The sequence below is a fragment of the Notamacropus eugenii genome, chromosome 2 (genome assembly GCF_028372415.1).
Source record: "Notamacropus eugenii isolate mMacEug1 chromosome 2, mMacEug1.pri_v2, whole genome shotgun sequence".
Lineage (NCBI taxonomy): Eukaryota > Metazoa > Chordata > Mammalia > Diprotodontia > Macropodidae > Notamacropus > Notamacropus eugenii.
Window position 1 is genome coordinate 39,296,156 of NC_092873.1, and position 142,661 is coordinate 39,438,816.

Below are 142,661 nucleotides of genomic sequence, written 5' to 3' on the forward strand. Positions count from 1 at the left end.
CTCTGATTCTCAGTCCAAGTCCCCCAGACCCTTCCAGCAGCCACCAAGTGAGGGAGTTTGCGGAGTGTGTGTTGGGGGGCAGTACGTCTCCGCTGGGCGAACGCCAGCGTTTGAGTGTGTGCCTGCGATGGTGCGTGCAGGTCAGCCGGGGGGCCTGTCCCTGGGTACCTGGCTCTTATCGCCTGGGCTGTGAGTGTGTGAGTGCCAGTGTGCATCCTCTGCAGCCCTCATTCCTTCGCTTCCTCCATCCTGCTTGGTTGCTACCCAGTGACGCCGGCAGGGCCCACCCCCTGCCTGTCAGTCCTTGGCGGCCTCGCACTTCTCCACGGGCTGAGCCCAGTGCGGCGCGCTCACTGCCCGCTCCTCGCAGGCTCTGGACCGTCTGGGGGCGGCGGCGGCGGGAAGGGGCGCGGCGGTGGCACAGGCAGTGGCCGCAGCAGGCGCGATGCGCACCGGGGCCACGGAGGCCGAGGCAGCGGCGGCGGCGGCGGCGGGAGCAGCAGCAGCAGGGGCTTTGGAGGAGGGCACCGGCGCAGCGCCCGGCTCTCGGTGAAGCGCGCCCAGCTTCCCCGGCTTACTGCCCCCCACGGCCCCTGCCTTTCGGGAGCTTCGTGCCCTGGCCCGGCTCGTACTCCGAGGGGCTCGGGGGGGCCAGAGCTGCCTGCATGACACTCCGGCGGGGAGAGAAGACCACCATCAGCATTCAGGAGCATATGGCCATTGACGTGTGCCCGGGTCCCATCAAGCCCATCAAACAAATCTCCGACTACTTCCCCCGCTTCCCCCGGGGGCTCCCGACGGCAGTCAGCCGTACCGGCTCCCTGCAGGCCGGGGCTAGCCAAGCCTCGGTCAGCCCCTCCGACCCCCCCAGGGACGACGAAGAGGATGTGGACCAGCTGTTTGGTGCCTACGGCCCAAGCCCTGCCCGCCAGCGGCAGCCCCCGCCCCAGCCCCAGCCCCAGCCGGGTGGCAGCGGTGGCAGCGGCGGCAGCGGCGGCGGCAAGCCCGAGGAAGATCTAGACGGGGAGGGCTACGAGTCGGACGACTGCAGTAAGTTCCCAAGTATTTGACTTTTCTTCTCCGCTTTCTCCCATCCCCCGCCCCCGCCAACACACACACACACACACACACACGCACGCACCCCACTCTCCCCCGTCCTCCCACCCCTACATAAAACAAACCCACTTCCCTACCAGACGACACACACCACGCTCTTCGCTCGCTCCCAAGACACCTCCAGTGCTCTCCTCTTTCCCTCCAACTCACACAACACACTCTCCTCTGCTCCCCCACCCTCCCACCCCCAGTGAACGCTCTGCTCTTGCTATCCACAACACACACAACAGACACTCCCCCTCTTGGACCCTTACAACATACACACAACATTCAACGCGCAACAAAGGGAGAGCCCTTTGCCCGGCCCCTCCCCACATACAACACACTCTCCCTTTCTCTTCACACAAACACACAAATATCCCCCTTTGCTCACACACGCACACACACAACCAGACACTCTTCCTTTATCCCCCCACATACACACTCCCCCTTTGCTCCTCACCACACACAACCAGATAGTCTCCCTTTGCCTCCCCAACACACATATCTCCCAAATCCCCCTTCCCTTTGTTCCCCTCCCTCCCCCCTCCCAGTAACTGGGGGTGATCCAACAGGCCCCCTTCCCTATTTCTTCCCCTTCTTGTCCCTTGGGCGCAGGGACTCGGGGGCTGGAACTTCAGGAGGTATCCCCAAGGGATGGTTTCAGCTTCTCGATTATCCAGGACCCTTCTCCAAGCCGCCAGCCCCGACCGCGGAGCCTCTCTCTGCACCTGGGCCCCAGGCTCCAGTCCCAGGATGTCGGGCACTGACCAGACTGGCGATTTCTCCCCCTGGCAGGGCGGTGCTGCTACCAAGGAGACACCAGTTGCTGAACACACCCGGCCCGGATGCCCTGGGCAAGCTGAACATTGTCCCTCCCAGACCTAGGGACTCAGTGGAGGGGGAGGGGGAGAGAAAAGCAGAGGAAGCTGCGGGGGGGAAGGGAAGGGAACAGGGGGAGGGGAAAAGAGGACCCCCGGCTATTTAGATCATTTATCACTCGTGAATCTAGCGGAACGATCAGCTCGCCACGGCAGGCAGCAGGAAACCTGGGCATATTTGCCCTTTCAAAAACCCTTGGATGTCCCCTCTCCCCCTTCTCTGGGGCCTCCCTTTCCCTGGAAAATGTCTGTGGGTTTGTCAGCCTCCGGTCCCTGCTGGCCCCTCCCCCTTCCTCTTCACCCCACCCCCGTTCACCTGTTACGCCTTTGCTTCCAAAGGATAGAGAGCTGCTCTCCTTTCCCCCTTTTCCACGACCCCCCGCACCCCTTGTTGGAAAAGGGAGAGACGGAGGCAGGGCTGGGCTGGAGGACTCAGTGACCAGTACACAGGGTTGTGGATTAAGTCTTCTCGCAGCCCCTGAGGTTAGCAGAGGGGAGAGGGGCAGGAGGGAAGGGACCTCTTCCACCCCCACCCCAAGGGCCGATGGGGATAATGGAGGCTGCGAGAGGACCCGGACAAACTTGGTACAGATCCCAAGAAGCCCCTTCTGGCTTTACTCAGTTTGGGGAGCACTGGGGAAGCTGCCCCCACCCTGGAAAAAGTCTGTTTTTGTTATATGTGGCAGTCAGTGAGCCCTGACACCTGACCCTCAGTCCTGGAAGGAAGGGGATGGAGGAAAGAGGAAATAAATCCCTTTTTCTCAGAATTTTACAAGAATAGGACAGCCCAGGCCTGGAGGCTGAGGCCTGCTCTGGTATGGGGTAGTCCCTGGGGCCCCAACTTCTTGGAGGGTGGCTGCTGGTCTGAATGGAAGTAGTGCTTTCTGGCTGGGGGGTGGAAGTCCTAGATTTGGAGTTCAAGGCCTCAGGTTCACATCCTAGATCTTGATTGTGACTTTGGCAAACCACTTAACCCTTCTGAACCTTCATACTGATTGTATGACTTTGCATAGGTTCTCTAAGCCTTGGCAAAATCTCTGTAAAAGGAGGCCACTGGACAGGATGGTTTCTTGGGCCCCTTCCAGACCTCCACCCTTCCCATCCAGTGCTGTTACTAAAGAGGATAAAGTGAATCTAGATCCTGAAGGAAGTCTGGGCCAGAATAGACTGAGCAGCTGTGATCTCATAGGAAGGATACCCCAGCATCAGCCAGGATCTTCCATTTAAGGGGTGAGAAGGAGGCAGGAAGGAGGAAGGAAAGGGGAGCATAACACTGAAAGCTAAAAGGGACTGTAGGGCTACAGGGTTGTGTGGCCCAATCTCATCATTTGATAGATTTCCCTTAGAAGACAGTAAATTTGCCTCAGGAATTTGAGCGGAATTCTATCTGCATTTCCTGGGCTCTCTCTGGGCCAAAGGAGGTCCTGGAATGATGAAGTTTCTCTGGGTAGTCTGGGGCAAAGAGCTGGGGGCTGGAACAAAGTGTAAGAGTCCTCTTCTCCTAATTCTGCAGAATCAGAATTTAGGATTTGAATGCACGTGAGAGGCTAGCTATTCAAGTCTGAGGCACATCACACAGACAGCAAGTATCAGAACTGGTATGCAGACCCCATTCCTTGGACTCCTCCAGGATGCCTTTGTCAGAGACCTGGTTAGCAGTTTTAGAGTCAGAAAGGACATGCAACCTTTGGGCAGGACTAGTACAGAATTGACTTCCTTACCCTGGCTTCCATTTTAGCCTGTTTGGTCAATTCACTCAAGGGAGCCAGGCTGGAGCCACACTCACCATATCCCCTTTCTCCAGACAGAATTTGCAGTGGAATGGTCACCTCAACCCCTGGGAGTCAATGGCACTGGTTCCTAAGAAGAGCCAGGTTCAGAGCAATTGCCACCTCCTACATGAAGCCTCTTCTGGTGCCACTCCACCCACCAAGTTGCTAGTGCTCTGCCCCCATCCAACCCTGGAAGTTGTGTTTACTTTGGATATATTTTTCACACACTGACCTAGATTCATGGAGTTTCCTTCCAAGAGAAAGTAAGCTTCTTGAGGGCAAGGATTATTTCTTTCTTCTTTCTCTTCCCAGCACTTTCGACAGTGCCTGCCACTTAACAGACACTTCCTCAATACTTTTTGATTGATTGATTAATCCTGGGAAAACTAAGAGCTCTTATCGATGCCTAAAGGGGATGAGGGAGGATTATGTTTCCCATTTCTAACTCCATTCCTGCTTTGTGAGTCGAGGAATGACCGGGGTGGGAATCAGCTTAGACCAGGACCTCCTTCCCAGGACCAGACGCTAACTTTCTGAACACCGAGTCAAATGGCTAGAGGAACAGCTCTTTCCTAGAGAATTCAGGAAGCCTCAGGTTCATTAACTTCTAAAGTCAGTATTATTTCCCCCAAATCCTATTCTCGTCTCCATTATATTCATTCATTCCTTCAACACTTTCTTAAGAGTCTCACTATCATAGGCACTAAGGGAGATGGTGTCAGGGAGGAAAAGCATGACTTCTAGCCTTGGTTCTGCTGCTATAAACTGTGTATCCCAACATCAGTTTCCTGACAGTTCATAGCTAGTCCAGGGGCAATGGGACTTTCTCCCAGGGCATCATGTGCCATAACTCCCCCTTCCCCCAGGGTCTATTGTCCCAGACTCCACTGCCCAAGCCTTCCTTTCCACCACCCCTAAACTCAGAAGTCTCTCCTCTCCCTGCAAGACCAGCTGCTGACCCACGTCAAGTTGACTTCTCTGGTCCTGGAGAGCTCCTCTTTGCTATTTTTGTCCTAGGTGAAATAATTTCTACTTACAACTCAGTTTCCTTATATGTAAAAGGAGAGAATTAGGGCAGATGATCTCTAAAGCCTGTTCCACCTATAATGTTCTAAGACACCATCTCTGTCAAGGACTATGGAGGTGGCGGGGGCTTCTGGAGGCCCTTGTCTGCTCCATTTTGCAAAAGAGGAAGCTGTGACCCTGAGTGGTTGGGTGATTTGCCCAAAGTCACCCAAATGGTAAGCACAATGCGCAGCGCACAGTGAGAGCTTAATAAATGCCTGTTGATCAAGCAGCAGCACCTGAATTTGGATGCTAGCCTTTTGCTTCCAGAGAGTTCACTATACCACAGACACAAGAAGCTTTCCTCAACTGTACAATGGGAAGGGGATTTGGGGCCAGTGGCTTCTATACAGCAAAAGCACCAAAGATATCCCAAGGCAGAATGTGCTGAAGCATAAGGCCTGCACACAGTCAGTGCTCAATCAATGTTTGTTGATTTGATTGAGAGATCAAATAAGTGACAATTAGAAATTTACCAAACCCAAATGATGGCGTAATCATGAACCTCATGTCCCCCATCTGCCCCCAGGCCAAATACATAACAAGGGAAGGAACTTGTAACAGAGACAACTGAAATTCCACAATCCAGCAAACATTTATTGAGCACCTACGGTATGCCAGGCACTGTGCCAGGTGATAAGGATACAAAGACTGGGGAAAAAAAACAACTATTTCCTCAAGAAAAGGCAACACTGTGCTGGCCAAACCTAAAGTCAAAAAGACCTACATCTGAATCCCAGCCTAGAGACTTGCTAACTATGTGATTCTGCGCAGGTCATGGAACCCCATTATACATCAATTCCCTCACCTATAAAACAGGGATGATTATAATACCTTGAAATTATGGGGCTTAACTATGAAGGAGCAGGAGGACCTAGATTTAAATCCCATCTCTTGTCATTTCCTATTTGTATGACCTTGGACCAGTCCCTTAATTTCTTTGGGCCTCAGTTTCCTCAGTTATAAAATAGGAAAGGAATTTGGACTCAGTTGCCTGTAAGGTCCCTTTCAGCTCTATCATCCAAAGTCATTTACTCTTCCTGAGCCTCAGTTTCCTCAGCTGTAAAAAGAGAAGGTTGGTCTAGCTGTTCTCTATGGTTTCTACCAGCTCTGAATCTTTTATCCTCTGGGTGAAAAATGTTTTGTAATACTTATATAAAATGTCAGTAGGAGCTTAGCTTCTGATTGGGTACAGAAGTATTATGATGTGTAAACAGGTTTGGAAATACAAGACCATTTGAGGGGATAAAGAGATTACCCTAGCAACTGGAATCAGGAAAGGCTTCCTGTAGGAGGTGATGCCTTGAGCTGAATCTTAAAGGAAAAAAAAATGTGCATGATGGTAGGACAGAGATGGGTCTGACGATGCCTCCTAAGCCATCTCACAGTACCACTTTCCCATTGGGTCTAGTTATACCCCAGGTGACCAGGGAAATGGCAAATTCTCCACCTTGGTCTCCAGGAAACCCCAGCTCCCACCCTGGTGATCCAGGCTAAGTGAAATGCCCATTCCCATTGAATGTCCCATGCCCAGGCCTGGCCTCACCTCATCTCTCCAACCACCAGTTTCTGGAGTCTAAGCTGGGATGATTCAGACCAGATGGCTCATGGCAGCTTTAGCCAGATTTATGCTATTTGCTGCCCTAATTATTGGATTATCTTTGTTCTGATAAAAGAAAATTAGGGCGTCTGCTCTCTCTGAGAGACAGGGTGAAGAAGTGAGGTCTATTTACATTCTTTTGTTTCTTATTTGATTTTTCTCTTCTAATTCCTGTTCTTGGAACGGTCATCTCAAGTCATAAGTACAAGGCACAAGAACTTATTGGAAATCAAAGAAAGCCAGAGAGACAGATAAGAGAAAAAAACTACTGTTAAAATCAACCTCCAACAATTACCCCCAACGATCTTCCTTAGACGCCCTTCAGCCTCTGAATTACGAGGCATCTGTAGTCCTCTCTGGTTGGAATTCTGAGTAGTCTGAGCATCGTTTCCCTGATGACCTCATCATTTCATCCAAATCTCTCACTTATTTAGATCTCTTATTTCAATGAGATTTGCTCTCTGGTCACAGAAACAGGGAAGCTAAAAAACTTGGCAGTTTCTTCCTTGACTCAATTCACACCCTGGTCTTAATCCCAGGGATAATAAAGGTTTCTGTAAAGACCAGACATTATCCAGTTCTGGTTCTGGAGCAAAGGTTGGGTAATATTGACATCAGCCAGTGTCATCATTGAACCATACCGTTGGGTATACGGAATTAATTTAGAATTTTAGTGAAAAACAGCTTCATGAGTCTCTGGAAACCAAAGAATTAACACAAACACAATCTCCCTGACCGACAACCCTCCCCACACCCCAAAAAAGAGGATGTGATGTCAGGCACCTCCTAGTACAAGGGAAGGAGTTTTGGACTGAGATCCAGATTTTTAATTTCAGCTCTGAAACTGACTTGCAGTTTAACCTTGAGCAAGTGACTTCCCCTCTTATAGATAAGTTTGCTCCTCTCCAAGATGAATAGGTGGGACTAGCTGGGCTCCAAGTGGCTTCCCCAGCCTCTGAGTTTCAATTATTTGTGAAGCTAAAATTTTTCATGAAAATTCCAAACTAATTCCAAATGCAGGATGCTAGCTAAAATCCAAATCCTGGCCAACATCAACATTATCCATTGTTTTTTTCTCTCTTCACCAGTCCAGGAGAACAATGAGTCTTGCCACTGGTACTTTTGTCCTCATTGAATGAACACAAGCCTTCCATAATGGTCCTAGGCTCCATTTTTCACCAAACCCCTTTCACTCATTTTTTGAAATACTGAAACATTAGTCAGACCTTGGTGTTGAGCAGGACCATATGGGTTGAGTTATTTTGAGTCTAGGGGCACCATTTCTATTGCTAAGACCAGGGTAATGCCATTCCCTTTCTAAATTCAATTCTACAATTGTTATTAGGGTGAGGGAGAATTCTGACCACTCTGCCTCCACACAAGAGAGCAAATGATTAATGATCATTTATTTCACCATCTTCAACTTGGACCAAAGGTAAACCCACAAACCAGCAAATAAACCAACTTAATAAAGAGTGTTTGTTAAATACCTACTATGTGCTGGAAACTGAAATACAAAAAGAAATAAAGAAACATTCCCTGCCTCGAGAAGGTTATATTCTACTAAGGAAATATATTATGCAGATAAATAAATAAAATATGATTTGAAGAGGAAGAAAGCATTAACAAGTAGAATTTTCCATAGAGAGTAATCCCTTAGTTGAACCTTGAAAAATGCTAAGGATTCTAAAAGATAGAAATGATGAGAGGGTACATTCCATGGATGGAGTTGGGAGATGAGATGTTATGCTGAATTTGAGGGATAGAAACAAGGCTAATATGAAGGGGAATGGTGTGATATGTCTGGGAAAGTAGGCAGGATGCAGATTGTAAAGGGCTTTAAATGCTAAGCTGAGGAGTTTGCATTTTGTCCTAGAGACACTGCTAGTGATCCGCTGACAATTCTTGAGCAGGCTGGTGATGTGGACAGACTTATGCCTGAGGAAGATTATTTTGGTAGCTGTGTGGAAGATAGATTGGGAGAGCCTTTGACTTCTTTATCTGTAAAATGAGGGATTTGGACTAGATGATCTCTGAGTTTCCTTCCATCTCCAAATCCCATGAAATAGATCCTTTATCTGGGAAGGGGCCTCTGAGCATCCAAAATAAACGTTGTAAAGGTCAGGTACTAAAGCTCATGCACTTTATGATATAACCAGCTGTTGCTCTTTCTACTGCAGCTTTACTCATGGGAGAATTCCTCAGGTCCTATTAACTCTTAGTTTAGACATATTTTTAATAATTATGGAAATCTGGTCTTTCCCAGTCTCTAGCAGATCAGAAGCAGCAAATTGGAAGGGGGAAGAGTTGCTGCAGGTGCTGTTACACTAAGAATAGCAAAATTCACTGCAGACACCAAGGAAGGGAAAGCACAGTAACCTGGGGCCATTTTGTGTAGAGTCAGTAAGCCCTGTGTTCCTCAATCAACACTGAGCATCACTCCATTCCAAACTAGGACAATAACTTCCAAGATGCTGGCCCTTTGTGTCCAATAGTCCTAATTTAAGAAAGAAGGGGCATCTGTCATGCCTTTTAGAAAGATTTCGTCTGAAAATGTTAAGATTGGAAGGATGAACCTCATCTGTCCCCAACAATAAAGGGAACATCTCTTATCAGGAAGTACCATTTGGTCTTTTTGCTTTCGTGTCTGTAGCTGTAGTTGCCGTTGACTCTTCATGACCCCATCTGGGGTTTTCTTGGCAAAGATACTGAGGTGGTTCACCATTTCCTTTTCCAGCTCATTTTACAGATGAGGAATAAAAGTAAACAGAATTAAATGACTTGCCCAGAGTCATGCTATCAGTAAGTGCCTGAAGTCATATTTGAACTCAGAGAAGATGAGTTTTCCTGACTTCAGATCTGGTGCTCTACTTGACCACTTAGCTGCCTCTAAGGCATCAGTTAGAGAGGAATAAAAGGACTGTCTTGCTGCAGTGGGGAACCAGGTTGAAACTCATGATTGGTAGGATTTAAACCTACCCAGAGAAACCCCAATGGATTTCTAGTCCATCACTTCAACCACTTAGCCACAATGAAGGATAACGAACAGTAACAGGTTGAAACTGAATAACATGAATTTATAACATGCCCAGTTAGCACAACTGTAAGGACTTTCTTCAGCTATGGGCAGTAGCTTTTGAACAGAAGGAGAGTAGTCTAACAGTGGGAATTATTCAGGGCTGAAATCTGGTAAGAGATGAGTGGAAATGAAACAAGGGGGCAAAGGATCCAAGACAGTGTAGGTTCAAATGGCTGGGTTGAGGCTGGAGAGACAGGAAATGGATGTGAGGACAGAGGAAAGGATCCTAACTAAGAGGTGATAGACTAAAGATGGAGAACGGAAGTCATGTTTGGACATGGCTCATGTGGTCATTTGTTTTGGTTTACTGTGCATGTTTCTTATAAGGGTCGTTTTTCTTTTCTCCCCCAGTGGTGGGAAGAGAAAAATGCTTGTTTATTGAAAAAAATAATAATTTTTTTAAAAGTATCTAGGGATGTAGGAATTGAAGAGCTCAGCGAGGATATCACCCCCTCTTTACTCTCATCTTTAATGTGGAGTAGCTCGGTACCTAAGTGCAGAGTCAATGGCATTTTTAAATGATTGGTTTTTTCCCTCTTAAAGTCCTGTTTTTACAGAGGCCTTTTAGGTCCATTTTGGCTCAAATAGTGGGTGTACAAGTGTGTGTTTATAGACCTGCAACAGGGATCCCCCATAATACAATGAAGAACACAATGAGAAGATTCTGGAACTTTTAGATTCTCGGAACTTTTAGAAGACAGAGCCAGTAGGAACCTCAAAAAACCCTGCCCTACACCCCTCTTTTCTGCACAAGCAGAAACTCAAGTGGCCATTCACAAGTTTTAAACATGTCATTCCTACATGTGAAAAGGGATTCCCTGACCACAGGGCTCTGAGTTCTTCTTCAGAAGGGGGGATGGTCCATGGTCCATGACAAGCCATCCACACTCTGCTAGCTGTCCCCTGGCAACCAATAGTCCAGAGATGCACAATGGCTGTTAAGGAGAAAGGATGAAGTCTGTGGTCACAGAAATAGACTCAGGTTAGTAGGGACCTCATGATTCTCTGAATATGCTATTATTACATTCCCATTCCTGAATCAGGTTAGCCTGTGGAACACATTCATTCATTCAAGAAGCAAGGGAACATTTATCAGGGGCTTACTCTGGCCCTACTTAGGACAGCTAGGTGGTACAGTGGTTAGAGTGCTGGGCTTTGAATCAGGAAGACTCATCTTCCTGAGTTCCAATCTGGCCTTAGACATTTACTAGTTGTGTGACCCTGGGCAAGTCACTTAGCCCTGCTTGCCCTCACTTTCCTCATTTATCAAATGAGCTGGAGAAGGAATTGGCAAACCTCTCCAGGATCTCTGCCAAGAAAACCCCAAATGGGGTCACGGAGAGTTGGACATGATGGAAGACAACTGAATGACAGCTCTCTGGGCCATGCATAGTTCTATGTGATGGGGCTACAAAGACAAAAGGTAAACAGGTCTTGTCCTTGAGGAGTTTACATTATATTAAAATGGATAAATGAAATAATGATAAAAAGAGAATGAAAGAAAAAGCATTCTTAAGTGCCTTTTATGTATAAGAAGCTGTTAAAAGGAAACATCATGGACACGGATAAATACATAGAAATGTGCCTATACATTATATATTTATATATAATCATATCTATTTATCAACATGGATAAGCAAATAAAATATATATGATCATATATATTCACTTGTGTCTATTATGTTTCGTGTGTGTGTGTGTGTGTGTGTGTGTGTGTGTGTGTGTGTATACACGCAGCTAGCTCGTGCAGTAGATAGAACACTGGGAGTTTGGGATCAAGAAGACTCCTTTTCATGAGTTCAGTTCCAGCCTCAGTCATTTACCACCTGTGTGACCCTGGGCAAGTCACTTAACCCTGTTTGCCTCAGTTTCCTCATTTGTAAAATGAACTGGGGAAGGAAATAGCAAACCACTCCAGGATCTCTACCAAGAAAAGCCCCAAATGAAGTCATGGAGAGTTGGACGTGACTGAAAAGAGACTTCACAACAACATTAGCACACACACAGATATACACATATAAATACACATATATATACATATGTATGTATACAAATGTATGCATATATGTATGTGTATATATATATACATGCATATTGAGATATACGTCATTAGATATATATTGTCTCAAAATAGATATATAATGCACAATACTAGTTCTTTCCCTCTGTTAATTATTCCTATTTATCCTGTCCATAGCTTGCTTTGAATATATGTTGTCTCTCTTACTCCACTGCAAACTCCTTAAGGATGAGGACTGTCCTTTGCCACTTTTTGTATCCCTTATACTTAGCACAATGCCTGGCATGTAGGAGGCACTTAATGAATGTTGATTGACTATTGATTGATAATGATTTGCAGAGTGGGGAGGACACTAGCAGCAGGAAGGAACCGAAGAGTCCCCATATATGAGGTGGGACTTAGATGGAGCTTTGAAAGAAGCTCAAATTTCTAAGAAAAGGAGCCACTAGCATTCACCAGGGCCTTTCAAGTTATAAAGCACTTCATACGTGTTACTTTGTTTGATCCCCAAAACAACCCTGAGAAGTAGGTGCTACTCTTACCCCTATTTTACAGAAGAGAAAACCGAGACTGAGAGAATTAAATGACTTGTCCAGAATCCCACAACTAGCCTCTGAGGGAAGGTTGAATTCAGGTCTTCCTAACTCCAAGTCCAGCCCCCTATCCAAGCCAAAGTAAAGAGGGAGAGCATTCCAGGCATTCCAGGCAACCTCCATAAAGACACAGTGACAGAAAGTGGAAAGTGGGGTACAGTAGGCGGCAAGTAGACCAATCTAACTAGAATGTAGACTGTATCGAGGGGAGTGATGTACAACAATAAGCCTAGAAAAGTAGATTGGAACCAGACTGTGGACGACAAACAGGAATTTATATTTTATCCTAGATACCACTGAGAGCATCTGAAACTTTTTAAATGAGAGTGACACAGCCGTTCCTATGCTTTAGGAATATTCATCGAGCAGATGTTTAACCCTGAGCAAGTCACTTCCCCACTGCCTGCCTCAGTTTCCTCATCCATAAAATGTGGATACTAATAGCACCTATCTCCCAGGGTTGTCATGCGGACAAAAATGAGATAATATTTGGAAAGTGCCTTGCAAACCCTACAATGCTGTTTAAATGCTGGGTATTATTAGGGAAAAGACTGTGGGGAGAGAGTTCAATAGTCTAGGGCAAGAGGCAATGAGGGCTTGAACTAGGTATTGGCTCATTGAGTGAAGAGAAGGGGATGGATCCAAGACACATGAGGGTAGAATCAATAAGATCTGGTAGCTGATTGGATAGGAGACTGACAGGGAGAGAAGAGCTGAGGACTACACATTTTTGAACCTGACTAGAAGGTGCTGGTGCCCTGAAAAGCATGAGAAAAATTGGAGTAAGAAGAACTGGAGCATAGTGAATCCTGTTCTGGATATGTTGAGTTTTGGGTGCCTAGGGAACATCCAGTTGGGAAAATCCTCTAGACAACTGCTGATCCATGACTAGTGTTCAAGAAAAATACTACAGCTGGGAAAATCGATCTGGGAGTCATCAGTATAGAACCAACAGTAGATTCATGGGGGCTGATGAGTGATCTCATCAGAAAAACAAGAGATCCAAGAACACAGCCCTGGACCCTGGGCCAAACCCACCCATAGCAGATAGGGCATGGATGATGATATAGCAAGAGAAGCCAAGGAGGAGATACCTGACAGGGAGTAACAGATCCAGGAGAACAGGGTCACAAAAACCCAGAGAAAAGATAATGTCCAAGAAAAGAAAGTAGCCACCAGTACCAAATACCGCAGAGAAGTCAAGAAGGACGAGGTCTCAGCAAAGGCCACAATATTTAGCAACATGAGGTGAAGTAACTCTAGGTGGGCACAATGCCCAAAACAGAACACTCACCCAGGGCAATTTTATCAACATATGTTACAATATATTTCTTTGAATGGGCTTTGGATTCAATAAATGTCCATCGGATTCAAATGAATAGATGCCATCTTAGGTGCTAACTCTTTGTGTATATATCTAATTTCCATCAAGACATGCCTGGGATTCCCTGTTCAAGAAACTTCAGTGGCTCCCTGTTACCTCTAGGCTCAAATACAGATTTCCCTGTTTGGCATTTAAAGCACTTCACGATCTTAGTCCACCTTATATTTCCAGGCTGGTCACATATTATTCTCCCTCATATACATTTCATTTCAGCCAAACTGACCTATTGCTGTTCTCTGCACACAATATTCCATCTCTTACCTTAACTCTTTTACATAGACTGTCCTCCCTCAACCCCAATGCCTAGAATTCCTCCCTTCTCACTTGGTACCCTTAACTGCCATCAAGGTTCAAGTCAACTGCCTCCTCCTTAAAGACACAGTAACCTAGTCCTGATTCCCAGAGTTGCTGGTGTCTCCCCAAATGAATATGTATTCATTTCGTATATATTTGTATCTATAGGCATGTTATACCACCCACAATAAAATATATTCTCCTTGAAGGCAGGGACTGTTTCCTTGTTGTATCTATCTCTCACACTTAGCATATAGTAGGTGCTCAATACATGTTTGCTCAATCGAATCTTTAATAAATTTTCTTCTCTTTCCTACTCAAAACCTTCTCAATCTTCACCCAACCTTTCTCCAGGGCTCCAATTTCCAGAGGATGGGTTGGCCCTTTTCCTCATGAAGTCCAAGCCCTATACTTGTACTATCAATTCCAATTTCTTTAGAAATTAGTCCTAATAATTAGTCCCACTGTTTCATCTTCAGTCTCTTTCTACTGACTGCTTTCCTACTGTCTACAAATGTGTCCAGGTGTACCCCACCTCCTTCCCAATTTTTTGAAAACATAAAATCATTTGACCCTGTTATCCCTCTAGCTATCTTCCTGTTGCTCTCTTTCCTTTCTAAGTTAAACACCAAGAAAAAACTGTCTACACTTAATGCCTTCACTTCCCTTGCTTCCCACTCATTTCTCAACTAGTCCTCAATCTGACTTCCAAGCCAACAGAATTGCCTTCTTAAAGGTCACCAATGAGGTATCAATTGCTAAATGAGTTGCCCTTTCCTCAAGGCTCATTTTCTCATCCTCTGCCTTACAACATCAATGACAAGTCTCTTTATAGGCAGTAGTCCTTCTTCCCACATTTTCCATGACACTACTCCCCATGGTGTTCCTCCCTCTGAAACTGCTCCTCATTGTCCTCCTCTCCTCAAAGTCTCCAAGTTCATCCTGTGCACTCTTCTCTTTCTCTCTCTTTCCTTTCCCTCGGTGATCTCATCTGCTTCTGGAAGCTCAAATGTCATGTGTCACCTGATGTCTCAAAGGCTTCCAGATTCAGCCTGAGTCTCTCCCTGAGCTCCAGCCTCACATCTACACCTGGACGTCCCCTGGCACTGCAAAATCACATGTTCATAAACTGAACTCATTCTTTTTTTCCCTCTTCCAAATTTCCCCATTTCTCTTCAGGACTTTGCCATCCTTCCAGTTACCCAGACTTGAAGAAAGAACATTGGATTTGAAGTCAGGAGATCTGGGTTCTAATGCTGTGCTGCCATGACTGCCCATGTGACCTCCAGCCAGTCACTCTGCTCCCTGGGAATCAGTTCCTTCCTCAGTAAAACAAAAGATGACCAATCAAGTCCCTTTCTCCTCTAAAGTTATTCAACTCTTCTTCCCTTTCCTGTCCTTCCTATGTCCAATCCCTTGCCAAGTTCTGTCCATTCTGGATCTATAATCTCTTGGTACTGTTCCATCCCTTTCACTCACCTTGCTGCTACCTGAATTCAAGCTTTTAGCACAGATTTAGAGTTGAAAGAGATTTTAGATGTCATTAAGTTTAACCTTTTTCATTTTACAGATAGGGAAACTGAGACTGAGAGAGATTAAGTGACTTGCTCAGGATCACATAATTCACAAGTATCTGAGGCAGGATTTGAATCCAAGGCTTCTTGACTGACTAGGTTTAACACTCTATTTGCTATACTTTGCTGCTTCTCACTTTTTGTCTGTATTGAGATAATGTCCTAAATCAGGGGTGAGGAACCTGTGGCCTCCAGGGTACATGTGGCCCTCTAAGTCCACAAGTGCTGCCCTTTGACTGAATCCAAACTTCAAAAATTGTTCATAGAACAAATTCAGTGAAAGGGCCACACTTGAGGACCTAAAGAGCCACAGGTTCCCCACCCCTATTAAATGAACTACTTGAATCCAGTTTCTCCCCGCTCTAATCCATGAAATTATCTGCTTGAGATACAACTCATCCCCTGCTCAAAAACCTTCTATGGCTCCCTAGCATTCATAGGATAAAATACAAAATCCTCAGCCTCACCTTTACAGGCCATCACTGTCTAGCACCAATTTGCCTTTCCAGCCTTATGTCATGCTCCTCTTCTTCCTTCACTAGAGAATCTGCCAAATTGGAATAGAATGGGTATCATCCTGAATTCCCAGGTCTCCATGTGTTCATGCACATCAGCTCCCCGTGCCTGCAATTACTCAGTCACAATCATGTTCCACCCTCTACATGTGGGCTGAACTCAGTGTTCTATCCTGGGCCCTCTTCACTTCTCTCTCCACACGCTCTGCTGGTTGTCTTAGCAGCATGCAGTGACTCATCTCATCTCTGTTCAGATGACTCCCAGATTCCTATATCCTGCCCTGACCTTTCTCCTGAGCCGCAGTCCCAAATACCTATTGGACATTTTGAACTGGTTAATCCCATAGGCATCTCATACTCACCAAGTCCAAAATGTACCTCATTCTCTTTCCCAACACATACCATCTTCCCCTCTTCTGAGTCTTTCTGTCTCTGTCCAAGGGACCCACAATCCTCCCCAAATCTCCACAGCCACACCTTTCCTTCCAGGAAAATTCAGCCTAATCACTGCCTTCTCTGTTGCTTTTCCTATCCTTTGGCTCTGTATCTTTTACATAATAGGTGCTTCATAAATCCTTGTTGATGTGAATGGAATTGAAGAAACCATTCCCACCCAACCAGCTCCAAGTATCCTCTTCCTCCTCAACCTTAGTTCTATGTATTATATTTTCTCCCCACCCCTAGTAGAATAGAAGGTCCTCAAGGGGGAAAAAAATTACTTCATCTTAAAAATTTTTGTATCCCTAGTGCCCACCACAGTGTCCAGCACACAATAAGTGCTTAATAGATGTTCATTTATTGAATTGAACCTCCTCAATTAGGCCATAGTAAAGCACAAATATCAACCCAGCTCTAGAAAAGAGGAGACAGTGGATCAGAAAATTTAGAGCTGGGAATAGGGGGATTTAGAAGTCATCGAATCCAACCTCATTTTACAGATAAGGAAACTGAAGCACAGAGAGGTTAAATAACTTGTCCAAGATCATCCATCCCTGAGTTAGGATTTGGAACCAAAGGGCTCTGACTCTAACAGCTTTCTATCCACTAGACTACATTTCCTCGGTTCAAATCTCAGCTTTGCTCCTTACTGTGTGACCTTGAACATACTGCTTAACTACCCTGGACCTATAAAATAGGAAGATGGTCTGTTACCTCTAGGGTCCCTTCCAGCCCTAAGGCTGTGATCATAAGTCATTTAACCTCTCAGGTCTCAGTTTCCTTATCTACAAAGTAAAGGATTAAATTATAGGCAGCTAGATGTTGCAGTGGTCAGGGAGACCTGAATTCAAATCTAGCCTCAGACTAGCTCTGTGACCCTGAGCAAGTCACTTAACCTTGCTATATCTGCCTCAGTTTCCTCAACTGTAAATGAAGATGACAGTAGAATCTATATCCCAGGACTGGTGGGAGATTAAAATGAAATAATAATTGTAAAGTATATTTTGTAAATCTTAGTGCCTAATAAATGCTTGTTTCCTTCCTTTCTACCTTTTATTTTATGATCTGAAAGGCAGTGTGGTACAAGGGATAGAGTGATGGACTTGGAGAGAGGAAGACCGGGGTTCCGATCCTGCCTTCAACACTCTCCAGCTGTGTGACTAAGCAAGTCGCTTCTCTTAGCCTAAGTTTATTCATCTACAAAATGCGTTCCCACGTCATAGGGCTCTTGTAGAAATCAAATGGTATAAAAGATGTCATGTAATCAGAGAAGCCAGGTCCACATCCTACTTCTGACACTACCTTTATTTTCTTGGATGAATAATTTCACTTCCCTGGCCCTCAGTTTCCCTATCTGTAAAATAAGGGGATTAAATTAGATAACCTTTGAAGTCCTTCCAGTTCTGCAAACTTTACAAAGCACCATATAGACATTCCCTAGTATTGTCTGTGAGTCTATGATCCAGATCCCTTTAGAAAGCAAAGCCCCATGGAGCAGGGAGTAAAGATCAGAATATATTCCATTATCTCTCTGAAGTTTACCTAGGCCCTCTACCTTCTTCCTTCCCTCCACTTCCACATTGGCCAACATGTAGGGACACCCTGGCTCTGGGGGCCTGGGTTCCAGGTGACAGAGGAAACCCAGATCCATTTAGTCCACCTCTGCCCCAGACCAGCAGCAGGGACCCAATGGAAAGCCCAGTCTCAAGCCTTCCCTTCCTCCAGAGACTCAAACAGACCCTTTTGTGGATCAGCTGCCTTCTTGTGAGAGAGAAAGAAGTCTGCTATAGCAAGTTCCCCGAGGCTGAGTCAAGAGCCTTGAGTCAAGAGCCGTGAAGAGCCTCGGAAGCCAGTCACCAAATGGGGCAATTTTCTCCCACTAATTAGGAGAGAAGACAGAAGCAGCCAGTGTTTTCTCCTGGTGGTGTGGGCGGGCAGGTGGGTAAATGGGCCAGGCCTGAAGCTTAATAACCATCCCTCACCATTTGCAAGTAGTTTTTCTTTCATCCCCTCTTCGAGCCTTCTCTTTCTTCATATTCCAATCTCATAACGACCATACAGGCAGAGAAAAGGGTAGGGTTTGTTGTCTGTGTTTGGATGGAGACATCGTGGAAAAGCATCTTACAAAAGGCTGTACCCTTATGTGGTGACACAATCTGGACTCAAAGCCTTCCATCTTACCCTTCTTCCCAGGCTATAAGCAATATGCCCTCCCTAATGCTTTCTGGGCCTGGAGTGGAGGAATCTCTAGAGTACCACAGAACCCCAAGGGGCCTCCTCACCACCTTAAGGCAGAGCTGTCTCTAGTTTATGATAAATCAGAGCAACCTTGGGCCCCATGCATTAAAACAGAGGTACAAACTCCCTCCGTTCTTTGCGTAGAGAAAGAGACCTATGGATGTGAAGAGATATAATTGATGCATTGACTTCACCATACTTTTTTTTCTTTCTAAAATTCTTTGTTATTAGACATGGATTTCTGGTTGGGGAGAGGGGAAGGATATATTAAGAAATAAAGATGATGTAAAAGCAAAAGATATGATACAATTTAAAAAAAAAACAAGAGAGGTGTAACTAAAACAAGGTGAATAAACCTTTGCTCCAAGGTGCTGATATCTTGGGAAATGAGATACATGCATGCTTCCTCCCTCCCATCATAGTTCTTCCCTGCCTACTGTCTTCATACTTTGAGGTATAACCACCTCCACTCTTCCAAACCTGAAGCACTAGCCTTGGCAACCCCCAAAGTCCCATTACTATGGTGCCTCTAATCTACATCTTTCCTAACCCTCATTTTTGCACTGAGGAAAAATTCATCAGAAGGGGAGTTGTGGGGTTGTATACAGAAGAGTCTGCCTTTATAGGATAGATGATAGATAGATAGGTAGATAGATATCAGACAGATAAAAGGATGGATCTTAATTGTGTGGTAAGTTGGCACATACACTTCACTGGCTGGAGGTGTTTTATGTAGCTGAATTAGGAGTGCCTTTTTTGCCTGTTTTCCATTGTTGGAATGGGTAATCAAAATCCGGCTGTTTGGATTCATGTCATGACTCCCTCTGCTGGAGAACAGGCTCAGCTGGCATTTGGTTTATTAATCGTCCTGCAACTGAATTTGCCCTGGGTACAAGAAATTCCTAGTTAAGACCCTGATTTAGAATTAAAGAAAATCAGAGCTGGAAAGAACCTGCCTTCTCCTCACCATACATGTGATAAGCATCTAATGAACGTTTGCTAGTGAAAGAATTGATTTTACAGGTGAAGGGACAGGGTGTCAGAGAGGGACAGTAACTTGTGAAGGTGTGCCCAGCTCAGTAGTGACAGGATTGAGACTAGGATCAAAGTCTCTCAGTCCAGTGAGCCATCCAATGCACCAGGTAGCGCCTTCTTTTGCGGGAAAGTCACTCCTGTGTCTGCTGATACAATAAGGTGGGCAGTGACTTTGGGAGCCAACAGGATTGGAGGAAGTGCCCCCCACTCAGGATGCCAAACACACACACACACACACACACACACACACACACACACACACACACACACACACACACACACACACACACCCCTAAGGCTTCTGTGGATAAAATAAGCTAGGAAACTTCTCAACTGGCACCAAGTCAAATAATAATGGTGGCGATAATAACGATAACTGGCATTAATATAGCACTTTACAGCTTGCATGTTATTTTGTTTGAACCTCATAGTAATCTTATGAAGTTGAAGTAGGTGCTATTATAATTCCCATTTTACAGTTGAGGAAACTGAGGCAAACAGAGGTTAAGTGACTTGCCCAGGGTCACACAGTTAATGTGTCTGAGGTTGAATTCAAACCCAAATTTTCCTGACTCCGAATCCATTACTCTATTAACTGTGCTACCTAGAAGGAGACAGAAGAAGGGGGATTTAGGAGGGGAAATATAATTAATCTGTTTTGAACATGTTGAGTTAGAGATGCCAATGAGACATCTAACCACATGTCACTTACCAGCTGTGTGGGCTTAGGCAAACCACGTGATTTCTTTGAGACTCAATTTTCTTATATGTAAAATGAGAGGATCAGACTGGGTGATCTCTAAGGGCTCTTTCCTCTCTAAATCTATGATCCCATAAGACCCTTAATTTCTCTTTGCCTCAGTTTCCTCATCTGTAAAATGAGGAGGTTAGACTGGATGGCCTCTAAGGGCCCTTTCCTCTCTAAACCTATAATCCTAAGTATCCAGACAGTAGCTGCTGAGGAGATGGAACTCAGGAGAGACATATCAAGTTGTGACCATCTGAGTAGACAAAAAAGCCTTGGGAGCAGCTGAGATCCCCAACAGATTGTAAAGAGAGGAGAAAGCTGGGAGATGGGACAGCAACCTAGCCAAGGAGATGGAGGACAAGTTAAACAGGCAGAAAAACAAGAAGAGAGCCAAGGGAAGCCAGAGCAGAAGGGAGTTTCCAGGAGGAGGAAGTGGCATTCACTGCAGTCAAAGTCTACAGGCTGTGAGATTTATGAGCTAAGGCATGGAGCCCTGGTAAACTTGGAGAGGGCAGTTTCAGGCATGCAATAGGAGCCAGGAGCCAGAGCACAAAGGAGAGAAGGAGGGAGAGAAGGCTGCAAATGCAGTAACTTTTCCGGAGAATTTGGCCATGAAAGAAAGAAGAGATACAGGATAATAAGGCAATGGACTAGCAGACCAAATGAAGGCATCTAAGGATTGTTGTAAGGATCCAATAAGATGCCATGTATAAAAAGCTTTGCAACCTTCAAAGTGATGTACAAATGTGTGCTATTAGTATTAACCTGTCCAAGCCTCAGTTCCTGCATCTGTGAAATGGGAATAAAAATAACTATGCTATCTGTGACATTTTTATGAAGAAAAATATAGAGGTAAGATAGAAGGGCTGGTGGTTAGAGAAAGGAATTTCAGAATTCAGAATCATAGAGGTGATGGTGATAATGGTGAGAAAGTGGGCTGACCATCTCTGTGTGTCTCAGAAGTAGAGTGAAGATGAAGAAGGGAAAGGAGTAATCATTTGTGAAGTGCCTACTATGTGCCAGGTACTGTGTTAATATCTCACTACAAATTATAAATAACCTACATACTACAAATATCTCATTTGTGGTTCACAACAACCCTATAAGGGTTTTATCATCCCAGTTAAGGGAACTATGTGTGCATTTGTCCTTCGTTGCCAAAGAAGACCATGCCATCAGAGAAATGATGACATGACTTGCACTTGACTTTGTTTTGAGTGAGGGAGGGCTGTGTAGGTCACCAGCCTCACTTCTTGGGCAGAGTCATCTGAATCCAGTGACCAGATATTCATCAGGATGACTGGAGATGACCCAGGATGAGGCAGTTGGGGTTAAGTGACTTGCCCAAGGTCACACAGCTGAGGTGAGATTTGAACTCAGGTCCTCCTGACTCCTGCACTGATGCTCCATCCACAGTACCACCTAGCTGCCCCAAAGGGAACTATAGAAGAGGTTAAATGACTTGCCCAGGGTCATACAGCTAGTAAGTGTCTGAAGCTGGATTTAAACCTAGGTCTTCCTGACTCTAAAGCTGGCTCTCTCTCTTTCTCTCTCTCTCTCTCTCTGCTATGCCATGCTGTCAAATAATTAGATAATAAAAGTTAGTATTTCCATATTGGTTTAAGATGCCTGAAACATAGTAGGTGCTTAGTAAATGCTTGTTGATTGATTAATAAGATTTGTCTAGTGCTTATGTATACTCTTTCCTCAAAACAACCCTGTGAGGTAGGTGCTGTTATTACTCTCATTTTACAGATGAGGAAATTGAGGTTCATAGAAATTAAGTGACTTGCTCAGAGTCATACAACTATTCAGTGCCTGAGGTAGGATTCGAACGCAGGTCTTCTTGACTCTGGGTCCATTACTCTGTCCATACTGCCTCACCCAAGGGTTTTGAGTAGAGGTTTGTGACATGTCCAAATCTGTGCCCCAGGAGGATTTACCAGCCTAGCTGGACAGAGGAGAGGGTAAGAAGGAAGATGGGAAGGTAGGAAGACAGGTTAGGACACTGTGGTCATTGTCCTGGCAGCCCATGATGAAGGCCAGAATTCATTATCCTTACTTCACCGCTTCACATAATGACTGTTATTTACAATGAGGAACCTGAATCGTCAAGGAAAAGTGAAACTCTGCTTCCGCTTTCTCTATTTAAGGAAGCTATAAAGCTCATCCTATATTTTATATTAGTAAGATTTCCACCTCAAAAGAAAATAAAAACTGTGCATACCATTTGACCCAGCAATATCGCTACTAGGACTGTATCCCCAAGAGATCATAAAAATGGGAAAGGGTCCCACATGTACAAAAATATTTATAGCAGCACTCTTTGTAGTTGCCAAAAACTGGAAGTCAAGGGGATGCCCATCAATTGGGGAATGGCTGAATAAATTATGGTATATGAATGTAATGGAGTACTATTGTTCCATAAGAAATGATGAACAAGAAGACTTCAGGGAGGCCTGGAAGGACTTATATGACCTGATGCTGAGTGAAAGGAGCAGAACCAGGAGAACTTCGTGCACAGCAATGGCCACAGTCTGCGAGAGTTTTTTCTGGTAGACTTGGAATTTCATAATAACACAAGAACTTATTAATTAAAAAAAATCCCAATGGTGGTTTTCTAAGGCAAAATGCCTTCCACACTCAGAGAAAGAAATATGGAAGTCATTCGCAGAATGTAGAAGATCGTGTTTGTGTGTGTGTGTGTTTTTGTGTATCATGTTTTGATTTGTTATATGATATCTTCCATTTATTTTAGTTCGACTACATAGCATGACTTGTGAAAACATACTCAATAGGAAAGTATATGTAGAACCTATACAGAATTGTATGCTGTCATGGGGAGGGAGGGGGGTAGTGGGGGGTAGGTGTCAGAGGGAAAAAATCTTAATTTTATGGCAGTGATTGTAAAACATTAAAAAAATAATAGTAAAATTAAATTTAAAAAAAGAAAAGAAAAAGCAAAAAAAAAGAAAAAGAAAAGAAAAGAAAAACCCTTGCAGCACTCAAGAGAGCTAAGAAGTGCTTAGTTACCCAAAATGATACCCAAGGATTCTGTCTAGTTAGACTTGGAATCAAGGATGACCTGAGTTCAAATCTGCCTTGGCCACTTTCTAGCTGCATGGATAGAGGAAGTCATTGAAATTCTCTGAGCTTCAGTTTCCTCATTTATAACATAAGGGGCTTGAACCTCTGAGGTACCCTCTATCTCTAGAGCAAGGGTCTGGGCACCTAAGATTATACCAGAGATTCATGGAGAGAAGTGGCTGATGAGTTATGGTTGATCCAGTTGGTGATGAAGAGGCATGGGAGAGAAGTGATGGGACTGAAATGGCCAATGGAGGCAACTTTAAGGATGGAGTGAAGCAGGGGGTCAAAGGACAGAGTCATAGGGGAAAGAAGGCCCAATGAGCAGATTATGGCAGTCGTTCAAGTGGGAGGCAATGAGGGAGGGCCTGGTTAGGATGGTTGCCATGGGAATGCTGGAGGATTACCTCTGAGAGTGATTCTACTATTAACACCCGAGGGGGTAGAGGGAGGGCTATGCCAGGTTTTAGGAGAGATACTACATTGCTGAAGGATTGCAAGATCCCCATTGCAAAACGAAGCAGATCAATGACACTTAAAGCAATAGGGCTTTCTTCAGCTGATTGTGACTCCCTAAAGGAAGGTGCTTCACTTGGAGATACCTATTAGGAGGGGGCCAAAGAAAGAGCACGGAGCAAAGGACCCCAGCTCCCAAATGATCCCTTGCTTTCTCTACCCCAGTGACCATTTAATCACTCGTTCAGTCTGAGGCAGGCACCAGATTGGTCCACTTTACCTACAGAAAAGGACCAGGTATTTAACAGGGAAGGATAAAATCTCTCTCAGATGTGCCAGATCGGTTTCCAGCCTCCAATATCATAGGTACATAGGCATGTCTAATGAGCTAGGAAGTAGAAAGTTTGTTCCATTATGACATGAATATGCCATGTTGGTGTATTCTGCTAGAAAAAAAAATATGGTGAATGGACCTACTGCGAAGGGGCAAACCAAGAGAAGGGGGCACACCTAGATAGCCAATACCTTCCACTCTAGGCTGAAGAGTGTACCTAGTTATTTACTTATCTTTTCCCCTATTACAATGGGAGCTTCTTGAGGGCAGGACTGGTTTTTGCCTTTTTTTGTATCCCTAGCACTTGGCACAGTGCCTGGAATATGTGAAGGGCCTAATAAATGCCCATTAATTTGGTTAATTGCAAGGATTGCTCCACCATTCTTGGGTTTTCAATATTATGCCAGATGTGGTCCCTGCCTTCAGCCTAGTAGGGAGATAAGATATGAACACAGATGCCAGAATACAGTCTTGTGGGATGAGGTTCTAGATCTTTCATGGCACTCTCTGGATATTAGAAAAACCACCTTTCCTCACCTGAGTCCAGGAACCATATTACTTGGAATTATGACAGCCTTGTAATAGAATAGAAGCGCCCTGAAGTTAGGTGCTGTTTGCATTCCCAGTGCTTGGCACATTTTTTTGATAGACCCATGACTTCACTGGTGAGAGATGTCTATCAACTCCTGCTCTAAAATTTGTAATCTTAGGGACTTTGTTAAGGTGCTCAGAGATTTCATGATTTGCCCAGGGTCACACAACCAGTATGTGTTGAATGAGGGACTTGAACACAGATCTTCCTGACCCTGAGACTGGCTCTCAAAACACTCTACTGAGCTAGTTCTCACCTTGAGTATGAGGACTTAATAGGTACTTGATGAGTGACCTGGAAGAGAATACAGTTATTCCTTCCACAATGAGATTTTCCCATCTCTGTTTCAATATATCTTGGGTCGGCATAAGAAATGAAATGGGAATTTGGGGGGAGTTTTGAGGAAGCTGCGGACAACAGGCAAAGGCCAGCAGACAGACACCACAGCAAAAGTTCAGGAACTCAGAAATGTATAAAATATATGTATAGCATTATATAATATCAACCCAAATTTTACATTAAGGTACTGTAAACACCCCAGAAAAGAAAAAAAAAAATCGGACTTCTTCTCTGGTATGAAGAGCCAAAAAGATCTAGGCAGATTTTCCAGATCCAAATCAGATATATTTGTCAGGGTGTCACGCCCTAGCCCTCCTCCCTTGTTTGAAACTCTGAGCCTCTTGGCAATCCTGTCTACATGGCAGTTGTTGTGTTAGCGGTTCTGTCTCGAGCTACGAGCTCCCCTAGAATGGCGCCCTTCTGTGTCTGGGTGTCCCAGTACAGGGCCCATCCCAGATGAATTAAGAAGTCTTGGGGCTGCAATGCTGATGCTTATTCCTCCGCAGAAGAGCAGCGTGGTCCCCTGTGTGCCCTGCCCAGAGTTAATAATGCTCTTGTCTATTTGCAGCTGCCTTGGGGACCTTAGACTTCAGTTTGCTCTACGACCAGGAAAACAATGCCCTTCACTGCACCATCAGTAAAGCCAAGGTATGTGTGGGTATGTATGTGTGTGCCTGCCCTCCTGGGACACCAGCTGCTTCCTGCTTGATGATCTCAGGTGGTGGGGGTAGAAAAAAAGGGGGGCCCCTAAGGAGCAGAACCCCACAACACCTAAATCAGCTGTGGTACTGCCAGGGGCATGTCTTATTCAGTTCTGAACAAAATAGCCAGGCTTCTGCGGGGAGTAGGAGGCTGGTCAAACTTTTCCTTTAGTCCAGGGGCAATGGAGGAGCTCAGGGAGAATTCCCAGTATCCCTTACTCTCCCTACCTTTTCACTATTTCCAGCAGCTCAATGGATAGAGTGACAGACATGGAGTCAAGGAGACCTGGGTTCAAATCCCACCTCACACATTCACTAGCTGTGTGATTCTGGGCAAGTTACTTTCACCTCTTTCTCATCAGTAAAATGAGGATAATAATAGCAGTTACCTCCCAGAGTTGTGGTGAGGATCAAATGAAATAAAATGCTTAAAGTACTTTACAAACATTAAGGCACTAAAAACAAACAAACGTTAAGCCACAGTACATGGCCATTGCTATTACTTTTACAGGAAAAGAGAGTCGGGGACTTAAGCTGGAGTTGCCATCCTGATGCTTTTTAGGGCCCCAAGGGATAGAGTCGTAAGCTCATAGATCTAGAATTGAAAGGGACCTTAGAACCAATCAATGAATAAGTAAACATTTATTAAGCATCTATAATGTGCCAGGCACCCCGCTAAGCACCAGAGATAGAAAAAGAGGCAAAAGACAGCAGTCCCTACTCTCGGGACTTGCAATCTGATGGCCCAGACAACATACAAATAGATATGCAGAAAGCAAGCCATAGAGAGGATAAAACAGGAAATAATTACCTGAGGGAAGGTACTGAGACTAAGTGAGGCTTCCTATAGAAGGTGGGGCTTTAGTTGGGACTTAAAGGAAGCCAGAGAGATCAATAGTCAAAGCAGAGGAGAGAAAGCATTCCAGACATGGGTGACAGCCAGAGAAAATACCCAGAGTCAAGAGACGGCATATGTTGTTCATGGAACAGTCAGGAGGCCGATGTCATTAGATCAAAAAGTACCAATTGGAGAGTAAGGCGTAAGAAGACTGGAAAGGTAGGAGGGGACTAGGTCATGAAGGGCTTTAAATGCCAAATCGAGCGTGCTGTATTTGCTCCTGGAGGCAATAGGGAACCACTGGCATCTGTAAAGTAGGGGAGTGGGGTGGCGTGATCAGATCCATGCTTTAGGAACTGACCAACCCACCATCTGGCTGTTGCAATAGTCTAGGTGTGAAACAGTGATCATGGTAGAGGAGAGGAGATGTTCAGCAGATGTTGCAAAGGTGAAATCAACAAGTTTTGGCAATAACTGATAAGGGAGTAGGGGGGGAGTGAGAGCTAGTGTGGAATCCAGGATGACTCCTAGACTTTAAGCCTGAGGGACTGGGAGGAAGGTTGTTGCTGTCTACAGTAATCAGGGAGGGGAGAGGGGAAAGATAAAGAGCTCTATTGGGATATATTGAGTTCTAAGATGTCTACTGGACATCCAGCTGGAGATGTCTGAAAGGCAATTGGAGGTGCAAGATCGGAGGTCAACAGAGAAAGTGAGGCAGGAAAACTAAATGTGAGCATTCTCACTATAGCTTACTTTGCATGTATGTGTCTATGTTTCCTCTGCCATTAGATTAGAAACTCTTGGAGGGCAGGGACTATCTTTTGCCCTTTTTTGTCTCCTCAGTACTTAGCACAGTACCTAGTACACTGTAGGTGCTTAATAAATGTTTGCTGCATTGAGATGGTCATTGAATCCATGGGAGCTGACCTTAGTCTACCCCCACATTTAACAGAAGAAGGAACTGAGGTCCAGGGAAATTAAGTGACTTGCCCAAAGTCACACATGAAGTAAATGGCAGAGGTGGAATTCTAACCCAGGTCCTGGGATTCCAAATCCAACACTCTTTGCATTGGACCATTGACCTTAGGAAGGAGGGTAGGGATCAGGGTCCCAGGCAATACCTTGGGCCAGGTTGTAGATGGAGAGAAAGTGAAGGCAGCTAACTCCTGCCAAAGTAATCCCAAATCCTTGACCTCCCCGCCTCCCTCCACAGAATCAGACCTGAAATGGACAGAGAGGACAGAGTCAGTTCAGGCTAACTTGGTGAAAATGTGACAGCATTTACCATCCACCTGTGATTCTCCCTGGTGTCTCCCAAGACACTTCCCAAAGGTGAAGGGCAGGGCATGGAAAAGTCACATATGGGACACAAAGCTGGTCCCCTGTTTTTTTTTTGACCCTGCTACCCCTAGGGACAGGGCTGGAGCAGGCAGCATAGCAGACATTCTCCATTGTGGTGGTCAGTATCCACTCTGAAACAGACTTGGGCAAAGTTGAGCCCTGAGCCATAACTAGGCAGAACAATCTGGGCTTAGTCTCAGGGTGCTGAATTTTGTTGGTGTAGAAACAACAAATCAGAGCACTTAATTAGCAAAAACAATTACTTAAAATAGGAAGACACCAGGTGGTATGATATGGAGGGATAGTTCTGTATGATCCCACCTGATGTCCACAGAGCAACATTCTGTTCGTCCCCTCTCCCCACCTCAAATGAAAGCACATTTTATACTGCCAACCCTGGGCACTCTCTCTGGTAGCTGTCCTGGATGCAAAAATACCTCATTATGGCTAGGCTGTGCCTGAGGAAATATTTTGTTCCTTTAATTTTTCTTCTTTTAATCTCCTGGCCTAGCTCTGTGTCTCAACTCATCCCATCCCCCAAATATAACCTCCAAAGACTTGGAACTGACCTTCCATATCCCAGCATTCACTCTCCATCCCCCAGGGTTTGGAGCATTTTAAAAGCTTTTAGTGGAGTCTAATTTGCACAATGACTTTCCCATCAGGCATGACAACAACCCAGGTCTGGGATCGGCCCACCCCCTGCTGCCCCCTGGGTCCCTATGGCAGAGCAGAGTGAGGGATGGTCATTTACCAGTCATTGTTTTTCAATCTGTTCTCATTTCCTCTTGCTCTCTTGTCCCAACCCTCTGTCACCCACTCATTCCCATCTTCCTCCTCTGGCACTCACTTTTGGAAAGGAAGATGCCTAAGTTTGTCTATAGAAAGGTAAGTGCTTTGAGTAGACCCCATGGAGTAGAGTACATCCCATGGAGTAGATCCCGTGGTAGCATAGCCAGACTTCTGCTGGGCTTCTCTCCATAGTTTCTCCCAAATAAGGGCCATGTTTGGATGGCTGAAATAAGACAGAAAAGCTAGTGAATTTTCCTGAAGTTCCACATTCCTGTGCTTGTTCTTTAGTGAACATGGAACACCTGAGGTTCCATGACTGAAGGCGGGCCAAGCAAGGGTCCTCCCCTTGCAAAGTGATGATTCAGAACTGCACCCATCAGCAAGGGAGCCCTTGGAAATATTTCCCCAGTAGTGGGTTTGGGGTCTATGGAGTCATCCACACTGTCTCTGCACCACTGGAATTCTCTGGCAACAAATGCCTGGGAATGGGGTGAACTAGGGGTCTCCAAGTGGGAGTTTCTATGTGCAGAAGCTCAATGCTCAGTCTTAGGCTTCCAACAGGTCCAGGTTCCAGAGCATCCCAAATAGACAGTGTCAATCAGACCAAACCTGTGGATGGCCAGAGCAGAGCAGGCCAGAGACAGGACGGTCAGGAATCAAACAGAAGCCTAATTTTAAAGTTAGGGAAATGGCTTGCAAGAAAGGAGGGATCCAGACACAAGTGCCAGGGGCTTGTACCTAGTGGGGAGAACTGCCTTACTGTAGGCAGATCTCAATACTTATTCCAATGGTTGTGCAGTGAGCTATAGCCCTGACAGTGAGGGGTAACAATGGGACAAATTTGATTCATAGTCAGGTTCATGACGAACATGGGTACTTGTTCGAGAGCTTGTCTGGGGCTTGTGTGAGCTCAGAGAGCACCTGGTGCTAGTCAAAGCAGTACAATTATGTGATTTTGCCATAGGGTGAGATCATCCAGAGGGTGAGTGCAAAAAGATCATTGTTGTGCCAAGCTCAGGTCACAGCCTGCTTGCTGGGTCTTAACTCTGGAAAAGAGTGTCTCCTAACATCTTAACAACAGATACATCTGCACAGCTGCCTGGGGCTACCTAATAACCAACACTCTAGCCAATAAAAGAGACTCCTGGGTACAAACGGGAGAGACAGCCAAGCCAACCAGAGTGCTGGATTTAACTCCCCAACACATCTGCAGGGGCCTCCCAAGGCACCAAGGGGCAGTGTGGCACAGTGGAAAGACCCCTGAATTTGGAGTCAGAGGTCCCAAGGGCAAATCCTGCCTCTGGTGTTTACTACCTTTACAACCTCTGGCAAGTCCCTAAAGCTCCTCTGTAAACTGGGGTGAGAGCTGGACTGTCTCTGACCGTTTTAGGGGACCAGGGAATGCCCCGTCTGCAGGACAAAGAATCAAGCTGAACTTGGCCTTGGTTATGACCCTTTCAGGGGTTCATAGGTCTAGCACCAGAAAGGAGCTATTAGAGTTCCTATCTTCAAGTGGCTTACAATCTGGGGGAGAGGGATGGGTTCAAGGCCCAGAAAGTTGGAATGACTTGCCCAACGTCACATAGAGAGTAAGCATCAGAGGAAAGATTTGAACTCTAATTCCAAATTATTCTTTCCACTTAGTCTTCTCATGCCTTCACACATCCCATGCTGCCTTTGATAGGTCAGAAATCCCTGCAGAGCCCAAGAGGTTCTTTGTGGCCAGGTTGGGTTGGGCTGGGAGATAAAATGAAATGGCCGTTGGTCTTTGCTTAGACTCAGCACCTCTCCTTCGTTAGCATAGTTAATGGAGAGTTGGTGAAATGATCCAACATACTTATGCCACTATAGATGGGAAGTTACCATAAGTAGGTACATGGGTGCAGGAGGAAGTTTTGGATGACTCAGAGCCTGCCTCCAGTACACTCTTAGCCTGACCTTCCCCTTAGCCATTAGATCTCTAGCTTCTGGTTCCTTCTTCTACTCACTGCCTGTCCCTCTCAGCTTTGGTAGATGTTTTTTTTGTTTTTGTAGGAAATGTGGGTGGGAGGGAAAGAATTGCAGAGAAGAGGAGGGGGTGGGGAATATTGTTGTCCAGAAGTTTCTGCCATGGATTCTTTGTGACCCCATTTGGAGTTTTCTTGGTAAAGATACTGGAGTGGTTTGCCATTTTCTTGTCTAGCTCATTTAACAGAGGAGGAAACTGAGGCAAATAGGGTTAAGTAACTAGCCTAGGGTCATACAGCTAGTATCTGAGGTCAGATTTGAACTGAGGTCTTTGAGACTCCAGGACCCATGCTCTATCCACCAGGCTACCACTAACTCTAGGGGCCCCCAGCAAGTGGGGAAGTACAAGGAATGCGGGAACTTGCTTCCTTAAAGGAAGAGCTAAGAGACTGACTGGCTGTGCTCAGCCCTCTTCTTCCCACTATTCCCTCATCCCTTTGCTGATATCTCAGGTCTTACAGTGCCCTAGAGACCTAAGGGCTAGAACTAAGGACCAAATGGTTTCATCCTCTCTTGACCAGAGGGTGAGCCTCTCTCTTCTTTCCTCTCTTGGGCTCCTTCTCCCTTTCTTAGACCCTAAGAAAAGACAGACTCCCCAGTGGGAGCTGCATTTGTGGGTCTGGAGTGGGGGAGGGGAGACATCCCCCTTTGGACCTTTTTGGTGAAAGGAGAGACAGCAGTGGCCTGAGCCCTATGGGATACCCACCATAGGCACCTTGGGGTGCAGTGGAGAGAGTGCTGAATTTGAAATTGAGAAGACCTGAGTTGAATCAATCCTCGGACACTTAATAGCTATGTGATCCTGGGTACATCATTTAAACTCATTCAACCTCAATTTGCTTATCTGTAAAATGGGGCTAGCAGCACCCAAGGCAACAGGGTTGTTAAGAGGGTCAAATGAAGCAATGTTATGTAAAGGACCTTGCAGCCCATAGGTCTATAGACGAGTTAGCTATTATTACTCTGGCCTCTGGCCTCATTTCCCTGGGACCACAATTTCATATGGGCCTCATACTCCAAACTACACATCGGATGATTGGGACGGAGAGATACCTGAAAAAATGAAGGACTGGAGCCTTCTTCAGCACTTGCACTTTGTCCTGGAAGCTGTTCTGTGGGAAGGATTGTGACTTCAGGGCAGGTGCTAGGGCTGGGAGACACAGGATTGGGGTGAGGGAGAGCCTGAGCCCCAGCAAGGACCAAACCAGAAAGGTCAGGGAAGTATTAGGGCTGGGGAGGCGGGAGGGGCGGGAAGAGAATGACAGTAGATGTGAGAGGTGGAGGAAAGGAGGAAGTAGGACTATTCATGGGGGCCATGGAAGTAGTCCTCTAGTTCTTTCTGTCTGTCTCTGTCACTGTCTCTCTGTCTGTCTGTCTGTCTGTCTCTCTTTGTGTCTGTCTCTCTGTCTCTGTCACTGTCTCTCTGTCTCGGTTTCTTTCTCTGTGTCTCTGTATCTCTCTCTGTCTGTCTGTCTCTCTTTCTTCCCTCCGCCCCACCCCTTAGGGCTAGGTGGGTTTTGGTGGCAGTGGGAACATATGAAGGCTCAGCAAAAGCCCAGGGAGCCTTGAATAACTGTGGTGGGAAGGCAGCAGATAGAAAATCACTCAACAGACATTTACTCAGGACCAGCTCTATACCAGGCCCAGTTCTCAATGCTGGGGATACCACTATCAAGGTAAAACAGCCCTGCCTTCAGGGAGTTTTCCATCTGGCTGGGGATGAGGTGAGGTCAGTTTCCTCCCGACAAGTGGGGATAGTAATTCTTACCCAGTATCCTTTGCAGGGTGGTTTCGAGGAGAGAATGGTGCAGATCTCTAAGGGTGCTCCAAGAGATGGGAGCCATTAAGGTCATGGAATGATCAAGCCTCATAAGTGTTTGGTTCTTAAACTACAGGATAATTGAAATAGAGGCCTTGGTTCAGGTCCATGGGATGAAAAGAAAGAAGTAGGCATAAGAAAGAAAGCTGTTTCATTACCAGTGTTCTCAGGTTCTCAGTGGGCAGGAGATCAGGGTCATCTGTTCGTCCTCTCTCCCTCCTAAAGGTGAAAACACACACACACACACACACACACACACAAACATACACAAACATACAGCCAATCTGGACAAAGGCAGACAAAACCCAGTCTGCCAAGTGATGGCCCCTTCCCTGCCCCTGGGTCACTGCCTTGCCTCTGCCTTTGAATTCACTAGAGCCCTCCTCCTTCTCCTCCTCTTCCTCCTCTTCCCCCTCCTCTTCCTCCCAAGGCACCCAGCAGCTCTTGAGAGGGCAGTGAGAGACCTATGAAAAAGGAAGGGGAAAGGGCCAGCCTAGTTATCAAGCCCTCTTTGTGTAAGAGAGCAAAGCAGAACAATTCAGTCCTGGCCCTTCTGTCCCTCCCCTGCCCTCTGGTGCCCAAAGCTGTCCAAACCAGGTTGGCTTCATAAGACTCAGAAGACAATTGCCTTCCATTCCATGTGCAAGACAGCTTTGAGTCTGGGCCTTAACAGGTAAGGGAGCTATCCAAATGAGGGGTAACCACCAGACGCTGATTGGGTTGGTTTATTTGTTTTTGCAGGAGGGGTAGGGAAAGGGTAGTGCCAAAATCAGGCTGATATATAGGACTACATCTTCAGGACCTTAGGACTCTGAACCAGGACTGACTTAAGAAATGACTGCAAGCATTTCTCAAGTGCCTATTCTGTGCCCTTTATGGGCACTAGAGATACAAGTGCCAAGGGGAGGTAGATGGCCCCTCACTTCACAGAGCTTCAAATGGGGGGGAACAACACATGTAGGTGAGGGGTGGCCCAGGAAAGGAACTGGGTCTGGGGAATGGTGAGTGGAACCATAGGACAACTGGCTGTCATGTCCTTTCCAGAAGCAACAGGAGAATTTATTTGTCCCTGGGGTGATAGACAGGATGTATTATCGTAGGGTTTGAGCACACAGTAGCAGGGCAGGTGGCAAGATATTCAGAAATGAAGCATGCTCGGAAGACTGTGGGCAAGGTAAGTTTATCCTCTCTCTTTCTTCAGCTGGAACTGTTTAGCCCGAAAAGTTCCAAAATTGAATGCATTAACTTAGGGAACTGGACAGAGAGGAGCAACTCCAAGCGATGAGGGAAGGCTTGGCTTCAGAGGTCCAATCTAGAGGGAACTTCCCCTATGGGGAAGAAGGGATGAGTCCACATGTGTGCATTACAACATGTATGTTCAACTCAAACTAAACATTAATTAGGCACCTACTAGGTACCAGAATGATATTAGGTACAGAGGATACAATTACAAAACATGAAAGAATCCTTGCCTTCAAAGAGCTTCCTGGAGGGTTGGAGAGAGATATAACGTACATAGTTAAGTATTATGCAATGGTAGCCAAAGTGGTCTCAAAAAACAGAGAATGCAAGGGAGGGGGGCGGATCAAGAAGGGCCTTAATTAGATAATGACGTTGGAGCTGGGTGCTGAAGGAGACAAATGAATAAGGTTTCCTGGATCTGTCTGCAGACAGTCAAGAGGACCATACCTGCACATGCCAAAAGATATGATCGAGGATCAAATGAGACAGCATGTGTAGCATGCTTTGCAAACCTTTAAAACTATATGGGTATTAGTTGTTATTTTTATTTGTGTCCTAATTAAGATTGGGAATCCAGAGACTTGGGTTCAGGGACCAGTTCTGCCATTCACTGTGTGACCTTGAGCAGGCACCTTAACCTCTCTGTGCCTCAGTTTCTTCCTCTGTAAAATGAAGAGAGTGGATAAGATGAGTTCTAAGGTTCCTTCTATTGATGACATTCAACAGGATTCTAATTTACCTGATTATCCACCAATGAGAATCTCTAGAAACCTTGCTCCATCTCTTTGGAGGCTACATAACAGCACTGCCTGAGATCTTGCCCCACGATGGGGCAAGAGGGTTCACACTTCAGGCTGTACTGGGGGCATTCTGCATCCTCTGGAAGAGACCTGTATCCTGGCCTCACTTTTTCATTGCTTAATGCCCTTTACCAAGACAGGAGCCAAGCTGGAACCCTGGGCTAGGGGTGTAAAGATTGGTGACTTCAGGCTCCCTCTGGCTCTCGATTTTCTTCCCTATAAAATGAAAGGACTGAGTTACATAACTTCTTGCTCAGCCAATCAGCCAATGTTTATTAAGTACCTACTGTGCACCTATTACTAGGCTGGGTGCTGGTGATACAAAGACAAAGAAGGAAAGAGCTCCTGCTCTCAAGTTTCCATTCTGTCAATGAAAGCAAAATGACCCATAGCAGATACAAAACATATGCAATGTAACAACTGGCCTGGGTGAGTCTCTGGGGTGGCCCTCATCTTCTACTACTCAGGGTTCCCTTCAGTTTGTGGTTCAGGCTTGAGGATCAGATTCAGTCCCAGTCTCTATAGAGGGCTCAGGTTCTTCACACCTCTATGCCAGAGCCCTGGGGTGACTCTTGTCTAGGATCTCCAAAAAGGGTATTAAGTATAGGACAGCTATTTATTCCTACACACACACACACACACACACACACACACACACACACACACACACACAAACAAAACCCCACAAGACTCACAAATACACACTGATAGAAACAGAGTAACTTATAACTAGGACCCCTACCATACACACACACACACACACACACACACACACACACACACACACACACACACACACGCACACTTAATGTGACCCAGGAAAGCTCCTATAGAAGGTAACAGCTGAGCTGGGCTTTGATGGAAACAAGAAATTCCAAAAGGCAGAGGAGAGGAGGGAGGGCATTCCAGGCATGGGGGCAGCCTGGGCAAAGTGGTAGAAGATGAGACGTCATGTACAGGAAACAGCAATTAGGGTGGTTTGGCGGGACTGTGGTGTTCATGACTGAGTAATATCTAATAAGATTAGAAAGGTAGGCTGGGGCCAGACTGGGAAGGGCTTTAAGCGCTTTGTAAACTGTAGAGCAATGTATACATGTACATTTCAATATTCATCTTACAATCTTACTGACAGAAAGGAATATTTACCAGGTTTTTGAAGTACCAACAGCATCCAGCAGGAATCATCACTAAATACCCACAATGATCCAGATCCCCCAAAGATACCCAGCTCACCATGCAAGAGCATAGATTTGCTTTTGTATCCCCTGGCACATAGTGATAGCTTAATAAATACTCTCCATCCATTTATCGATTATCTGTCAACTCAGATAAGTCACTTTCTTCTCTCTCTGGGCCTCAATTTACCCTTCTGTAAAAGGTCGGCACAGGACTAAATGAAGGATCTAAGTTTGAAGGAGTTTTTTATTTTTTTCCTCCCACAATACTAGGCTACATAATCAGAAATCCATATGAGTGTGGGCCATGGGGATTTTAAAAATTGATTTACAATGGTGAGCAATCTTGAATATGCCTGTGAGCTCTTCTGAAATATGGATTTGTAAGCAGTAATACAAAAGTCATAAAAAAAAGACCTAACAGCTTAATCAACTTACCTCATATAAAAAATGTAGAATTTCAGGCCTAGTGCTAGTCTTTGATCAGTTGCAACACAGTCAGTGAGAAAATCCTGTTCCTTGGCAGATGAGACCCTCCTCAAGCACACAAGGCTGGATTCCTTTTCAATTCTAAAGCCAATTTTCATTCTGACCCTGACTCCACTTCCCTTTTTGCAATTTGATGAAAGAGAAGATCCTTCCTCAGAGTCAGGGGGACCCAAATGTGGGGATCCTAGGAGCCTGAGTCTAGAACTGGTAGGAATCTCAAAGGCCGTCTAGTTTAATCCCCTCACTTGACAGATGAGGAAACTGAGGCACATGGAGGTTATGTGACTTATCCAAGGTTACACAAGCAACAAATGTCACTGGTGGGATTTCAAGCCAACTCCTCGGACTCTAGAATCAGTGAAGCAGGATTTGAACCCTCAGATCCCATAGTCAGTGCTCTTTCCACTGTACCATGATGCCTCTGATGACCTTTTCCAGAACTAGCAGCCTTAGTATCATAGGATCTGTCAGTCAGTTAACAAGCATTATTTATTAAGTTCTTACTGTGTTCCAGGCATAGATTTAGAACTTGAAAGGGCCTCCAAGGTCAAGTTCACCTTCTTCATTTTACAGATGAGGAAACTGAGGCCCAGAGAAGGGAAATAAATGACTTGACCAGCCTCAGTATCCACTCAGAGAAGTGAGTCCACATGCCTTACAATCGCTGGAAGATTGGCAGAACACTTAAATAATTAAATTATTATGCTCCCAAATATTTCCAGTGGAAAATGTTACAGGGTAGGCGCTGTGTTTGATTTTATTTGCATACAAGGAAGGCCTCTGCTTCCTATTGGACTCAGGCCTTGGTGAATCCTCAGGCAAGATGTGAAACTCACAATAGTCAGGGACAAAATCAGAATCTGAATCCAGGTTCCTGGACTCAAAGTTCATTGTAAGGTAGGCAGATATAGAAAGAGAAGGACGGAAGGAAAGGAAGGAAGGAAAGAAGGAAGGAAGGAAGGAAGGAAGGAAGGAAGGAAGGAAGGAAGGAAGGAAGGAAGGAAGGAAGGAAGGAAGGAAGGAAGGAAGGAAGGAAGGAAAGAAGGAAGGAAGGAAGGAAGGAAGGAAGGAAGGAAGGAAGGAAGGAAGGAAGGAAGGAAGGAAGGAAGGAAGGAATGAGAGAGGGAGGGAAAAGAAGAAAGGAAGAAAAGGGAAAGAAGGGAGGGATAAAGGAAAGAAAGGAGGTAGAGAGGAAGGGATTTATTTAAGACTTAATATGTACCAAATATTTTGCTAAGCTCTGATATGAATACAAAAGCAAAGATGGCTCCTGCCCTCAAAAGATGATGAGTGGGACAGGTTGACACAGCCCTTCCAGGACCAATGAATAGCAAAGTTGATTTGACCACGGTTCCATAACTGGAGGAAAGAGAAGGAAGAGGCAGTTTTCATCCAAAAGAATGGGCCACTGAGCACAGGCTTGTTCTCTGTGTGATGGGAGAGCTGGTTTTGAAGGAGGCTGTAGACATGGTGGCCAGAAGGGGTTAAAATTGAGGTGAGGAAGTAATACATCCTGGGCTGGAGGAATGCCGGCTCAAATTAATGGTAGCAGGGAAAGGCAAATAAGATGAGGAAAGGCAATAGTTAGGTTTGACTGTAGTGCAGAGAAGGGGAATAATGCTTGCTGATTAATCAAGGTAACACACACCCAGGCTGGAGACAGATTCTGGAGGGTCTTAAATGTCAAGCTGTCCATCTGTACTTTCTCCCATAGGCAAGAGGGAGCTACTGGAGAGTTGTGGACAAAGCAAAATGATATGGTCAGACTGTTCCTCAAGAAGAGGACAGAGCCAGATGGAGGGTAGATTGTCCTGTGCTCTCTCCAGTGTATCCTGTCTCTATCATGTTTGTACATAATTGTTTGTGTGTCCATCTCCCCAGTTAGACCATGAGCTTCTTGAGAGCAGGAAGTGTTTTCTGCCTTCCCCATCCCCCCAGTCCTTTCTATCTGAGATTATCTTCAAAGAATACTATACATCATGTATGTATACAGTTATTTGCTCCCACCTCCCCCCACCACCCTCAAGGATAAAAGCAGGGTTCTTGTTTTTGTCTTCCTTTTTATCTCCTGCACTTAGCATAGTGCCTGGCATACAGTAAGAACTTAATAAATGCCTGTTTCACTCACTCACTGACTGGATTGGAAAGAAGAGAGGCTGGAGGGAAGGAGATCAATTGGAAAACTATTTGAATAGTCCAAGTGAAAGTTGAAGCAAGCAATCAATAATTATTTATTAAATACCTACTGTGTATGAGGTACTGTGCTAAGTGGTGGTAATACAAAGGAAGGCACTTTTGACCCAGTGGTGACAGGACCACCATGGCCATGTGGAAATAAGGGTGTGAACGCAGAGCAAGACCAAGTGGTCCTGTTGGGGCCTCCTGACCATCTGGACAGCCTCTTTCCCCAGTGCCTCAGGGAACCAGCCACAGAACACTATCCAGAGCTCCTGAATCCAAGTGATTTGCAGAGCCTTTATGGAAACCAGAAGGGTGGGGGCAGAAACGTACGTCCTGAGTGTGGAAATGGATTTCAGTGGGAGTCAGTTTTCATGATGTCTGCTTAGCCAGATGCCCAGGTGACCATGGACTGTTCTTTGTCATAATCAGCTCAATGACCTTTGTTTTTCTCTCTATTAAGGGACTGAAGCCAATGGACCATAATGGGCTGGCAGATCCATACGTCAAACTGCATTTACTCCCTGGAGCAAGTAAGGTAAGAGCCTGCTCTTCTCTCTCCTACTGCAGGCAGGCCAATCGCTGAGCAGCCTCCAGTCCCAGAGGGTCCCCTGATATCAGAACCCCAGACCTAGGAGTGGCAAAGTAGACATGATCAGCCTGGTGGGTTAGATAGAGCTTAGAAGCCAGGAAGACCTGAGTTCAAATTTCACACAAGATACCCGCTACATCACTCTGAGCATCATGATGTTTCTTCATCCATTGAGAGGGCATGATAGTCAAAATACTACTATAATAACTTCACAGGGTTCTGAAGATCAACTGAGATAATAAATGTAAAACTTTACTGAAGTGTGAACCTTTAGAACTGAGTATAGGGAACTCCTGGTGAGGAAAGCCCCTCTTCCAACACAGATCGACACCTCCTCTGTAACGTCCAGACTCAGAGAGTTTCCTGAGGTATTGGGAGGATAAGTGACTCAGTCAGGGCCAAGCCACCAAGATATGTCCAGGCAGGACTTGATGATAAGGCCTGCTCTCTACCCATAACCATAAACCACCTGCCTCTCAGAGGGGAGTTTTTGCTATTCTCATTCTGCTGCTCTTGGTACATTCCTGAGGACACGAACTACCCAACATGACCCCAGGATCCTCCCTCCAAAGATGGAAGAGTCCTCAGAGCCCCCTCATTAACAGGGGAAGAAACTGGGACTTAGGACAGTTAAAGACTTGCACACTGGCACACAATGGGTAAATGTCACAAGTGGGAGTCTAACCCAGGTCTTGGGTGTCTAGAGTCATGCTTTGTCTACTAAACCAGACCTCTAGGGTTCCAGAGGAAGCCACAACATGCCTAGTAATGAGACAGAAGGGGAGAGAATGGAAAGAGCTTGGAGATCACTTAGTCAAACCCCTTCAGTTTAAGAGGAGAAGACAGAAGCCCAGAGACAGGGAGTAACTTGGCCAGTTTCACCCAGTGGGGTATCATAGTAAGTTAGAACAAAGTCTTAGACTTTTGGGCCACCCTAGAGAAAAAATCCTACTTCAGATAAGATGCAGAAAACTTAAGGAACTCATTCCTTTGGTAGATGATAGGGGCAAGAAAAAAATTAGCTGCATAAAAGTTTTGTCCAGATTTATGAAGGGCAAAGCTCCCAGAGGTCCTTGAGAATAGCCCTTACCCTTTTTTCTCTCTTCTCTGCTGGCTGCTTGCCTGGTTCTGGAGTTCAAACCCTACCACTCAGGAACTCAGGTTCAAATCTCCTTTGGATCACTTACTACCTTTTAATCTTGGGTTTGGGACTCAGTTTCCCTATCTGTCAAATGAGGGGAAGGGTGAATTCAATAACTTTTATGGTCTCTTTCAGCACTAAATCTAGGATTTTTGAGTCCACTCATTCTCTTTCTTAAATGCTAATAATCCCTAAGGCTCTGACTTCATCTGTCTTCTCTCCCTTTGCGGGAGAAAGAGTTCTGGATTTAGAACTCAGGACCTGGGTTCAAATCCCACCACTGATGGTCACTATTTCTGTAACCCTGGGCAAATTACTTCCCCTCCCTGAGCTTCAGTTTCCTCTTTGATCCCCCCTACCCCACCTCCACAATCTCATCCTCTTTCAGTCAACTCTGCTCTTTATACTAACTTCAGTCCTTGAGGGATCATGACTTTGGTAAGTGAATCAGTTGTCATTCCTTTTCCATCTTAGTTGGTGTTTTTGATGTATTTCCTCATCTAGAGGAGGTCCTCCACTGTCATCAAGGCTGATCCTCACAAAAAAGACATTCATCCCCACAACCCTTCCCACTTTACTTTTCAAGTGAATCATTGATGGTCCCCATCTCTAGCCCCAACTCACATTCCCAGCAGCTTCCTGGCTACATAAGACATGTCCACAAAGAAGTGGGAATCATAGGAGAGCTGGGAGAGGCTGTAGACATCATCTTGCCCAATCTCCTTGTAAGCAATTGCTCAAGATCACATAATTCATAAATGCTAGAGATAGGTTAGAAGATAAGAGGAAGGAAAGGTCATTTGTAGATGGGGTAGGAGGACTAGGAGGGCACCAGCATCCCTCACTCAACACATTCAGAACTGGGTCATTCTATTCCCCCTAAAACTGCTTCTTCTTCTTGCCTTCCCTCTCTGTCAATGATACTCACATCCCCCAGCTCACCTACACTCCTAACTGCAGAAGCTCTGGCTTCACCCTTTTCTTCTCCCTTCCCCACCCCACCCCATCTAATCTGTTGCACAAAAAAGCTCCTATTAAGTCTACCTCGGAAGTCTCTCTCCAGGTTGTCTCATCCTTTCAATTCCCACAACAATTGTAGATCAAGACCTCATCATCTATTGCCAAGAATATTGCAAAGTCCTCTTAACCACATCTCCCATCTCCAACCAAAAAAGATACAACTTCATTTTCCTGTTTCACAGATCTGAGGTCTTTGCTCTTCTGCTTAGAAACATTCAGTGGTTCTCACTGCCGACAGAATCAGAGAATCTTTGCTCCAGAGCTGAAGGGTTTCTCAGAGGTGATGAAGTCCAAGCCTCTCATGGTACAGAGGTGGAAACTGAGGCCCAGGGACAGGAACTGACTTATAGGATCATAGATCTAGAGGTGGATGAGAACTCAGAGCACAGGGGGTCCAAGTGCCTCATTGTACAGAGGTGGAGACTGAGGCCCAGGGATGGGAGGTGTGTTACCCAAGGTTACACAGGTAGTAAACATTTGGACCTGGGTCCTCAGATGCCAGAGTCAGTGCTCTTTAAATCAATCAATGAGCTTTTATTAAGCACTTCCTGTGTTCCATGAATTGTATAGTGCTGAGAACCCAAAGAAAGGCAGAAACAGTCCCTGACTTCAAGGAGTTTACCAGTGCATCCTGGGCCATCTCCAGTCATCCTGATGAATATCTGGTCATTGGATTCAGATGGCTCTGCCCGAGAAGTGAGGCTGGTGACCTGTACAGCCCTCCCTCACTCAAAACAAAGTCAAGTGCAAGTCATGTCATCATTTATCTGATGGCATGGTCTTCTTTGGCAATGAAGGATGAACACGATTCTAGCAGGAGAGACAAAATGTAAGTAATGAGCATATAACAAGATATGTGCAGAGTGGGTGGAACAAAGTCTCAGAAGGGACTACTCTAGGAGCTGGGAGGCTGGGAAAGGCCTCCTTCCAAAGGTAGCATTTGAGCTGAGTCCCGAAGGAAGCTGAGGATCCCAAGAAGTTCAGGTGAGGGGACAGAGCATTCTAGGCATAGGAGACAATCAGGGCAAAGGCCTGGAGGTGGGATATGGAAGATCATATGGGAGGAACAGCAGTAGAGCTAAGCCCATTAAATGTCAGTACTAGGATGGGAAGCCCCTGAGAGTGGGACTCAGGTTCCCTTAAGGAGGAATGAACTGACTAAGGTTGGAAACTTGATCAGAGTCAGACTGGGCTCCCAAGTGAATCCAGCCCAGAAAGATGGAGAGAGACCCAGTCTCAAAAACAAACTTTGTAAATATTGAAACCCTATATAAACATTAACTGTAATTATGTACAGATGGGGGAACTGAGGTCCAGACAGAGAAAGTGACTTTGCACCTGGGGTAATTTAGATTACTTTTGAGCCCTCGATAGTACAAGTGGAAGCTTTTGAAAATACCCCCAACCTCCCGCCTCCCCCAGGACCAAAATTCAGTCAAGGAGGGTGAGGGGGGGTGGAGCTCTGCTGGATAAAGACTGAGCAACAGAGAGGCTGGTGAGACCCTGGGGGTAAACAGACCAAGCTGACTGATGCTGTCCAGACTCTGTGCTAGGTCATAATGTCCCAGTCCTGTTCTGCAGACCAGCCCTGAAAATGGAGCGCATGAGTGTCCTGGTTTCTCTCTCCTCCTCCTAATTGAGTTACCTTTCCCAGCCTCCCTCAAACTCCTTAAGTAATCAGGCCCAGGGCATCTTGACAAGGTGCTGGGAAGGTCTGCCCCCAGCTCTCCTTAGGTCCCAGCAAGGGGTGGGGATGGACAGAGTTGGAATGTATGGAAAGGAGAGAAAGCAAGAAGGGAAAGGGGAGGATCACAAGACCATAGATTTAGAATTGAAAGGGACCCCCAAGGCTATCTATTCTAACCCCTTTATTTTACAGATGAGAAAACTAAGGCCCAGAAAACCATCTGTTCCAACTCCCTTATTTTACATATGAAGAGACTAAAATGAAATATAGGATCATCACCCTAGAGCTCATTTTACAAATGAGGAAACTGAGGCCCAAGGAGTAGGTGTAGGGGATAGATTGTGGAACCTGGGCCAAGAAGATATGAGTCTGAACTTTCCTCAGATACTTACTACCTCCTATATGGGCAGGTCTCTTCAATTCTCTCACTTTCCTTACTGTAAAACAGGGAGCCCCTGTTTTACTCCAATGAAGTCATAACTCTAAAACACTCATGCAAGTGAAAGATCCAATTATCACAGGGTCCAGTCTGTGACAGTGACAGTGTGACCTTGGACAGGTTGCTTAGATTCTGTTTGACAAAATAATCTGAACATGTCTCATCTCGCTCCAGGTCTCAGTTTCCTCACCTGCTCCACCTACCTCACAACGTTGGGTTGTGGAGCGAACAGGTAATCACTGTGTGAGCACGAAGAAAGCACTGACCTTCATTGAGACCAGCCTGAATGGCTCTAGCTTGACACCTGGTTTCCCAGACTCCTTTGCCCACAGGCCTTTGGTTTTCTCCTGGTTCACAAAGGAGGATGTGATCTTATAGGCTCCTTGGGGGTTCCAAGTCCTGCTCCAAAGCCCTCACAGGCCCATGCCTGATGGGTGTTCTGTGTTTGACATCAGCTCTGACAGCAGGAAGCAGAGATTCAAAGGGACAAGAGTCCAGGTTGCCAGCGGCCCCCAGCTCTGGAGACCTGGCGAGTAGTCAAAGGGCAGCTAAAAGCACCCCTGCTCATAGAGAGCCCAAAGGTCATGAGTTTTCTCTTTTGAAGCCTTTGAAAATAGCTCAGACTCAGTCTTTTCGGAAATTTAGTACCAACGTTTTAGATCCAAGGGAAGCAGCTCCCTCCCCCACAACATTCCTTCGTTTGTCTGCCCGTCTGTCTCTTTATCAAGGACTGCATTGTCCCACCCTCTCTAGAATGGCCCCATTTAACACCTGTGGCTTCCTCTGCCCCACACTATGTGTACCTGGACACTTATACCTCTCTTCTAAACAAAGGCGGTCAGACCACAAAACCCCTAGGGGTCCTTCCAAGTTCTGAGAGATAACTGAATATACACTTGGTGTTGAGCTGAGGATCTGGCCAGGGTGGTGACCTGGGCAGGGGCTCATTGAAGAATGCCTCCTTCTCCTGTTTCCCAAGGTCTGAAATTTGTCAGGATGGTACGAGTCAGATTTCTGGATTTCAAGGGTAAAGACCTCACACTAAGTTTTCTAACTCTGGAGTTCACTAATTATATAGAAGCTGGTTTAGTAAACATACCTACTCATATAAAAAGCTTATGTTCTCCATCCCACCACCATCCCTAGGTCCCCATTTTAGCCTAGGGCAAGGCAATAGAGATCCTGTCCCAAGAAGGCTTTATTAAGTGCCTACTGTGTGCCAGGCACTGTGATAAAGGCTAGAGATACAAAAACAAAAACAGAACATCAGTACCTACCTTCAAGGAGACTCCTTTCTATTGGGAGAGGCAAAATATACACACCTAAGTATAAACACAATGAATTCAAGGAAAGGCTCTGATCACTGGAGGAACTGAACTTCAAGTTAAGCTCTGCTCAAGGAAATGAGGAAATCCAAAAGAAGATAAGAGTGACTGAATATCAGGAATATGGCTCCATCGAGGTTCTAGGTGACCCGCAGATGTTAGGGTCTGTGTGGTTTTCTATTGGATCAGACAAAGGGAATTGGGAAGCAGGAGCGTCATTGAAAAGGTTCAGTAGAATTCCACTGTCACTCTTGCTGTCTCTATCCGCATGACCCTCCTCCTTCTCTGGGTGAAGGGGGCCTGGTCTAATACCCTGAATCAAGAACTAAACTTTTCATTCAGCAAATAAATCAGGATTAGAAGATTTGATTTCCCTGGGGAGAAGAAACCACTAGGTGACTGAAATTTGCCCTGATGGTAAATGACTCTCTTTCTCCTGAGAGCAGATGAGAGCCAAGCCCAGTTCTAGCATCCCCCAAGCTATGAGGGTGGGGAGCTGGGGTGCTTTGCTGATTCCACAGTTCTGCCTCCCTGGGGCCCCGCTGTGAAGAGCAGGGCACAGAGAGGACCAACTTGTCCCCCCCCCCCCCCCCAGGCTCCAGGGCATAGAAGCAGCTGACACTTTTGGCTGTGTTATCTCAGAGGCTCCCCTTGGGGCATCCTCTGGCTTGTCTCCAGGCCATAGCTATCTCTCCTACCTTTTTTCTTTTTTTCCTTCTTCTAGGCAAATAAACTCAGAACAAAAACGCTTCGAAATACCCTAAACCCCACCTGGAACGAGACCCTCACCTACTATGGAATCACAGATGAAGATATGATTCGGAAAACCCTAAGGTGAGGACCCCACTGGGCTGGCTGCTGGCTCCACACCCAACCCCGTTCCCCCAGGCAGGACTGAGCTAGAAAGAGCCGATGCAGTCTTCTCTTCAAGAGCCATTTTCTTCCCAATGAGTTGTCTCTATTTTCTGTGTCTATGGAAAATTATCAAATGCAGCCAGGCAGGAGCACCAGGCATCAGCTTGTTCAGTCCAAACACAGTGGGGGCTGCTGAGAGAAATGGCTCTCCTGGCAGGAAGGGAGACCTGACCCAAAAGAGCCTGGCAGCCAATATGGACTGGAGGAGTCAGCCTGTGCCCAGGCAAGTTTATCTGAGAATTAAAGCACCAGATAAGACCCGGTGTAACACTGGGCCCACCGGCACCCTCGGGCAAAGACATTATCAATGCTGGCACTGATAACAACTAGGACAGTGAGTGGTATAAAGCACTTTATGTTCAATTTGGACCACACTCAGGAAACCTCAGTGGCCCCTCTTATGTCACACTTTGCGGAAAGGCACCGGCTTTGGAGTCTGTAGACCTAAACTCAGACTCTTCTGGGCCTCATTTTCCTCATCTGTAAGGGGGCTGGTCTCTGAAAGACCTTCCAGCTCTTGGGATAGGATCCTCTACCTTTGGATGAAACACAGGCAGACTCTGTTTGGTGTTTAAAGCCTTCATTGCCTGACTCTGGTACCCCTTTCCAGGCTTAATACAGGTTTCCCTTCTTCCCAAGCAGTGCCTTCTGGGCTGTACATAATCTCCATCTCCATCTCTCTGCCTTTGCCTCCCACATCATCCCCTCTCTCCTCCCTACCATCAAATCTCCAGCTTCCTCTGGATCTCAGCCAAAGCACCACCTCCTTCAGGAAGTCCAATCCAATGCCTGCAGTTGGTGATGTCTCCCCCCCCCCCAAATCACTCCTTTGTGTTTAGTTTCTGTTTATAATGCCCCATCCCCCACCCCCCACCCCAGCATGTAAACTCCTGGAGGGCAACGATGACTTTGTTTTTGTATCCCCGGATTCTAGCACATAGTAGGTCCTTAATCAATGTTTGCTCAGTAAGCTCATTTGAATGAATAAACATTTATTAAGCCCCTGCTCTATGCCAGGCACTGTGTGGGGCCTCAGGGATGCACAGACACAGAATGGTTTAGTTTAGTTTATATCCTTCTGGATGAATGAATATCCTTGATACTAGTTACTACCATTTCAGTGTGAACACCTGGGAGAATCAAGTGTGGCTTCATGGAGGAGGTGGTAAATAAGTCAAGCTTTGAAAGAAGCTGGGGGGATTCCAGGAGAAGATGTGGAGGGAAATGGAGGCAGCCTGTGCAGTGATGGAGGGTGAATGGGGGGAGAGGATAAGGGGCAAACAGCAATTCCTAAAGAAAGTGCTATACCCATTTCACAGATAAGGAAACCAATACATTGAATTCCAACCCCAGGGAGACATCACTGCCATACAGAAGCAGCCAAAGGGATTTAGGATAAGGGGGCAGAGTCAGGGTGGGAGTTAATGCAGGAAGGCACATTGTAGAAGATGAGCTTTAAGAGAAAGGGACTGGATTTCACAGGCATAGGGGAATCTCAGAGGAAGAAACTCCCTCCGCCAAGTCAGGAGGCAACTTCTCTGTACTTTTATGGTCTTAAGGGAGTTGCCCAAAAGTTAAGTAACTTGCTCAGTCACACCATGCTGGATTTGAATTCAAGTCTTCATAGCTCTGAGGTCCAATTTCTATCCACTTACCTCAGTGACTCACAGACTAATACTAAGGTAAGATGGTGTTAACACAGCTCCCTTGACTTGGGTTCCCTGCCTGCCTCCTCCCTCAACTCTACTTAGAGAATTTTGGCAGGCTCCACTCTCTGGGACAGTTTCCTCCTGCCCCCAATTTGGTCCTCATCCTGTGTTAATTAATCCTGGATACACCTGACCCTGCTCTAATCTGTCTTCCTTTCCAGGATTTCTGTCTGTGATGAGGACAAATTTCGCCACAATGAGTTCATTGGGGAGACTCGGATCCCCCTAAAAAAACTGAAACCCAATCAAACCAAGACATTTAGCATCTGTTTGGAGAAACAGCTGCCGGTGAGTGAAGACCTCAGGGAGTCCTGATACCACCAGAATAAACCAACCTAACAGGAGGCAATGTTGTAAGGAGGTGTTCTAAAATGAGAGGTTGTTGTTCGGTCATTTTCAGTCATATCTGACTCTTTGGGATCCCATTTGGAGTTTCCTGGCAAAGATACTGGAGTGGTTTGCCATTTCCTTCTCCAGCTCATTTGACTGATGAAGAAACCGAGGCAAACAGGGTAAAGTGACTTGCCCAGGGTCACAGCTAGGAAGTATCTGAGACTAGCTTTGAATTTAGGAAAATGAGTCTTCCTGACTCCAGGTCCAGAGCTGTAACCACTGTGCCTCCTAGCTGCCCTCAAATTGAGAGGACCTGGATTCCAATTCCACCTCTGTGTTCCCTTCTATGACTTTGGGCAGGTCCCTAGGCCTCTGTTTCCTCCTCTGTAAAATGAGGGGTTCACCCAGACAGCTTCTGAGATTCCTTCCAGCTGCAGATCTGTGATCCTAAAGCTCTGACCAATGCACTTATATGCTCCTAGTAGCTAATTATACGTGTTCATGGAGTGGAATATGGCTAGCTTACTGCCCTCTCAGTCAGTGGATTTATTGTGAGTGACCCCATCACATCCCCAGAGCAGAGCACAAGCATAGGAAGGTCCTGTGAGGCCAAGAGGACTATTCGGCATGGTCTCTGCCCTTAAGGAAGCTTACAATCTAACTAGAGAGATAAGACTTTCTACAGCACCTCAAATGGTGGAAATTCCCCCTACCAATCAGTGGATCAATAAGTATTTACTAAGTGCCTAGGGGTAGCTAGGTGGTGCAGCTGGTAGAGTGCCCAACCTGGAGTCAAGTCTTCTGATTATTATTGTATCCATTACACCACCTAGCTGCCTGTAATTAAAATGTGTTGGTCATACTGAGGAAATCCTAACCTGCAGATCAAGACAGAAAGTCATCTTTGTCAAAATGAGAATCAGCTCAATCAGGACGTTTGCAGGAGGAATTTCAGCCACATCTCAGTCTAACACCCATTATAACCAGGCAGAGGAACACACAGAGAGGTGAGAGGAACAGGGATGAGACTCAAGGGAAAGAGAAGACAGAAGTGAGTCCAAAATGACAGAAGCCTGCAGGAATGGCTGTGGCTTCCAGGAATGCCAAAGACAGGGAACAGCGAAAAGAGGACTTTTCCCAAGCTCCTACTGGACCATTCTTGCTGGGATGCCTTGGAGCTCCCAGTCTGACCAAGGTAGAGAAATTCTGAGCCTCTCACCCCTCAGAAAGTGACAGAGAAAGACAGAGACAGAGACAAGGAGACAGGAAGAGATAGAGACAGAGAGAGACAGACAGACAGAAAGGACAGAGAGACACAGAGGAGACAGAGACAGGAAGAGACAGATGGGCAGAGAGAGACAGAGGAAGAGATAGAAAGAGAAACAGAGGAAGACACAGAGACAGAGGAGGAAACAGAGAGAGAGACAGGAAGAAACAGAGAGGGACAGAGAGAGGGATGGAGAGACAAAGAGAAAGAGACTGAGAGAGAAAGGGGGAGGGAGAGAAAAGCTTAGTTTCGAAGTTGGTCATTCATACTGACGTCTTCATACTAACCAAGGGGTACTCACAGTAACAGAGTCATGTCTGTGGTCAGGCAGGTAGTCAGGCACCTTAGTGAGACTCCCCCCACCCCACCTGGTTCTTCTACTCCTTACATACCTCACTACTCCTTATATATCCATCCCATACAGGTGGCACAGTGAAGAGTTCTGGACTGGAGTCTGGAAGACCTGAGTTCAAATCTAGATTCAGACACTTAGTTAAGTGACCTTGAGGGAGTCACTTCATTTCTATCTACCTCAGTTTCCTCATCTGTAAAATGGGGAAAATAATAGCACCTACTTCCCAGGATTGTTAAGAAGATCAAATGAGATAGTATTTGTGTAGCAACAGAGTAATGGAGTGGGTCCCACATGTGCAGGGAGGCTCCAAGTGTGGTGAGGACACTGTTATTGTGTGTGACTCTAAGGGAGGTAGAGGAGACATCCCTAGACTGGTCTCCTACCCTTCTCCAAACAGGAGCCTCTCATCCCTGCCAGGGCTCTCATTCCCTGCTAGGAGAAAGGGGGTATTAGGCTAGAGGCACATTTATCTACTGGTGTTGATCATTTTAGGGGACGTAATTGGGTTCTATCCAGCTTCTGATCACTTTGGGAGGAGGAGGACCCTAAATTTGACCCTTTTCCTACCTAATACCAGTTCTATAATGAATGCACACAGAGACAAACAAAGAAGTCCATTTATCCAATCACAGTAAAACAGAAATCAGAGAAGGTGAGCAGAGGAGAATGTATGCCATTATGTTTTCATATATAAAGGACAGTGATCTTAATATTCAGATTCTCCAGTGACTCTGTGGTGTCCTTGATTCAGAAACTCCCTCCAAGATGCCTCATCTTGTGCATTCTCCCGCCCTGTTTGCCACAGAGGGGGCCCTGACCTCATGAGGATACCAGAGCCATCCACCTGTTATCCTTCCCCCCATGACAAGCCCACCCTCTCCTTGTATCCTTAATAGGAAGAATTCAGGTGCAGAATAATTCTATTGAGGACACACAGAAAATATTGGCATGAATATGATTATATATTTGTGGCTTTAATCATATCCTGGTTCAGGCCACTCACACTTGGGAACAGACAGCTCCTGATCCTAGGCTTCCCTCCCTGAACCATCTTCTGAACTATCACCACCATGGGATACATCTCAGTTTCCTAGCGCCCAGGGCTCCATCCTCATTTACCCAGGAAGACTCTGACTCTGCTGGGAATGTGTTTGGTGACCATATCTTGAGTCACAGAGCTGAAAGGAGGCCTTTGAGGACTCCATTGACTCCAACACCTTCATTTTAATGAAGGGAAAATGAAAGGAGGTTGAGGCGAAGTGGCTTGCCCAAGGTCACACAGTTAGTAAGTGTCTGAGGCAGGATTTGAAGCTGGGTCTTCCTGACTCCCAGTCCAGTGCTCCGTCCCCTGCACCTCCACTAGTTCCAGTGGGGTTGAATGAAGCAGTCTCCTTAGTCTGAGCAGTCTTTTCTTGTCGGCCACTAGAGGCTGATCTATGGTGCGATGGGGACTGTGGGGTTAGAGGCCTTCTTTGCTACCACCCTTGCTGTGCTCCCCCACAGGTGGATAAGACAGAAGACAAGTCCTTGGAAGAGCGAGGGAGGATCCTGATATCCCTCAAGTACAGCTCCCAGAAGCAGGGCCTGCTGGTAGGCATCGTGAGGTGTGCGCATCTGGCCGCCATGGATGCCAACGGATACTCCGACCCCTATGTGAAAATGTAAGTGGGAGAGGGAGAGGAATCCAGGGGGTATCCCACCCTCCTCCACCCTTAGAGGGTCCCAGATATAGAAGGGACCCCAAGGGCCAGGTGATTAATGCCCACCTTTGATAGATGCAGAAACTGGGGTCTAGGGATATCACCCAGGTAATAGGGGAGTAAGTTCATCTTCCTGAATTCAAATCCAGCCTCAGACATACTAGCTGTGTGACCCTGGGCAAGTCACTTCACCCTGTTTGCCTCAGTTTCCTCATCTGTCAAATGAGCTGGAGAAGGAAATGGCAAACCACTCCAGCATCTCTGCCAAGAAAACCTCAAATGCGGACACAGAGAGTCAGGCATGACTAAAATGATCAAACAAAAACAGCACAGGCGACAAGTGCCTGAACCCAAATCCCCTTATAGAGTCCATGTTCTTTCCAACACACTATCCTTGGAGGCAGATGGTGGTGAAGCAGACAGAGCCCTGGACCCGGGGTGGAGGAGGGTCGAGTTCAAATCCAGCCTCAGACTTTTATTACCTCTGTGGCCTTGGGAAAATCCCTTACATTCTCTAGACCTCAGTCTCCTCATCTGTAAGATGTGCATAATAATAGCACCTCCCTCACAGGGTTGTGAGAATTGAGTGAGATTAACAGTTGTAAATTGTGCTTAGCACAGAGCCTTGCAGAGTTGTTCAGTCCTGTCTTACTGTTCATGACCTCATTTGAGGTCATGAACAGTAGTGGGTGCCCAGTAGTGGGTGCCAAATAAATGCTTATCCCCTTCTCCTTTGCCCCTTTGAAGCCACAGGAGGCAGCAGGTTGGGGGTGGGAGGGAGGGGGTGCGGACAGCTCCATGGGCCCAGGAGAGCCAGGTCCATGGGAGCCATCCCTTCAGAAGTGGCACAGCTCAAGAGAATCTTGGGAGGAAATTCGACAAGAGTTCACTGAGCCCAGCTTTGTGCCCAGCCCTGTGCTCAGTACCTCAGAGGAGTGGGCACAAGAGAAGTCTGGGAACATCAATTTAGAGGTAGAAGGGTCATCCGGTCCAACATTCTCATTTTGAAGGGAAGGAAACTGAGGTTGGGAGAGGGTAACTGATTTTCCCAAGGTGACTCTCTATGACCAACACAAGTAGGATCCGACTCCCTGTCTTCTGGCACCTGCCCTCTGGTTGCTTCCAATCTCCCCCAGAAGAAAACATGATAATAGGGTGACACACTTTAGGTTCCCAGTCTCCAAGAGGGAGGCCTGCCATCTGAGAGTGGGGTGAGCCCAGTGGTATATGACCAGCCGGCCTTCGCCAACACAGCCATACCTACCTCTCATCATTACCCTCCTAACCCTCTGCCCAGACCTCAGCTGCGATACCAAGCTATGAGCCTGGGCCACAGGCTCCTCAGGGCGGCAGGTACTCAAGTATTGTTGGAAAGTTGCAACACCCTCCCCATAACCCCTCTCCCCTTACCTGCCCTCCCGTAATTTCATGCCTTCAACAGCTGCAGATGCCTCTCGAGAAAGGGTTGCATATTCAGCATGTCACTGGTAAGACACTCTCCCTTTCTTCAAGAATATAATTATGAATATACATATTGGGGGAAAGGGTACATGCTCAAAACTTTTACCAGCACAGGACCAAAAACATTTTTGGAGACTGGTTACAGTGGGTAAGCTCAGGCAGCTGGATGGAGCAGTGGTTAGGGTGCTGGGTCTCAGGAAGACCTGAGTTTATATCTGGCCTCAGTAGCTGTGTGACCCTGGGCAAGTCACTTCACCCTGTTTGCCTCAGTTTCCTCATCTGTCAAATGAGCTGGAGAAGGAAATGGCAAACCCCTCCAGTACCTTTACCAAGAAAACCCCAAATGGGGTCACAGAGAGTCAGACATGACTGAAATGATTGAATAACATATAGTGGATAAAGGACTGAAGTTGGAGTCAGGGTGACCTGGGTTTGGACTCCGCCCAGGCTGCTGGACAAATTATGTCTCATTCCATGTCTCAGTCACTTCATCTGTCAAATGGGGCTTTGATCATGTCTGCTGGGAGGCCTCTGGCTGTAAAAATCCCCCTTTGCAAATTGCAGAACACAAGAGACAATCAGCCTGCGTTATTCTATTCAACTGCTCAAGGCTTAGGGGGTCCTGGGGCTCTGGAATACAGTTAAAAAGTGACTTCAAGGTCAGAGGCCTGAAGACAGTCCTCTAGTGGAGTCTCAGCACCCTCTTGTGTTCATAAAGCACACTGCAGCTTCCAGCACCACTGTAAATGAGCACTAGGTTGGGAATTCCAGGATTCTGAGTTCAAATCCCAGCTGCGACACTTACCAGGTGGCTAAGGCTAGGCAAGTCACTGCTCCTCTGGGAAATAGGCTTCCAACTGGAAATCTTCCTGATTCCCCATAATCCTACTGCCTTCCTTCTGCTGGTTATTTCCAGTTTTTCCTGAATAGATCTACCCACGCAGAGTAGTGGGCATGATAACTAGAAGCCCCTCAGGGCGAGGGTCTGGTTGTATTCTGCCTTTCTCTGTATCCCCAGGGTTTAGCACAGTGGCTGGCACATAGTAGGATATTAATAAATGAGAACATGGGAGGAATCAGTCATGGATTCTTAGATCTATAGCTGGAAAGGACTTCAAAGCCCCCTAATCCATTCTCCTGATTTTATAGATGGAAAAACCAAAATGCTTTATCCAGGGTCACATAGGTAGAGTCAATGAAGAAGGTGGGATCTGAACCCAGAACCCAGATCAGCTGACTCTAGCGTCAGTGTTCTTAACGCTGAACTCTCCCGCCTCTCTAGGAAATCTTCATTGTTAGAGGACTAACGTCCACTGCACAAAAGACCATTTAGCAAATTGATGAACTGGGTTTCTGTTTCTGTAGCTATCTATTCTCAAAATACCTCTGCTTGTTGTCAGTCTGCATCAGTGGGGTTAACATATTTGCTGAGCCCAATTCCCAGGAAAGAAGAAAAATTTGTGAAATTGAAATGTATCTGGAAATGCAAACACACTTTCATTTTTCCAGCGTAAAAAGCTTTCACACGATTTGTTGTTGTACAGTCATTCCAATCATGTCTTACTCTTCGTGATCCCATTTTAGAGTTTTCTTGGCGAAGATACTGGAGTGCTTTGCCATTTCCTTCTCCAGCTCATTTGACAGATGAGGAAACTGAGGCAAACAGGGTGAAGTGACTTGCCCAGGGTCACACAGCTAGCAAGTGTCTGAGGCTAGAACAAGTCTTCCTGACTCCAGGCTTGGCCACTCTATCCACTGAGCCATCCAGCTGCCCCTTGTGCTTTTTACTGGGACTTATTAATAAATAGCCTTGGGACAGGAATTCTAAATGAAAGTACACCATGAATTTATCAGTGGCTTCTCTCTGAAGACAATGTGGACCTTCTATCACAACATGGCTGAAGTTGAATACATGGGATTTCAGTGGCAAGGGAAATCCCTGAAAATATTTCCTCTGATGTAGAAAGTTCCCATCCGGGAAAGTCCAGACCAATCTCCTGACACTTCCCAATCCTGATCTGTTTCTTGGTTATTATTACAGATACCTGAAACCTGATGTGGACAAGAAATCCAAACACAAGACCGCTGTGAAGAAGAAAACCCTGAATCCAGAATTCAACGAGGTACGGAAGAGAGGGGGGACAGAATGCCCATCTTTGGGTGGACAGAATGGTGTTAGCCTGAAAGACTGATTTACCAAGTAAACAAGCAAATTCCCAGAATTTCCACGGTGCTGGACCAAGCCCTGGGCAGTTTCTAGGGATGCCTGGCTTCTCACTGTGAAAGAGCAGGTCCAACTCATCCATCCATCCAGGGTATGCATCTATTCCATCCCCACCACATAGTGGGCCTTATGTTGGACACAAAACCAAAATGAGACAACCCCTGCTCTCGAGGGGTTTCCATTCTGTGAGGGAGGGGATGGACAGGTGAATGCACATAGAATATTAAAATACAAAACATCTAAAATATATTTGCGAAATAATTTGAGGGCAGTATAGTAGCAAAAAAGCAAGGTGAGTGCTCCATGTCCATGCGTGGGAGGAAGCCTGTGCAAAGGTACAGAGAGAAAGGTGTGGCAATGACGTATGGAGGAATCGGAAGGCAGGCTGAACTGACCAGAATGTGGGGGGCATAAAGCCGGGGAGGGAAGGAAGAAGCATTTATTAAGGACCTACTGAGTGCCGGTATTATCTCATTTGATAAAGGAGAGGCCAGAAAGGCAAGCTTAAGTCCAACAAAGAATGACATTAAAACCCAAACAGAGAAGTTTGTCTTTCATCCCAAACAGTAAGGAGCTGTTGGAGGTCCCTAAGTAGGAGGGAGGGTGATGTGGTTAGAGCCATGATTTAGGAAAATCATTTTGGTGGTGATTTTGTGGAGGATGGATTGGAGGCCAGGGAAGAGTTGGTAAGAGCCTGGATGGAGGAGGGATGATTGGCCAAACAGAGAGAAGGCAGCAGATGCAAAATTTATTGTGAAATGGCAAATATTTCTTGAATATTGGCATCACTCTGGGCCTTGATACCATGGTGGGAGGTGAGGGGAAGGGTAAAGGACATCAGATTTGGAGACCCTGGTCTGTGCTGGAGTGGAGAACCTGAGGCCCCAAGACCACATAGCCACACATGGCCTCAAGGCTGCAGGTGCCCCACCCTTGGCTCTATGCCCTCAAGGAGCAGATCTCAGACCTTAAGGGGCCAGATCAGACGTGAATAACCAAGACAATATATCTGGCAGGGAATGTACCCACTGAAAACCAAAGGGCGAAGAGAAGGAGAAGAACAGGGAATGGGGCTAATTCAATTCTCCCTAGCAGAAAGTAGAGCTTGAATAAATAATAATGATAATACCTAATAATTATAGGGTGCTTTAAAGTTTACATTTGATCCTCCCAAAAGCTCTGTGAGGAAGATGCTATGATTATCTTTACTCTATGAGGAAACTGAGACTGAAAGTGGTTCAGAGACTTGATGTGGGTCACACAGCCGGTTAAAAGTTGGAGGCCAGCGTTTTAAATCCAGCAGCTATGTGGTCACTGCTTCCTACTTTAATTATTCTTGATAACTGGGTGTTAAGTTCTCTTGTTTCTCTGTTGCTAAGGGTCTGTGAACGCAGCCTCACCATCCCTGAGCCAAAGCCCCAGGTAGCCTTACCTAGTTTTCTGCTCTCTTTCCACCCCAGGGTAACTGAGGTTCTAGTAAGAACCTAGACTTTAAGGTATCTTCTGATTAACACTGTTTATTTCCTCATGTCTGCCTGCCTCACGCACCCTCACCCTGCCAATCTTAGCCTGACCCCTCCCCTGCCTGAGGTCCCTGCTGCATAGAGGCAGGAACCAAAGCTCCCTGGGGTAATCTGCTCCTGTGTGTAAGAAAGGAAAGGTCTGGAGACAGCACAGACATATCAACTACTTCCATCAATGCCTTCTACTCCCTCATTCTGGGTCTCCAAGATTTGAGGGGTGATCACATGAAGAGGGATTTGTAATGCCTGGTCCCAGAAGACAGGCCAGGGAGCATTGGGTGGAGGTCGCAGGTTTGATGCCAGGAACAATGAAATGGACAGCCTTGATAGGTAGTAGGCCCCCCTCACTTTAAGCAGACTTTCGTTACAGTCTAGAATCAAAGGATTTGGATTCCAATCTTACCCCAATAATTCCTTCTTAGACCCTTAATGACGGGCCATTTAACCTCCCTGGACATCAGCTTTCTTAACCTAAAAGGAGAAATGAGAAGGGGAAATTGGACCACATGATCTCTAAGTTCTCTTCCAACTCGAAATCAATGATCCTATGACCTCCTCATTTTACAGATGAGGAAACCGAGGCCCATCAAACTTAAATCATTTCCCCAATTCCCTTAGATAGTAGCCCAGCCAGAATCCATCCCCTGCCCCTCAGCCTTAAAATTCTAGCTTGTCCCAATGACACCCACCCCTAGCAAGGAGACAGGCCTGTCTAGCTCACACAGCCTGTGCTGACTGCTTTGATTTTTTGCATAGGAGTTCTGCTATGAAATAAAGCATGGAGACCTGGCTAAGAAGACGCTAGAGGTCACTGTCTGGGATTACGATATCGGCAAATCCAATGATTTCATTGGTAAGGAAAGAGAGTAGCCTAAGGGGAGGGGGGTCCTTCTTTTCATGCCCAGGCACCCAAGGGAGGAGGCCACTAGAAAAGGGGGTTTCCTAGGATTTGGAAGGCTGCTGAGAAGTGGAGGAAGGGGATGGGACCCCAACTAGTGGTCAGCATAGATTCCTCTATAAGTAACAGTCATTTCATCCCAAGCCTTGGACAGAGAATCCCACAGAGTCAGAGCTGTGGAGGGACGCTGGAGTTATTTCAGCCAGCATTGCCCGAATGCTGTCCCATGGGACCCTAGTACTGCCCCTGATATGAACAGGATTTCTATGAGAAAATACCCATTCTACCCCCAAACCAACAGGGGGCTAGTCTGACCTAAGGGGGAATCTGGGCTAAGCATCAGGCAACAGGCATTTATTACCAATCTACTATGTGCCAAGCACTGAGATAAACATACAAGGAATGAAATAATCCCTCCTCTCAAAGAACTTACATGCTAATAAGTAGACAGCAAGGAATGCACATATATACAGAAAAAATAGAGACTAAGTTCAAGCGAGTGAGGGGGAAAGGGCACCAGTAGGGGTGGGAGAGAAATCAGGAAAGGTTTCATGTAGCACATGATGTCTGAGCTGTCTTGAGAGATTCTATTTCAGGGTTGGGGAACCTGCAGCCTCAAGGCCCCACGTGGCCCTTTAGGTCCTCGGGTGAGGCCTTTTGACTGAGTCCAAGTTTTACAGAACAAAACCTTTTATTAAGGGGATTTGTTCTGTGAAGTTTGGATTCAGTCAAAAAGCTGAACTTAGAGGGCCACATGTAGCCTCGAGACCACAGTTTCCCTGCTCCTGTATTAGGTGAAAGTGAGGATTAAGGACAATCAGGTGTGAGGTAGCCAGTGCAAAGACATGGTGATGGGAGATGAGAGTATATAACAGGAATAAAGGGGATGTGGCTGGCTAGCACACTGAAGGAGAACAAGTAACAAACAATGATATGGGAAAGATAGGTCAGGGGCACATTCTAAAAGTCTCTAAAAGGTGCTAGATCCTCCTTTCTGCAGGGTTGGCTCTAATCCACTCCCACCCCCAACTAGGTCTGAAGAGACTCCACTCCTGCTAGTAACCCAGTGGGAGCCCCAGCCCCCGTCTCTCCTGGAACAAAGTCCTGGCCCCTTCCCCAACAAAAGACATACAACCGAAGTTGGACAAGAGAAACTTTACAGAAGCCCTGACCCCGTCTGGGCCTGGCTACCAGTTGGAGATGCCTATATAGGAAAGGTCTTCTAGGCATGGATCCCACCTTCCCAAAAAGCTTGGGTTGAGAACACCACTGCATTGGGATCTGCAGAAAAGGGCAAAAAGATGAGATAGGGATTATGCAGAAAGAGGAGGCATGCCCAAGGTTCAAAAGAGAAGCAATCTGTGGTGAGCCAATGTTATGGGTCTCCAATAGACTCATGGACTCAGGCATTTTATACTCTTACACTAGGCCTTAAAGGACAGGATAGTTTGTACAAGGAAAAAGGAAAGGAGACCACAGGCACAGAAATTCTTACAACAACCCTACCCTGCTCACCCACCCCACCCCCAACCCAAGGGAGATGGGGCTGTCTCTAGGCTGGCCAGAGCACCAGGCCTTAGGTGTGCCTGGGCCCCAAGAACAAAGCAGATTCTCACCTGCGTACATACCCCATACGTATGTAACCTCTTCCCTAGGTTCATGGGACTGGAAGGTCTAGAGCAAGGGGAGACCAATATCATGCCCTCAATGTACAGACGAGGCACAGAAGGGTCGCTTGACTTGCTCACCATCACGCAATACGTGTTTAGTGTCTCAGTGGGTGAAGACACCTCATTTTTTTGTTTTTCAGGAGGAGTTGTTTTGGGCATCAACGCCAAGGGTGAACGCCTGAAGCATTGGTTTGACTGCCTAAAAAACAAAGACAAGAAAATCGAGCGCTGGCACACACTGACCAATGAGCTGCCCGGAGCTGTCCTCAGTGACTGATCTCCGCCCCCTGCCCCCCACAGCATCAACAATTCAGGGTCTGAGACTCATGTTTACTCAGTAGCATCAAAAGGCTCCTGAACCACCGCGTACGCAAAAACACCTCATCTGTCCACTCGGGGACACTGGCAATGGTGCCAGGCTGGGCTGCAGAGGGATAAAGACACGGGCCCAGGGGATCCAGGCACCAAGAGCCAGATGTCCTCCACTGTTGGAAGCCTAACGTGAGGCCAGGCCCATCTGCCTCTGGTCCCTGTGTCCCCTTCTCTCTCTGTCTCCAAAGGGGCCACAGGGGCTGGATGGGGGGTGGAGAAGAGGAGGATGCCTGGTTCTTGCCCTGACTCCAGTTGGCTCCATATCAGGGAGGCAGGAAGGACAGGCCCAGGACCAAGACAAGCATAAAGCTGGAGTATGTTGACCATTAAGCCAGGGGAAAGCACCAAGCCTAAGGGGATGGAGTCAGGTGCCCAGGCCTAAAACGGAGCAGTAAATGAAGCTAGGTGGGAGGCTATGGAACGGGACAGGGCACAATGACACAGTGATGCTGGGACTTTCCTCCCTGATACTCCTAGGAGGGGAGTGAAAACTAGCCTGAGTCTGAGATTCTAGGAGGCTGCTGGGCCCCCTGTCCAGCGAAGAGCTCTACCTTAGCCAACTCTGCAGGACCGGCCAGGCAAAGGTCTTTAATGAGGAATGAGTGGGCAGTGACCCCTGGTGGCCACAGGCTCACAGGGCAACCAGACCGATGGGAGACCCTGAAGGCAAACCAAACCACCCAAACACACCTAGTCTTCCAGCTGATCCTGTAAGAGGCTGAATCTTCCCTAGTCACATCTCGGCTCCTGGTGGCTTCTGGGCTGTAAAGTCTAAGCTGCTAACAAGGCCAGGTGGGCGTGAAGGGGGTTTCACCCCTCAAAGCAATGCTGTCGCTGTATCATGGTCCCTCATCGTACAGATGAAGAAACTGAGGCTCTCAGGGTTTGCCCAAGGTATAAGGTGGGATTTGGTCCCAGATTTCCTGGCTCCAAGTCCCAGGCTTTAATCATCGGGCCACATGTCTCTCCTCCATGTGAGACACAGCACTGAGTGCAAGGGGATGTAGAGGTGTGTGTCTCTTCCACAGTCAGCCACTGGGCCCTGGGCCCATTTGGACCTGGCAGAATTCCAGGGAGATTCTCCTCACTCCTCCCGAAATAGTCTACTGTCTAAATACCAAGGAATACCAGGGCCCTACATGTTGATAAATGACAGGATTTAGAGGCAGAACAGACTATGCCATGGAGGAAATGAAGGCCCAGAGACATGAAGGGACTTGCCAGGTCACCCAGGACCACTGCTGCCACTGAACCACACGCCTTTTAACCGACAGACAGATGGAAAAGGACACACGACCATGAGTCTAGATGGTACTATGAGGTGATGGTTATGACTCCACTCAGGATTTTCTTGACAAAGACACTGGAGCAGTTTGCCATGTCCTTCTGTAGCTCATTTTGCAGATGAGGAAACTGAGGCAGCCAGGGTGAAGTGACTTGCTCAAGGTCACACAACTTGAACTCGAAGATGAGTCTTCTTGACTGGGGCTCTGTGCTCTATGGCACCACTTAACTGCCCCATGATGTGGACATCCTCTAGAAGTCACAGTGAAGTCTGTATTAGGGGTGGGGAGTCAGCAAAAGCATTTCACTGGAGTGTGGGCTGAGGCAAGGGATGCTCTGGGTCCAGAGGTGCAGGAAAGGAAAGGGTGAGAGTTACCCGATCTCTTCTAATCGATCTGGGAAGGCTTAGGATCACAGAACCAGAGGATGTCAGATCTAGAAGGGGCCTTAGTGTTGACTTTAAGCCCTTTTACAGAAGGGGAAGTTGAGGCAGATGAAGCAGATCTACCTCTCAGTAAGTCTGAGCTGGTTTTTATGGTGAGGCTGGGATGACTGGGCCTGTTTGAGGTCTCAGTGAGTTGGATGAGAGGCGAGGGGGTTTTGAGTGTACAGCAAGCCACCCATCTGTGTGTCCAGATCTACCCTCTGTCTTCCTTCCCCTTTGTCCCCCCTTCCTCAATGTTGCTCTGAACAATTTTTCCTATTTCCCTCCCATCCAGGCCCATGACAGTAGAAACAAATAGACCAAGAGGGAAGCATCTGAGACAGCAAGGGAAGGGGAAAGGTTTCCAGCTGGTTACCCCTCCTACCAAGTGTAAAGTCACTTGGAAGTGAGCTGCTCAGAGTAGACCCAGGACAGCAGGTGGTATTTCCAGGGCAGTGAGGAGAGGCTTGGAATCAGAAGCTACCTGTGTGGGTGACCTTGGCCTAATTAATCACTTCCTCAGCTTCCCCATCTGTAAAATGAGGGGACTGGATCGAATGATCTTTGAGATCTAGGCTCTGAGAGTCCCCAGAAATCCCACAAACCCTGGTCTGTGTCCTTCCGCCCACCTCCTCCCCCCTCCTTCTTCCTCCTCCTCTGATGGCTTCCCTTCCCACCAGGACCTGGCTGGAGCAGGCCCCCAACCCTGAGGAGCCAACGTAAGGTGCTACTTCCTGCAAAACCCCATTGCCTTGGGGAGAGATTTCCTTTGCCTTCTCCTCTGGTCAGGCACTTGCAGATGTCATGTTTGTGGTTGACATACTGATCCTGGCATTATCCCTCTACATGTCCATCCCAGCCTATAAAGTGACCTTGGGGGAAGCTCCTGAGAAGGTCAAGGTCAGTGTCATACTCTGCCCAATGGGGAAGAGATACACTCACCCAACAACCACGACTCCAGAGCAATCCCAAGAGACATATCTACATGGTCTTTTGGAAAGTCAGAGAAAAAGTAGGATTAAGGGGCAGGGAGAAGCCAGCTCACCCAGTAAGGGGGTGCTATCTGAACCAAACTGACCCGACCACTGAATGACTCACTTGGGCCATTCTGCCATCAGACACAAGCATAGATGCAAGTCAACATCTCAGAGGACATGTAGGGAGAGGAAGCAACCTGTCCAAAATCATAGAGAATGGACAGCAGGAAGGGAAGCAGCCCTGACTCCCCACTCACTATGTCTCCCTCCTTCCAGGCTGTAGGGCTATGGGGGCCCCCCCAATGGTGACAAGGGAGGCGTCTCCTAAAGTACTCATCCAGCAAGGCTGGACCTTGGTGAAGATGGAGTCATCAACCATCAAGGTGTGACTTGAGAGGTACCCTGCCATTGAAGGCCTGGCTCTTGCAGGCCTGCAGTCCCCACCATGACAACATCAAGAATGAGTTAAGAGGCAGAGAGGCGGTGACATCTCCAGAATGCCACCCTAAATACACATTCCCCCCAGACCCCCTTCCAGCTCTCTCCCATTAATGTACATGGCCACCTTAGACTATGAGCTCCACTGACCTTGAGGACAGCTAGTCCTGGGTGGGGGCCATAAGAACATGCTGAGGACCAAAAGCCAGTGTCCCCACTTTGCCCAGAGCCAGCCCTTTTTATGGGAAAACTTACTCATAGAAACAGTATCGTCTAGACAAGAGAAAACACAGATGCTCTTCTGCAAAGGACATCCGGCAGACTCTGAGTTTGCCTCCTCCATTCTTAGTCATGGAGAATACAAGGGGCAAGCCCCAAGGCAAAGGTCAGGGGACCTAGATTCAAATTCTGACTGCCCATACCTTGGAGCATGACCAAGGGCAGAACCAGTCGTGAGATCCTTCATGGTGAGCTGGAGAGGACCAGCATCGAGGCCAACCCCCTCATTTTACAGAGGGCCCTTCTCTGGTCCTCAGTTTCCTCTCCTGTAAAATGAGAGGGTTGAAATGAATGATCTCAGATGTGCCTTCGAGCCCTAACATTCCCCCTGGCCCTCAAAGTCTCTACAGCAAATCTGCAATTACTTAAACAAAACCAAATGCATATGAGAACACACACAGGCACATCACAAAGAGAAAGAACTTCTGGAATGGCTCATCTTGGTCTCCTCCCTCTCTTTTTCCTAATTATTGGAGCCAGTTTAAGAGGGGACCGGTCCTCTGCTCAGTATCCTGGGGCTCCTCCATCTACTTGACCTTACCCCATGGCCCTCCTGGTAGCCTGGCTCTCATCCTTCTTTGTCAAATGGTGGAACTGATGGAGCTGTTTGGGATCCTCACTGCAGGCCTCCATGGTCCTGACCATTCCCCCGGCTCCCTCCTTCAAACAAGCCCCAGCCTCCCAACCCACTGAGCAGAGACAGGCAGGGCCTATGTCTGTGCAGGACTGGGATGTTTCCCAACTGTTCCCTCCACACTTGGGAGGTCAGAGGTCTTATCTTCCTTCCAAGACCTCACCAGATGATGTCCTAGTAGTGATTGGGGCGGAGCATCCTGGACTTTCTGGTCCTTTTTTCCACATACTCATTGGGACGCATTTCCAATTGTCTGACTTTGAAGGCTCTAAATCATAGAATGTTGGCACTAGAATACAGATCAGAGATCGGCTAGTCCAAACTCCTTCACTGAGGAGGAGACTGAAGCGTAGAGAGGGAAAGCCCTTTGCTCAGGGTCACAGAGCTAGTTAGCAGCAGGATGGCCTTGGGCAACCCCAGTCATCCCCAAAGCCAAATCAGCCAAGTCTAGGCCCGTGTCCAGTCACACATACATACAGATGGCAGGGACATATTGGAGCACAGGAACTTTAGACTATCTATATGACCCTGGGAAAGTCACTCTACTTTATGGGCCTCAGTTTTCTCATCTGTAAAATATTGGACTAGATGACATAAGGCTTTCCTTATACCTTTAAGTTCTATGATCATAGTCCAGCTCCCTCCATTTAACAGATAAGGAAACTGAGGCTAAGACTTGTTCATTACACAGGCAGTAGCAAAGGTGGGATTCAAACTCACGTTATGTGGCTCCAAATCCAGTACTACTACCGCTATATTACACTGACAAAATGAGAGTCAAGAAAAAGCCTGCTCTACAGAAAGCTCCAGGATAGTGACAGGAGGCCCAAAAGCCACCTGAAAGAGGGGCAGCCCTGGTGTAGAGAAGTGGAGTCAGTGTGTGGTGTCCCAGGGCAGACATAGAGGGAGGACAGAAAGAAGAATTTTGGAAAAGGAGATGAATAGGAGAGGAGAGGTACTGAGTAGTCCCCCAACTCACATCCCTCTGGACCAGGCCTACCTCATCTCTATCCCAGGAGTTAAGGAGAGACTCAGAAAAGCAGCATTGATGCCTCTGCATCCCTATAGCATCACAAGCCACCTCCTAAACCTTCTAGGATGTCGTTTCCCTGGCAGATCACCCAGATTCTAAATCCCAAATTGCCCTCCCTACAAGCAGGTCTGAGCAGAGCACCCAGATGTGACCATCAGCCCAAACAGAACTGCACACACCACTTCTCCCAAAACATCCTATGCCACATTCCAGAGTCAAATACGATGATTTCTGGATTGCCCCACATTTTGGTTTATCCAGTCCAGGAACAATGCCACCTAAGTGACACTGGACAAGCTACTTCATCTCTCTGGTCTATTTCCTTATCTGTAAAATGAGGGGGTTGACTTCTAAGGTTCCTTCCAGGTATAAGTAGGTTATCCGAAGATGCTTGTAGCTACCACCTTCTCCTAGTCACTGACCAAGTTTCTCCCAGTCTTCCACAATTGAAACAGTCCCCTACTGACCTCAACGTACAGCTCTGAGGCTCCTAGCAGAGAGGAGAGGAGCCTGGGAGGACAGGCCAAGGGGAGAACACAGGGGCCCCTGGAGTGAATGGGCCTGGACAGGAGGAAAGGTGCATGTCATTTCCATCCTTTGTAACTTTTCTAACCGAGCATATAAACAAATGCATGGACTCTCACTGTTGTCAATTCAAGCCCTCCATGTTTGATACGGTTTTGCTACAATGTGAGGGTTGCAGAAATTATCCTTAAACCCACAAAATTGATTTTGTACTTCGGTATGATTGGCCCCAACAGTGTCCTTTTCAGGTATGATTTGTTAATATTTATAATGACACATAATCCAAAGTAAAATGAAAAGGCCAATGAGATTTTGCCCTGACTGCTTCTATTTTTAAAAGATTTGGAGGGGTGGTGGAAGGGGAGAAGGATGAAAGAGGGAAGGGAAATTACTCACCCTGCTATAGGTTTTAAGGTTTACAAAATGCTCTCCTGACAAAAACCTGGGAAAGAGATAATATAGGTATAATTATTCCCATTATACAGATAGGGAAGTGAACTGATTGACTGCAATCACACAATTACTGATAATTGTTAAAAAGAGCATTTGAACCCAAGACTCCTGACTTCCATCCAAGATTTGCTGGTCCTTCCTTAGCCTGTGTCTTTTAAGAATCTGATGTCTGCTTCCCTCTGAGTCATTTACTGATCATTCCAGGACCAAGCAGATGCTGTGGCACTCACCTGGTGACCTCTCCAAACTAACATTGAGTCATTAATCTGCTCTTTGGGCCTATCAAGATCTTTTTGGATATCGATAAAGTCATCCAGCAGGTACACTATGCTTTTCTGTTAAACAAAGAGCCAAGTTCAGATCCTTGAGCCCCCCATGAGAGAGACATCTTTCTACACCAATGTGAAACCATTAGTTTCCAGTCATTTAACCAGATCAACCTCTTTGGTAAAACACCAGAGGCTCTATAGAACGCTGTAACAAAACGTAGGTGAATGAATGGGTGCCCACCCACTAACTGGGGATCAGCTGAATGAATTATGGAAGAGAATGAGAGGGAGTATGGTCTAGGTGGAAGGGGATTCCAGAGAAAAACACAGGAAGACTTCTATGAACTGATGCAGAGTCAAGAAAATTAGCAGAATATACATGACTACTACCACCTGGACCTCACCACCCCTCCCAAGTGTTCCTTTATCCTTTCAGTCTTCTATCAGATTCCACCCTTTTGCTTTATACTTGGAACCCATTTTTCATATTCACTATGGCCCTTAATCCCTCACCTCTAGGTATTATCACCACCCACTTGAGTTATTCTCCTCCCTTCCCAACCTTGACCTTTTAGTGAACCTCTTCAACAATACTATGGAGTCCCTCACGCCCTCTATCATCACTCACACCCCACCAGACCCCAGCACTGAGCAGTTCCCAGAGCTCACTGCCGCTTGCATACACTACAGCTTCATGATCTTTAACCTCAATTGGACCCACACTTCAGCAAGGCAACCCTTTTACTCCTCTCCCCTCATCCCAAGGGATGTTCTAAACCTTCCCTTCTCAGGACATCCCTCCCTTCCCCTAATGCTCTCAGCTGAGGACCTTGCCTCATGTCCGGCTCCCACCTTTCTGTCTCCTGCTCCATGGCATAGATAGGGCAGACTCAGAGATGCTGAGGGAGTCCAATATGGCTCCTTGACTCAAGATTCCCAGTTTTCTGGGTAGAGGGTCTCTGCTACCCTTCCCCCTACCCTGTAGCTTATCTCTGTGCTTGGTAGACAGACAGAAGCTGTTTTCTCCCTCCTTTATTCAAATTCATCTCTTTGGATTCCATTCGCAAGACTCCAGGCTAATACATCCTTACCCTCCTGAGGTTCAACTCATCTCTGGATCAAAGTAAACTACCTTATGTAAAGCTCTCTCTGCAAACCCTAAAACCCCATCTAAATGTTAGCTATTATTTCTGAGACCATTGCTCCTCTATTCCAAGCCAGAATCTCAAAATTCCAACCCTATTCTCAGACCCAATCTCCACGTCCAGTTGTTCAGTTCCCAAAGAGGTCTTTCACTCTGAAGTCCTTGCCTCTGAGCAGCAGCTGACCAGTAGGAGAAGCACCACTCCTGCCCTAAAAGCCAAAGATTCTATCATCCTGAGTCATTCCCCAATTTGTAAATGGTCAAAGGATACAAACTGGCAGTTTTCAGAAGAAGATATCAAAGCTCCTGTTGTTGAGTTGTTTTAGTCACGTCTGATTCTTCATGACCCACTTTGGGTTTTTCTTGGCAAAGGTACTAGAGTGGTTTGCCATTTCCTTCTCCAGCTCATTTTACAGGTCAGGAACTGAGGCAAACAGTTAAGTGACTTGTCCAGGGTCATACAGCTAATAAGGCCAGATTTGAACTCAGGAAGAGGAGTCTTTCAGATTCCCATCCCAGTGCTCTGTCCATTGCACCCCTCAGCTGCCCCAAGCTATCTGTAGTTATATGAAAAAATGTTCTAAATCACTATTGATTAGAGAACTGTAAGTTAAAACTCTGAAGTACCACCTCACACCTATCAGATTGGCTAATATGACAGAAAAGGAAAATGATAAATGTTGGAGGGGATATGGAAAAATTGGGACACTGATGTATTGTTGGTAGAGTTGTGATATGAGCCAACCATTCTGGAGAGCAATTTGGAACTATGCCCAAAGGGCTATAAAACTGTGCATACCCTTTCACCCAGAAATACCACTACTAGGTCAAAGAAAAAGGAAAAGGACCTTTACATATACAAAAATATTGATAGCAGCTCTTTCTGGGGTGCCAAAAAATTGGAAATTGAGGAGATGCCCATCCATTGGGGAATGGCTGAACAAGTAGTGGCATATGATTATGATGGTATACTACTGTGCCATAAGAAAAGACAAGCAGGATGATTTCAGGAAAACCCCAAAAGACTTACATGAACTGATGCAAAGTGAAGTGAGCAGGATGGAACACTGAACACAGTAACAGCGGTACTGCATAATGACCCACTGTGAACTTAGCTCTTCTCAGCCATACGATGATCTAAGACAATTCCAAAGTTCTTATGATGAGGAATGCCAGGCACCTCCATGGAAAGAACTGATGGAGTCTGAATGCAGACTGAAGCACACTTTTTAAATTTTATTTATTACATTTATATATACTGTATTAATATTTAATTTATTATATTTATTTTAATTTATTTATTTTTCCTAGGTCTTTTTTTTTTATGTCTGTTTTCTTTGGCAACATGGCTAATATGAAAATATGTTTTGCATGACTGTTATTACTCATTCAGTCAGTCACATTCAATTCTTCACGATCCAATGGACCACAGCATTCCAATAGTCTCTTGGCAAAGATACTGGTTTGCCATTTCCCTCTCCAGTGGATTAAGGCAAACAAGGGGTTAAGTGACTTGCCCAGGGTTACACAGCTAGTAAGTGTTTAAGATCAGATTTGAACTCAGGTCTTCTTCACTTCAGGCTCAGAGCTCTATACACTGAGCCAGCTAACTGCCTCCTTATAGAAGTATAATATCAAATTGCTTACCTTCTCAAAGAGGGGGAAGGAGAAAGAGGGAGAGAATTTGGAACTTAGTTTTTTAAAAAAAGTGAATTATAGAAAATGTTTTTGCATGTAATTGGAAAAAATATATAAAAATTAAAAAAGAAAAAGTCTATCACCTTTAACAATGTGATAAAATTTGTACTCACAATGAATCCCCAGAAAAGTGGCTAGCAAGCCATCTCATTTAATAAGGCTTTAGGAATTCACTGTCATATCTTGGATAATAAATCACTGTCATCATCCATCATCATCACTGGCATTTATACTGTACTTGAAAGTTTGTAAAGCACTTTATATATCTTGCTTTATTTTTATATATGCCATAGGAATATGGAATTTTGATTTTGAATTTCCCTAAGATGATGGCAGGGGGTGTATAGAGAGGAAGATTATGAACCATGGATGAAACTAATGGAAAAAGCTGGGGAGAGGATTTGGAAACCAAGATATAAGAGTGGATGGTACAAGAGATTATTGAGGAATGGGCGTAGAAGAATGTTTTGAAGGAACAAGACAAGTTGCCCTGCCTCACTCCTGACCCTGGAAGGGGAGTGGGGAAGAGAGGAGAAAAGGAGAAGAAAGGCCACCACTAGAAAAGAATACAAGAATACCCTCTGGAATGAGTCAGATTTCAATGAATTCAAGTCATGCTGGTTGAAAAGTTGAAAAGATTAAGCAGTTGAAAATAAGCCAGAAATTCACAAGCCAGTCTAGGGCAAAGCAGAGGGAAGCAACATGACTGGTATCTATCGTCAGCCTTAGGGATGACCCTGGGATCAGAGGAAAGGGGGATTCTTGGAATTTCTATGGGAAAAAGAACAGTAAACAGAAGAGGAAAGAAAGGCAGAGAGCATGCTGGAAGGGATACAGTTGAGAGGCATAACAGATTTAGGATCAAAATAACCTGGGTTCAGATTTCACCTCTGACCCATACTAGCTGTAGAACCATGGGAAAGATGCTCAACCCGTTGTGGGAGGTGGGAAGATTGTTGACCTCGAAGTGTACCATAGAAGATAATGTGAATCAGAATGGGCCTGAACCAATATGGAATGAAGTTAGAAAAAACAGGAGAATGAATGACTTATACAATGACCATAACCACGTAGAGGAAAACCACCAAGAGCTTAGATGAACACAGCCATCCATCATAATTCCAGAAGACCGAAGATGAAGCAAGCATCCTACCCTCAAGAGAGGTGATGGGTGAGAAGTTTAAAATGAAACAGACATTTTCAGATGTGGCCGATAAGTGGATGTTTTGGAAAAAGAATATTAGTGAATTATTTTTAGAAAAACATACGAAGATAATTTGTAAAAAAAAAAAAGGAGAGAGAGAGAAATCCTTAGAAGAGAACAGAAAGAAGCGGTTCATAGAGCAACACAAAGAAGGAGGATAGTTTGAGAATTGATGTGCTGAATTAACACGTGCTTAAAAATTAATTGATTCTGTGCGTGTGGCAATGTCCAAAATGTTTAAAAAAAAAAATTCAAGTTCCTTAAAAGCAGGGACTGTCTCCACTTTTGTTTTTGTAAACTCAATGCCTAACACATAATAGGCACTTAATATATACATTCATTTACTTATTGTTCACATCATCCCATTTCAGGACAACACACAAGGCCTGCCCCATTTCAACATAAAAGGAGGTGAGCTATCAACGAATGGATTATATAAAAGAGGGAAGAAGGGTTTTGTGTGAGGGGGGAATTATTCTGAAGTTATCCAAAGAGGCTATGTTGGCAGCCAGGCTGGAGGGCAAGCTGACCTTCAATCTAGAAGCATTCCTATACCAAAAATGGGCTGCCATCACACAAGACCTAGAGGGTGACTCCTTTCCTTCCAACCCAGGTCACTTACTTCAACATTTCCAGGATATGTGTTTTTATACTCCCTCCACTGACGCAGACCACAACCCTTCCATGATGATTTACTGAGTTTCTGCAACCAAAATAACATAATTTAGTAACCAAGCTGGGTCACAAGTCCCTCTGAATGCAACCAATGATACCAGGCTTCTGATGGTGGTCTGTCGCCAGGCCCATACTAATCTTTCCATCGTGGTGGGACCTGTCAGAGCTTGCACTCTGCTGGCTTGGGGTGAGTGTTCAGCATCACTTTTTACCCTGGCATTGTCTTCTGCCAGGTTCTTCAGGTGGGTTACCATTGGCCAGTCACACCAACATCCAAGAAGAGTTTTCAAACACTTCTATAAGAGAAGAGTGACAGAGACAGGGTTGACAAAACAGGACAGGAAGGGATACCCAGGAACAGGAAAATCGAGGGTCATCTCTACTCTTCACAACCAGTTTCCCTTTAATCTGTCAGTGATGCCTGAATACCCAGAGTCCAGGGAATTAGTTAATGTCATCTAGACTCCAGAGTTCTCATTCACAACTCATAACCCTCAGGCTTCAGGAATTTTCCAGGCTCCTATTTCTGCCAAAGAGAGAAGGGGCTTCCTTTCTTTCTCCCATGTATATAAAAGTCCTTCAGTTTAGCCCTGGCCTACCTCTCCAGCTTTGTTTCACATCACTCACCCCTATATACTCTATATTCTAGTCAAAACTCACTGCCCTCTGCAATCTGCACTGTCTCATATCTCTGAGCCTCTGCCCAAAGCTGGGACATCCTTCTTCCCTATTTCTGCCTCTTAGAACCACTAGATTCCCAAGGAAAACTTCCTGATGGCTAAGGAGTCCTGAGTGCTCACTCTTTCCCTTCTTGAATTCCATCTAAATGTTGTATCTCTCTCCCTCCACTCCTATAGAACATAAGTAGCTTGAGGGCACAGATGGTTTTGTCTTTGAATCCCCTCTCTCCAATGCACGCGCGCACGTACGAACACACGCACACACACACAGAGTAGGCTCTTTGTTGAATGGGATTCCACATTGTTGAATGGAAGAGCATGGAAGCGACCTGAGATGAATCACAAAGTGATTGTTGCCCTTTTCCCTGCCCTCTCCCCAGTATGCTGTGGTCTGATGCAACAGAAAATCTCAACATAGAAATTGTCACCCCAAAGGACCTTGACCATGACTCACATATTAGCTTACTTCTGGCCAGGGAGATGAGAAGCAAGAGAAGGGCCTTGGAAAGATTCTGAAGGGGATAGGGAATGGAGAATACTTGGGGCTGAAGTGTGCCACTGCCACGAAGCAGGGCATTAGAGAAGACCACCTTGAAGGCGCTCCTGGCTAAGGGAGCACGAACCCTTCAGCGGCAGGTGCCTTTAGGCAGTGCTGACCACTGCTGAGGCCCCTGCTTGCACACAAGCTTAGGAGGGCTGACAAGGGCTTGGTCACCTGCCCCAGAGATCCTGGAGCAGATGGAGATGACTCTTCCCACTGGGCTTCCCTGTGCTCTCACTGAAAAAAGAAACAAAAGATCACAGAGGGGGTAAATGGCAGGAAAGGGATCGACCCTGGGGTTTGGGGTAGCTTCTGCCTCTGATCTCAGGAAAGGGGGATTCCTGGAATTCCTGTGGTTACAGTATGGAGCCAGAGACAAGAAGAGCAAACAGAAGAGGAAGGAAAGGCAGAGAGGATGCTGGAAGAGATACAGTTGAGAGACATTTAGAGAGATTTAGGATCAGAATGGCCTGGGTTCAAATCTCACCTCTGACCCATACTAGCTGTAGAACCATGGGAAAGATGCTTAACCTGGGTTGCTTCATCTGCAAAGGGGATTTTCACTAGACCTACTTCACAAGGTTGTTTTGAGGCTGACTGTAGGCAAAGCCCTCTGCTAACAGCTGCCAGTTTATCAATGGTTACTATTACTAAGGCTGGAAATGCAGATGTTTCACACTAACCAAAGCCAAGCCTGAGTGGAAGGTCAGTTCTTGGTTGGGGTCTTTCCGACCATGATGCTGACCCCAAGATCAGACTTCCTCTGTGCCTTCATTATGCACTCCCACAATGTGTTGTTTCAAGATTGGTGGAGTACAGAACCTTTTCCCGGGGTTTTTGTAGCCAAAGAACAGGCATCTGTCATCAACAGAAATGGGGCTACCCAACAAACACTTAAAGCATTCCAAAGAGATGACACATCTGTGACTCTTTTCTTATTACCATGATATCACCTTTATTTTAAAGAAGAAGACATGAAGGCAGAGAGGGGGAAAGGGACTTGCCTAGGATTATACAGCCCTACTGGAGCCAGAACCTGAATGCTCTAGTATAGAGCTCCAGATACTCCAGGCTCCCTGGCTGTGAACCTACCATTCTTTCCACTAACCCATACCTACTTACTTACTCATTTACCCTCTCTTCACTTTCCTCAATAAAGACTTAAAGAAGATGCCAAAGAAAACAGAGCAAATGACTCTGGTTATTTTAGGAATAAAAAAAAATTGATAACAAAGCAGAAAAAAATAAAAATATGAAACATGGAAACACAAGGCCCAAGTATAAAAACAAATTCAAAAGAAAATCCACATTATTAAAAACATTAGGGAAAGGGAGTACAATAGCCTTTTTGTGGCAACTCAATAGACAAGACCCTAGAAAACATTCAGAATATCAAATGAAAAAAATAGGAATAAAGCAATTAGATGTCATGGAAAGAACTGAAGTCTTGGAAATCAAAACTGGGTTCAATTTCATCGTGGCTAAGTGGCCACGTACTTGCCCTGCTACTTTGGGTGTCTAAAACTGAACTCAGTGTTTCCCTCCAGACTCTCCTCTCTTCCAAATTTCTCTATTTCTGTTGAAGGTCCCACAATCCCCTTCTTCCTTTCCAGGGTCTCAGCATTGCCCTCCTTCCTCCTCAAGCCACATATCTGATAACTCCTGCTGTTTCTACCATCATAACATTGAACAATTCCAATCTCTCCATTCCCAACCTTGTCTTGCAGGCCTCTCATCATCTCAGTTATTCTAAAAGCCTCGTAAGTTGGTCTCTCTGCCACCAATCTCTCTATAATAGTCTATCCTTCATAATATTGCTCAAGTAACTTCCCTTAAATGCAGAACTGACCATGTGAATCCCCTGCTCCCCAACTCCAATGATTCCTTATCTCTAAGATAAAATATAAACAAATGTTTAGCTTTTAAAATACAACCTGGCCTCAATTGACCTTTTCCAGCCTAATTGGGCATTATTCCCCTTCCCACATTCTGTCATCCAGGCAAACTGCCCACCACTCATATACAGCGCTCTCTCCTATTCATCTTCTTTGCAATGGCCACCCCCAACCCCCCATACCTGAACTGAATTTCCTCTTTACTCATAACTCAGTCTCTTCCTTTAAGATGGAGCCCAGGTACCATCTCTTCCATGAAATCTTTCCTTATCCCCCTCAACAGCTACTACCATACTCCCTCCTATACTCCCCTTGTATTGAAACTACTTTGTGTAGTTAAATGTGGATATATGTCTGTATACACATATGTATAAACACATACATGTGCATATACATATATGTATATTTATTAATTTTACATTTATGCTAGAGATATTTGTTGTCTCCCTTATTATAACACAAGACCACTGCGCTTAGGGACTGGATTCTTCTTAGCACTTGTGCCTGGCACATAGCATAAGTATTACTGGTTGACTGATTCTCCTCTCCAGGGCTCAGGTTTTTGGGGTTTTTTTATCTGTAAAATGAAGAGACTGAATTAGGTAACAGCTTGCTACAGCACTTTAAGTTTTTTATCAAACTGGCCTCTTCACAACCCTGTGAAGTACGTCATGAAAATACTGTCATTACCACTTTACAAATGGGAAAACTGAGGATAAGGGAGGTTAAGTGATTTCTTCAAGGTCACACAGCCCATAGTGGAAGATTCACGACTCACTTTCAGCGTGATCGATTCTAGATTCTGGGCTCTCTCCAGTGTACCACAGTACCACTAAAAGACCCAAAAAGTCCTTTCCATCTGAAGCATCCTGCAAATGCTGCCCCCAAAGCAATTTCTACCAAGGAAGCTAGAAGTTTGGGTACAAAATTCTAGACATGGACGTTTTTCACCACACCTTCCTTGTGGGCCCAGAAAACGTTAACCATACGAGTACCACGCACTCAAAAGCATTTGTGGAAAGTGACAGCAAATTCTCAGCACAGTAGCATCCAGACACAATGGAGAAGTCTGGAAGGAGCAAGCTGTCCGCTAATCTAAGAACTCCAAGAAAGGTTCATTATGAATGAGGTTGTTACGTTCAGGGAAAAGGTGCAGACATGCCACAGTTGTGGCAACCTGTCCAATCCAAAAGGACTGGCAAATGGAGCAACATTCACCATCTAAGAAGAGGATGTACAATCCTATCTACAGACACAGCAGAATAGTGATTAGCATATTCTACATGTCCCAATGTCCACTCTAAACTTTACTGGTCAAATCTATGCTAACCTTCCAAGAGTATATAATTTTGAAATACTTAGTTTGTAAGCTTATATATAACTCGAGAACAGGAAAAGACCATCTTACCCAAATCCTTTAGAGAGGGATGAAAGTTAAGGCCCAAGAAGCTTAAGTGACTTACAAGTCCATTTAGAACTGGGACCCCCCCAAGGCCATCAGTTCAACCCCCTCATTTTTCAAATTAAAAAAATGGGCCCAAGAAATGTAAAATGACTTGCCCAACGTCATAAAGGCAGTAAGTATCAAAGGAAGGACTTGAACCCAGGTCCTCTGACTTCAAGGCCAACGTATCAGTTTCCAAGAGTGAACCAGGGTTAATCTTGGTGCACCCATGGCATTTAACACCCTTCGTATGGAACTAATCCAATTCCTCTCAAATTGTGAGTCATCTGAAGCTGCTGAACCCTTACTGTGGTGCTAACTAAAAGCTAAGTTAAAAGTTTCAGAAGGTGAAACGAGAAGAGGGCCACATCTCATGTTTCATGATGACTTTTTTTTTTTAACCAAACAAGGCTGTTTTTTTTTCCAACAAGAAAAAACTTTCTGAAATAACTGTGGATCTGGTCATGGGAAGAGCCAGCATCAGAAAGCTAGTTGTAACAAGTGGAAGAAGTCAGCAAAATGTCCTGAGCACTTGATCCTCTGATAAGTTTCAGGACACTTGCCTGCTTCTCCACCGAAAGGTTTCAGTGAATCAAGTGTTCCTTAGAGATAAACAGATAAGACAGACTAAACTGGCCTAGACCAATGCTGCTGAAGGCTTGTGAAATAAAACATCGGTCACTGGAAAAGGGCCCCGTTCCAGCACTTCCAAAGACACCACAGCTGTGCTTATGGCAGGAAGGTATAGCTGGACAAAGCAATCTTTTCATTGGTGTGTTCATTTTTTGTGTGTCTTCAACACAAAACCAGCTACACAACTGCAGGGCTCACCCTGAGGAAACATGCATTTGTAAGCATCTTCCTGACCCTGCCTTACTGATTCAACCTAAAGGCAGTGAAAGCATAGAATATTACTGAAAAGATTAAAAAAAAACTGAAGACATAGGGATCGTACAGGATTTCTAGACTGAGTGTATGACTAATTGTCTCTTTTACACTGCTTATGACTGGAATTCAATTCAAAGTCACACATTCAGAACCTGGATAAAAACTGTTCTGTTCTGTTACCAGATGAAAAATGTGTAGGCTGTTGAGTAAACCCATTTCCCCAATCAAAAGTTCTTAGAATCAGATGTTCTTTTTTCATCTGATCAACAAAAGAGGTCTGAAAGCAAAATGAATTGAAATCTGACAGGGAGGTGACCATGGTGACTTTTCAGAAAAGCAACCACATTTCACTGCCCTGCATGCCAGAGGGCTGGCTGCACATCCGTGACTTCAGTAACTTGAAGTTAATCGGGAAATTTAAAAGAAAAAAAGAAACCAACAGCTTTTTCAAAAAAACAAGTTCCAAATTATCTCTACTACCCATTTAGTCTAGTCTGCGGCTAGGTGATGGAGTGGATACAGCATGAGACCTGGAGTCAGGAAGGCCAGAGTTCAAATCCAGCCTCAGACACTTACAAGCTACGTGGCCCTGGCCAAGTAAGCCCTGTTTGCCCGTTTCTTCATCTGTAAAATGAGCTAGAAGGAAATGGCAAATCACTCCAGTAGCTCTGCCAAGAAAAACCCCAACTAAGGGCCCAGAAAGTCAGACACACCTGAAAAGACCTGAAAAAATGCAGTTAGTCCCCTGTTCATCTATACTGTATTGCACAATACTACAAGCTCAGGTGACTAATAAAGACAAAGAAAGATTTCCAGGAAAAAAAAAAACCTCGCAAACAAGTATGTTTTGGGCACCTACTCCTGTGTGCCAGACACTACACTAAAGAGGCACAAGTTCAAAGAATAAAATCATCTTACAGATGAGATTTTAGTAATGTGAAAAACTTTTAACACGAAAACAGCTCATGCCCTCAGGGAGCTGGAGAGCCAAGGCACTGACTGATCAATAGATTACTATTATTTTTAGCTTGGGTGGTCCTTACTGTTTGGCTTAAAGAGCATCTTAAACTGCAACTCAGTTAGTTATTCCAGATGTATTTTAAGAGCCAATCTCTCAAGTCTGAAGACCAAGCAATAATGTTCCCTCTTGTTTCCTTTCTCAATCTGTTAAAGAGTTTCTTTCTTGGCTTCTTTGTACTTCTGCATAGGCCATTTTCAGAAGAGTACCCCTATCTTTTAATAAGGACAGCTGAAAATTTTAAAGAGGGTTGGAACTTCTGTCCAAAAAACACAGAGCCATCTTTTAGTTGAATGTAGCTACTTTACCTCCTGGCTTGTATAAAAGTGGCTACTCCATTGGATTGCTCAAAACCCAGCACTCAATGGCACCACTACTGAACATTTCTAGTATTTATCTCACAGTTTAACTGCATGACTTGAAATCATTTTTACATCCCCCATACATTCCTTTGTCTACCAATTGTGTGGTGGCCTCCTGCAAAAGTATGCCATACTTAGGCAATCAAGTCATCCATATACTATATTGCTCCCCAGTAAAATTTATAACCATTTTTACTCCAATTCTAGGTAACTAATTTAACTGTCCCACTTCTGTCATTCAATATAAGTACACAGATACAAATTTGGTAGGCCTCACTTAGCTTGATGTGAGATTTAATACACATTGAAAGCTATTACCCCTTCAGCCTCCTAAAAAGGAGGCTAACTGAAGACCAGTCTCTCAAGAGGTAAAAGCAGCTTACATTTTTTTTTTTTTTTTTTTTAGCAGCTTACATTTTAATCCAACCCTAAAGCAACACGTACAAATCTCTTTCCATTTACTCATGTTTCTAATCATCTACCATGGCATCTCCATGCCCAAGTATCAGTATTGTAAGTGCATAGCTGATGATCAAAGTGGCCTCCATTTTCTTTTTCTACTCTAAGGTCAGTAGGTCAAGTTATCGCAATGTAATAAAGTCATAGTTTCTGGGAGCACAGGGCTGCTGAAGCGTGCACTTCTCTGGCCAAGGAAAAAGAGACAACACTCTCTATTTTAACCTCATGAAAATGTTGATGGCGCTGACCCCCCTGAAGCCGTGTGCTGCACTCACTGATCACAGTAAAGTCTATTCGGTCATCTAAGCAGTCTCTCCAAGCTTGTGATTCTTGGCACTAGTCACGTCACCCCTTCCTTACACTCTGCATAAGCCAAAGATGAAAAGAATTCCCCAGAGATCATTAGGCCTTGCTGTCTGTGCCACAGGATTCCCTGATCTATAGGTGCAGAGCCATCACCAACCCTGAGTCACAAGGACCCTTTGGAGCTCTATGTACAGAGCCATCACCAACCTTGAGTCACAAGGACCCTTTGGAGCTCTATGTACAGAAGTCTCGGATTCTTTGCGCTTTGGCATCCCATCACTGCTCAATGGAATGTATGCAATTAAGATGTGAACCTTCATTTCTATACAATAATACTGCAGATAAAGTCACCTTGCAGAACAAGGGCATCAGAAATATAAATGTACTTTACCAATGCATCTTGGTTAGTGCTAGAAAGTGTCTTATACTGCTGCCTCTGATGAATTAGGTCTATTCTGACAGACACATGATTTACAATCATCTTAAATTCATTACCTGCTGGAAAAAACAATTAGTAATTTTAGGAATTATCTTCCTAAACGATCTAAATTGTATCTACATTATGAGCCACTTAAAAAAACTTATTAACTGCATGACCTTGGGAAAGTTGGTTATATAATCTATGCAGAAGGAATACTATCTAACCTGCCTCAAGGCAGGGGACTGAACTAGATGTCTTCATGTTCCTTCCTACTCTTTGCCCAACTTTTCAAATCCAGCTGGGTCACATGATTATACCCAACAGCTTAATAATCAACTTTAATCCATCTGCTAATTGCCCTTCCATTTGACAACGGCCTAAAACACCTTCAAGGGATCATGATTTCACTTCAGGTTAGGTAACTCTAACAGTTCAAACTTATTCAGTTGCATTCATTGAGGCAACACAAAATGCAATGCTACTGAATGATAATGTCCCTTTGTTTACCACAAACATCCCATGTAAACTGTAAAACAGGCAACGTAAGTGTTCAATAACACTCATGTGGGGATGGCAGGCAGACAAGTTGGCCTACCCAACCAGCACTATTAACACCTGGTTAAGAGGCAACCTTTATTTTTTTAAAAAACAGAGAGACTTTTAAACACCATTTGTGCAGTTTGGACAAAGCATTTTAAACCTCTCAGATTATGGGGTCTTTTGGATTCATGCAAAAACAATACCGCCATTAGTGTTTGGACCAGAGTCTTTATTTGAGAAGTATAAAGGATGGAGTCGCAATCATTTTTGGCATTTTTAATTTAGGTTTGTTTTATTTCAGTTTAATGTTAATTCCATGCTGTGTTTCAGTAAGAACAATACAGATCCTGTATCTGTGGCTCCAGTCAGATATCCAGTAGTACAAATTAGCTTCAAGTTACACATACTGAACGAAAGAGGTTGAGCGAGCGAAGGAGGGCAGGGAGTAGAAGGGAAGAAGGGGAAGAGGGAAGGAGAAAAACCAAAGAAGTGAACACGCATGCAGGCTTTTCAATACCACCTTCAATGCTAACCTGCTGTGAGGGAAGGTCAAAGTCGGCAAGAATGAGCAGCCACGGATTGTTGGGCTGTTACCAGCACCATTTCAGCACAGTTTGGAAACACTTTTTACAGCAAAACCACTACAATAAACGTTCCAACGCAACCTGTAACTTCAAGCTAAACACCCAATTAATTTTAACATTGGTATAAAATTCGGCTTAAACAATTATAAAAAGGAAAAATGCCACCACATGCGCCCTACAGTGCGATAAACCTCTCCTAGACTCTTGCTTCACCTAGAAGTCTAATGGCATTCCAATGTAATATCCATTTCTAATGGTTATCTTGCCACATCTGGCACGGAGACAATACAGTAATGCTGAAAAAGCCTCTATGCAGTCCTGTTAGTGTCTTAAAGAACCTAAAAGCTGGGACCAGTAAAATCCACAGAAATTCACTCTTGCCTTTAAGAACTTTGAAAACTGTTTAAAAAAAAAAAACCAACAGGGCAGGAACCTAAATTCTGAGACCAAATGTAAAAGTCAGATTTGGTGGTTCTCAGTGACAATGGGGAGTTCTGGGGGGGGAGGGGAGGAGTGGGGTGGTCAGAGATGGATCTCTTGTTGGCTTCGGTGTCTCTCACTGGTTTTCATCTTCCACATCCTGCAGCGCTTCTTTATTCTGTTCTTCACCTGGAAAAGACAAAGGGTCAGCACTTCCATTGTGACTCCAGACACGAAAGAGGACGAGGACAGTCCAAGCAGAGAGAAAGCTTATACTTGCTACAATGTCACTACTCACTCACACAAAGGGCTTCTGTTTCGGGGTAAACCCGTCTTAAACCCCCAAAAGACTATTTCAATGACCTAGAAGACTATTATATCGCATGAAAATCAATGCAGAGTAATCAACTCTTTCTTACTAAATAAATGAGCTCTCAACATGGTCAGCCAAGAGAATGATCTTATTGTGATTTTCAAGCTTTCATGTTCTCTCTCAGGACAAAATGTTCTTCCCTAATAACCTCACCCCCACCTTAAGCACCAAGAGAAGGGATCATCTATTTACCAAGGCAGGTTTTCACAGGAGCAGGGACGTTTCGCCCACTCAATGTCAGTAATGCTTCAGAACAGAGGCAACCTTGCAACAATGACTCATAAAATCAGAATCAAGTTTACTGTGGTGGCTGGTTTTTGTTATTTTTGAAATGGGACATTAACATTTTGTGTCTCATCAAGGCAGCCTCAAACTATCCTCATTTCACATTCCAAAATGGAACAGCACGCCAAAAATAAACCAGAACGCTGAGGTTATTGGAGAAGGGCATTTGGACCAGGTTCTCTCATGCTGTTTTTCTTTACAATAGTTATTAGCTTGGGGAGTTTTAACTGCACTAAGACATGCAAGAGAAAGCCAGCCTACTCACTGGAGGTCAACTATCTACTGATGAGCATTAAATAAGTCAGCCATAACAGAGAAGCAAGCATGCCAAGGAGAGAGGACGTTCCATAGAATATGATTAAACAGGTCAAAGTTCCATTCTTTCTCTTCTTTCATAAACCACTTACAGTCTTCTACAGTTACCTGAGTTGAATCTAAATAAAGGAAATCAATTAGCTAACTCCATCTAGGGACATAAGGCAGTACAGACACAAGGAACCACAGAATTGGCCTTCCATTCATGATTCATACATATTAAAATAGCAAACTAGAATGGATATGTGATTTTTATACTGCAATCCTATGGGCGTAGAGGCACCTTAGATAGATGTTTTCTGAAACCTGGATACAATGAATCATGGCATTTCAATAAATGTTAATATGGAAATAGTAGTTACTAGGATTTGGTTGGTTGGTTTTTTTGGGGGTTGGGAACAGGACCTAGAGAATAAATGTTTTAATAAAGGTGATTTCCTGACAATACTATTTATTTTGAAGATGCAGAGACAAAACCTAATTAATCACTTATTAACAAAAAAGGAACTGATGAGAATTTCTCAATTCTTGACAAAACCCATGTACATATAAACTTGGCAATAAATATAATAAATATGATTCTAAAAAACTTACTCTACTTTTCTGATAGCCGAATATGGCTGAAACAGTTAATTATTATTCAAGGTCTTAGCAAGCTCTAGTTCACACATAAGCAACTGTGAGATTGGCCAAAAGATCAAATAACTTTATACCATCCTCATGTAAACCACACCCATTCAGAAAGTGGGCAGCCGGAGCAGGCAACAAATCACTAGGAAAATGTTTAGCCCTAGAATCAAGTCTAAGACACAAGCAGCCTAAGAGCACCAAGATGATAATATGCAGGCATGATTAGTGAGGAAATGAGAACTCAAAGCAGAAAAATTCACTGTGCTAGGATAATGACTTACAAAGTAGTTTTTAGGAAAGAACAGTTGGATTTTCCTTTAGGAATCTATATAGCAGGGAGAAAGGGGGGAAAACAGGAATCATATGAAAGCAACATCACTTAGTGTGGAAAAACCCCAAGGCTGTGGGACAGAGTGGGAGACTATGGACTTGGGAGTCAGGAAAACATCCAATTTTGGTCTTCCTAATGACTTGTATAAACTTGGCCAGATTATCTAACCTCTTACCCAGTTTCCCTTACTTGTAAATTGAGAATAGTAATACTTGCAACTGACCTCAAATGCACTCTTAAAGAAAAAAAATCAATTTTCCTGGGGACAGAATAATACAATTCCATAGAAATTGTGTAGAAGGGAGGGGTAGCTAGCTAGCTAAGGAGTTACACGGCATATGCATCTAATTTACAGTTTAGGAAACTGAATTCATTGTCATGTTCTATAATTTTTAAAACAAGAATGGACTTTGTAAACCTAGTGTAACTAAAAGACACAATGAAATGTGCAAACCCATGAGTTACATGCATTTCATCACTTGAATCCTGTAAATGCACAAGAACTGAGTGGCCAACAGTCTCATTCATTATCTTTCACAAGTCTGTCAAAGGGAGAAAGAAAATGGCAAGATGTCTACTGTAAGCAACACTAACCCTGTAAACAAAATAAAATTCTATTTTACAAAAACTGTAAAGACCATGCCAGAAATACTATTAAATTGACCAAAGTTTTGGTTCACAAAACCAAATTAATACAAGTTGGAATATTACTCTTAAGCACAGTTAGTGAATGGATCAATCTTTCTAAAAATATTCCTTGCAACTGTTTCTTAAACCACATCTTATTTTCTCCTATCTGCACACATGTCAGCACAATTGGGAAGTTCAAACACTTGCTAAGCTGTCTGTCTCTCAACTGTAATTATTTAACCTCCCTCTCAAATACAAGGTGACAAAGCTTCCAGGTGAAAATCAAACTGCACAAAACTGGCTCTAACACCTCACTAAAGACAGTGTAAACTGATCTTAGGAAGAAGACTCAAAGGGAAACAAAGAAAAGGGTACCCGATTCTGCCATGTAAGCCTGTTCAAACTTGTGAAAAAGAAACTTCCTAGCACTTCCCTTAACTCTTAGAAAACAGAGCCAGGCTGCTCTGGAGGAGAGCCTGCCTTGCCGTCTGCCAGATAAGAGGGCAATTCTGTTGCTCAGATCTTAACAGGCAATTCTTTATCAGACGTAATAGACTGGGGCATTTCTACTAAGCTTTGGAATGCAATGATTTGTTCCCAACCAACAAATTTACCTAATCCAATTTAGTATTAAGTTTGCATTCCCTTAAACTTATGCTTCAATCGAACTTCAAAGCAGAAACTTTCCAAATGAACACAGGCTGCTGCTGGCAAAGTTTTTTCCTTCAAATAAGGAAGCATGAACAAAAGGGTCACAAACATCATTTCTGGACCTGGCATGTGAACCCCAGAACAGGTTCAACCAAAAATGCCATCCCCCTCTCTGACCCGCTGGATCATCTGAGGGTCCTAAACAATGAGTATCCAGCCCTAGGACATATCCCTGGCAAGCTATTACCATTTTCTCTTCCTGTCTCTAAACTGCTGTGACCGCAGCCACTATCTAGGAAGACAGCAGACTGGATTAGAGGTGACTGTCTCAGAGGAGCTTAATAACTATCTCATCCAACTCTCTCTTTTCTATAAATGAGAAAACAGGCTTAGAGAGGATAAATGCCTTGTCCATTAAAATCCAGCCAAGTGTTGGGCAGCTAGGTGGCAGAGTATGAGAGCACCGGGCTTAGAATCAGGGAAACTCATCATCATATCTAGCCTCAGACATTGTGACCCTATGCAAGTCACTTCACCCTGTTTGCCTCAGTTTCCACATCTGTCAAATGAGCTGGAGAAGGAAATGGCAAAGCAGTCCGGTATTTTTGCCGAGAAAACCCCAAAGGGGGCACTAAGAGTTGGACATGATTGAAATCACTGAACAACAATGAAGTTATCAGATGCTTCGTTAACTAAGGTATTACAGATGCCAAATTCAGCCCTTTCTCTACCATGTTATTACTAGGGCTCCCTTTTGTATTTACAGTGTTTGTACCTCCAAGGATATCAGGACAGTGATTTAAGAAAAGCTACTTTAAATTAGTGATTTCCATTTTTTTCTCTTTCTGGACATGAACCTCAAGGACTTATTGGCCAGCCTCACTGGGGATAATTCAAGTGGAAAATCATTTAATCTAGCCTATTACACATTTGAGAGAGGAAGAAACTTCAGCCAAGAAAGGGAGTCTTGTTCTAGTTCATTAGCGAGAGCTTGAAGTCACCCGTGACCCCATCCTCAACCCAGCACACTAATGCCCGGCTCTCTTGAGGGGTTCATGTGCCAGAGCAGGCTCTTCTCACCTCAAGGCCTGCAGAAGATCACACTCCCATACATACATGGCAGCTGGAGCAGCACCAGGAAGCTGCGGTCCTTAGTCCTGCCCTGGCCAAGGCTCATGGTCATTGTGCTGGCATTTTCCCCACTAGACTATTGTGATTCATTTATCTGCAGCTTTCACTGAAGGCCACTCAAGAACACTTCAGATCGGTACAACTACCTGGAAAAATGTCAGTGGAGTTCCACAGTTGCATACACATGAGTGATGGACCAAGCCAGGTTTGGGCCTTTGGGCACATCCTGGCCCCTACTGAAATCTTTAATCCAAATAAAGAGCAGCCCAACCTTAGAGACAACATTCACACAGCCTTTCCCTTCTCTTGTTTTCCAACCTCTGACTTTTGGAGCCATGTACATTAAACAAAGTTCACTTAAGCAGAGCATTTAAAAATGATTCTGTCATTATTAACTTTTGTGCAGGAAGTAGAAGAACCTATCCTTTTACTCTGATTTTTAACTGGAATAAGAGATGATTATAGACCAAGTAAAATGGCATTCTTTCAGTGTTTTCCCTAAAGAGACACAACCATTTAAAAAAAAGTCTACATTAGATATGAGGAGTCTAGGACTGTGACTTAATACTTGTGAGACACCTCCCAAGATATACACATAGAAGTCATCAGTTTCAGTAGCTAAAAGTAAAAGGTAAAAGTAAAAGTAACCTTAAAATATTGGGAGGTGACAGATTCAGGGTGAAGACTGAGACACAGTTTTTGAACCTGGTCAATGGGGAAACTTGTTTTGCTTGACTACGCACATTTTGGAGAGGGGTGATTGGACTGGTTGTCTTTTGTTTCAACCAATGAAAGAGTGTGAGTGTTAAGAGACAAAGAGATTTTTTAATTCGTTAATTTAAAAAAATAAAGAATACTTACCATCACCCTGCATATCTGAAGTCCATAGTGTCAGGTTATCACGTAACAACTGCATGATAAGTGTCGAGTCCTTATAGCTTTCTTCACTCAGCGTATCCAGTTCTGCAATTGCATCATCAAAAGCTGCTTTTGCCAACCTGCAGGAATTAAGATCACATTTTAAGTGCCATACGAGAACAATACCCAATTCCACAAAATTAAGACATCCCTAAGTCTGATCATGCCCTAACCTTTTTTTTCTCTGTCATTATTTTGTGTTCTAGTGTTGGATGGGCGATTAATTCAGGCAAAAGCTTTATCTATCACAAATACTGGAGGAGGGAAAAAGGAGCATGAGTGGTCTGTCCTGAAAAAGGCTAAGAACATTCCCAAATGCACCTCCCCATTTAGTCTATTAATAAACATTAAAGTTCCAGGAAGTGTGGTTTCACACATCCCTCCCAACACATGGTCTTCAGGAGCTGCCAAAAGTCAAAACAAAAAGAAATTCATTCTCTGATAGCTCAAAGACTTTTAGGATAAGTCTCTCTGGAATTAGGCTGATTCTTGAAGAAGGCAGTTTATAAAATCCTTAGTCAGCCTATACTCAAAAATCCTCCAGATCATTAAGGAGGTTTGCCAGGGTCAACACATCCAAAATGGTGAAGCATCAGACTAAGACTGCAGGGGTGGACTACGCATTAATAAATATGCAGGTCAAACTTCATGTGAAATCTCTGAAGACTGGCCTAGTCAAAAACAGTCTTACAAAGTGCTTACATTATCTCATTTGATTTTTCTCAACCTCCATATGCTAGAACTCTTCTACTTACTTCTAAGAGTTGATATAACAAAATCTACTCCAAAAAGAAAGATACCTTCGAAATTCACCACAACAGAACTTAACCTATACTAAGCCTAAACGTTAATTTAAATCAATCATGAAAACATACAAATATGATCTACTCATCACAATTTATGGAATGAGAATATACTAGAATATCATATGGAACAGATAGCTACCTACAGTTTATATCATCACCCCCCCATAAATGGAGATCTAGAGCTCTGTTTCCACTTTTGCAAATCTCATGGGTCACTTACATTTTCAGATTAGTTAGACTCTTAAATATGTCTACCATAAATTATCAAAAAGTTACTAAATAGTTAATATAATTCCTACCAAAAAAAGACCTTAAATGAATCCCAATTTTTGTTTCCAGCTGGTGAACACTGGGCTTTCAAACAGAACGTGATTATTTACACTTATTGTTACAGTATTTGTCTCAACACGGAAGTGTAAAAATGCATTTTATCCCCATGATGATACATTTGGAATAATTTAGGTCCTCAAACCCCATCTGAGGGGGAGGGGGTGTCATTAAGTATAAAAACAGACCTCTTTATGAGGTGATCCAACAGCATGGGCTGTAAGGGAAAATATCAGTGAGGATGAATCAAAAATAAAAAGGAATTCCTAATGCCATCAGATAATTGATTTTTGCTTTTCTTCTCAAAATGGTGGATTTACCTGCAGGCACGGTCAGGGGAATTAAGAATTTCATAGTAGAATACAGAAAAGTTGAGAGCAAGACCTAAGCGGATGGGGTGTGTTGGCGGAAGTTCTGTCATTGCAATATCACTAGCAGCTTTATAAGCCACCAGGCTATTTTCTGCAGCCTCCTTCCTGTCATTTCCTGTGGCAAATTCAGCCAGATACCTGTGGTAGTCCCCTTTCCTGGAGTAGGGAAGAGGAAAAAAAAAAAAAAAACACCAAACCAAAACATTTAAAGATATTATTTTCAAGTTGTCCCTAGGCTCTGCACAGAATAATTACAAATTACAAATACAACCACATACGGTATGTGTAAAGATTAAGTGTATTTGCATTTTCCCCAATATTTAGGCTTACTTTATCAAACAATATAAAAGCTTCTAGTTTCAGACCTGATTAATTCAGCTACTGCAAACTACTACCCACTTAGATACCACCCAAACATTCACAAAAGCCTGTGAGCTCAACTACTCCAAAATCATATAAAACCCTCCAACTGACTCCCCACTTAGCAATCCTCCCTAAAGATGATAAATACTATGTCCCCAAGTACTCTGAGAGATGAGGAAATGGCCTGTAAGTGATTGGGTAGGATTTCCAAGACATATGTAATCAATAATTAGCAATACTTTGGTACATTCAAGAAAATCGATTGAAACAAATGACAAACATGGGAGAAGAGGAAACAGGACACATTTTTGTAATCTCAACAACAGCTCCCAGTCATCTGAAACACAAGAATCTATTGCATGAAAAGTGCTCTCTCCTTGTGATTTACCATTTATATCATGTTCACAGCTGAATGCACTTATCTGGAAACCACTTCTTCCACTTAATCTTTCCAGAGTTACAAGAACATTCTTAAATATGAAACCTTGATAGGAAGTCATGTTCTAAGAAGAATGCCAACTTTTAATCGGACATTTCCCTACGAGTAAGGAACCTACATTTTATAATAGAAAACCTTGGACTCGCCAGTGTTTGCTGCTGGAATGAGGTGTTTGTCCAGTACGTCCAGAATGTCACAACAGATTAATTTTAGTTCAGTCTCAACCTGGAAAATCAAACAGGAGGCTTAAGACTCATAAATTCAACAACACATAAGTAACTCACCTTAAACTTTAATTTATGGGAATGAGAGCCTGCTGTTAAATTGATACCATTGGTTCATTTCTCCCACCTTCTCTAATATGCTCCCCAGCCTCCTCCCCCACTAAAAATTAAATATTTCAAGAAGGGACAGTCCCTAAGATCAAGAAAAACCCTTTTGCTACATGTTTGGTTAAGAACCAAAGTAGATGTCAGGGTTGTTCCCAGTGTACACAATACTGGAAAAACCCACATCTCAGTTTTAAAACTATCAAAACACAGTGAAGTGAAGAATAACAATGCTGGATAATCATAAAAGAGGGAAAAAAAGGAACTTAGTGATGATGTGAACATGGAACACTAACAGAGAAACACTCAAAACAAGGTGTTGGAGGTTATTTCTCACTGAGTTCTACAATATGACCAGATTGTTAAAAAATGTGTTCCATTTGAAAAAACATAGAAAACGTTAAAATAAATGCTGATTTACTGCTCATTCCTACGAGCCCAGTCCAGGCCTTCTTCATACCATGCCTATCTTATTCTAACTCCATCAAGTTTGATTCCCCTTTCCAATCAATCTGTATCACACACCAGATTACCAATCCTAAAACACCACATCCCAGTCTGATTAAGTTCATATTCTGGCAATCCAACCATTAGCAGTGAACCAGGTCCTGTTCTTTCCGCTCCGAGAAATCCACTAAAAATGGTCAAGTTCTTTCCAAGACATAAAGAAGTTATAAGAAAGCTTACCATTTGCCGATATTCCCGAATCATTTTTAGTTTGTCTTCTCCTCCCTTGTTTTCTTCTTTCTGTTCAATGCTGCTGATTATCCGCCAGGACGCTCTTCTGGCTCCAATCACATTCTTATATGCAACTGACAGTAGGTTTCTTTCTTCAACTGTCAATTCCACATCCATTCCTGCTACTTTCTTCATTGATTCCACCATTTCTATAAAGTAACAAGAAAATTGGAAAAGTCAAATTTTATACTTTAAGATGCTGAAATTGAATTAGTCTCTTCTCCTTATCCTTAATTTCTGCCAGAGTAAGTGAATAAACAGCTTAACAAAAACTACAGGAGCATAGCTTTTAGACCTGAGAGATGACTCCCAAGCCTAGGGCTCTTTCCACTGCATAATGATGCCTGTACAAGGTCACCAAAAATCAAACACAGGAAAGCAAATACAGGAAAATTCTTGAATGTGGCAAGAGTTTAAATGCTCTATTTATTTACCCACACACGCCAAAATATTTGTAATAGCACTTTTGTGAAAGCAAAGAATTGGAAACAAAAAAGATGCCCATCAACTGAGGAATAGTTAAACAAATTGTGACCCATGAATGCAATATGCTGTAAAGAAATGATGTGTGTGATGAATACAAAGAAACATGGAAAGAGTAATATGAATTGATGCAGAGCCACAAAAACAATACACATAATGACATCAACTTAGAAACACTCAGAAACACACACACAAGTGAATATGCAAAATTATAAAGAGAAATCATGGCTCCAAATAAAAGATGAGAGAAGATGCTCCCATCCCACACTTTGGCAGAGATGGAAGGGTCCACCAGTTTCCCACACTGCATTTGTTTTTGGAGTCTTTCAATGCATGAACTGGTTGTATTGGTTTTTTCTTCCTTCTTTTGGTCTTTAAAAAAATACTATTTATTATATGGTATAGCTTTCTGGGAGGGGGAGGAGGAGAGGTTAATTATGAAGGGAAAATTATGAGGACAGAAAAAACAAAAGACATCAATAAAAACTTATTTTGTAAGTGAATGTTGTAAAACTATAAATAATAAGCACAGCTCAAAAGAAGAGATATAATCTCCCATCACATCTCTTCGCAGAGGCAAAGAAGTCCAAAAATGGTGTACATGTTGCACATATTTTCAGACTTTTTTTGTCTTTAAAAATATTCCTTGCTATTTGGGAAGGGTCTTTGGAAGAAGGATGGCAAAAAAAAAATCAATAAGAACCTTTAAAAAATTTAATTCCATATCCTCTACAAATACACAACAATCAGGTCTGATTTGGAGACACGTAAGCAAATTAAATAACATAAGTCAATGTCTGCAAATTTTTCAGTAAACTTGGTATCTAAAACAAAGACACCAAACTGCTTTTATTTACTGTAGTGGGAAGGGAAAAAATGTAATATAAAGTACTATATTTTAAAATCCAATAGCATGCTTCTGAAAAAATACAAAATTTTATAAAACCACATGAAAACATCCAAACTTTCTAATAACTAAAGAAATGTCCACTAAAACCCCTTGTACTAGACCAATGTCCATCCAAAATTCAAAATATCTAGAGGTCAAAAGTCGATAATGGAAAGGAAGGAATAAAGCAAGTACGTGCCTTGACAGTTATTGAAGAAGCTAACCTCTTTGGAAACTAAGGTTTCCAAAAATGGCCAAATTCTTTGAGCTGGTGAACTATAACGAGAAAAGGTATGCAATTATTTGTATCACTGAACGGAAAACAGGGTCTGTCCAAAAATATTCATAGCACTACTATCTATAATTTTAAGAAACTAGAAACAAACTAGGCTTTTCCTTAGATGTTTGAACAAATTATAGGCAAATGTCATAGAACTCATGGATTCAAAAATTAAAAGGCACAGACATGAAATGATGCAAAGTACAACCAAAAGCATATACACACTGACAATTATGTAGGTAAATAGCAACAAACTCATGGAAAGATACAATTAAACAGGACATCATGAAAACAAGGCAAATCTATGTGCAGTAGCACTCTGTTAAAGTCAATTAATACATTTTCATAAGGCAAGAATTTGCAATGTAAGATCTTTTCAATGTATTTGAATACTGTAGATAATGGAAAGGTTAAACAAAGCAGTATTTTAAAGTCAGAAAATACATATTCTGCACACATTTTCTACTTTCAAACAAAAGAACCATTTCCTCAAACTACTAAAACCTAGAAGAACAACATAAACAACTGACTGACTTTACATTACCTAGTGAAACTACAAACCCAATGAAAAAACAATCACTATCTAAAAATGCTTCATGGTGGCACTTGATTCCCTAAACTCTCCTCTGCTGTTAAAAATAATTTTGGCAATGATAAGAATTGTGTCAATAGGATATAAGAATGGAAATACAACTGTGGATATGGGTCCCAGTTCCTATACCGTTTACCAAATGAGAAGTTTTTTTGGCTATTCTTTTTTTTAAAGAAAAACGTTAACAGAAAAAAAAATTAAAGCATGCAAAGCTTAGGCACTTCATTTTTCCACCTTTCTTTGAAAAAGTCATTTTAGTAGCTCATTTTCAACATTAACAAGCTAGATTACAAGATAAGGAACTTGATTTCAAGCCTGACGTCTGTCACTGGACATAAATAAAGGTCTTTCTAGCTACCTTGTAAGTTCCTTGCCTTCTATATAACTTGGAATCTGCCAGAAGGCAGCTGTCACTTCTCATATAAAAATTCTAAATTCATTTCCGTTTATGTGAAAGCTTAAGTAGTTCCTATTTCCTGCCACTAGATGGCAAGCAAAGGAAAAAATAAAAATAAGGAGACCACTGCAGTCCCCCCAAGTGCAGACAACAAATTTAGGCCTTGAATACGAAGTAAAAATAGTTCCATTTTCAGGAAAAATACATTAATACTACTAAATATAAATCCCTTAGACAAAATGCCACTATATGGTATTTCTGGGAAATGTCAGTACATTTCAAATAATCAGGGTCCTGGTTATCTCATCTGCAAAAAAGAGAAGCAGATGGACTCATAAGTTGATGGCTAAGGTTCCACTCAACTCTATCGAGAATTCTAGATCAATGATCCTATGACTCTTCTCCCAATCTTATTTCTAAGGAAAGGTCATAGAAGCATCTAAGACAACCTCAGACAAGCCTAAGGAGGTGAACAGCTCATCTCCGGGACACAGAGGTCATTACTTTTTAAAAGCAGGAACAATGTCCAAATGACTCAAGACCCCCATCATTCTCCTAACAGTTGATAAATGTTTATACTACCAGTTTGCCAGCAGGACAAGGAGGCAATGGTTCAAAATCATTTCCAGACTAGCAACCAATGATCCAATCACTCTGAAAAATGATTTAGAACTGTACTTTAAAAAAAAGTTACAAAACTGTCTATCTCCTTTGACCCCAGAAATGACAGTCCCAGGCAAGTTTCTGCCCACTCCACTCCCATCCATAAGGAGATCAATGACAGTGGAAAGTTCACATATAAATAAAAGTATCTATAAGCTGCACTTTTTGTCAAAGCAAAATCCTGGGAGAAAAGCGGGTTCATTGAGAAGTGGCTGAACAAATTGTGACTTGTTAATGTAATAAAATATTACTGTGCTCTAAGAAATGAAAAATATGAGGAATTCAGAGACACTAAAAAAGGCTTACTTCAAACCTGATGCAGAGCAATGAGGCAAAAACAAGAGAACAATTTACAGAAAACAAAAGAAAGGAAAATAAGACTGAAAAGACTTCTAAACTGGGATTCATGTAAGGAGCTAGTGTGACTTGAGAGGCCTAGACAGTCCCGAAGGGTCTCCATATCTGAACCCAGGTGGCAGGCCTTAGGGGCAGAACTGGGGGAATATTTTTAGGCATATCCAATAAGCTATTCTGGTTTATTTGAGTGAATTATTTTATTATCAGGAATTCTATGAGGTTGGGTGGAAGGAGCATTATTAGGAGCTGACTGAAGTTTAAAGAAAAAAAAGATCAAGAAAATATTCCATAGTATATTTTTAATGCCGCTCTGGATGCCTCATACCAGCAAGTCAAGTACACTTCCCTCTGCAAGAAACTAAGCTAATTTTAATTTGCACAGGCAAAATATTGCACCCAAAAGAATACACAACATTTCTTTAAAAAAAAAAAGGGAAAATCTAACATGATTCATTGCAAATTTGGAATACTGTGACTTTCAAAATCAAGTTCATGAATCAACACTGCTAACAATCTAACAGCAGCTGTCCCTAGAGAGGAGGAAAGGTTAAATGAGGAAGGAATTCTATTACATTTAACAAAGATCATCTTAAGGATCACAAAATCAAGATTGTTTTTGATTCTAAGAATTATTTGAAATATCAGAAACTTTTTGTAGCAATAAAAAAAATTATACACACACACACACACACACATAGAAACAAAGTGGGTACCCAAACGGCTAGGCAATTGCTAAACAAAACAAGGTATACAAAATGACTATTGCACAGTAAGAAATGAACGATTAAAGGACTTTAAAAAGCACTAAAGACTTTTGGAATACAATATTTAAAAGAAGGAATTAGTCAAAGAGAAGAATTAAGAGAACAACATCCATTTTGACTACAATAAAATAACAAAAGCACAAAAAGATAGCCAAACTCATTGACTCCAAGTATTGATATTGGTTCCAGAGAAAACTTTTTTAAAAAATTGAATTATTTTATTTGTTTTCAGCGTTCGACAATCACTTCCATATATCTTAGATTTCTTCCACTCCCTCCCCCTTATTCCCCCGCTTTCCTCCCCACTCCCTCTGAGTTGGCATACAATCTTATATAGGTTCGACATATACATTCCTATTAAATGCATGTTGCATGGAAGAATTACAATGAATGAGGGAAACCATAAAACAAAACATAACAAAATACAAAAGAAAATGGCCTGCTTCTGTCTGCGATCCAATCCATAGCTCTTTCTCCAGAGAAAACTTAGTGAAATCTTCCTGTTAGAAGAGGCAGGGGGTCTAGCCATGTGCTTATGTTAAAGTAGTCAATTTTTTTGGTAGGTCGAGGGAATGTTTTATCAGGAAGTGAATGTGGTGTAAAAAGAAAAAAGTTTTCAATAAAATTATGCCACGAAATAAAACCTATATCCTCACCTAACAATCTGGTGCCTGTTAAAATGGACCAATCTATCAAACTATTTTTATGTGGGATTTTAATCCCCTGGGGCCTTGAAACGAAATTTCATGTGTGACAGCACTAGAGTAGGGGCCAGACAATTCTAAGGGAGCCTTGCCTAGATATGGGGCTTGCTTGCCTATATACATACATCCCTCTGAGCCTGTCTCTTCACCTATTAAAAAGGGAGAATAAAATCTGTTACATCTACTCTGGAGTGACTAGAAAACTTTCTAAGCCAGCTACCGTTACTACAGACCCTAGATGCCTCTTAGTTTTGTTCTATGGAGCAGGATCATTCGGAGAAGCCAGGTCTAAGCTAATAAGGTAGGACTGCGACCTCAACAATTCAACAGGGTTTGGCTATGTATATGGGAATCATTCATTTCTTTAAAGATTCATTTCTTTATTTCTGTCTGGATGGATGCAAAACAACTGTTGGACACCAAACAGTTCACTGGCCAAGACCAGGATCTTAGAAGCTCAGGTTAATAGGATCAAACTGCTTTAAATTTTTAACTTTAATATATACAATATTACTTTTCATTATTTAGAGGTTCATTCTCAAAAATACTTAAGGAAACTCATTCCACAATGCCATAGATGTTTTAATGCCCATTCTATTCAGCCCCTTAGCAAATGCTAGCTACCTCTTGACTCAGTCGTGAATTAGTTCAACTAGTCTGAAAAGTACTTTTGGAATTATGCTGAGAAAGTAACTAAAATGTCCATGACCCCTAACAAAGTGTTTCCACTCCTACACATGACACCCCCCCCCCGCCCCCACAAAGAAGACCTAGGACACAAACAAAGATTCCAGAGACACCAAAATATTCATCACAGCACTTCTTATAGGAGCAAAGAACTAGAAATGTCATCCAGAGAAATGGCCAAACAGACTACGGTATATGAATGTAAGATTTTGTGATGGAATCTTACTTCACTCTAAAGAAACAAGGAATGTAAACAATACAGAGAAGCCCAGGAAGACAAGAATAATTCAAAATAGAGGCGGCAGAACTAGGAAAACAAGACAAGCAACAAATGCAACATAAATGTAAACAATAGCTGAAAAGCTTCAGTTAATTATAATGACGAAGCTTATCCCCAACGAAGAAATGACAACTCCCTTCTTTTGTGCACACGGGGGCAGGGGGCAGGGGGCGGAGCACTACATACGGATGCCAGAAGGATGTGTTGCTTAGTAATGCTGACGCACTATTTTTCTTCTTTCTGTTAAAAGGGACGTCCCTCTGAGCAAAACAAGGGAGAATACATTCAGAAATGAAGATTTAAAAATAAAAGTTCTCCATAAAAACAGCTTTGATTCCAAAACTCACAGCATCCTTCCTGTCCCACACGGTCAGAAGCCAGTATCAAATGATCTACAAGTCTTGCCTCTGATGGCTAGAGGTAGCCATCAGAGGTTACAGCTATCAACAGCTCTATGGTTTCCTAGGCATGAAAGTGATCTAACCCTCAAGGGGGTACATGTCTCCAATCCCCCAAAGTAGATGTTCAAGAATCAGAAAGAAAGTAGAATCAATTCTACAAACGTACCAAAAAACACCAGGTGAGTGCGTGATCCTGTGCTAAGTAAGTACAGAGAAAAGAGGGCAAAGTTTAGCTAAAACAGGGGGACCTGCCCTCATGGTGCTTCTAATGAAGGAGGGGATATCCACATTCCCAATGGCCTATGATGTAAACATTGCGCATAATGTGCCACAAGGTGCAGAAGTGAGCAGCAAATGTCCTACAGGGTGGGAGGCAGGGAAAAGGGGGGAACACAGCTGGGTAAGCTTCAGTAAATCTACACCAAAGGTCACAAATGACATATCCTGGGAGAATAAGCACACAGGAAAGTGAATAGATGATGTGAAAAATGTCCCTGCCAACCAGTGTAACAGGTAAATGAAGTTTCACATCAGAAGGCAATGCAAAGTCAAATGTGAAAACATAAAAAAAAACAAATTGTAAAGGGGATGTCCATTAGCTAAAGCTGAGCTGCAGCCCATGGATCTAACACACTTCCCATGCAGTAAGAAATGGCAGCTACTAACATTGCATATGTTCCACACATTCCACATCGAGGGGGTTTGAGGCACTCGCCCTCACAACCAGGAAAATCCCCATAAAATCATTTGGCCCTTCTTTCATATCAGAGAAGAAGTCTGAATTTTTTCTTTTCCTTTTATGGGGTGTTTACAGTACCTTACTGCAAAATTTGGATTGATATTATAAAATACTATACACATATCTTATGCATTTCTGAGTTCCTAAACTTCTGTGTCATCTCAGGCTGCAGGAAATCTATGTGGCTTTGACAAAATCACCTAATTTCATTAGGTTTTGTAAAATGAGGGGATTGGGTTGATTTAAAGTTCCTTCTAGTTCTCAATCTGTAATGAACTTATATCAGTCAACACGCATTTGAAGTAGCGAAGTGTTAAAGTGGAAAGAGCACTGACTCTGGAGTCAGAAGACTGAAGTTTGAGTCCGTCTTGTATATGTGTTCTTGTACAAGTCAGTTAATCTCCCTGGGTCTCATTTTCTTCATCTGTAAAATGAGGTATTGGGTTAGATGGTTCCTTGCAACCCATAAGTTCCTGCAAGAAACTGGGGTTAGGAAAAAACAAAATAGTTCTTGACCTCCAGAAGTTGATTTTCTACAAGATTTCTGGTCCTCTGAAATCTGGCATGAGTCACAGGACAGTTAACCATTGACCAGGGTTTAGGTGCCAAACTCTTGATAATCTGCTAGCCTTAAAGGTTGTACCAGTTAAGTTCTTAGATTTTGAGCCTTTGTTTTCCCACTGTTTCTAGAGGGCCTCAGATCTGACTTTGTTTTCCTCCCCCAACATCATTTCCTAAATCAACTCTCAATTGTCTTGATTCATTTCTTAAATTTAAAAATCAGAATTAAGCTCATTTTTAATACCTTTATTTAAAAGCAATTTAATACCTCTTATCCCAAGAAACCCATGGATCATTATTTCTAAGAAGTGGAAAGAAACTTGGAGATCATCATTTTATAAATGAGGGTTCTGGAAATTGTCATTTTATTAATGAAGAAACTGATCACAAAGAATTTATCTCGACCAACAAGCATCTATTAAGTCCTATGTTCCCAATGCCATAATAGTGCTGGAAACAGAAAGACAAAAGTGAGAACAGTCTTCCTCTCAAGGAGCTTCTGGTCTAATTTAGGAGAAAGGAAGTACCTGCATTTGTGTGGCATTTGGAGGAGAGGGGGAGAAGGATGGGAGAGAAAAACCTTTTGTGGAGGTTTTTATTAACTGATCCTTAAACGAAACTGGCTTATGAGAGACAAGAGGTTACTCCAGACGTGAACAAAGATGGGAAATGAAATGTTATGAGTAACACTGTGGCAACCAGTTGAATTTAGATGACCACAGAGTGAGCAAGGGGGAGCAATGAATTAGAAGGCTGGAAGCAGGTTGTAGAAGACTTAAGTGATAGAAGGGTTTGTATTTGATCCTAAAGGTAAAAGAGATTCCCTAGAGTTTACTGAGCAAGGAGAGAGAATATGGAGGGAAGAGTCAAAAAGCAGAGACACCAATGAGGAGGCTACTGCAATAAAGCAGACAAGAAGAGATGAAGGTGAGGAAGGTTGGAACCAAGACACCAGCCATGGATTAGAAGTAGGCTAAGAAAAAGATGTGGAAGGAAAACTGACAAAACATAGCAAATGATTTGAAATGGGGTGTATGTTCACCCTTCGTTGCCGAAGAAGACCATGCCATCAGGGAAATAATGACATGACTTGCACTTGACCTTGTTCTTTTTGAGTGAGGGAGGGCTATGCAGGTCACCAGCCTCACTTCTCCTCCAGAGCCATCTGAATCTAGTGACCAAACATTCATCAGGATGACTGGAGATGACCCAGGATGAGGCAATTGGGGTTAAGTGACTTAGAGGAGAAATGAATGAGGATAATTGGGGAGTCAGTAACCTGGGTACCCTAAACAGAAATAAGGGAAGTTTAGAAGAGTGAAAGGGGGACTTGGACATTGTAATGTTAAGGGAATCTGAAGATATTCCCTGCCCCTTAATAGGCCCACGTGACCTGCTTTGAGCTCTGGCCCAGTCCACAGCCTGAGTCTCATGAAGCCCATGGTGGGAGGAGCTTGCTGAAGGGGAGGAGCAGGAAGGGTGAAGCAGGGAGAGTGAGGCAGAGCTGAGAGAGGGGCAGAGCAGAGCAGCTAGCCTGGGTAAGAGGGGACATTTTGCCTAAGGGAGCTTGTTTGTGGGGAGGCCTGACTGATGGTCAGTCCTCTATTGGTAATGTGTACAAAATTCCTTGTTACCAAGGTGGAATTGGCTTTCTGGTATCTGAATAAATATTTTGGTTATGTGTTTGAGGAAGAGTTTATATTTTTCAAATTTACCCTGAAAATACACCTGCATATCCATCCCGATTGCTGTGGGTATAGCATTGGCGCTACAACCACAAGCCAGAACATTAGTTTAACTCAAAGATAAGAAGTTATCACTTGGTTGAGGTCAGAAAGATGTGCTTTTAAAAACAATAGACTGTTTTTGTAGATTGAGGGCAGGATAGGACAGAGGGAAATGTGGTTAGTCTTTTACAACAAGACTGTTATGGAAATGCTTGTATGACCTATAATCAATTGTTTGTTTTCTTAACAGGGGTGGGTGGGGAGGGAGAGAATATGGAGCCCAAAGCTTTAGTAATGAATGTTAAAAATTGTTTTAGCGTGCAACTGGAAATTAAGCTATCTGGGCAATGGAATATAGAAATCTACTTTGTCCTACAGAAAAATAGAAGGGAAGGGGAATGGAAGAAAGGTGGGTAGTGGGAGGGAGGACAGACCGGAAGAAGGGGTGGATGGGGTACATGCCATCCTTGAGTGGGGGGTGGGGAGAGATGGGGAGAAAATTTTGAATTCATATTCGTGCAAAAGTGAATGTTGAGAACTGAATATATTTAAAAAAATAAAGTAAAACATGCACAACAAAAAATATAACCAAGAAAAAAGAGAAAAACAATATTCTGAGGAGTCATAGGTTTCATCAGACTGCCCCAGAATTGTCCTCCCTCCACTGCAGGGCACACACAGTAGGGCTTCCTTTCTCTCAGCATTTCCACCTTCCACTACCAGCATTTATCCATACTTTTGTATCAAAGCTATTGAAGCAAGTTTGGTTTTCAGATGTAGCTGCAAAAATAATCTGAAAAACTATCAAAATGAGTCAATACTCTTAAAATGATCTTCTAAAAATCAAACTTTTTATAAGGCATAAATGTATCAAGATATCAGATGAACACTTTGTTGAAAAAATTATCAATGATTTCTTTCAAGCAAGTGATTTAGATGTTTTTAGTTTTTATTAACTACCCTCCTCTCCCCACAAATGACACAATCATCTTTCAGAATGGGAGGATTTACCTCTATGCTACTTAAAATTCATTGAAGACAAAGACAAAAAAGTGAGTGCCAAAGCAGAAAAAAGACAAAGTAATAATAATAATGCTGATGCAAAGCTAGATCATTATATCAAGTCAATCATAAATCTATTAAAAAGGACTTAGTAACAGCTTGGGGGGAGGGGGAACAGTGGGGTAAGAGAGTCAGTGACTCCACCTCCCACCCCAGCCCTAAAGAAAGACTGTAATGGAAATGACCACAGCTTAGAGTCAGTGTTCAAACCCTCCTCACCAGCCTGCCATGCCCTACCCTCACCTCACTACCACCATGACTTTGGGAAAATCGTCTCTGGACCTGACCAGCTGTAAAGTCTCTCCCCTCTGCCATCCATCAAGGCAAAGTCCCATTTCTCAAACACACAGACTGTGTCACTGGCCCCCAAAGAACCTGTTTGGCATTTAGAGACCTTCACAACCTCATTCCCACCTACCTTTACGCAGGCTTGTTACTCCTCATGCCTCCCTCTGTGTACTGTAGGCTTCAACCACATGGGTCTGCTGCCTTTTCCTCTCACAAGCCACACAGCCTGAGAGGCTGCATCCCCAGCCTGGAATCACTCCTTTGTCAAACTCCTGTCAAGATCAATTTTCTTAGTCATGGGGCCCTTAAATTTACATTGTGTGCATCAGGTATCTAGTTTTATCTGTACCTGCCTCCCTGAAAAAAAAAATACAATGAGAAAATCCTTTATTTCATCTTTTGTCTGTCTGCAGCAATTAGCAGTACAGTGTCTGGCACAGGATGAGCACTAGATAAATGCTAATGGATTGATTTATTCAATCTGTAAAAATAAGACTTGGACTGGATGATTCCTAAATTCTCTGAAAACCTAATATAATGATCTCTGGATTCAGGTTGTATCATCATGCTACAGAGAAGAACCAAGAAGCAAGGGTTACGTTACTCTGCTTATCCCAAATCTAACCTTACTAGTACCACCCCCCCCTTGACTTTCCTTCTCCAAGAAAACACAATCCTGTAATATCAAGTGTGGTTGGCTCCCAGCCATTGGTCTAGAGGTCTCATTTCTATGTCCTTGAATAAAGATGAATTACACATAATGGTAACATGAAAGGAACCCAAAAGCTAAGCAAAAGGGTTAGAAACACAGCAGCATCCCTACATAAAGTGATGCAAGTCGGAAGATGAATGGCTGTTTCATCGTCCTAAAGTATTGGGGAAGGGGGAGTGGGGTGGGAGAAGATATTAGAGAGATGCCTGAGGCACTGAGAAGTTTGATTATTTGCTGGGCTTAAAGGTTGTCAGCGCTGGGCCTTAAACTCAGGTTTTCTTAACTCTAAGGTATAGAAAAAACTGCTATACTAAGCAGCTTACTTATACTCTTTGTCCTGCTAAAGAGCTCTTCAATAAAGCAAAGTGGAGGTTGCAGTGTCCAGAGCTAAAATGAACACCTGTGGATCCCATGGATAAGGAGGCTCACTTTTCAGAAGCATTCAAGAACAGCAACCACAATTATCTGCTGCCCTGATATCTTAAAAATCCAACAAAAGAAACAACGTTAAGCTGTTATTCGATTTTGGTGTTCATTGGAGCCACATACACCATAGACTATTTACCAGCACAATTTGGAAAATCTTACAATCTGCTAGGCATTACAGATACAAAGATAAAATGACAGTGCTTGCCTGGGAGGTTCGTTTCTAGTGGGGGAACCCAGTGGATAAGAAGAGACTGCAGCAAAGAGTTCCAAAGAGGGGAGACAAGAGGTTCTAAGAGGTAGCACCAGAGATGAGTCTTGAAGAGATTTCAAGAAATCTAGCAGTGGATAGCTGTTCTCAGACACCTTGGCAATGTCCCATGTTATAGAAGGTTACACTCAAGTAGAATAAAACATTAACAAGACTGGCTAGCACTGGCAGCTCGAAATAGAATGATGCTTCGAGATACCTTCTTTTGGTGTCCTTCCCAAAAAGTGATCACGAGGAGTTGGGTACTGTGCTATGCAGTAGGATAGTAACAGAAAATGTTAACTAGTCCCATCCCCTCTCCTTCAAAGACCAGGAAAGGACAGGACCACCCCACTCCCAGTGAAATCACAAGTGAGGCATCAGAACTTGCCAGCAATGGTGCTGCTATAATTCTCATTCCCAGAGTTAGAGGTGGACAGAAGAGAGCAAGAAGACTACTATACCCTGAAGAGATTTGGAATTCAGGTAGTTTTGGGGAGTGTCAGGACAGACAGATGTGGAGTCTTCACAGAAGCATGGAATGATGATGATTCCTCCAAAGTCCTCAGGCCCACCTATACTCTTCTTAAGGCAAGCCTACCCACTGCTGGTGATATATGACAGTCATAAAGGTTTGAATGGCTAGGTAAACTCACCATAGAATCACAGAATCTTACAACAGGAAGGAGTCTTAGAAACTGAGTCAGAGCCTCTTCATTTTCAAAAATTAGCAAATAAATCCCAAAGTCACAGCAGTCTAAGCACAGCCAGAATTTAAACCCAAGTATTTTGACTTCCAGCGGAATGCTATTTCTATTATACTTCAAATGCCTCTACTGAAAATTGGAGGGGAGTGGGGTAGGTGTGGGGGTTTGAGAAGACCCCCAAGTGTTACTAAGAAAGTGAAAACAACAGGGGGTATTTTAGGAGATTTAAATGTGAGCCCTGACTGGACATCTAACTGTGACCTGGACAAAGTCATATACCCTCTCTGTTTCCTCATGTGAAACACAAGAGGGCTGAAATGCAATGATCTCTAAATCCATTCCAGTCTTTAATTCTGTGACTATCTTGACAACAGAATACTTTAATTGAAGAGACTAACAAATAAGTTAAACTATGGGACTTACAGAACTTTGTTGAGCTCATATGAACATAAACTATTCCAAATGTTAGGTGGAGAAACCACAAGGACATATCAATCCTCTGAATTTACCCTCACACTTAATGACAGAACTATGACTCAAGTGGATACCTGAACTCAGGTCTAAATGCTTGTAAACATCTAGATTTTGATCCAATGAAAATAAACTATGTCCTTTTTGATACTTTCCCTCTTTTCTTAAAAAAGCTTTTAGATTTTGTTGTTGTTCAGTTGTTTCAGTCATGTCCAACTCTTCATTACCCCATTTCGGATTTTCTTGGCAAAGATGGTGAAGTGGTTTGTCATCTCTTTCTCCAGCTCATTGTGCAGAGGAGGAAACTGAGGCAAGCAGGGTTACCTGACTTGCCCAGCAGGTCACATACCTAGTAAGTGTCTGAGGCTATATCTGAACTCAAGTCTTCCATTTAGCACTGTATGGTACTGGTTGGTTGACTGTCATCTTTCGTTCTTGAAAAGGACCAAAATGACATCACTATGCTGATTGAAATTTTCAGGGCTATATGGAGGTATCAGGACGCCTCCACTGTCCATCTCTATAAAGGAAAAGAAAAAAGGAAAAGAAAATATTGTCCTGTGACAATCATGTGTGTATGTGGGGGGAAGGGGGGGACAGGGGGAGAAGGGTGTCTCTCAGTCATTGCTGGCAAAATTCTTGCCAGTTTTCTTTAATAGGCTGATCCTTCAGCTGGAAGATGGTCATCTACCCAAGTGCCAGTGTGGCTTCAGAAAGGGCCAAGAACAGTCATTATGGTTGTTTGCTGCCCAACAACTCCAGGAGAAATGCCAGGAGCAGAACATAGGTCTGTATCTGAGCAAGATCTCTGATACTGTCAGTTGTGAGGGCTTGTGGAAAAACAGGGCAAAATTTGGTTTCCAGCACATAGCACCAGTTCTGGCTAATGGCCAATGCTCTTGTGCTTTCCTAGTCACTGATGAAGCAGGGTTGTGTGCTTATTCCCGTTTTTTAGCAGGTTTTCAGAAACATTGTTGGATACTTTTTAATGAGGATGAAACCATTATCAAGGTCTGCTACTGCACAACAGTTAATTATTTAACTGGAAAAGCCTACAAAAGCTAAGACTGAAGTGGGGGGGAAGAGTTGATTCATGACTTTTGTTTACAGATAACTTGGTTCACAAATGACTATGCAAGCAAGGCACTCTCTGAGGCTGAGATGCAACAGAAAATGGTGCTAATAGGATGCTAGATAAAATTTTAGATCTCAAAAGCAATGTCTTACTCCTCTGTAACTCTATCAAATTATTCCTTTAAATAATAAACATAACAAAGATTCATGCTGATGAAAAAGATAAATTTTCAACTCTCAGTTACTTGTACTAATGCATCAACCCAAAATGGCAGTTCCAAATGCCCATTAATTTGGTTAAGGAAATGATTTTGGTCTATTATACTGTGCATCAATTCTAAACAAACTGATACAAAATAGCATACTGGCCTAGGAGACAGAGCTGGACAGAGTCAGCTACACTTGTGTTGAAAGCCCAGCCTCTTGACACATGCTGGCTGCAGTACACACTCACATGTCTGCATGACAGCCACCCTCTCAAGCAAATCATCTAGACAAAAATCTAACATGGTCCATCTAACATGGACATTATCCACTTCTGCTGAGTACCTTTCAGTATGAAAAGGCCACATATTTCCCTAAATTTGATTAATCTAGCACCTAACTTGCAAGGAAAAGATAAAAGGAAAAAAAGAAAAAAGTATTGCTTTCAAGTGGGAGCATCAACCAACAAACATTTATTAAAAGTGCCTGGTGGATGTCAAAGACTATGCTTGACCTTGGGAATTCAAACACAATCACAAGCTCTTGTGCTCAAGAATCTTACATTCTATAACGGGAGATACTAAGAAAATAAGCACACACAAAACACATGCAAAATAAATTAAGTACAAGGCAAATGGGGAAGAGAGGATTTATTTTAGAACCAGAATTGGTTTTTATTTTTACATATCCATTTACTTCCAAAACCAAAAACTGGACTGTCATTTGAAGCTAGTATGCTGTATGGTTTCTAAGCATTTTTTCATATGATGGGTAGTTTACAAAATAAATTTCCCCCAATGAAAAAAAGGGAAACCATGAAGCTGTCCCAAGTAAAAATCTAAAGAATGTACATTTCTTTTTCAAAATTTAAGACATAAAAGACCTAAGAACAGAATGTCTTTATTCCTCAGTCCCTAAAAAGTAGTTTTTAACAATATAAATAACCACAAAAGACTCTTCAAACTAATCTTCAATTGGCCTGAGAGCATAAGGAGTCAACACTAAAAGCAGCACATGCAAAGCAAAATGAGGAAACATCTCACTGGTGCCATCTGAGCAAAGTTCTGAAGGAAATCTGGGCTCCTGCGAAGCAGGCTTTAGGAGGGAGTGCATGCCAGGAAAGGCATGGTGGTGGGCAGTGGAATGTCTTTGTGAACAACAGGAGCTAAGGTACAAGAGTAGAATGGCAGAAATGGAGTCTGGTTTTTTAAGTGCCAACAAGAGAGGGCTTCAAATCCCCTTCTGTTGTTGTTGTAACTTTAAAGAAAATGGTAACCACAGCCTACTGGAAGGTATATGCCACAGAAGAACTCAAAGGTGAGGAAAAATGCCCTACACCAAAATATCTATAGTGACAGTTTTTGTAGTAACAAAAACCTAGAAACAAAGTAGATTCCCATGGATTAGGGAAATCTCTTAACAAATTGTGGCAAACAAACAGTACTTGAATTACTGTAACATGTGAACCACAGAACATAGAAAAAGTATGGACCCATACAAACTAAAGCCAAGTGAAGAGCAAGCAGAACTACAAATAATATGCAGTAACAATGGAAATGAAAAGAACAAAAAAACTTTGAAAGAATGTGGAAATTAATATAATAACCAAGCTTATCCACAAAAAAGAAATGAGAAAATGAACTCTCCTCTCAAAATACTGGAGGAGAAAGGGCCAGGTCCATCTAGAGAACACTGGACAAGTGTCTGACTCCACTGACGTTTTTTTCTAAACTGTTCCCCCTTCTTCTTTATTCGTTACAATGAATGGCTCTGTGGGTAGGGGGAAGCTGTAGTATTAAGTAAAAGTAATATTAAAAATAAAAATTTTAAAATAAAAAATGGTGATGGTATCTATTTAATTCAAAAAGCATTCAGTAAGCATCTATAAAGGAGAGGAGTATGGGCAGTAGAAAATGTTAAATCTGGAGTCAGAAGACCTGGGAAAACATCCTGCCTCTGAAAAGACTTACGAAACCTTGAGAAAGTCACAAAACTTCTTAGCCAGTTTCCTCAACAGAAAAAATCAAGCGGTTGGGCCCAGATTACTTGGAGGTCCTTTCCAACTCTATAATCCATAATCTATGTTGCCAGGAAGTATAAAACAAAAGCCCTTAAGAAGCTTACACTCTCCAATTGGGAGAAGACATATCAAACATTAAATACAAAACACCGGGTGTCCCAAGTCTTAGTACAATTTTAAGCTGTCAAAGCTTATTCTAGCACCTCCCTAACAGGGTTGTGGAGGAGGATGGAACAAACTACTAGGAAAATGCCTGGTGGCTGGCACATAAGAAGTGATTAATAAATGCTTTTTCTCTTTCCTCCCCCTCCCCTTTAAATCCCACGTATAAATAAAATGCTTTGTTGTGAGGGATAAGCACCTGTTGAAGTGGCTTTGAGTGAAAAGAGACCTATTGTTATCCAAGAAGTTACTTCAACAAAAGATGACACCTTTTACCATAAAGTTTAAACCAAGATTTACCAATTTCCTCATTTCAAAGAAACATTGCATATTAGTTTCAGATTTTTTTCAGTGTATTGATTGATTCTTCTGATTTCTTTTCTGCTTCTCTTTATCTTTTAAAAATATTCTCTGTTATTTGCAATGGCTTTCTGGGAGAGGGGAGTTGGAGGGAGATATTTAGGCAACATAAAAACAAAAGATCAGTAAAATTTATTTTTTTAAAATAATAACACCACACCAAAATGGAAATTAAAAATTTGTTAATTATATTTCCATATAATTGGTTCTTTGTAAACCTATGTATTTTATTTTTTGCTTTTAAAAACATTCTGGAAAAAAAAAAAACATTCTGAGAAGTAGCTCATAAGCTTCACCAGATTGTTTGCCAAAGGAACCCAGAACACAAAAAAACTGGAGTACCTTGGTCTATGCCCTAAAACTCATATACCTTATACTAATGGGTCAAAGCCCTCACTCAGAGCCAGTTTTCCTTTATTTTCCAGGTGCCTTTACCAAGCTCTGACCTCAATAATAATTTCACCTTACATATGATAACCCTTTACAATTTAGACTCTTCTCAGTTAATTGATCCTTACAACAGTCCAAGGAGATCAGTAGGATGGAAGCTATTATATCCCCAGTTCTAGAGGAGGAAAGTCTACAGTCCTAGAACTTCTAACTACATATAAACCACTTAAATGCTACATGATTTAAAAGTAGAGACTACATTACAATCACATTGCAGACCCGTATATAACAACTAGAAGCAAAGCAAATGCTATATGCAGATAAAATGGAAGGCGAGAACATGATAGAAAATCCAGGAAAGGCCAAAAAAGAACACAAATTCAGTAATTGTACTATCCCATTACAAGTGATGTATGACATCAAAGAGTTAGTATTCTGTTTAAGAAGGCAGAGTCATATGTAATCTATTCTTTTGGGAAAGCTTACCATTCCATAGAGTTAAAATGAATCAAACTCCTAGGACTTAAAATGGAAAACCAATTATCCATGGTGAGTTCCTGATAGTCCTGGTTTGGCTGGAGCACTCAAGATGTCAGCAAAATGCACTTAATAAATTGAAAAAGTCTATAAAACATTGAAAGAGCTAAAATTCTAGTCCCTTTTAATTTGGAGTAGTAAGAACACAGAAGACACACAGGCTAAAGGGCCAAAAGGGGAGAAAATCTGAAATGGCTTTGGATTAGATTAGGAGGAAATTTAACTTCAGAAATCACACTTCCCACTAAACAATTTAGAGGACTGAATCTCTCCACAGATAGCAGCCCTTTCCCCATTTTCTTACCTTTGCCCAAAAGAGTAACATAAACACATTTTAATTAAAACGACTCACTTCATTTTTACAAATAACAATAGCTACATTTATGGCAATCAGGAATTTCTGCAAAGTCTAAACTGAAATTATAAATTTTTAAGACAGCCTTCCCTCTGATGCCCAGGTCATTTTTGTCTTGGTATTCCAGCTCAGTACTTGGCATATAGTAGGTACTTAATACTCGCTGTTTGACAGATTATTCAAATAACATAAAACAAAGTTATAAAACTTCAAAATAACCCATAGCACATTTAGTGCTAAGCAGTAAAGAAGTCAATAATTTTTATTACAAACACAATAAACTTCTAAGTGGATCCCTTAACAAGCGAATCTACAAGACAATGATCATCTTTAGTGTTCATAATCATGCCTTAAGGCACTGGTAAGACTCAAGCACCTTCTGAATCCAAGATTAAGCTATTTTCTGCAGTTTTAGTGTTGTGTCATATCCTATTATTTTGAAAACTAGCAGTTCATGGCTAGTACACGCAGCAATAGTCTACTGACCAGAGCACACAACTCACTAACAATGCTGGCCAAATTTGAAGGCCTTCCCAATGTGGCTCCAGGTCAACTATACATTACTGACTCCCCGCAGCTGCATTCTCAGTTCTAGTCAAACTGGCCTACCAGATAATCAAGTTCCCGCCCTTTCATCTCCAATCTTGGAGGTTGTCCATTATGTCTCATGCCTGGAATGCTCTTTCTCCTTCCAACTCTTGGAAACTTTCATTCTTTCAAGGCTCAGTTCAGGTGTCACTTTCCTTTTAAAGCCCTTTCCTAATTCTCTCATGTATTAATGGCCTCAACCTCAAAAAAATGACTTTCTCTTTTATAGAGATGTTACACTTAACTCATCAATACAAGTTGCATCCCTTCAGTAAAAAAGCAAAGACTGGTTTTTTTTATCTGAAGTCTACCATAGGAATGACACATGATAAGCAAAGAAATGCTTGACTGACTGGAAACTGAGTGCTTCACCAAATCGGTCATGGGATACCCTGTGTCCAATTCAATAAGGAGATTCCCCAATTTCCATATTAACTTTTATATTTATTACATACTAAGGCATCATTATATTCAAAATTCATTCTTAAAAAATAAATTTTCCATTAACCATATTGCCAACTATATTTCCTGGAACACAAACTAGTACACACCTTCTATCAAGACTAGTGAAAAACCACATATAAATCACTTAAATGCTACAGGATTTGAAAGTCAAGATTACGTTACTAAAACTTAAATTCAGACTACAAATTACCCCCAAAGATGAAATTCTTCAACCTTTATTATAAACTTTTGACTAGTAATGATAAAGAATCAGTTTTTAACTCGATGCCACCTAGGGAATCACATTAGACTCCATTTGCTAAGGCACCTGGTTCAAAGGAACAGGCTATTTCCTGGCATATACCAAACCGGATCTGCACCAATCCTAGTAATTCATTTTTCTTTACTAGACCATCAAATAAATTTTTTTTATGATTATGCATTAAAAGCACATGTATAATAGTTTTCCTAAATCATGTTCTATCTCTAAATTTGATGTTATTATTTATGAAAGGGGGGGTAAAGCAATGTACAAACACTGCTGAGGAGTTCTTTGTACAGGATCACAACCTACTAGTAGCACAAATTCTGGCTAAATATACAAGGACCAAGCCCCCAACAAATGTAAAGGCATTGAACTTTGGCTGAAAGATGATCTTCAAGTGGAAGGGAATACATATAGTAGCAGCAGAGCAAGGCATAAATACAGCATGCTTCACCGGACAAATGGAAAAACCAATACCCAGTAATAACCAAATCTGAGTCTTACTGGGAAGGTAGTGGGTAACAGAAGTAAAATATGGGGGAAAGGGTATCTGAACTTGTGCCATTCATGCCCAGAAGTGGAAATACTTCTTTATGTACCAGTTCAACACGGACATAACCAAACTATTGCTTTCAGCTAGTGTATCAGCACCATTTTCCACCCTTTTGTTCAGTATTTAACCATTCACCTCATGCTGAGAGTGGCACTTGCTAACCTCAAAGTGACCTTGTAGGGTACAAGGCCAGACTTATTAACTGAAATAATAACATAAGGAGCAATGGAAAACAAAATGCAGAAAACCTAACTAGCTTCTGGTAACTTTAATAACCTGGATTATATGCACAAAAACCAGAGAGTTGTTACAACTCATCAGGACTAACTTCAAAAACCTACGAGGAGGTTCAGAAGGTATGCAAATAAAGATCTTTTGTTTAAGACAGACTTCAAATCCAACTATGAAGACTGCCTTGGCAACTATGAGTGAAGCTATACCAGTCAAGGAAAATAGACATGAAGAGGGTTAAGTTGTTAATCAAATGGAGAGACAGCTCAGCATTTAAAAATAATCCAAACAAAGCATTCTTTTCTTCTTTATTTCAGTTGCTACTTTTGAAATGCACTACCCTCCAACACATTTCAGACAGTCACCTGTAGGTAGCATTCTGAACACAGCTGAGACAAGAATGCTTGCCTACTCTGGTGCCAGCTTTTCCTGAAGCTATCTAATTAACATCCCATCCTTACTCACCATAAAGACAGCATCTCCACTCTACAAAAGGAAACAGAAGCAGAATACGGAAGTGCCTTATTCAAATGCATAGTAAAACCAACTGTGAAACTATCTCCCCACTACACTCCCTTACTATATCTAGAGTAACAGATTACTAGGGTTTAGGGTATGTGGATGGCAGAATCCGTAGCATGTCTACATTGGTTCCCTGGAGTTTTAGCTAAGTAAATCCCTAGCTGTAACAAAATTTGTAGGGCCTAAGGTTGTATATTTCATCTTCAAGCACAAATAGCATTCCTATAATATTAAACTTTAACCCTTTTGGAAAAGGTGTAAGTATTTGACCTACTTTGTTATACACTATCAACCAAATTAAAAATCCAAATTTTTCATCAGACAGCTTCCAAAAGAAACAAATATACAGTTAAATGTAACATATAAATGTTTCCTATTGCTCAGTCATTCATTAAGATCCTCCACTCATTTCTGAATTCTCATTCTTCCACAATGTGAACTCATAAATTTAAATTCATTATTCCAAGTTATATGTATTTGTTGGTACAAAGGACTGTAAAATTTGAAAAGAGTTCTTTCAAAATCAAGTTGTGAGATTCGCTTTACAAAGAGATTCCAAAGAAACCACTGATAACTGAAGACACTGAACTCATTAAACAATTTCCTACAAGAAAGTTTCACTTGTCAGGCTTTTGAGTGGGAAACCCTTAAGTCAGAAACAGAAAATATATTTTATAGTTCTAACTAATAGCTACATGACTGTAGTCTTCCCAATACCAGATAGCAGAGAGCCACTTCTTAAACAAAGGGAAGACCTAACTAAGCATGCCAGTAAGTAATGGCTTGCCTGCTACCATGTAAGCTAACAGGGATATTAGGATTTAGAGAGAGAGAAGAGATCTCAGATAATCTAAGATCCTTCATCTTATCAAGCGAATAAACTGATTAAATGATTTGTCTAGAGTCATATACTTACTAAGCGGAACACAGTGAAAAACGACTGTAACTTTAGTAAGAAGAGTACTGGTTGCTGAATTTGAGCAAAGTTACAAGCTGCATCACAAATTCAGTCCTGAAAGTGACCTTACAGGTCCGGTCACTGAGCTCAACCCCCTCATTTTAGAGATTAAGAAATTGAGGCCCATGTATAATGTCTTACCCAGGGTCGTCTAACAGCTCAAGAGCACTTTGAGCTTTGAGCCTAGGTCTTCTTTCACTTCATGTCCACTGTTAAGTGGTGATGAGACTCAAAACTAAGCAATATGTGAAAAGGGTGGGGAATGGGGGATGTTTCGTTTCAAGAACTGTCACCAAATGCCTAAGGAGCTACACTTGGACCCAGAAAGCAAAACTAGGACCAGTGGTGAGCTACCTCGGAATTTCAGCTTAACATAAGAAAGAACTTCACAACGATTAAAAACTGTAGAAAATAAATGCCCTGGTAGTAACTCCTTTCACTCACCAGAAATCAAGTAGAGAACAGGAGAAGATGCTGTGAAGGAATTCATGCCTCCTTAGATTCTAAAAATGGAGGTGATACTAAAATGCTAAGCCTCAAGTTGTACTCACAGCCTAGGAGAAGTCAAAATACAAATGAGAGGAAAAAAAAGCTGCAAAGTTTCTAAATGTTCTAAGTCTCTAAGGACAGAACTAGGTTAAATCTCCTATTAATTGAAATGGCAACATGAAGAGTATTGGGAGTTTACTATTTCTTGTCTAACCACCCAGAATAGCAGCCTCTCTTTTAAACAGACAAAATGAATCCATTTCTTATTTGTTTCTTTTTTCTAACTAAAAAAAACCTTCTTAATACTTTATTCAAAACTCAGGAAGGTCAGAAGTGGCTTTGATGTCAAAAAGGAGAGCTTCCAGTCAGAGAAAAAAATAATCCCTGGGGGTAATAGTTTTCTGCAACAGATACATAGGTCAAAGCAACTATCTCAAATCCTAGTCTAGTTGATAAAGAATTAAATATACTCAGGCAAAGAAGGAGAAAAGAAAATAACAAGGGCACACCAACTACCCCTCAAGTCCCACAGTGACCTGGCTGCCCAAGGAATAGACCAAGGGCATCAGAAAGGTGTTCACTGTATAAATGTTTCCAAAGTCCAAGGAAAGTGAAAAGGTAAATGAAAACTTAGAAAGTGTTTTTTTAATTCCCTTAGGCAGAAAGTCTTATGCAAACCTTATTTGCTTTATAGGCTATTATTAGGGTTTCAAGAAGTCTTTTTTAAAAATGTCTTGTAGCCCGTTTCTAAGGTCAGAAAACACATGAAACCACCACTCTAAATATATTCCCTTGCAATTTGTCTCCTTAACAAAGAATAGATCCAAAGAAGGATCCAAAGAAGCACCACAACCACCTACCACGGAAACCTTTGAATATTGACATATTCAAACCGTGGTAGGATGTTTGATTTAACCTTCAGGGACAACTGGCAGGAAGTGGAGCTGGTCTAGGGCTTCCTATGCAGTCAAAAAATTGCCCTGTTTCCCAGGGAGGTTTAGGGCTTAGTTCCTCTATTTTATCTCTGACCTGAAGAATAAAAGTAACAACAAAAAATTAAGCAGTTGAATTTCAACGAAGAAATTCCAATAAATTGTCAGGGACACTGCAAGAGTAAGGGGAAAAGTGGGAGGAGAACCAGATCAAGTTCAGATGGGCAGATGGAAGAATCTGGTTCATCCCATTCATAGAGAAGGAAAATGTTATTTGCTTAGCAACCAAGAGCTTGGGGATCCATCCATTTTGTTAAAAGACTTGAACATCCTCAAGTATGATTGTCTCTTCCTCCTCCCCCCCAAAACAGCTATTTCACTGAGCCTGGGACACACAAATGACAAAATCTATAATATTTGTTAACAGTTTCACATACTGATCCACAAAGGTGGAAACCTTCTCATCCCTTTCTTAACTTGGTTACCTCCCATAATCGTACTGGCCTCCTCCTCCTTTCCCACCTTAGATGTGGCAAGTACAGCATTGAAACAACGTGACTGACCAGAAGTACCTTTAGTAACCTTAGTTTTTAAAAAAGGCCTAAACAGCTAACTACCATTTATTTGCAAAATCTTATTTTTCCCATTCCGACCTTGAACTGGATCTTAAAAATTCCAGAACTTAACTAGAATGGGGACATGGAAGCAAGTTTTCCGTCCCTCAAGGTGATCTTATTTAAACTTATCAATTAATAATTTTATATTACTCAGAAAAAAAGAAACAAGTTGAGAATTTATGTGGAATATATAAAGAATGGGGGAAAAAAATCAGCAGCAATCCTGCACTTAATGCCTGGACACACAGTAGGCGCTTAATAAATGTTCATTAAACGACAGTATGCCTCCCTCTGCTTGGACTTTAAATAACAAAATGAGTCCCTCAGAAACAATCCCTTTCCCCTCCCAAAGAAATGCTTTTTAAATCAGGATTTTGAGGGCTTCCAAGTGCCCTAGTCTTCCAAGTTTCTGAGAAGGAGGCTGCAGCCTATGGACGTCTGTCTCACGTCCCCAAACCCCAACCCAGAAGCTGAACGTGTCCTCGTGGCTCAACTTTCTCCCGTGGAGCCGCAGGAAATTCACGGGATTAACGAGGCCCAAGGTGAGGAGAAATCCACCAGGTTCCACCGCCCGCCCCTCCTCCCCACAAAAAGGGGGAGGGGGAGGGGGAAGGGAGCCCGCGGGGAGGGGGAGGGGAGGGGAGGAGGGAGGCGGGGCTCCGGAGGGAGAAGAAAAGGGAGGTGATGGGCTCGGCCACGGGGCCAAAAGATGGTGGGTGAATGAATGCAGGAGGGACGGCATCCGCGGCTCGGTCCGCGGGGGGCTGACCAGGGGCGGCCCGAAGGGACGTGCCGGGGGCGAAACAGCCTCGGGGCCGGGGAGACGAGGCAGAAATTCCCCTTTAAATGTGAAAATGCTCCCCCGCAGAAAAAAATAAAAGGATGGAATCCATTTATTTCCGCCACGACTCGAACCGACGGCGGGCCGCCCGAACCCCAGGGCCGAACCTTGGGCCAGGCCCAGCCCTCCATCCACCAAGATGGACTGGGGCCGCTAGGCCCGAGCCGGCGCCTCCGGGGCCCCCAGGGGGGCTGCGGGCCGGGGCCGCCTTCGCTCGGGGAGGGAAGGCGGGATTAAAGGGCGGCCCCGGTTCTGCGCGCTCCCGGCCCAGCCACGCCGCCCGCGGGGCCCCCGGGGATCGGCCTCCAGGCAGGATGGCCCGCGGCCGGCTCCTTTGTGCGGCCGCCGCCCCGCCTCGGGCCTCGGGGAGCCACCGCCCCCCACCCGCCATCTTCCCGAGCGGCACGCGGCGGGGAGGGAGCCGGGGCTGGCCGGGGGCCGAGCGGCCGGGAGGGAGCGAGGCCGAGGCCGAGGCCGCCGCCGCCTCCCCCTCCCCCGCCCGGGGACTCGCCCTCCCCCGGCCGCCATTTTACAACCAGCTCCCTCCACCGCGGTGGCCCCGGTCTCATGCCCACGCGCAGCCTCGGAGGGGGGGCGGCGGCGGCGACGCGGAACCGCACGAGCCCCCAGAGCCCCTCACCCGCAGGGCCCGGCCGCGCGCCCCGAGCCCGCCTTCCCCGGGCCGGGCTGCGAGACGCCGCCGCGGCCGCCGCCATTTTGTCTCCTGATCCTGGCCGCTGTGGGCGGCGGCGGCCGCGGCGGCGGCGGCGGGGCCGGGGATTCCGGCTCGCCGCTCCTCCCCAGCTCACCGTCGTATCGCTCGGCTTGCTCGGCCAGTTTCGCCTGGTACACCAGATCCTCCCGATCGTCCATAGCGGCGGCGGCTCCGGCAGGGTCTGCGCGACGGATGGCAGCGGATGGCGGCTCCGACTCTCTTGTCAGCCTCTCGCTCGGCGTCCGGGCAGCAAAGATGGCGGCGCCTCGATCCGGGAACTTCCGCCTGCGCACGCGGACAACTGCTCAGCTCTATGGCAACCGCTCCCTGGCAACTGGCGCGGGGGGCGGGGCTGGAGCCCGAGCGGATGGAAGGGGCGGGGCCGGGCTCCCCCAGCCAGCCCGGCGGGAGGGCGCGGGAGGCCGGGAGGGGGTGGGGCAGACGCCGGGGCGAGGGGAGCGGCGGCCGCGGTCGGCTTTGCTTGTGGTGGGGCTGACCGACAGACCGACGGAAAGACGGAGGGATGGACGGACGGCCTTAGACTGGCTGCCCCGAGGCCCCGCCCTCTCCCAGCCCTGGGGGGTCGCGGACCCGCTGGCCCCAACCCGAAATCCCGGCCCAGCCTTATGGAGTGACCTGGCCTGGCCTGGCCTGGGTCTATCAAGGCGGGGGACGGTCTGGAGGAGAATTCGAATTCTACCCCCTGGGGACTGAGGGCCAGGCTGTACCCCCACACGCACTAGAGAGGTGGGGGGCCAGCGGTGCGGAATGAGGTGTCCCCAGGGACCCTGCTGGGCACGTGGTGGTTCCCCGGGAGGGCTCCAGGGATTGGGAACGGCTCTGCCCTGGGGGGGAGGGGAACATGCAATTATGTGCGCCTGTCTGTATACTTAGCTGTATCCACTTTCCTTAGTCGTGACATGGACTCAACCCTAGTGGTAAAGCTGAAGCCGGTCCAGATGCCGCCCGTGCCTCCACGCAGGGCCCTCCCTTCCGTTCTCAGCCAGATTTTGGCCCGGGAACTCTCAAGTTAAAAAAGAGTCCATGTTCTATTAATGACTCTGCCACATATTAGCTGTGGCCTCAGTTTTCTCTTCTGTAAAAGGAGGGTGTTTGACAGTCTGACTGCACAGGTTCCTTGCCTCCTTGATGGATGTCTAGTCTGGAAAAGAGAAGACTTAGAAAATGTTTTAATTAATTTTTTTCAATTATCTGTCATTTTTTTCTCCATCCCACCTCCCTGAGAAAGAAGGAAAGCCAGAACCCTTGTAATTAAGCACAATCCAGCAAAACTGGATTCTCATATTGACCACCTGCGAAAACCTTGTCTCCTGAATATCGAATGTATCACCTCTAACAGGAGATGGGTAACATTCCTCATTAGTGTTCTGGAGTCATGGTTAGTCATTTTGTTGATCAGAATTATCATCTTTCAAAAGTGTTCATTTTTTACAGTAGGGTCATTCTGTAAATTTTCTGGTTCTGCTTCCTTTGCTCTGAATCTGTTCACACAAATCTTCCCAGGTTTTTCTCAAACTACCTTTTCATTTCTTACAGCACAGTATTTTTTTTATTACATTCATGTCATCATCATCATGATAGCATTCATACACTGCTTTAAAGTTTCCACACCTTTTATGTGCCATAACAAATATATATATTCCATAGTTTGTTTGGCCATTCCGCAGTTGATGCTTACTCCCTCAATTTCCAAGTCTTTAACACCACAAAAAGAACTGCTATAAAATATTTTTATATACATAGGACCTTTTCTTCTTTGTTGGATCAAAGAGCATGTGCATTCAGGGGCCGAGTTCCACAGTGCTTTCCAGAATGGCAGTACCATTTCAAAGCTCCATCAACACTTCCTGAGTGTGCCTATTTTCCCCAAAGACCCTCCACCATTTGTCATTTTCCCTTTTTGTCAGTTTGGCCAATCTGACTGTGAAGTAGAGTCTCTGACTTACTTTAAGTTCCATTTCTCTAATTATGAGTGATTTGAAGCAAGTAAATAGCCTGGATTTCTTCTCTTGACAACCACCTGCTTATATCCTTTGAAAATGCACAAGCTCTTTGATCCAACAAAGAGGAAAAGGTTCTATATGTATAAAAATATCAAGTGTGGATGGAGAGATAATATTTCAGTACTGAAAGGCGTAAAAGAGGAAGTGGACTAGTTTGCTTGGTCCCAGAGGGCAGAACCAGGATTTCTAACCATCAGAAGTTTCTGGAGGAAGGATGAGGAAGGGACTTTCTACAAGTAGAATAAGCTGCCTCTGCAGTCAGCAGGTTTTCTATCTCTGGATACAGAGCTTCAGCCAGAAGCCTGTGTCCATGCCCCCCTCCCCCCTAGCCCACCCCAGAAAATAAGAATGTTAAATCTCTTGGGAACAGGAAGGAAGGAATTGTTTCATTTTTGGGTCCTAACACAGTTCTTTGACCCTAAGAATGGAAAAATGGGCACTTTCTCCAAGATTCTTGTTAGATCAATTCTCTGGTTTCCCTTCCAGTTTAGGGATTTTATCAAAAATAGCCTCTCTCTGTCTCTGTCTCTCTCTCTCCTCTTTTCTCTCTTTGCCACCCTAGCTTACAAGTGTATCTATCTTAAGGTCAGCCGCAGTAATCTGTCCTGACAGGGTGGGCTTGAGGCTCTATACCTAAAACATTAAAAAAAAAAATATTCTCTACAGCCTGAGCACACAGGAGCAGGGCCCATCATGTTTTTTAGAGACTCAGCACATAGTAGGCACCTGGGCAGAATGAATTGTAGAAAAACCAGCTACTAAGCCCTTACTATTGTTGGGAAAGGAAGATAGATCCTTTAGAGTTCTGAGTACAGGTCAGTCTCAGGCAGAAGAAGGGATCTGAGCAGGCCTTGGTCAGCTCTACCCTCTGGCTCCTAGTGGAATGACGGGGGCCCCTTCCAGGCCTGGTCCACCTTTAGGAAGAGTATGAGAATGTGAAACATGGTTTTTTTCATAATTTTCATTTTTCATAATTTTTTTATTTTATTTATGATCTGTCCTCAGAATAATATTTTTAAATATATAAAACAGATAGGATTACAAAAGGAATGCAATTATTTTGAAACCAGTTCATGGACCTCCAGTTTTGTCTATAACATAGTTGTATCAGGAAACAGAAATCAAACATTATGGTGAGGCCAGATTATGGACAGCACTGAAAGCCAGAAAGGAGAGTTTCTATTTAATTCAGAAGGAAATAAGGAGGAACTGAAGAGTTTTAATTAGGGAAGCAACTATTTTTTTTAATGATGTCTTAAGAAAAATAAACCTGGCAGCAATTTGCAAATATAGTGGGAGATCCTAGAGGCAGGGAGGAGAATGAAGGGAGTTTTTCAGTAATCCACGAGGGAAGTAAAGGAAATCAGGTAGCCAGGGAAGTAGAAAGGAAGGAATGACTACAAGAAATATTTCTAAGGAAAAAAAACAACAGGATGTGGTGAGTGACTGGATATAGGACATGAAAGCAGAGAGACATGAGTCAAAGATGACTCCAAGGATTTGCTTCTGAGTGACTGACAAAATGGTGGTACTGTTGACAAAAATAAGGAAGTTGGGAAAGGGAACTAGTTGGGAATGGTAGACGGTGAGTTTGTTTTAGAGATCAGTTCAGTCACTTCATTTTATAGAGGAAAGAAGTGAGGCCTAAAGAGAAGAAAGACTTGACCAAGGCCAAATTAGGTAGTAAATTGGGCCTTGAACTCCATCTCCAGTGCCCTTTGCACAAGGCCCACCTCACTTGAGGAGCAGTCATGGTGTAGTGGAAAGACCATTTACTTTGGAGTCTTGAGGACTTGGGTTCAAATCCTTCCTACCTCCACAACCTTAGGCAAGTCACTGCTTCCATTCCAGATCTGTTTTTATAGATTCATCTCTAAAATGAGGGCTTGGATTCCATAGCCTCTGAGGTCTTTTCTGAGTCTCAATCTAGTCCTAAGGGGAGAGATGTAGAGCAACAAAGACTTGAGGAATCTGTACAGAGGTTGATAGTTGAGAAAAGATTATAAATGGACTCTCCAAGATTTTACTGAACTAGAAGGCTAGGGCAGAAGGTGAAGATCAGGACAGAACAGTTGCACCTGGGGTTTTGTCAGGTATTACTGGGCTGGATGACGATGATAATGACAGCTAGCATTTACATATAGCACTTTACATTCATCTCATTTTATCCTCACAACAATCATGTGAAGCGGGTGCTAGTATTATCCCTATTTACAGATGAGGAAACTGAGGCAAGCAGAGGTTAAGTGACTTGCTCAGGATCACAAAGCCAGTAAGTGTCTGAGGCTGAATATGAACTCAGTCCCAGCACCCTCTCCCCTTTAACACTGAGCTGGAGGAGGTTGAGTTGCTAGACTAGGTGAACCTCACAAGGATATTATTATCCTCAATCTAGGACTGAATTGTACCTCAGATTCTGTGTGGTCCAATCCTTTCCCCCCACGTCCTTCCTTTCACAAAGGAGACACCAAAGCATAGAGATGATATTTATGGATAGACGTTACTATATTGGGTTGTATTACAAGGGGGTTCACTTTGAAGCTTTTCCCCCACTTACCCAAAGTCCAGCATTGTAGGGGCTAGATAAATGTAATGAAGCTAAAGACCATGGTCTAAATTCGCACAGTGAGGGCAAAGTTTGATGAAGGGAAAAGTTCATTTATGTGAGATTGCCTTGAGTCTTAATGCCTATTTTGGGTTAGTTATCCAAATTTGCATTCTATATTTTTGGAATGAAGGAGTACAGTAGTATCTTTTGTTTTTCTGAAGCAATGTGGTATCTTGTAAAAAACAAAACAAAACAACTTTTAATGATAATTACAACTAGGAGAGATCAGCAGCAGCACATAAAGAACCCTCCAGGTTTTCAGTTGTAAGAAAACAACTTTGAACCAGATGAGTTTATGTATTACTTAAAGCTTGAAAGTAAAGTGTAGAGTAAAAGGGAAGTACAGATATGAATATATTTCCATTTATTTTATCTTTGGATTCTCTCCCAGCTCTGTTTTCTGATGGGTGGATGAGGGGGTTGGTTCAAGAATGATTTTTCTGCCATAGGTTCCAGGATACCTAAGAAAGGCCATTACTAACAATCCAGTTTTCACACACTTTGTTCCCTTTCCCTACTCCCAACAACAACTAGTGCAAAGGATTATTGTAGGGTTATGAGGTGAGAATATAGAGGAACCACATAAACATAACCTTTGCTCCCAGTTTTTTTTTCCTAAGAATTTCCCCCTGAAACTGTCCTCATTCATATATTCATTCACATCTGTTCATTCACTCAAATCTTTATTAAAAGATGGAGTGATATTATTTCTGTTTTTTGGAGGGGGTTTTGGAGGCAATAGGAGTTAAATGACTTGACCAGGGTCACATGGATTAAGTGGTATTGAAAGCTATTCCCCAGAGCTGGTCCATAAGCAAAGGGCCTCCATCAAAGATAACTCAAGCATTCTATTGTACAGACCTAAAACAGCCACGATCTAATAAAAGGTTTATGCATATGGTAACCAAAGATATGTACAGAATCATTTCTTGATACAATAACCAAGCTGATAGATAAAAATTCACAGTATCATCCTGAGGTAGGCTTTCTCCCAATTACTGAACTTTCTCCCACGCCACTGAAATCCAATAAAACAATTATCGGGTCATTAGCACAAACTCTTTATGTATAAGCCTCTAAACCTCATTGAAAGATTTACTTTGACAGATGAGGAGCCAAGTGAAGAATACGGATAGCTCATCCCAAGAGGCCCTGACGCTTGGGAAAGAAGCTAAGGAACTACAGAACGAAAAGCTAGATGTGATGGGTCCTTTACCTTCTAACAAGGCAGACAAAGCTCCAAGGTCAGGCAAGCTAACCCCAGTTGACATAGGCTTCATCTTATCTGAAGGAGTTCTCTATTCAAAGCCAGGAAGCTAGGCCTTGGGGAATCTCAGAGGATCTAAAAATGTCTTGGATAATCATTCTTCAAGCCAGTCAATCACCAAGCACTTATTAAGTGCTTACTGTATGCATTGTAATTATTGTTATCTGTTTGCCGCTGGACTAAGCCTTGGGGATTGCAAAGAAAAGCAAAAAAAGCATGGTTCCTGCCTTCTAGGCCCTTACATTCTAATGAGAGAGTCAACATGTAAATAAATCGGTAAATACAAGCTATATATAGTGTGAATGGGAGGGAATCTGAGCGTGGAAGGCGTTGTGCAGTGCCTGGCTCATAGAAGACCCCTAATAAACGTTTACTGACTGATTAGCAGTGAGAATACTAGGAAAGGCCTCTTGGAAGAAAGGAAGGTGAGGTGAGGAGGGAGGGTGTTCCAGGAATGCACAGCCAGTGCAAGTGAGGATGATGCAACATCCAGTGACTGGGAGGATGGTGGTACCCTCTGCATTAACAGGGAAGTCCCAACTAGGAGAAGGTTTGGGGGAAAGATAATGAGTTTTGTTTGGGACATTTTGTGTTTGATGCCTCTGTGGTTTCCAAATATCATCCCCTTTAAATGTCATGAAATTATGCCTTTCTGGGCCAGTTTGAAGTCGAGACCTTTGAGAATAATACCTTCAGTCCTGAGGGCTTCATGTTGCTCTTGGAGAGGCTTTGGAGTGACCTTTTGCACAGAGTACACCAGGCTTATTAAAGTATGACCAAGACCTTCAGAAAAATCCAGCTTATTCTCTCCAGTCTTTGGGAGTTGTTCCAGGCCCTAGGGCTACTGCATCAGGAAATCCCAAGCTCTGCTGCCTGACCCAGCTAAGCACATGGCATTTACCTAGAACCAGGTAGGAAGATAGATCCGATTCACCTACTCCAACCCCAGTCCCTGTATATAGAACACGTCCAGTAGCTGTTTATTCACTTGGCTCCCTCAATGAACAGGGAGAGGATCCTCAGTTAATGAGAAGAAAAGTATTTTTCTGACCTTTGAGCCTGTACATTCCTCTCAGATATTTTGTTGTGGCATCAAGGCGATTCTGGATTTTGAAAGGCCTTAAAAGCCAAACACAGGCTCTGATGTGCTTCAGCCAGAAGGGTTTCCCATGTGGACCCTGTGAAAATAAATCAGCAAGCATTGATGAAGCATTTGCTGTATACCTCATGCATATTATGTATATCTGAGGATACATATCCATCTGTTCACAAAGTCTTTGGGACAGTCAAAATGGCCTCATTTTTCTTCATAATATTCCACTTTCTCCTTCCTAGTCTTTGTCCCCATGTATGGAAGGAACACTTCACTCACCTCCACCTCTAGGACTCCTTATTTCTTTTCATTACAGAGTCTTGAAGACTCTGCTCAATCACCAACTTCTACATGAAGCCTTTCCTGCTCCTACCTGCAAGTGCTGGAGCATACTGCCTTCCCTCCCAAAAGAATCCCTTGTATTTTGTATATTTGTGCACGTACTGTCTCCCTCAATAGAATGAGAACTCCTTGAGAGCAGAAGCTAGTTCATTATTGTCTTTGAATAACCAACACCTAGAATAGTCCCTGACACACATTAGGAGTTTTATAGAAACATATTGATAGATTCATTCAGGGCTTTGTTGTATCATAGACACCTCTGGCAATCTGGTAAAGCCCACAGACCCCTTCTCAAAACATTTTGTAAATGTGCAGGATTATGAAGGAAACCAATTCTATCGAAATATAGTTATCAAAATATTAAGCAAATTCACATACCCCAGATTAAGAACCCTTGCAGTCATTGATCAGCCCAACTAAGTTTGGAGAAATGAAATCGTCAGCTTTGGCTGCAGCTGATGAGAATTTGACCCCAGCAATGCTCAGAGGGGACCACCCTCACAGAAGGCTTGCCATCCTCATCAATGGAAAGATACTCCCACTGACAAAGGCACAGACCCTTGGGCACTGAGGGAAAGCAGAGAGACTCCTTGGGCTCCTTCCTGAGCCAGGATACCATTGATATCAGGCCACCAGAGCAAGGAAAGCCTCTGAAGAGAGAGACGAATCAAGTCTGGGAAGCACCACATGGCAAGGAGCTCTGAGAATGCCAGCCTCGCACCCATTTCCAGCACACCTGACCCTATCTGCCTGACAACAGTAACAGAGCTAGGCTGCTTCATCCCAGGAAACACTGCAGTTGTCCTCAAGCCCCTCCCTATATTAACATTCGGAAATAATTCCTCTAGGGTTTTCAGTTCAGCTGGTTTCAAAATACTATCCCCACTAAATGTCATAAAATAAAACCTCACTGGGGCAGGAAGCAAATTTCCAAAAGTCTCCCAGGCCACAGAATCTTCCCTCCCTTTCCTCCTCCAGGGCTATGGATCCACAGCAGACTACCACACCCTCCTAGCCCATAATCAGAGAGGAGAAAGAACAGCAGAAAATCCTATAGCATTCCACTGGGCATAAAGCCCTCTAAATATTACAACTTATGACTAACCCCCTGCAGAGTCAATATCAGGTATGTGGATCTATGTGTAGACCCACATATGTCATAATATACATGTATACATTATAGTATGTTATTGGACATTATTCATTCTAAGATGTTATTTTATATTGTACGTGCACACATATGTTTACATAATATATACAAGTACATATGCATATACAATGCATGTATGTAGTATAGGCATGTAACTATGAACATGTGCATATGTGTAAATCTATGTATACACCTAGACCTGTGTGTGTGCATATGTGGACATTCATGTATATGCATGTGTAGTATGTATAATAACTACAGACACATATATAATCTCACAGCTCTAAGCCTCTTACTGGCTGTTTTTGAGTCCAACACAATTTTTTTTAATGTATCTAGATGATGAGACCACCCTGACTGACAAGGACCTGGGTTCAGAGTCTGCCTCTGACACTTCTTTCTTACCTGTGTGACCTTGGGTGCCTCACTTCAGGTCCTTGGGCCTGAGCTGCTGATTCTGTAAAAAGAGGGCTGAGCTCTGTTCTAGAACTCTGGGTCCTGTGCTAGAAAGTAACTCGCCAAATCAGAGACTCAGAGAGTGTTACAGAAAGAAGGGCCCTTAGAGTCATCTGCTACAATTGTTTTATTTCACAAAAGTGGAAACTGAGGCTTGTCCAAGGCTACATAAACTGTATAAACATCAAAGCCCCACCTTGAAACATTCTGGTCTTAATCAGCTTTGGGATAGATCAACAGTGTGATTAATTCTATACAGAGAAAAGTATTGTTCATTTACCCTTCCTGAAGTGACTCATTATCCTGTCATATCTCAGGGATGACCCAACCACTGAGCAAACTTCTTACAGCAGGGTCCTTAGTCATTTGGGACACTCCAATGGCCATTGTTCTTGTCAGTCCATTGGCCAGCTCCTCCAGTTCTCAAGCCCAGAGTGCATGGAATCCATCTTCTTTGGTGCCTTCCATCATCTGACTCCTCTGGCCCTAGAACATGATCCCTTGCTGTCTGTCTGTCTCTCTTTATCTCCATTTTCTTCTTCCTCATTCTGTCTCTCCTCTTCATCATTTTCTGTCTCTCCTTTCTCTGTATCTTTTCCATCTCTCCTCTCCATTTTCTCTCTCCCTTCTATCTCTGTCCCTTATGCTCATTCTCAGTCTCTGCCTCTCTCCTATCCTCTGTTAGTCTCTGTCTCTCATTCTCTCCCTGCCTGGGTCTCTCTTCCTCTTGACTCTCTCTGGTGCCTCCTCTCTCCCCCCAGTATGTGCTCCTTCAAATACAATATGGTAAAGGCAGAATCCCAATCTTACCAGCTTCAGCTCCTGGAACAACCTCCCACTGTCCATCTGACATGAGCTCCCTCTTCTCCCCCACTTTTCTATCACTTTTAGAAACACAAACATTTTTCCAAGTCCCCCACAGTCTCAGGCAGAACTAGGAAATTCAGCACCCTGGGTGATTTCCAGAGTACAGGAACACACCCCTACTCCAATTTAAAGAACTATTTACTACCTGTGTGATGTTGGGCAAATCACTGAAACCTCCCTTGGCCTCAGTTTCCTCCTTTGTACAGTGAAAGGATTGGACTAGAGGGCTTCTGAGATCCTATGACCTTGAATGAGTAGATGGTCATTCAAGAAGAAGAGGAAGAAACCAAATAATACAAAGGGAGGGTTTTCATTTTAATCAGGACCATAACTACTGTCCTGATCCTCAGAATTTCTGCACCTTAAAACAACTCCCCAGGACTACTATCTAATCCAGAGAGCAAATAAGCAAGGCCAAGTACCAGCATGAAAGCTAGGAGGCAGGAAGCCAAGGGAGTGAAGGGGTGAGGTTATTGACTGAGGGGAGTTCTTCCATCTTTTCAGTTCTGGTGCCCCTGCCTATTTACACCACTAACATGGCTTCAGCCAATGCTAAGATTTGCCAAATTCTCTCGTTCCTTGCTATATTTGCAAAAGCCATCCCCTTTGTCTCTCCTTTGAAGAAATAAGTTGTTGTTTCTTTGGACTTCTGCCTCCCTTAATCTCTCTGTGTCTCAGTTGTCTGGGCTCTCCGATGGGAAAGATGATCTGTTTCCATATTGAAGGCAGAGGTCTAGAGCTAATGCTTTCTGGAGCTACCCTCTACTGCTGCCTTCTTTGAGGCTACATTTTACTATGATTTCTCATCTTCTCCTTTTGAGGCTCTGACGTTGCTATATCTGAAACAGCCTATTTGACCACTGTGGTCAGTTTTACTTTGTCCTTTCACTGTTGTTTCTCAGTCAGTTTCAAAGAGGACCAATGATATCACAAGGTCATGTTTTCACTTACAAATGAATTGGATTTGTGAGGCAGAGTTGCACAAAGTCATCTGCCTCGATCTCTCTTCCAGAGTCATGGAAATCCAGTGGCACGACAAAAGTCAAGATGACCAGCCATGGTCCTGGATCCAGTGGCTGACCTTGGTGTCTTCTGTGTCTGACCAAGCCCCAAGTGCTCTGTAGTACTCCTGAATCAAGTTTAGGCTTCCTCAATCAATCAATAAGCATTTATTAAATACCTACTGTGTGCCAGGTATGCCTTTACCCCTCTTTTGAAGCCCTATCATTCCATTCTGCAGAGATTTTGTTATCCCACTTTCCAGTTCTGCCACCTACATATATCTCAGTGACCCTGGGCAAATTGCTTCATTTCTGTCTGCCTGTTTCCTTATCTGAAAAATGGGGATCAAAATAGCAACTCCCCCCCCACCCTGCCTGGTACATGGTAAGTGTTATATAAATGTTAGCTGGTATTATTATTAACTGCATGACCCAGGGATAGTCACAAAACTCTTTTGGACTAAGTTTACTCCTCCAAAAGGCAGGACTGTTGGAACAGAGAAATCCTTGGATGCCTCTCAGCCCTTAAATCTACGATCTTATGATCCCTTATTCTATCACTCACTTGCTCTGCTATGGTCACTCTTTGATTCTCTGACCAAATTCCTTAGTAGTCTGAAAGAATGCATTTCCTGGCACACTAGGATCCCTGCTAACCCTGGGTTCAACAAGACATCAGGGATTCAGCTTTCCTGAAAGGGACACAGTCATCCCTGTCACAGGATTTAGGTAAGGGTCCTTAAAGACTCCATTTTGCTCTTATGTCTAGACAAACCCCATCATTTTACAAAGCAAGAAACCGAGACCTGGAGTCAGGATTTGGTCGAGGTCACACAGGCAATTTCGGGATCAGGGTTCAACCTCAGGTGCTCTGGCCCCAAATCAATCAAGGACTCATTCCACAGTCCTGTGCTGAAACCCTCAAGGAACATATTTCTCCTAGCTTTCCCTCTAGAATTCTTCCTAAACATCAATTCCAGAATTCCCCCTTTGACAAAAGGTAATACTCACCCTTCCCATAACACTTTTCTTCTTGAGTCATCAGGGTTTCTCCCTTACCAGTTTAAGCCATAGGAGTTTTTATGACCCTCAGGATCTTTGTCACACTCATTCAACCCTCACCAGACAACCACGTGCCATAGTGATCCTCCCAATCTCTTTGCTTCCCTTTCCACCCACCAGATTTGGTTCAATAACTAAGGCTGACAGCTTCTGCCCTTGCATCTGGGTGATGCAGAATGCTAATGAGACAAACAGAGAAGGAAAATGTCTAGGTCAAGCCAGGTAAAGAGCCCTGTATGTATGCTGCTGCTGAATCCAGCTCTAGGGGACTGTGGGTCCAATTTGGAGGTATAGCACTTCAGAAGAGGTAGTGGCAAACTGAAAGACCAAATGGAAGAGGGAGATCAAGGCTAGAAATGGTCTTGGAACTATGTCATATGCAATTCCAAAGGACCCATAGCGAAAAATGCATTCTGAGTGCAGATTGAAGCAAACTTTCTTCTTTTGGCAACATAGCTAATATGGAAATATATTTTGCATGATTTCAAATGTATAATTGATATCATATTGTTTGTCTTTTCCATGGGTGGGGGACAGGCAAGAGGAAGGGAAATAATTTGGAACTCATTTTTAAAAAATGAATGTTATAGATAGATGAATGAATGAATGAACAAACAAATAAATAAATGAATGAGTAAATAAAGGGAAAAAAGAAACCATGTCATGAGAAAAAGAGCAACAGGGCAGAAGAAAATAATAATTTTTAAAGCACTTACTCTGTGCCAGGGACTGGATCTGTAATTTCATTGGTGTAGGGAGCTCCCTCTTCCAATACAGTTTGGCACCTTCTCTGGCAATATATCCTCCGGCAGAATTGCCTGGAATACAGAGAGATTGGGACTTGCCCAAGCCCACGGAGCTAGTATATGTGGGACTTGAGCTTGGGTCAATGAGACTGTTTGTTTGTTGTTCAGTTGTTTTCAGTCATGGTTGAATCTTCATTACCCCATTTGGGGTTTTCTTTAGCAAAAATACTGGAGTGGTTTATTGTTTCCTTCTCCAACTCATTTTATAGATAAGAAAACTGAGGCAAACAGGATTAAGTGACTTGCCCAGGGTCACATAGCTCTTAAGTGTCTGAAAACAGATTTGGACTCAGGTCTCCTGTTTTATCTTCTGTGTTACCCCATTCTGTCCACCAAACCATGATGCTTGAAATTAGGCATTTTTGGCAGGAAAAAGAAGACATGAGAAGAACATTTCTGAAAGACTCTTGTGGAAGAAAAAATAACAAGGGATCAAAGTTAGAAGGAGTCTATGTAAGAAAACCTTTCTAAACATCAGAGCTGTCCAACAACAAAGTGCACTACTTTGAAAAGTACTGAATTTTCATCCACAGAATGAACTGATAAATAAATAGAAGGATGTGTAGTATGGATTTTTATATATATATATGTATATATATTTATACATATTTGTGTCTAATGATAGCCATGGGGGAGGGTGAAAAAAAGAGCTACACAAGAACTTTATTATTATTTAAAAGGAAAAGCAAGTTATACCTAACAAATCAACAGTTTCATATGCATTCTTCTTTTTTTCTATTCTATTTTGTTACTGAAATGCTTATTTTATTTCTTAAATTCAGAATAAAAATAACAACAACAAAAAAAGAAATTAAAAAAAAAAGTAGTGAGCTTCTTTTTTTCCACTAAGAGTTGAAGCATCTTTGTTGAAAGCTCTGCACAGTCTGGCCCTAGCCTACCTTTCCAGCTGTGTTACTGCTAATAATGATGATGATAAAGATTGCTGACATTTATACAGTACATGAAGGTTTGCAAAAATGTCTTACAAATCTTATCTCATATGATCCTCGCAAAGATCCTGGGAGGTAGGTGCTAATATTATCCCCATGAAATGTATTTTCCATTACCCTCCTTCACACCTTCTACATTCCAGCCAAACCAGCCTATATGCCTATGAAAATGACCATGGAAGGGGTATCTAGGTGGATAGGACACTGGCCCTGGTATCAGGAAGATCTGAGTTCAAATCTGAACTCAGACGTTTGACACTTAACTAGCTGTGTGACTCTGGGCTAGTCACTTAACTCCAATTGCTTCACCAAAAATAAAAAGAAGGAAAGAAAGAAAGAAAGAAGATTCATGAAATTCATGACTATAAAAATTCACCATGAAAATGCGTTCTGAATCTGCATGCTTTCACACAGTCTGTCTTCAAGACCTGGAAGGCATTCCCTCCTTCTGATCAGTCTGTTTCCTTCAAAACTCAGCTCAAGCACCTATCTCCCTCCTCTCTCTGGCTTCTAGTGACTTTCCCGGACTGCAGACCGCCCAGTTACCTGGTGGATGTCTTGCACCTATTGATATGTGTCTATTTGGCCTCTTCTGTATGTAATGTAAGCTCTTTGAGGGCAGGGACTATCATTTTTGTCTTCGTATCCCCAGCCCTGGCCCCATGCCTGGCACATAGTGGGAGTTTGTAGATCTTGTCCCCAAAGAAGAGATAAGAAAGTGCACCTCCTTCTCTTCTTTGCAGTTTGGTGAATAGTGTGTGTGTAATGCTATATAGACTGTTCAATTTCCTTTTTTTCTTCTTTGCTCCAAAGGATAGCTTTCTGGGCTGCGGAGGGATGAATGAAGGGAATGGGGATGAAGGAAAAGAAGGTGATGCAGTAGCAAGATGTATTAAATAAATAGAAATAAAAACAAAAACAAAAACTTTTTTATTTTGAAAAATGCTTGTTGATACGTGAGGCTAGGCGATAATATGCCATGCATCTCAGAGAGGAGATTCATGTCTTAAACTGTATTAAACTAGATTATCTCTAAACAGGATTACTGTCACAGATCTTCCCATGACCTCCTTCAGCTCTGAACTCCCTCCAGCCTCTTAAGCTCAATACTCTTCAGGAACTGATACCTGTTGGATTTATAGACTTAATTCACTGCCTTCAGTCTCTCAGTGAGCTGACAACCTCTCAGAGTAGATGATCTTGCATATTCTTTAAGACAATAGAAGCAACCCAACCACTGGTATGCCAGGGTCCCTATACCAAACTTCATAGGTCCCCTCAACCAGCCTTTAATTCCTCAGTATCAGTTATTCTCTGAAAATATCCTCAGGAATTTGGCCAGAGGAGGACAGGAAAACTCCTTTCATGGGCCCCCAAGCCCTAGAGGAAGTGTCAGAATTCCATACCATATCTCTAGGCCAAAGCTCTTCCTGTTCATGGATCTTATTGTCAATTTCTACACTTGTGACTGAAATCAGATCAATATCCCTCAGCCCAAAAGGCCCCTTTCTGGTCTTCAGCTGTCAGTCTCTCCATTTCCCATGGCATAATTACATCGCTAGGTTACGCTTCTCCTCAAAAAATTGAAATGGAATCCATCTCCTACTTTTTGCCGTTGTTCAGTTGCTTCAGCCCTATCCAAATTATTTTGACTCCATTTGGGGTTTTCTTAGAAAAGATACTGGAGTAGTTTGCCATTTCCTTCTCAAACTCATTTTAAAGATGAGGAAACTGAGGCAAACAGGGTTAAGTGACTTATCCAGGGTCACACAGCTAATACACAGCTGAGGTCACATTTGAACTCAGGAAAATAAAAGTCTTTCTGATTCTAAGACCAATGTTCTATCCACTGCACCACCTAGATGCACTTAATTTTACCCCATCTCTTTTCTCCAATTTCCTCCTTTCAGAGTTATCAGTGACACAGGAATTTGTGTTTCTATTGTACTAACTTCCTTATAGACAACTTATTCCCACTTACATTGGAGCTGTCTATTGTAGACCACAAGACTTTGAGAGCAAGGATGTATCCAGTATTCTGGGTGAAAGTATAAATATTCAATATATTTATTTTTAATGATATACTATATACTGTCCAGTAGGACAAGGGTTGACACATCTACCACCTCCAGCTTCTTCTTAAAAGGTAAAGTGTTCCATCTACATACCTCCCTTTCAAGAACCAACATTGATGACTGCAGGGAGGGCTTTAAATCCTTCCTTTATATAATTCTTTCTGTTTATTCCATCATCATCTAGTCACATAAAGTCATAGACTATAGATGGAATCATGAATTTAGAATTGAAAAGGATCTTATTTTACCCTTGAGGACACTGAGGCTCAGGGAGGTGACTTTAATTGACCACAGTTGTGTAGTTCTTGTCCTTCTTTCTTGAAGAGGACCAATGACTTTAAGAGGGAGATGTCTTGACTCGCAAGTGAATTGGATTTAAGTGAGACAGGGCTGTGCAAAGTCACCAGCCTCACTCTCTCCTCCGGATCCATGAGAATCCAGTGATTAGACATAGGTCAGGACTTCACAGGTCAAGACATCAACCCAAGACAGGGTGGTAGTCCCAATCACGGCTCTAGAGCTGGGAGGGTCATCAGAAGTCATCTACTCAAATGCTTTCATTTTACAGAAAAGGAAACAGGCCCAGAAAAATGGAGTGATTTGTCCAAAGTTGCTCAGGTGGTCAAGAACAGAAGTCTTCATCTATTATTACCCCCACATTTTCACAGACACAAAAGTATCTGGCATGGAACGCAGTGCCTGAAACATAGTAGGTGCTCATTCAATATTTAATTGATCTGTGCAGCCTCTCAGCATGTAATGGAAAAAAAATGTGGAAAATCTCTCTGCAGGAAATCCAGAGAAGGTCAGGAAGAGCAGATGTGCTGGATTCACTCAATCACGTAGAAAGGTGCTGAGCCAGTTTCCTGTAGCTGTAGCAAGGATGGCAGACAGTAAATAGATGACCCACTCAGTTAGCTACCAGACTGGATCCCACAAGACCACAGAGAGCTGACAAAGATGTCCCCAGAAGTCAATGGCACAGGTCAGTGTTCCAGCTATTTGGACAAAAATTGGAACAATGAGCAGTGAGCTGATTCTGGGACTCTTGGAACCCTGATTAACACAAAGAGATCTGAGTATGATAATGATCCTGTCCCTGCTTAACAATTGCACTTCTCACTGTAATGCCTAAGCTTTATAGAAGCAAGGTGTCCCAGCTTCTGTGAAACAAGCAGGTCACACCACTCCATCTTTCTTAAAATAATTGCTTTTTCGAGACTTGCAGACATCAGGCAGGATGACTTTGAAAGTTATATGTTAACTGTATTACATTTAAAAAGAAAAGCCAACTCTACTTAATAGAGACTCACAATTTCATATACAATCCTCTTTTATTCTGTTCTACTCTGTATGTAGAAATTCACATTTTGTTTGGTGTTTAAGTTCAGAATAAAAAAAATTTAATAAATGAATTAAATGTGTGGAGGAAAAAAATCACCATTTTCACATTTGGAACTAGCTATAAGATGTCAAAGATTTGCACCTAGATTAATTTCTTATTGCCCTGTCTCACACCACCTCTTGCCCAAAAAGCAGTTGAACTGAAGAATAAATTTTGCATTAAAATTAAACAGAATAGGTTTCAGAAGAAAAAATAAAGTAGAATAAAACTGAAATCTATATTCTTTATACCAATAAGTTACCAGTGCCATCATAAATCTACAGTTATTTATTAAGGCCCTACTTTGTTCCAGGCATTGAAAGGGGAAGTTTTCCAGGTACTCCCTTTCAAGAGAAACCCAACACCAACAAAGTATAAAAGCCTTTCCCCTCCACCTTCAAAATGATCAGAAATCTCCCTCAGGGTATTAAAATATTTGTTGCTGAGTCGTTGCTGACTCTTCCTGACCCAAACTGGTGTTCTCTTGGCAGAGATACTGGAGTGGTTTGCCATCTCCTTCTCCAGCTCATTTTACAGATGAAGAAACTGAGGCAAACAGGTTAAGCGACTTGCCCAGGGTCATTCTCAGGAAGACGAGTGCTCTATCCACTGCATTATTTAGCTGTCCAAGATAAATTAAATGCAAAATTGTAACACGTGCTTAATTTTAGCATCCCTGTAACAAGAATGCCCCTTCACCTCAACTCAATTTGCTTTAATTATATTATTTTCACATCAGGCATCACAGAATTGATTTGAGGACCTGTCTGTGCTGCCAGAATCACTAGTCACAGTTCTAAAGGCTTTTTGTTTGTTTGTCTTTTGTTTTTTCTACAGCTGAGTCCTATGACCTCATCTTTATGGGATCCTAGGTCTAGGGCTCCTTTCAGGGGGCCCTTTCTACGCTGTGTGAATCATCTAAGTCAGGGGTGGGGAACCTGAGGCCTCGAGGCCATATGTGGCCTTCTAGGTTCTTGGTTGAAGCCTTTGACTGAATCCAAACCTCACAGCATAAATCTCCTCAATAGAAGGATTTAAGAATTTAAGAGGACCTAGAAGGTCACATGTGGCCTTGAGGCCTCAGGTTTCCCACACTGATCTAAGTGTTAGACACTAGCTTGGGTCTGACAAGTTCAGTGATGCCTAAGGTCTCCCAATCAGTGTGGAGCAGAAGTGGGTTCTCCCCATATAAGATTGCATGCTGTCTCAGGGAGGTAGAGAAAATTTAAGATTTATGGAAGTGGTTATTGAAAACTGAAAACAAATAAATTAATTTTAAAAAAGAAGAAGTGGGTCCTCTATCCATATCTCCCTCTTTTGGGCCTTTAATAGATCTGGCTGGTTCCATCTCTGCAAAGAACTTCTTAAGCTTTTTGTGTGCATCATATACCCATTTGACAGTCAGTCTGGTGAAGTCTATGGACCCTTCTCTCAGAAGAATGTTTTTAAGTGTATAAATTAAACTACATAGAATTACAAAGGAAGTCAATTATAGGGAAACACAATTGTTGGAAAAAATTCTTTTCTAAGTTCAGGAACCTCAGATTAAGAACTCTTGTCTTCAGGAAGTTTTTGATTGCTAAGAGATCTCCCACAGTTGAGCAACTAAACTGAATTTTCTTCAGACCTTTACTTTGTTTTATCAGAGTTAATTTCAATTTGTGTCCCAAGGTCCTGACAGCATTACTTAATGGATTTTCAGTAAAAATTCTTAACAATCCCGCCTTCCCAGGTCATTCAAATCAATTAGCTTTTTAAAAAATACATTTCTATTATTTTTATATCATCAAATTCCTCCTTTTCCCTCTCACTTCCAAAAAACTATGCTTTATAATTAAAACAAAAATTAAAGAAAAAAGCAAAATGTATCAATACATTGAAAAAAATCTCATACATGATACATTCATGGAAGTTCACTTCTACCAAGGAGTGAAGAAAGCATCTTCTCATGTTTCTTCTTTGGAGGCCTTGGTCATTCTTTGTAATTTTCAACATTTAAAGTCAATAAACTTTGGCTGATCCCCTACAATGTAAAAGGTTTGCAGGTGACCCACAAAACAACAGAGAAAAACATGGTAAACACAAATGGGTTACAACACACTTAAGAAGAATGACAGCTGGCATTCAAATAATGCTTTAAGGTTCGCTAAGCTCTTTACAAATATTCTCTCATTTTAACCTCTCAACTTTGTAAAGTAGGTGCTATGTTATCCCCACTTTACAGATGAAATGGAGGCAGTCAGAGGTTGAATGACTTGCTTAGTCACATAGCCAGGAAGTGTCTGAAATAGGATTTGAACTCAGATTTTCCTGACTCCAGGCCTAATGCTCTCGCCATGCTACCACTTCATAATAAATGCATTAATATATTTTTCTTCAAAATGAATGAAAATTTTTCATTAAGCAGTAACTAGAAATAGACCCTGCCCTCAAAGAAGCTTATTTTCTAAAAAGGGAGTAAGGGAATCACAGAATTTGGAAGTTGGACATCTTCCATTTATTGATTATTTCAATTTATCTTCGGTGTATCTTATCTAGTTATTTGTATCCTGTCTCCCTCATTACATTGTGAATTCCTGGAGGGCAGAGATTCTTTTGGCTTTCTTTGTATCCTTAGTGCTTAGATTGTGCCTGGTACATACTAGGTTTGGGATTGGGGGGTGGGGAGGGGGTGGCTTTAAAATTGTTGTCTTTTTTATTTTAATTTTTAAATTCAGTTTTATTTTATTTTTAGTTTCAAATTGTCTCCTTCTCACCTCCTCCACACAAAGTAGGCTCTTTTTTTAAAAAATATTTTATTTACCCTCAATTACCTGTAAAAACAATTTTTAACCTTTTTTAAAAGTTTATTTTAAAAATTCCCAATGGTTTTCTAAGGCAAAATGCCTTCCACACTTAGAGAAAGAACTATGGAATTCATTCACAGAATGCAGCAGATCACGTGTGTGTGTGTGTGTGTGTGTGTGTGTGTGTGTGTGTGTGTGTATTATGTTTTGATTTCTTATATGATTTCTTCCATTTATTTTAGTTCGTCTACACAGCATGACTATAGTGAAAACGTATTCAATAGGAAAGTATATGTAGATCCTATATAGAACTGTGTGCCATCTTGGGGAGGGGGGGAGGGGGGGAATCTAAGTTTTATGGTAGTGATTGTAGAACATTAAAAAAATAAATAAAATTTTTTTACAAAGTGTTTTTCTTTTTAAAGTTTTGAGTCCTAAATTCTACCCTTCCCTTCCCTCATCCCTCCCTGAGATAGTAGGCAATCTGATACAGGTTCTACATCTGCAATCTTGTAAAAACATATTTCCATATTAGTCATTTTGTGGAAGAAAATAGAAAGAAAGAAAGGAGGGAAAGAAAGAAGGGAGGGAGGAAGACAGGAAAAGAAAAAGAAAATAGTGTAATTCTGTCTGTATTCAGATGCTATAAATAAATATCTATGATAATAAGTAATAATATATAAATATATAAAAATACAATAACAAATAATAAATCTCTAGAAGCAGATATATTTTTCATAAGTCTTTTGGGATTATCTCTCATCATTGTATTGCTGAGAATAACTAAGTTATTCACAGTTGTTCATCACTATAATATTGCGGTTACTGTGTACAATGTTCTCTCATTCTGCTGACTTCACAGTTTGTGGAAGTCCAGGATTTTCTGAAATCATCCTGTTTGTTATTTCTTGTAGTACAATAATATTCTATTGCAATCATATACCACCATTTGTTCAGCCATTCCCCAATTAATGGTTATACCCTTAATTTCCAATTCTTAGCCCAAACAAAAAGAGCTGCTGTAAATATTTTTGTACAAATAAGTCCTTTTCTTTTTCTAAAAAAAATATATATATCTTTAGGGTACAGACTTAGTAGGGGTATTGCTAGACCAAAGGGCATGCCCAGTTTTATAATACTTTGGGCATAGTTCCAAATTGCTTCCCAGAATGGTTGGATCAGTTCACAACTCCACTAACCTTTACTTTCCCTCCAACATTTATCATTTTCCTTTTCTGTCATATTACTCAATCTGATAGGTATGAGGTGGTGATAATAGATTCTTAATGAATGTTTTTTGACCTGCTGATTGGCTGAGTTCAGGAACCACCTAGTCCAACTCACACAAAAAACATGTCTACCTTCCATATGAGGACTGGGGGGAGGAAGGCAAGAAGTAAATGGTTTATATAGGGATGTCAGAGAGACAGTGATTGACATCATCTTTTCTAAGAATGGTAGTATTGATCTGATTACTCGTATGAGAGCTAGAACTAGAAATGGGAGGTTCCGAGGAGGTGGGCCCATGCTAGGGGTACATGGGTGGTGGCATGGTATAGTACCAGTGGTCACTGGCCCTCAAGAAATAGCTGAAAAGCCGACACAAAGGAAACAGGGTAAAGGAGGCAGGCCAGTCAAACAATGAGTCTCTGGGTTGCACTGATACACTCAGAGGGAGTTGATGTTGCAATGTACAGAGACTGATGGATGGACCTGGACTTGAGAAGATCTGAGTTCGAATTTGCATCAGCTTCTCACTAGCTGTGTCACTCTGGGCAAGTCACTTAGTCTCTATCTGCCTCAAGTTTTCTCACCTGCAAAATGAGGACAATAACTAGCCCTTACTTCAGAGAATTGTTCTAAGGATCAAATGAGACAAAATTTCTAAATGTGCTTAACACTGCACAATAATAAACGCTCATTCCCTTCCCTTCCCCTTGACACCAATGGTCCACATAATGTGGAAAAGCCTCCTTGAGGGAGGCCTTCAGCGTGTTGATTGGGTAGACCGTCAGATATGAACACAGATATCACACAGGACACAAAGACAAGGATAGGTCATGCTCAGTGCTCTTGGAAGGAGAACAAGGATCTACTTGGATGAACTTGGAGTACTGGAAAGATAGCCAATAGACAGTGGAAAATGTGGAAATGAAACTCAGGAAAATAAACTCAGAGCTGAATATTGGGGTTTGGAAGACATAGGATCCTAGATTTAGAGACAGAAGAGACCTGGTAGATCCTTTAATTCAACTTCTTCATTTTATAGATGGAGAAACTGGGGCCCGCTTGGACCTATTCAAGGTCATCCAGGTGCTTTGAACCTAGGCACATTAATTCCAGACAAAAATGCTTACCATGGTCCTAGGTTACTTCTCTACCTAGAGTGATAATGCCGTGAAAATGGATGATTGCCAAGGAAAGGAGAGGAAGTGATTAAGAAAAAAACAAAAACAAAATAACAAAAAAATGAGAAAATTGAGCTAGGACTGGCACTCCAACCAACATATTCCTGCCAAGTTCAAACCGACCTATTGATATATAACTTTCCTTTGGATGTGAACCTCCAGCATACCTAATGATGATTATGATCAGAATATTAACTCTTTACAAGAAAGGCAAAAAAACAGAGAAAAAGCCTTGTGAGTGAGGAAGATTTGGATTCAAGTCCAGCCTCCAGCCTCTGACACAGTCTGGAGGAGAGACCCTGGGCCAATCACTTTTTGGTGGCCCAGGAAACTCTTAGATTGTAAAGTGCAGAGAAATTGCTGACACATTGACAGAGAGAGTTTTCTCACTGAGAGGTCCCCACACCAATGAAGTCCCTGGTCCAACCAAAAAAACAAAAGACATCCCAGTTTCATTTTAGGCTATTCCATTTGATTTTCACAACCACATTGTACAATTATGAAGATCTCCATTTTACATATGGGGAAACTGAGGCCCACACAGGGGGAATGACTTACCTAAAGTCACACTACTAAGTGTTGGAATTTAAATTTGAAACTTGGTTGTCTGACAAATACAGTGATTTATATAACATATTTCCTCTCAACTGTCCATATTTCTAATTTGTTAATGAGATTATTAAATATGGTTGCTGATTTGTGGTTGCCTCAGTTGCATGCTGCACTTATGAGGCCTGGATCCAGCCAGACTTCATTTCCCTCCCAGGCCATTTTCCTAGTCATCATGCTTTCCTTTGCTTACCGTGCTAAAGGCACCCCAGCCACTCTTTCCAGTTTTGAAACCACAATCGAATCAGCTTAATCATTGTTCCATAATGGAATGGGTCATTCTTTTCTCCATGGCCAGATTGTAGCCCTGTAACATTCCAAACCAAGATACTTCCATTAAAATATAAGCTTCTTGCAAGAGGAAACTCTCTTACTTTGGTATTTCTATCCCTAGAGATTAGTAAATGCTTAATCACCATTAATTCATATGGAATAAGTTGTTGTGAAGTCATTTTCTACCCTTAGTGACTTCATTTGGGGTTTTCTTGGCAAAGATACCAGAGTGGTTTGCCATTTCCTTCTCCAGCTCATTCAGTGGATAAGGAAACTGAGGCAAACAGAATTAAGTGATTTGCCCAGGGTCACACAGCTAGTAAGTTTCTGAGACCTGCTCCACCTAGCTGCCCATATGGAATGAACAGGTAAGGGAAATTCTTGGGGTAGACTCCAACCTATCAGTGACTACTAGTAGATAAGTCTTAGGCCTAAGATTAGAAAAACTGAGTCACTTATCCAGAAGAAATTAGTTCAAAGTCCCAATTTGAACACAGGACTTCCTGATTCCAAACCCTCTACTCCACCCATCACTGATCACCCAGGCTGCCTCTAGGCAAGGGTTGGGCTGCGGTCTGTGAACTGGATTTTTTAAAAATTTGTTTCAGTAACTCTATTTCAATATAACCAATTTTTGTTTATAATCCTAAGCATTTTTTTTCTACATTTAAAAATGTTCTTCTGAGAAAGATCCAAGACACAAAGGAGGCTGAGCATCCCTGCTTTAGAGAAGATTACCCAGGAGAAAAGGAAAGGCTTTACTAAAGTAGGCCAGGCCTGTCATACCTGCTGTCATCCCCTCCACCCACACTTTGGTTTTATGCTCAAATCTGGTACAGGTCATAGCTATTCCCTTAAGATCATTGAAAGGAATTTATGTGCAGATTCCTACACCAAGTTCTAGGGGAAAATAAGATTAAATAACACCTAGACCTGACTAGACACATCTCACAATCTGGGAGGTATGATCCCACTCGGAATGAACTGTAGATCAGACCCTTGGGGAGCACTCCTGTTGCCTCTGCCCAGCTTGAACCAGGATTAGACCTTTCACCTGATCTTTCTGACAATGAACTCTTCCTCTACCTCACTCCCAGTTGTGTACCCACACCTAAGGAAGGGCTCCCAGTGCCCTGCTGCACACCCATTCCTCCCTTCCCAATGACGGCAGGCCTGGACCTCCAGCATTCTCCCTCTCCCAGAGATCCTTTCCCCCTTGGATGAGAGAACAAATTCCTTGTGAGTGGGGATCATTTCCTGCTTTGTACTTGTATTTCCAGTACCTAGCAGTGCCTAGCATAGAATACTCAAGGATCAATTAATTGATACTTAATAAAGAATGCTCATTGACGAAGGAGCAGGAAGTTATCAATTATAATCTTCTAGTACAAGTCTTATCAATTATCCTGAAACTGAACCCTAAGGATCACAAGACCTTGACATCTGTCGTGATTCTGCACCCTCGGGCATATAGGGCTTTCCTATCCCATTGTGCTCTCCAAAGGCCCTACCTAGCACTACCATAAGTCTACAAGATGGACCTAGGCCTTATCTAAGGACCACCTTTCTAAATGTGTTGTCTCTTTCAATTAGAATGTGGCACAGACCCTCTCAATTGTCTCTTTGCGCCCTATTTGTAGATAAGAAATACTTAATACTTTTTTTTATTCATTCCTCATGCAAAATGACACGTGTTAGGTCCATAAAAAAGGTCCCACCTAAACCCTTAAACCTTCTCCTCTTCCAAGTTTACCTAATTCCATTGAGACCATTACCATATTCTCAATTTCGCAAACTTGAAGGAAGCAGAAAAAACATGGAATGTAGAGACAAAAGCCCTGGGTTCAGATCAGTCCATCAATCAATAAACATTTATTAAGCACCTACTATGTGCCAAGACTACTAAGCCCTGGAGACACAAAAAACAGACAAAAAGAGCCTCCAAGGGGATCATTATTTAATGGTGGAGATGACAAGCAAATAAATATGTACAAACAAGCCATATATAGGATAAAGGGTTAATAGTTAATAATTAATCATTAATAGTTAATAATTCAGAGAGGAAAGGCACTAGAATTAAGAGAGCTTGAGCAAACATTTCCTGGAAAAGATGGAGGGAGTTTTGATTAGGACTGGAAGGAAGTCAGGAAAGCACCTAAGTGAAAATGGAGAGGGAGAGCCTGGGATCAGGCATGGGGGCAGCCAGAGAAAGTCCAGAGCCCAGAGACTGAGGGTCTTGTTACTGGAAGAGCAGGAGGCCAGTGTCACAGGGCCAAGAGCACTTACCGTCTGTCTGACCTGGGGGCTCAAGAAAGGCTTTATTACTAAAATGGGACCTGAGCTCTGCCTTAAAGGCAGAGACAGTCAGGGTCCAATTTGACTGAAGCACTTGTGGAGAAGTAACAGAAACCCCAGCAGCCGCAGCCATAGGAGTGGAAGCAGCAGCAGCAGTAGTAGTGTGAGAGAAAGCTGGAAACCTAGGTTGTATGAGATTGTAAAGGGCTATCAATGCCAGGATAAAAAGTCACTTAAGGGTTTTGAACAGAATACTATATATCTGTGCAGGCAGCTAGGTGGTGCAGTGGATAGAGCATCAGTGCAGGAGTCAGGAGGATCTGAGTTCAAATCTCACCTCAGACATTTGACACTCACCAGCTGTGTGACCTTGGGCAAGTCACTTAACCCCAACTGCCTCATCCTGGGTCATCTCCAGTCATCCTGATGAACATCTGGTCACTGGATTCGGATGGCTCTGGAGAAGAAGTGAGGCTGGTGACCTGCACAGCCCTCCCTCACTCAAAACAAAGTCAAGTGCAAGTCATGTCATTACTTCTCTGATGACATGGTCTTCGTTGGCAATGAAGGACAAACAAATCACACACACACACACACACACACACACACACACACATATTTGTTCATAAGGAAGATTAAATCTGGCAGAATGGGCTTCAAGATGGATCAGAAGGGGGAGAGATAGAAGGACCAGTTAGAAGGCAGTAGTCTAATTGGTTGGTTATTCATCAGTCTCCCTCTCTCCTCCACAGTCACTGGAGTCCAGTGGCAAGACATAGGTCAGGAAAGCTGGCATGGCTCCCTACTAACATCAGGAATCAGATTGAGCATTTGGTTGAGTATAAAGACAAAATGGAAATTTTAGATATAAAGACAAAAAATAGGAAAGTCTTTACCCTCTGGGCACTTAAGTGTTTGAATGTGGAAAACCAAAGGGAGGGGAAATAAATTAACAAATCTGTGACTATTGCCACTGACAGAAAGCTGAGGAGGGGAGGGGGTAAGATATATGGGGAAGAAAATTTCAGTTTGGGACATGTTGAATTTTAGGTACCAGGAGAGAATTCAAGTGTGGAAATGCAGCCTGATAAGCAAAGTCAGAAAAGGTCGTCTTTTTTAATTCTATCAATAATTTAGAACAAATACTTCATTTTTCCATACTTTATCCATATGTTTCTTATGCAATATAACAAAAACTCCAATCCTTAATTTTATGGTTAATGAAAATTATAATGGCACTGATTAGTCATGGTATTAATCTAGTCTTGTCTGAAAAGGTGGGGAAAGCTAGTTTTCTTTAGAAGGAAAAAGGAAAAAAATGGAGACAGCTGATTTTGGCAGGAAAAAAGATATGTTGAAAGAACTTGGCACTATTCTCCCTAGGAATCCAAATTCTTGAATATTACTGCATCTACGGTCTATGTATTAAAAAAAAAAACCAGAAAGAACAATCAGAATAAGGAATGCTTATTTTTTATTCTTTGTTGAACAGATGTTAAGCAATATTCATTACAACAAAATTCCATTACAGCAAAAAAACTTGGCAAGAGGATTTGACCTACAGAACTTTCTGAAATTGTGGTAGGAATTATTTACTTCCATGAAGACAGAACATCAAAATTAGATTATCCCCCTGCAAACTCCTTTCATTATCTGTACATCCTTCCATTGCAGGAGGCATTCAACATACTCTTTGATCAGTTAGTTCTCTGTGTAAATGGATGGCAGTAGGGAGAGATAAACCCAAACAGTAAGGAATCCAAAATCCTCTCTGCTTTTGGAATGCTCTACATTCCAAACTGCAGCAAAACTACCTTCCTAATTATGTTCTGTTTAGGCTACTAGCAAAATGAGTTTACATTCTTGTATGGCAGTGGAGGGAGGAGCCCAGAAATATCGTGGAAAACTGGGAAGGCAGCTTGATAATTAAGAACCAATGGCCCATATTGGACAGCTTGAGTGCATATAAACATAAACAATGCCATCAATATTAGTTTGTCCAGGGAATTATTTTTGAACTTATTCCTTGCTCAAGATTATGAGTAGAAAGTGGGGGTTCCTGTTATGTTATTATAGGGGAATGCACTAACAGCTGACATTTATAGAGAGTTTTATATTACAAATGGCTAGACAGGAATAAGCGCTTACTGGACCTGGAGTCGGAAAACTCTGAGCTGGAAACATCTCAGACACTTACCAGCTGTGTAACCTGGATCTTCCAGCTTACCTCTCTCGGCCTCAGTTGTCTCATCTCTAAAATGGGGACAAGAGTACCTACCTCCCAGGACTGTTCTGAGGATCAAATGAGATAATGTATGTTCATAAAGAGCAACATAAATAAATATTATCATGATCATGATCATGATGACGTCATTGCTTGTAGGATCCTCAGAAAAGACCTTTGAAGCAAGTACTTGAGGTATTTTCATCTCCCTTTTAGAGATGAGACAACTAAGGTACCTGGAGTCAGGTCAATGAGCACTTACTGAGCACATACTATGTGCCAGGCACTGTGTTCAATGCATCCTCACCCTTCAGGAGTTTACATTCTAATGGGGGAGAAAGCATGCACTCAACTCTGCCCATATATTAGTGACTTGGCTGGGGGTCACAGGCCTGATATTAGAGCAGAATTCAAACCCAGTTCTTGCTGACTCCCATATTAGGGGTCCTTGCTGCTTTACCAAACTACCCCTCAGCCATTCTCTTATGACTCCCCCAACTCTTCTCAGAAATATATGGCTAAACAAGAACCAGCCCAATGAGCAAACCTGCTGGATGTGTGACTTTGGTCTTTGAGGGCAGGTGCCTCATCTGATGTTTGGGACTAGCTAGAAGGTTTTTGTAGAGTACATGGGAAAACAATACAAGAAAAGATCTCAACATCACTGACAACCATGATAACGTGGTTACTGATGTAGAGCTAGACATCCTGGAGAATGAAGCCAAGAGGGCCTTAGGAAGCATTGCTAGGGGCAGAGCCAAAATGGCAGAGTAGAAGGACCGCCCTGCTCTAGGTCTCCCCCATAGCCCACAAAATATCTGTAAAAAATGACTCTTAACAAATTCTACAGCAGCAGAAGCCACAAAATGACAGAGTGAAACAGATTTCCAGCCCAAGATG

General features: G+C 43.3%; 2 protein-coding genes and 1 long non-coding RNA gene across 4 annotated transcripts; 1 reads left to right on the forward strand and 2 right to left on the reverse strand.

The window, feature by feature from the left end:
* The first annotated feature begins 665 nt into the window (after positions 1–665).
* On the forward strand, positions 666–65,056 carry DOC2B (double C2 domain beta). The gene is made up of 9 exons (XM_072639906.1): positions 666–1,050; positions 25,708–25,787; positions 38,985–39,059; positions 45,450–45,559; positions 47,511–47,637; positions 50,808–50,965; positions 54,507–54,588; positions 56,969–57,065; positions 58,921–65,056. The coding sequence occupies exons 1-9, from the start codon at positions 666–668 to the stop codon at positions 59,055–59,057; spliced, it is 1,251 nt and encodes a 416-aa protein (XP_072496007.1). The 3' UTR covers positions 59,058–65,056.
* Positions 65,057–79,007: 13,951 nt separating this feature from the next.
* On the reverse strand, positions 79,008–114,579 carry YWHAE (tyrosine 3-monooxygenase/tryptophan 5-monooxygenase activation protein epsilon). 2 transcript variants are annotated; one of them, XM_072639915.1, is made up of 7 exons: positions 114,176–114,579; positions 88,334–88,533; positions 87,436–87,542; positions 86,465–86,671; positions 84,955–85,091; positions 81,632–81,675; positions 79,008–79,936 (listed from the first exon to the last, which is right to left on the reverse strand). In XM_072639915.1, exons 1-6 carry the CDS (start codon positions 114,237–114,239, stop codon positions 81,668–81,670), a joined length of 723 nt encoding a protein of 240 aa, XP_072496016.1. In that variant the 5' UTR covers positions 114,240–114,579; the 3' UTR covers positions 79,008–79,936; positions 81,632–81,667. The 2 variants fall into 2 exon arrangements, with proteins under 2 accessions (XP_072496016.1, XP_072496015.1); XM_072639914.1 differs by lacking the exon at positions 81,632–81,675.
* A 328-nt stretch (positions 114,580–114,907) lies between these two features.
* Positions 114,908–126,013, reverse strand: LOC140524982 (uncharacterized). Its single transcript, XR_011973885.1, has 3 exons — positions 125,901–126,013; positions 121,032–121,158; positions 114,908–115,243 (listed from the first exon to the last, which is right to left on the reverse strand). It is a non-coding gene; the product is annotated as an uncharacterized lncRNA (long non-coding RNA).
* Between the last annotated feature and the right edge of the window lie 16,648 nt (positions 126,014–142,661).

Excerpts from the sequence above, each read along its gene's own strand:
- YWHAE (XM_072639914.1), bottom strand. The coding sequence starts at position 114,239 with ATGGACGATCGGGAGGATCTGGTGTACCAGGCGAAACTGGCCGAGCAA. Across the intron at positions 88,534-114,175 it reads GCAAGCCGAGCGATACGACG|AAATGGTGGAATCAATGAAG; the intron begins GTGAGCTGGGGA and ends GTTACTTTATAG. Across the intron at positions 79,937-84,954 it reads TTCAGATATGCAGGGTGATG|GTGAAGAACAGAATAAAGAA; the intron begins GTAAGTATTCTT and ends TGTCTTTTCCAG.
- DOC2B (XM_072639906.1), top strand. The coding sequence starts at position 666 with ATGACACTCCGGCGGGGAGAGAAGACCACCATCAGCATTCAGGAGCAT. Across the intron at positions 50,966-54,506 it reads TCCGACCCCTATGTGAAAAT|ATACCTGAAACCTGATGTGG; the intron begins GTAAGTGGGAGA and ends TTATTATTACAG. Across the intron at positions 57,066-58,920 it reads CAAATCCAATGATTTCATTG|GAGGAGTTGTTTTGGGCATC; the intron begins GTAAGGAAAGAG and ends TTTGTTTTTCAG.